The sequence below is a fragment of the Vipera berus genome, assembly GCF_964194415.1.
Source record: "Vipera berus genome assembly, chromosome: 12".
In the NCBI taxonomy this organism is placed as follows: Eukaryota; Metazoa; Chordata; class Lepidosauria; order Squamata; family Viperidae; genus Vipera; species Vipera berus.
In genome coordinates this window covers 19,988,868-20,132,258 of record NC_138215.1, presented here as the reverse complement: position 1 = coordinate 20,132,258, position 143,391 = coordinate 19,988,868, and the positions used below count along the sequence as shown (strand labels likewise).

Below are 143,391 nucleotides of genomic sequence, written 5' to 3'. Positions count from 1 at the left end.
TCCTTGTCTCATATTTTCCATCACTGGGACTGCGTAGGAAGCCGCACTTCCCTGAACAAAACACCAAAGTGTCTATTTGAAAATAAATAAATAAACCCTGCATTCCAGCCATCTGCCACACACTCAGAGTAGATTAGCACCAATTCATTACCAAACAATAACAACACTAATCATTTATTTATGATGAGGTCAGGGGTCAATTGCATTGAGAGAAAAGAACAAGATTTTTCTTACAAAATTCCCAGAAAGATTTGGCTGGCCAAGATTGGAAAGAAGATGGTGGACAAAAGGTAAACAAGAAAAAAATCAAAGAAAAAAGAACAAAGAGAGAAAAAAAGAAAAAGGGAAATATAAAGTGATTTTGATCTTTTTTAAAGCAGTTGTCCATGCATTTATATTTTATCTCCTCTCTCTAAGGTTACATAGATAAATTCTGTCCACATTTTACCTGTACTCTTTCCATATTCTCTCTTTTCTAATCATCCAGCCCATAAATCACAAGTAAATGTTTTCCATTTTCAGCAAAAACTAGATAAAGTCACTAACAAATGTAGTTACGGTTCTTTCCTTAATCAAACAAGTCAATTTTGCCCTCTCTTCAACTTCTTTCATCCTTCACCAACTGTTCCTGCATGGTGGGTATTTCAGTCAGTGCCCCTATTTTAAGGCAGAAAGAGTCTCGGGTTCGGCATCACGAAAAACATTCTGGACCTGTGAGAAGGCCAAAACAAGAGTAACTAAACCCGCAAAGTCATTTGTAGATGAGTTCCTGAGGAACCTCAAGAGAAGCAAAGGTAAGGAGACACCATGAGGCACCATGATGCTCTTTGGATCAGCTCACTGCAAGAAGGCCAGGTTGCAATAGCTTTTGCAATGTGCTGCATGCCTACTCAGGGTTGCCATGGTGACCTGATGCTGTGGTATCATGCTTAGTTGGAAAATCGCTACAACCTGCTTGCTCAGGAAGAGAGTATTCTAACTCTCCAGCAGCCCTTCTTACTTCTGCTTCCTAGGAGAAACTGGGTTGGGGTCCAGCAGACTGCTTGGCAGATGTCTTGGGGCAGAGGCAGAAAGGAGAAAAGAGGACTTCAGCTTTTACTCCCTACAAACCAGGGGGGAGGGGAAAACAATACATTGGGGGGGGAAAGGGATGATGACCCCCATCATCTGGAGAAGGAAAGGATAGTTAAACACAGAATGTAAGAGGAATTTCTGGAGGGGGCCATCCATCCATCCATCCATCCATCCATCCATCCATCCATCATCCATCCAGAAAAACCAAACCACAGACCTATCCAGAAGTAAAACAAAGACCCACAGTTGCCAAACGTTGGCTTTTAGAACATCTGTCATACATTCAAGGGAGGTCTTGTATGTGACTGTTGCCTTAGGACAGGGGTCTTCAAACTTGGCCTTTATGACTTGTGGACTTCAACTCCCAGAATTCCTCAGCCAGGCACGTGTGCCTAGCTGAGGGATTCTGGGAGTTGAAGTCCACAAGTCATAAAAGGACCAAGTTTGAAGACCCCTGCCTTAGGATGTGATTGCTGTTTTAGGATGGCTTAAGATCTCCCCTACTGCAGGCTAGAAGGGGGAAAATGGAAACTAAGCCTCTCTTGTCATCTCCCTGGTGAACTTCTGCTTAAGGACAGGGAGAGCCACATAACCTGATCAACATTTAATGGAACATGTGCCAATAAATGGAATTTTACACATACAGATGATGTGCTATAACCAGCCCATCCCTAAGCAGCTCAGAGAGTCGGTTCTTCTTTTAATTCAGCTGGGTCCATTTCAGCAAACCACGATTAGAGGCATCCGCTTTTATAGGACCCCTTTTTCTACCACAGCCACCTGTATTATTTCAGCTGTGTTGTTCCAAGGTGTGCCTTGAGGAATTCCTGTTCTTTGAGACAACCTGGAAACACTGCAGACTGATAAATACATCCCTGTCCTGACACACTGGGATAAGCCAGCCCTAAGCATCAGGGGTCCCTCTGGAATAATAGCAAGAAGAAAAGAACTAAATCCAGACACACCAGTAAAAATGCAGAATAACACACACATTCACACACAGAGAGAGATTACAATTACCCTTCCCAGGTTTCTCTGGAGTTAAGCCATGAATACTGCTGCAATTGTGGGGTCCTTAGTGCTCTCTGAGCTTCGTTGTTTTCTTGCAGACATTTCATTATTCAACTAGGTAACATCTAATAACTGATGCAGTTACCTAAATTGGTCATGAAACATCTGCGAGACAACCATCAAGAACAGGGGTGGGGAATCTTGGCTCTTTTATGACTTGTGGACTTCAACTCCCAGAATTCCTGAGCCAGCTGGCTCAGGAATTATGGGAGCTGAAGTCCACAAGTCATAAAAGAGCCCAGGTTCCCCACCCCTGATCAAGAACACCACGATCAAGAACAGGAGATCTATTTTAAGGTCTGCCGAGATAACAGTATCCTTCCGCCTCTAGACAAAGAGAAAGGTAAGAAAAGAGGGCGACATTCTCCCTTTCCTTCCTTGTCGGTCCCAAAGGTGCTTTTCCCCCAAAGGGCAGCTGGGCTTTCCTGTTCTTCGCTCCTTGAGAACATTTCCCTTCTCATCCAGGAAGCTTCTTCCGTTCTAACTGAATGGTGGGGAATGGAATCCTTTGCAGTCATCTGGTCATTATCACTCTGAGGATCAGTCTAATAACCAGATGGCTGCCAAGAACATAAAGCCTTCCAGTCCCCACCACTCAGTCCGAACGGAGGAGATAGAAACTAGGGTAAACAGAAAGTAACCCCACTCCTTTCTAGCACGGATGGATTTGTCACCTAGTTGGGCCATGAAATCTCTTGCAAGAAAACAGCCAAAGATCAGAGAGCACCAAGGACCCCCCCCCCATCCTCCTCCTCCTCTCCTTCCTACTAGTACTGATGATGTTACCCAGTTGGGTCGTGAAATGTAAGAAAACAGCCAAGCTCAGAGAGCACCAAGGACCCCCCCCCAATCCTCCTCCTCCTCCTCCTCCTCCTCCTCTCCTTCCTACTAGTACTGATGATGTTACCCAGTTGGGTCGTGAAATGTAAGAAAACAGCCAAGCTCAGAGAGCACCAAGGACCCACAGTTGGGTCATGAAACGTCTGCCAGAAACCATGGAACTCAGAGAGCACCGAAGACCTCACAGTTCAACCTTGAGCTACAACTGTTCTTTTCTGTAATGCTAATTATTGTACTTCAGAACGGGTCCTTCAACATTGTACGACCTTTGGGGGGGGGGGAATGTCATTTTACAGTGATCCAAGATCTTGGTGGATGACTAGATTCTTTCCACAGGTAAGAGCTTTGCGCTGATCCCTTGGCTGTTTGCCCTCTCTCCTTCCTCCAGTTCTCGCCCATCTGAATAACAAACGCAAAACAAGCAAACAAAATGTTGTGCAAATATTCCTGCCAGATTTAAACAAACAAACCTAAGCCGTTCCTGTGAAGTTCTCTCTCTCTCTCTGTTTTTTTAAGCGAGCGCCATACATCATAAATGATAATTGCAAAACCAAATGAAATGCTTATTAACACCACCTAAGCTCAATGGAACAGCTGTACGTGTTCGTAATTCGTTGATGGGAAAAAAAAGTAATTTGCAAGCAGCATTAAGGAGTGGAAAAAAGGTCCTGAGGGGAAAATCTGCTCTCCCAAGGCAGACAGCGTTATATATCGATTAAAATTAGACCTTCAAATGAGGAGGATCTTTGAAGAGACCAAGGTGAGCAGAAATCAGAAGAGCTAACCCAGCCACGTTATTAAGGTTGCATTTAACTATCCAGGACTGTATGACTCCCCTTCAAGCAAGTAATGCCATTTCTCGAGGTTAACACTAGTTTAGAAATCAACAAAGTCAGATATTTATATAGGAAGAGCCTGCTCAGAGTTTCTCAAAAGTCCTCGGGAATTCAAAAATTATCTTTTTCAACTACAGTGATCAAGCCAACTTTGATGACACTGTTGTGGCTGCCATTCTGGCCTTAGTTACCACACCCTGTGGACACCCTGGCTGGGTCTTTGTCGTAGGGAAAACCATTTCCATAGACACCATTCATGCTTTCAACCCAATGCTTATTTATTTGTTACTTTACTAAATGCGATTTAAATCCTTAAAATGGTGTTCAAATTAGATGTTTTTGAAGTGGCTTTGAGGTTTGGCGCCTGTTTGGTGGAGTTGCGCATTTTGTTCTCACGGCTCTGTCCTTGGTCAGCTGGTCTGCTCCAGACTGACACCTCCAGTTCCTGTCACCCTCTCATTCTTCCCTCCTACTTCCCCAACCTCCCCACCCCCCAGGATGCCAGCGAAGCAAAGTATGCTGAAGATGGCAGACCTGACAGAACCCTTATAAAAAGTGTAACAAAATGAAAAGAGACCCTCCAGAAGCTGCAAATCTCGGGTGAGTTTTGACCAGCAATCCAACATGGACTGAAGGAGGCACAAGACGGATGGATTTGTTCTGGTGTACAGTTTGGAGATTTTAGAACACCCTCTTGTTTGGAGTGGCTGTGCTCAGATTGATGCTTGGTTAATGCGACTTTACAGTCCAGTTCACATATCCTGCTAATCCTTCATTTTCTGAATCTCATCCTTAGCGAGGTCAGTGTTTCTCAGTCTTGGCAACTTTAAGCTGGGAGTTGAAGTCCCCCCAGCTTAAAGTCACCAAAGTTGAGAAATGCTGAGTTACACTGAAGTATTCAAGGGTTTGTTTGAACCAGAGTTTGTTTGACAACTCACCCTTTGCCATGTTCCTGCCACACGCTGAGCCAACAAGCCAGGTTATGTCCTAGCCTATTGCGCAAAGCCTGTACATGTAAACCCAGATTTAAGAGTTTGTTGTGAGAAAACAGTCAGACACAAAGGATCAGGGACATACGTTAAACTTCAGTTCAGAAGATTTATTTCTCAAGCTTATACGCAAGAATTTAGTCAACTCAAATTCAGTCCTAAATTGGCACCAGATAAAGGTCAACGGAATTCAAGAGGGGTTGCACAGGGGCCATTTGTGGCGATGTAAGGATTCTAGGCTTATGACTCTCTTAACTCCATCCCTCCCAGCTCTGCCTGCTCTTCTCCTACAAATATTGCTCTTACTGCACTCGGTGTGCACTAAAAGATGAGTGAGCAAAACCTAAACATTGTAACACGCAGCACTGCTACACACTGAGTGTGAAAAATGCTGTCCAGGCTGATTAAAGGGGGGAAAAATGCTCCTTAACGCTCCGCTAATTGCCTGCTGTTCTGTGTCTATTTTCTTCCACCAAGCAAGGATGCCAAAGCTGTTCTTTCACCACCAAAACGGTACTGATGGCTTTGGTATGAATAAAACATGCCGCATGCAAGATTAATACAAAAATGGAGTTGCTGTTGTCATCAGCAGAAAGCATGGTTTCAGAGGCCCCCCCTCCATGCTTTTATTGCTAAGAAGTGCTCCCGTTGCCATGCTTGACATCTCAACAAAGCTCAGTGGGCAGGAGTTAAAGCAGAATTTTGCTTCTTCATCCCATAAAGTGGTCAAGTATTTACTCTGGTTTATTCGTGTCCTGCCTTGATTATTTTTCCGAATAACTCAAGGCGGTGAACATATCCAATGCATCTTCCTCCTCCTATTTCCACCCCCCCCCAACAAGAATTCTGTGAGGTGGGCTGGGCTGAGAGTGAATGACTGGCCCAAAGTCGCCCAGATGGTTTTCACGCCTAAGGAGGGACTAGAACTCTTCATCTCCTGGTGACTGGCACAAAATCATCCAGCCAGCTTTCACGCCTAAGGCAGGACTAGAACTCCCAGTCTCCCAATCTCTAGCCTGGGACCTTAACTGCTAGACCAAACTGGTTCTCTAATCATATTGTCAAGTCATGCTGCTTTTCAAAATCAGGGTTTTTACTTCTGTAACACTGGGGTGGGGTGTGGGAAGCAGCTGAGGAATGGAAGGCATCAGGAACGGGAGCGTGATGATGTCACCCAATAAAGGTGACAACACACATGAAGTCATTGTGGCTTGTGTATGAAATTGCAAGCCGAATCTCCAAGCCAGATGTTTGGAATGCTGCAATGTTGTTTTACACAACTCAATGATGGAAAGCCTCAAGAACGGTGAGCTGAGGTGTTCACATCACACAGGGGTATGATGACATTACTGCATCAAGGGGTGTCCTGAGACACTGGGTGTTGTTGTGGCTCACCCCAGTTTATGTGTACAAAATTGCAAGCCAGAGATGCAAGTCAAATGTTTGGGATGCTGCAATGTGGCTTTGCATGGCCCAAGAAGATGAGGCCAAGGATGCTGAATCTTACCTTGGTTCTTGAAAACAGTGACCTATAAAAGTTAAGTCAACTTCTGCTAAACCAGGATTTCAATCCCTCCCACTCCTTGTGGGATATACCAGCAAATTATTGCTCTCAGCTGCACTTAAGCTCACTGGGTGATTATTATCGGGATGAAATTAGAGCACCTATACTATCTTGAGAATTAGTAGGATCTAAATCTAGTTCATAAATAGGATGAGCAAATATCTGTGGGTGTTTTCAAGCCATGCCTTTGGAAAGAAAAATAATCACCAAGTCAAAAATAATCTACTGGCTCCTCTTTGCTTTTTTCTGATCCTACAAGTAGCTCATTCCCAGCGAAATGTCGGCTCCTCTCCTTTGAGTAAATATTTACCCAGACAACAAGCAGAACTGGGATTAATTATTCAACACAGGTTCCCATCCGCTCTGGATTAAGTCAAGACTACTAAATGGTTTCTGAACTCTTCAGCCAACGGGTGTGAATGTCACTAAGGACAACCTGGACCGTAGCCCTTTGCAGGGGGCATAAGAGGGCTCAGCAGAGGTGAGAAATTAGCCAGAAGGAACCTGGGGAATGCAGCAGAATCAAGACTTTATCCTGAAGGAAGCCCCTCTTTCAAAACCTGCTTCTTCCTATTAAGCTCGTCAGCAAATAGCCTTCACGTCAATCCACGTCATGCAATCTCCATCCACCAAGCATTACCTTGGCAGATATGCCCCTGTCTTGAACTTCAGTGAGTCTGTATCAAATTAATTTGGGGAAAGATATGAGCTGTTCCCCTCCCGTCAGGATCGTTGGCATCTTAACAAAACACTTTTTAAACAAAAGGGACTAGCACTACGCAAGATGCAGTAGTCTAAGTGTCCCATCACCTCATTTCCTCAAAGGGGCTTCAAGATTATGTCCCTCTCTTCTTGCAGATTTCCCCAGCCTTCGTTTCCCCCCCCAAGCTCCCATTGCAGCATGAAATAGATCAGCCCTACTCAGGCCAAGGTTTTGGGATCCACTCCCATAATCCTGAACTGGCGTGGCCTCTTGCTGTCTGAGGATTATGGGAGGGGGTGCGGTTATAGCTGCTCCTCTGATTCAAGCTCCCATCATGGGAATCCCGCAGGTGGGTGAGGTAAGATGATGGAATTCCTTTCTTTTGAATGCCCTGAAGGCAACGCCTGTTGCCCCCACCAGTGCCGCAGGGTCTACAGAGGAGTAAGATCTTACTCACCACAAGGGATAGGGGCCTTTTCCAAGAGACCACACCGATCAGTCCAGACAGCAGCACCTGAAATTAAATCAGAAAGACAAAACAGAACAGTTCAGAAATAGAGGTTTCTCAAAGCCAAGAGAAGAAAAAGAAAAACTTGGGTCTAAGCGTGTCAAAATCTGCCTGGCAATTTTTTGTACACTTTCTTCTCCCCCCCCCCCAAAAGAAGCTTCTGGGTTTTGGGGGTTGTTGTTTTTTTTGAGTCTTTCTGAGTCTATTTTCAAATTTCTCTAGGTTGTGCTTTTGAGTTTCCTTTCCCATTAGACCTGATGGAAAGCTGTTGTTTTCAGAGATCAGTCTTACCATCGTTCTTCCCCGGCTGCTTCCCAATCTGAAAAAGCACCCCACCCCTTCCCAATCTCTTGCCTTGGAGATGAATGACAGGCTGGGAAGCCACAGACCTCTGGAGAAAGAATTATATCATGAAAGAAAGGACTTCCCTAGCCATCCCTGACTGCCCTGTCAAAAATACATTCAAGAACATTGCACTCCACCCTGGAGAATTGCACCAAATTTTTGTCTCCTCTGAGACTCGTAAGAACATAAAAAACAAGTTGATGTCCTGCTGGGTTGGATCTACCTCATCTTATCCATCCTTTCGACTGCCCAAGGAAGCCCACCAGTCAACCAGCAGATGGCCTTCAGTGGCTGAGGTTTCTGGAGGTTGCACCCATAAAGCAGACACAGGATTTGGGAGAGACTTTTTTGTCTTCAAAAAATCCCGCAAATTGTTCCTGACATTATAAATGCCTCTCCTTCAGCGTATTCACTTTCAAAAGAGGAAGGATCATTTACAGGCCACATGAGATGGCAGAGTGTTTTGTCCCCACTGCAAAATTCATGGCCACCTCAACAAATTCATCATCGACATGAACACCAGGCTGCCTTCTCTTTCTTCTCTGAGTTATTTTTCCCGGCTAGCTCAAAACATTTCTCTCCACCAAGTATTTGTTTTTACGGAACATTAATTCTATTATGCACCCATCAAGTTTAATGAAAAAGTTATCCGGGTGTAATTATGCAAATTTATTTCCAAAAGTAAATGAATTCAAAGTGTAGAGAGTCACCATGTAAATTAGCAAAAAAGCAAATGTGTCTCTGTGTTTGTGTGTCTGTTCTTGATCCCCACGCAGATGTCAAACATTAATAGGCAGAGCTTGAGGAATCACAATCACACTGCAGCTTGGGTTAATCAAGATCACCGAATTGTGCAACTTAGGGCCATCCCATGTTGCTGAACTGTAATTGCCAGCGGTGTTTCTAAAAACGTTGGGAGATCTGGAAGGGGAAAGGTCCCTGCTTAACTCTGCTTTATAAGACGACAGCAGCTGAAGGATTAGATTTGAGTCATTCTTAAGGTCTTGCAATCCAAATAAAGAAGAATTAGAGTAAAACACTCTGTTCTTTCCCAGGGCAAAAGCTTTTCCTTCAAAATTGCCTTTTTCCTGCCTGATGGAAATTGCCAAAATTAGCTTTGAAGCAGAGCTGTGAACAGTGATCAAACAGGAGCATATTTCCTTTGAAAAATATTTTTTTATTAAAAGTTTTTACACATATAAGTAGTGGGCTCAAAGTAAAAGGTTTAGTAAATGGCAAGAACATAGAATAACAGCGTTGGAAGTGACCTTGGAGGTCTTCTAGTCTAACCCTCTGCTTAAGCAGGAGACCCTAAACTAATATTAATCATCATTATGAATCCATCATGGCTAAGAAGACTCTTGGGGTTGAGATAGCTGCAGGGGAAGCCCAAAAGTTCTGGCTCCAGAACTTTGTGGAGAAATTGACAAGAAGTTAATAATCCTGCTTGATGTCTATGGAGATTCTTCGTCATCCATGATTGTCCCAAAGGTGCTTTTTCAGGAGGCAATTAGACTTTGTTTTTCCTTGAATATGTTTCGCTTCTCATTCAAAAAGCTTCTTCAGTTCTGACTGAATGGTGGAGGACACAGGTAAACCTTCAAGTGGCCTCAGCGACTTTTGGAAAGAGCGCTAATGCCCAGATGACTGCAAGGAATATAAATCCTTCCATCCTCCACCATTCAGTCAGAACTGAAGAAGCCTCTTAGATGAGAAGCAAAACATCTTCAAGGAAAAACAAAGGAAGTTCAGTTGCCTTTTGAAAAAGCACCTTTGGAATAATAAACCTGCTTGTTCTTTTGGCCACGGGTCAAATGAGAAGATATTACTACTAAGATACTTTCCGCTATGCTATTCTTTCTGTGAGACAGAGGAAGCTGAACCTTGGATGTAAAACAGACCTTACCATCTTCGGATGTGATTCCTTATGTCACTTAGCGAAGTGTTACATTTATTCTGTCTTCTCTCCAATTCAGAAAGAGAACTGTATCTGCTACATTGCTAACTTGCAGTTTGGATCAGCCCCATTAGTACATATATTAAAATCACAACTCCAGAGAGATATTCCAGATCCATGCAACACATTACATTCCCTGCCTATGATTACTCATGCCATTTTGTGTCCCTGCAATAAACTTAACACCGCTTCAATCTGCTTGTTAATAATCCCTAGGTGGAACCTGAAAATAGTAATCAAGCTTCAGCAGCCAGTACAGGAACCCACACAAACGTCAGGTTTTCTTCGGCATTTTTTAAATTAAACTCAGAAGCGCCAAGAAATGTTTCCCCCTTAACCCAAGCGGATAAATACGGACCGTTCTTCCTCCGTGCCAAGGAACTGGGCTTCCTCCTTAAATCTCCTCCTCCAAAATGGTTTTGTCAAGATGCTCTTGACAAGCCCATCTGTGTGATTTGTGAGAGAATTTGTGGGCTGTGGGCTTTCTTTCCTCGCTAGGGAGGTGTCACACACTAACGGTGTCAGGATAAAAGGTAGACCCTGAAGAAAACAAAGCCATCGGTGGTCAATGCCTCATTAAGTTATACAGGCTGGGGTTGAATTCCTGGAAGAGGGGTAGGCTGAAAGATTTATACGTAAAATCATAGATTCCATGTTTGCATAACAAACCTAGCTTATTAAAGACATGGTACCTATATCTGAACATAGGATCACAGCGCTTGGAGGGACCTCAGAGGTCTTCTAGTCCAATTCCGTGCTCAAGGCAGGAGACCCTATACCAGGGGTCTTCAAACGTGACCCTTTTATGACTTGTGGACTTCAACTCCCAGAATTCCTCATCCAGGCACGTGTGGCTGTCCACAAGTCATAAAAGGGCCACGTTTGAAGACCCCTGCCCATACCATTCTGAACAAATGGCTGTCCAATCTCTTTTCAAAAACCTCCAGTGATGGAGCACCCATAGCTGTGGGAGACAAGTTATTCCACGGATTAATTGCTCTCACTGTCAGAAAATCCCCCCTTACTTCTAAGTTGGATCTCTAACAAGCTTCCACCCATTACTTCTTGTCCTGTCCACTGGCACTTTGGAGAATAAGTAAACCTGCACCACACCCCAAGCTTGGTTTGTGTGAATCTTCATGATTTTGCTTCAAACTGTCCTCTTCTTGAAGAAAAGGAAAGTGCAGGGGTGGGTTGGTGTTTCTGTGATTTGGTCCTTTCCACAGATTTTGAGTCTCGCATCACCAGCTTCGCCCAGAGGCAGTCAGTGTTGTGACTTCATCGTAACACATTCCCCAAAGCTGCTGCTGTGCTTGGTAGCAACCTCAGCTGCCTGGCAGGTTGTTAGGCATGAGGTCATGTTATGCTGGCTAACCTCTTGCTTATCCGCTCTCCTAAAGCAACTCTCTTGTTTGGCACAAGACCTTGAGTGATCAGCTAATCCAGAGGTCTCCAAACCTGGCAACTTTAGGATTTGTGGACTTCAACTCCCAGAATTTCCCAGCCAGCACAAGACCTTGAGTGATCAGCTAACCCAGAAGTCTCCAACTTTGGTAACTTTAAAACTTGTGGACCACCTCCTACAATTCCCCAGTCCACAAGCCTCAATATTGCCAAGTTTGGAGAGCCATGAGCTAACCAAATCAACCACCATTTGCTAAGCCACCAAAACAAATAAAATTCATGATTAACCCTGAACAATGAGGAATGAAATAATAAAGATCAAAACTAGCCCACTGGGACTTCCTGAAGAAGCCTTCCATTCACCCATGAATTTCCTAAAAGTTAGGGGAACTCCATCTCCACTTACATATCCTGAGTGCCACTCCGGATTATTTCACATCCACAGAGAGGAGGACATTTCAAAAGCAAATTCTAGTTCACCAAGCTGAAACTAGGATAGAAAAAAAAGGCATGCTAACTTTCTTTTTCTTTATTCTTTTGCAAAACGTGCATCACATACTCCGATTCCTTCCTTCTCCCTGCTAGGGTAACTACGTCCCTCAAAATCGGGGCTTCCTGACTGCTATATGAGCTTGGGGACTTCCAGCTTTAGCCCAGAAATACCCATTCACCTAATGTTTGCTACGCCATTAAACCAGGAGAATCCACAGGGGGAGGGAAGGGAAGAGAAAGCAGATGTCCAAAAAACAGCCAGGCTGAAACAGGACAGGATTTAGGGAGATTTGCCTGTCAGACACTCTTAATTGTTCTAAAAATATGCACACAGAATGTAGTTAACCACAAACCCAGTTTTCTTTCCAGTCTATTGTCTAATACACTTCCTCCTGCCTGACCTCACAAATTCGCATCTCAGAGCAGAGACATCAGACCGGCTTCCAATTTGATCTGAAGTGATTCCAGCCATTTCAACCTGGAGATGCTCCAAGCTGTCTTTAAAGAATGCACAGCTCCAAAAGGACCGCCACAAATGTATTCCACTAGAAGTCCTTCCAACACACAGGTTGTCCTTCTGGCTGGCCACCTGAGATGCTTCTTGAAAGGGGCTTTAAAAGGAAAGTCAGCCAGCTGTGGTGATGGGATATGCCAAGCCAGCAGGTTCAGTTGCTTGAGCTGGGAAGAAGTCATCTAGTGATGTGGAAGCAGAGACCAAACCTCAATTTATCACCATAGCTTGCAGTTTGCTCTGTTATCCCTACCCAGCTCCAACAAGGATGGTTTAGTCTGCAGAAGATGTTGGTGATGAACTGGCCACTGCAAAAGAACGGATGAGCAAAACTAAAGGCTCACTTGGATATCCTGAAGCCCAAAGGAACCCCCCCCCACACACATATCTTAATTATTGGAAAAACAAATGGTTTTCCATGCGGCTTAAGTAATGACAACGATGCCAAAGGAGGCTTTACAAGGCTGTGCTTTTTAAAAAAAACAAAAACAAAACCTCCTATTGTTTAGAATAGGGGTGTCCAACCTTGGCAGCATTAAGACTTGTACACTTCACCTCTCAGAGTTCCCCAGCCGGCACATCCACACCTCGTGTTAAGTCAAACTGCGAACCCAGATTCTTTATTTAAGACCTTTTGGGGGGCAGGGGGAAGGGATTTCTGCCAACTCTAGACCTGAAAAGGCCCTCCGTGGTTTCAATTTTAGGACAGACTTCCGACTTGAAGAAATGCGGAGAGACAAAATGCATTTCGCAATCGGAGCCCAGCGGGTCGCAATTGCTCTGCAAAAATTGGATTGATGTTGGCATGTGCGGTTTTGGTCTCCATTCATCCTAGCAAAGAAACAGCTCGCTTTTCCTTCCATCTTCTCTCATTTACCCACTGCCGATGGGGAGACTAATCTCATCCTAATTGCCATGGAAACAGATGCAGAGGCTGGAAGTGCTTGGACACTCACTGCATGCAGGACAGTGGGAATTGCCCAAGCCCTTCTTACACCCCCCAGTGCCCATTAGCTGTCTGCAGCATGGATCATGCCTTAACACCCTCATCACTTCTCTGCTTCCCCTCCGGGTGGTTGTAAACCCAAAGCAGCTGAATCTGTGCAGAGACAGGAAACCATTTTGCCATGCCAAGGAAAGTCCAAAGAGCTACAAAGATTGTCCCAAAGGTGTTTTTTCAAGAGGTGGCTGGACTTTCTTGGTTTCTCCTTGAAGACGTTTCGCTTCTCATCCAAGAAGCTCCTTCAGTTCTGAGTCAACCAAGACCTGGGATGACTGAGAATCTCCACAGACATATAGCTAGAAAAATTGGAGAGCTCTGAGGACCATCTCTTTCCCAACACAGTGGGGTCTTTCCTGGTTGGAAGTTCAAAGATGCTTTTTAAGGTCTATCCAAGGTGCTTCCATTTCCTTTTGCCTGAGATCAAGGCTGGCTGAGACCTCTTATCCACATCTGGAGGACAGAAACAGGATAGGATCCTAGATGGACTTTCAGCTCAGCCTAAAGGGCTGAAAAGGTGAGGTTTTCGATTATTATTGTTGGTTCTAAGGATCTAGTTTACAATTTGTCTCCTTCGTGTGTTTGTTGCTTTCTTATACTGTTCTATTCTCTGTGGCTGTTCTCAAAAAGGGATATCTGGGAGATGTTGAAAGGTCCTCAACCCAGATATGTAATGTTTTCCTTCCTACTTTCCTCTTTCTCAGAACTGTGTGCAATCTCTTCTCCAAGTCTTCCTTTGGCAGATTCATCCTTCCTTCCTTCTCTCTAGAGTCCGCTCTAAACTCTTCTTCGTAAGTTGATTTCTTTTACCAAACACACTCTGCACAAGTGGACGGCATAAACATTTGGCACGTAAATCCATTTTAAAAAAAACAAAGAACAAAAAAACCCAGAAAGCTTCGTTATTTCCATACAAACAAAAAGAAGAAGAGGCAAACGAAACCGTCCTTCAAAAAGCAAGAGTGGGATTTGCTTGCAGATTATTCCAGGCGGTCTCTTCTATTCTCCTGCCCTGTTCAGTAACTTCAGACTTTGACGTTCGTTTTTGTCTGAAGTTCAGTTTCTGAAAAATCCAGGCTGCACTGAAACCCCCCAGAGGCCCCACTTAACCAGAGCCCCACATAAAACCTCCTTTTCACTCGGCATAAGCAGTTCAACAAAGCCACCCCTGGTGATTCTCTCCCATCTTTTCAGGGCCTGCAGCCATTTCTCTACCATCTTCTAAATAAAGAAAGAAAGAAAGGAAAGGAAAAGGGGGAAGGATTGAAAGTTAAATGCCAGTTCTGCTGGGGGTCGAAGTCAATGCACCACAAAGGCGCTTTCTACCGAAGGCAGAACGGCCCAGTGGTTAATCTCAAATGGTGGGGGTGGGGGGGGCTCCCAGTGAAGCCACAAGTTGTCACAAATCTCCTTAATCTGTGGTTAATCAGTCAAGTGAACCAGGAAAAATTAAGCAGGTTCTTTGGGCAATAAATTGGGGTGGGGTGGGGGAACAGCAAATGTTCTAGTAGTCCCCTCCACAAGCTTAGAGTTCGAGAGAAGCCCCCCACAGTGAAAAATGCAACTGGATCTTTCTGCATCTGTCATGGCCACAAAATAGGGGGCAGGTCTTCGAATGCAAAGTCACACCCATTGCTTTGATTCTTGGGACCACCCCCAACAATGCCTTTGCTGCAGACCCCACCTCATCTCCTCCAAACGGGTTTCTGTGCAACCAGGGCTGGGCCTTTGAACCAGGAAGAGGCCAGGCTGTGGCCAGCATCTGAAACGGGGACAACTCTGAAATGGGGGACGGTGTCAGGCTTTGCCGGGACATCCCAACCACCTCCAGTTATCAGCAAGATACAGGTAAGTCCTTGACTTACAGCCATTCGTTTAGCGACTGTTCAAAGCTACAGCACTGAAAAAAGTGAATTACAACCGGACCTTGTATTTATACACCATTGCAGCATCCCTTCTGTCATGAGGTCGGAATCTGGGTGCTCGGCAATTGACTCGTATTTATGATGGTTGTTGCAACCTCATGGTGGTGGGCACGTGATCCCCATCTGCAACCTTCCCAGCCAGCTTCCAACAAGCAAAGGCAGATTCCTTTAACCACCGTGGCGTAAAAGGTTGTAAAATCAGGAGCAGCTGCCTTAACAGCCACCTTGCTTAGCAACGGAAGCTCTGGTCCTGATTGCGGTCGTAAGCCGAGGATTTCCTGTGCTGTGATAAAACATTTCATCGATCCAAAAGCTGATTTTTCAGCACAATGCCATATGCGCACACACATGCACACACACTCCCACATACTCTACCACCCACTGGAGTGGCATTAACTCCACTTCTCAGCCTGTTTTTAATATCCGTCTAAAGCGGGAAGAAGCTCATTCAGGAAACATTGAACAGCCAAGAGGCGCATTAAGCCCTTCCTGTTTCGCACTGAAAGAAACAGGGACACACAAACTCCCTCAAAGTGCCCACAGGAGCAGAACCTGTAAGACAGACCCCACTGGTGACCTATTTACACCTTTACCTCCAATTTCCACGGTGCAGCAATTTTATTCTGTATTTTGTTTTATCGGCTAAATTCTCCATTTCTGGCAGCAGAGTTGTCCAGAGCTGTTCTGCACCATTACCTGATCTGCTCTTGGAGCAAAATCACTTGGGAGGAGGAGGAGGAGGAGGAGGTGATCGGCATTTGCAAATTGTGAAATTCAGCACTTCTCAGAATTTAGACTGAGGGATGAGAGAAGCCTTCTAACCCAGAGCAGATGGCCTAATCAGGCTGATGAACCTCAGAAGGGGGTGGCCGTGGATGGAGGCCCCGAGGCCCTTTCTTGCGTCTGTGCACAGACTGAGATGCCGAGGTTGGGCTTCGCTGAGCAAAGGACAGTCTATCCTTCACGATGGAAGAAGGATAGACTACTTTCTTGGGCAGATTGCGTAACAGGAGGGAGACAAAAATGAATGCCAAGCTTGCTTGGGAGGGTCTCTGTAGAGTGGGGAGGGCAGTCATGACATGCAATTGAGACTTTGTGGCCTGTTTTTATGTTTGTGACATGTGCTTGCAGCCTTTGCATTGTATCAGCTTTTGGGGGATATGTGCGTCTATCTGTTTTTCTCCCTCTTTCCCTCCCTCCCTCCTCCCCTGGATTTCTTTCTTTCTCCCTCTCCCTCTCCCTCTCTCATCTGTCTGCCTGCCTGCCTACCTGCCTATCCTTCTGTATCTTATCTTGTCTGTCTCTCTTGCAATCCTCAAATTTTCCATCTCTCTCTCTCTGTCCCATCTATTCTCAAAATATACATTTCTCTCTCTACACACACACTGTATGCATCTTATAAAGTGCATCTCCATCTTGCAGATATGACCAAGGCTTGGTCGCAAAGGCTCCAACCATGCTCCCCAATAAAGGAAGCCACACCCATCATTCTCAGCAGAGTGAAGGTTTGTAAAGGTAAAGCAAGAGAAGAGTTGGTTTGGTTTTTTTGATTTTTCCAAACCATCCGTCTCTAAGAAGGCGTGGTGGTGTGACTCAGCAGAATCTTTTTTTTGGAAGGAATTGGGGGGGGGGAGAAAGACCCCTGAAAATTGGCTCCCGTGTTCTGAATCAATGGATGTACTTTGAGAGAGAGAGAGGCAAAGGTCTGCCGAAATCAATAAGGAGCAAAACAGCCAATACTTTCGTGCTGCGGATCCTATTTCATAACCAAGGTAATCCCGTCCTTAAGTCCAAGACACGGATGTCTCCAACCCCAGACATAATACAGATTTTTTTATTATTATCGACATTTGGGCTGCATCTAATCCCTTTGGATTATTTTATTGATCCAAGCACAAGCCACATTGCAAAATGTAATGTCGTTCAAGAGAGCTTTGCAGCTTACTTAAAAAATGTCATTTGCCACAAATGGCTCACCAAGCTGGTCCATTCCCTGCATTGATATGGATTCCAGATCCTGATTCTTCCTGGCTGAAACTGTGTCCTTTTTGCAGTAATTCTAAATTACATCAAGGTTAGCAAAAAAGGGGAAAAAACCATTTTTCTGGGGAACCATTTTTGGTTGGTTACAATGGTTTCTCAAGAGCAGAAGCATTTTGGCTAGCTCATTGTTAAGACACAGAACCACCTTGCTTTCTCTCGGGAGAAAAAGATGTGCATTCTGAATTTTACAGGGCTCTATCATGCACACAGAGAGTTTGGAGCCTTTATGTCACGGCAATTGCAGGAAAGGGATCTTTTTTTCAGCCTAGCAGCATCTATCTTCTCCCTTCCAATAAGGTTGGATTGGATCTCCCGTCACTTAGATCAGGGATCTCCAAACTTGGCAGCTTCAGGGCTTGTGGACTTCAACTCCCAGATTTCCCCAGCTGCCATGTTTGGAGAAAAGGGGTCGACAACATTGGAAACACTCAGCTGCAGATTTACTGGCCACATGTTTAGTGTATGTGAGAGCCATTAGGAGAGGAACTCAAGTGAAAAATACACTGGATGTGGTTTCATCTTTGCAGTCGTGTCTCCTGTTTGTGCTAAAATCTCTTGTGCTTTGGATGTGAGGCCCAACCATAAGCAACACGGGTTCGTGCCAGTAACTTTGAAGCATCCAGTCATTGTTATAGAATAACAGAGTAGGAAGGGACCTTGGAGGTCTTCTAGTCCAATCCCCTGCTCAAGCAGGAGACTTTATGCCATTTCAGATAAAAGTTGTCCAACTGCTTCTAAAAAACCTCAGTTGTGGGATGGAGCACCCACAACTTCTGGAGGCAAGCAGTTCCACTGGTTAATTGCTCTGTCAGGAAATTTCTCCTTAAGTTCTAGGTTGCTTCTCTCCTTGATTAGTTTCTATCCTTCTTCGGGTCCTTTGGAGAATAGGTGGACCCCCTCTTCTGTGTGGCAGCCCCTCAAATACTGGAAGACTGCTATCACGTCCACCCAAGTCTAGTCCAGTCCTCCTTTCCTCTAGACTAGCCATACCCAATTCCTGCAACCGTTCTTCAGATGTTTTTGCCTCCGGCTCCCTGATCATCTTTGCTGCTCTTCTCTGCTCTCTTTCTAGAGTCTCAACATCTTTTTTATATTGTGGTGACCAAAACTGGATGCAGCCATGCAAAATTGCCTTCCCTGTCCTCTCTGCTGTCTTTACCAAAGCCTTCTCTTCATCACCAAGACTGGTAGTAGATCAGCCCCAAGATTCGCAGGAGTTTAGCTAATAACCCATGAAAGCCCTTCTCACTGTGTACTTTGTAGCTTGAACAATCAAACAAAATCCCTTTATTTTTCCTAGATGCCTTGTCAAAATGTCAAGCGGGTCTAAGTGGTGGGGGAACACTTGAAAAACTGACAAGAACACTTATTAACCATGATAATTCCAAATAGGCTGTATTCAAAACATAGCAAATATTTGTCAAAAAAGTTAGCTCAGGAAAAGAAATGCAGACTGTGGTGCTTAAGATTTGAATATTTGACATTATCCCTGCCTTCTCATTTGTTTGCCATTTCAAAGACCGTCAGCTAAGAAGTGCAATCAAATCAAGAAGTGGATTCATTTGCTCAAAGCAGGTTCCCCAACCAGGCGTCCTCCGTGTGCACCGAGGCTGCAGCCAAGGGATCTTCAGAATTTCGGCTCCAGAATTTCTGGTGGAAAATCGTACACACACACACACACACACACACACACACACACACACACACCCCCTTCTGTAGAACTTGGGAGACAAAGCTTGTTTGCAAAGAATCGTTCACCGCCTCTGGCTGACTTTGAACCTGGAAATTAAGCATCTCAAATCTACTTAATACTAGAGTGGGAAACCAATCAGAAATCCTTGGGTGCTACTTTGGGTTGGAAAGTTGGGAGGAGGAGGAGGAGGAGGAGGAAGAGGAATAGTCACCGTTGCCCTCCTCCTTTCCCTTCCTTCTCCTGCTCCTTTTCCTTCTCCTCCTTCCTTTCCTTCCTTCTTTCTCTCTTTCTTCCTCTCCTCCTCTTTCCTTCATCCCTCGCTCCCTCCTTTCTTCCTTCTCTTCCCTCTTTCCTTCCTTTCCCTTTCCTTCTCCTTCCTTCCTTCCATCCATCCATCTCTCCTCCTCCTCCTCCTCCTCCTAGCTAACCACTCCTCTTTCAGCCTTACATGGAAGACTGAAGTCCATCCTCTCCAAAAAGCTCCACTTTATTTTGAAGCAGCTTTAAAGAGAAGCCCGAAGAGGCCCCATCGCTTTGCGACAGGCCCAGAGAAGCTCGACGCCTGGAACGCAACCAAAAACCACCACGCTGCTGGAGAAGAAAGGAAGAAGGCAGATGGGTAGCAGTTTGAACATATACCCAGCAAGGGAGGAAATAAAAAGACCTGTTTATTATTAATATGCTTTTTTTAAAGACCTGCATGCAGGGCAGGAACAGAAGAGAACAGAGAGGATTTTTTTTAAAAAAAACCTCATTTTTCTTTGTAATCACGAGTCACTTCAGAGAAGACGCACAACTGGCATTTTTCAAGAGGGCCTCCTTCACCCAAAGTGCCACAATCACAGCTCCATCTGTCTTGTCCCATCTCATCTGATTCTTTATCCCCGATGACTGCTATTTAAGACACGGCTTTGTCATGCATAATGATTAGGCAGCCTACGATAAAAAAAAAAGGGTTGGTGGGCTAAGAAATAAGCAGGAAGCCCCTGGGCCTCTTACCTAGCTAGAATTTGATTTGATTAACTGGTTTACGGTGGTAGTTTTGCAACAGGTGAGAGCATCCAGCTCACCTTAAAAAGCTAAGCAGGGTGGGCCTAGGTCAGCGGGCGGATGGGAGAGAACCAGTCGCCCAAGGACTAACAGACTACTCTGAAAAGCCATCCCAGCAAGGGCAGGGGAAGGTGCCAGGAGCTGAGCTCTCTCCGAGGATAACTGCACTCTTAATCTGCAGTCAAAGGAATCGATTCATCCATCTCTGTGCTGTCCGTTATCATTTGCAGGCGGGTCTTTTCAGCGGAAGAGGTTGGGGGTCAAGCTTTGGGTTGCCTGCCACTGGACCGTCACTGCACATTAAAACAGACAACCAAATCAACAGAGGCTCTCAAGATGCTGGAGGCCATTACAAACACCCTCCTCAGACACCGGGGAAGGAGAAGGGAGACCTCACCTGGCAACCAGAGCCCCCCCCCCTGCAGAGTGGAAGGCAGAAGAAAAGGGTGAGGCGGGAAGGGGGTGTGGGCATGGGGGTGTGCCCTTTAACAGGATGTGGAGTCCTGTTGTTAATCCCAGTGGATTCAGAAGAAGGAAAAGCCCCATTGCTGGATCATGAAAGCAACTGATGTATCAGTTGAAGGCACCCTCTTCCATAGAGTTATGCAAAATGACACATCAACTGTAGCATTTCCAAGAAAGCGTGGACAGTGGAGGAGAGGGGAGGGGCAGGTATCATGAGGCCACCCTGCTAATTCCATAAGCTGTGTTATTGATGCAATGAGATCAGGATGGATGCGATGTCATCGTGGCTTGTTCCGGATGCCCACAGAAAGACCGCTGAAACAAATCAGAAAGGGGATGGGAATTAGCAGATGCTCAGATCACATCCTGACCAGCTTTTTGGCTGCAATGAGAGGCCTAACCTGATGTAGGTTTGCATGTCCACCCAGAAAGACGTCATCTTCAGGTAGCAAACACCTGAAGCAAAGGAAGATGGCCAAGAGACTTGACAATTCACGGAGCTCTTTATCTTATTCCTTAAGAAGGTAACATCTCCTTTGAGTTGGCAGGACCTTGGTGGCTCCTGATGTATGTCATGTAGTTTTCTCGTCACAGATAATACAGGAAAACTGGCCAACTTCATGGAGCTTACAGTGAAAATAGAAGAATACATCAAAGTCATACAGCAAGAAGAGGAACAAGGTGGTATTTGAGCAGGTTGCACTTCAGAAGAAGGACTAAGGGATCAAGCCCAAGACTTCCTTAGGAGGACACCTGTAGAGCAGGTGGTTGAAGAAGAACGGTGGGGTGTAGCTGAAACACAGCCACTGCCGCCCAAATATTCAGCATCTTGTGTCATGCACTGTTTCATCAGGGCCAATATGACTGACACCCTGCAGTCCTCCTGACAAGGCAGCGAGAAGCAGAAAGCTATAATCAAAGAAAATTGATGTTTGGCATTTCCAGAGCACCTGGGACAAATTCTTCTTTGTTCTAGTTTTTTTCTCTCCCTCTCTCTCTAAGTACTTCAGAAAAAAGACTGTATGTTTCTATCAGGCCTTTAAAGTGACCTCTAGCAGACAGCTTTTTAAATTCAGGCCGGGGCTCCAGGCAATCTTCCAGCCAAGGCTGACCACCCATGTTTCAGAATCAAAAGATGGAAGACCTCAAAAGATTTGGAGGCCTTTGCAAATCAGTGAGGGACAGCGGCATCCATGGAAGCAGAGTCAAAAGAAGTCAACTGACAGCTGCAACTGTGGAACCAAACCCCCACTGCTTTTCACCAGGCGTTGCCTCTGCGACCCACATTTAAACAGGAGCAGGGTGTTGGTGCTAGAGATGAAGCCCCTATCTTGACTATGTCCCTGCAGGCATCTCCCCAAAATAACAATATATAACAACATCGACTCCCATTCTAGGAGTCTGTGTTGTTATATATTGTCCAATATGTTCCACATGTTAGCCTAGGACAGGGGTGTCAAACTCAATTTCATGGAGGGCTGCATCAGCACTGCGGTTGCCCTCAAGGGGCCGGGTGGGTGTGGCCTGGGTGGGCGTGGCCTACTGGGTGGGCGTGGCTAGAGTGCGTATGGCCTACTGGGTGGGCGTGGCCAGCTCTACATGGTTGGCATCGAGGGTGCCTATGGGGGCCCGGGCAGGAGTGGGACAGATCTGAGGGTCTCTGGCAGGAGGAGGGTCTCTGGGCCAGGGCCAAGGCAGTGGGGGCCGTTCCCTCACTGTTTGCAGGATGGCTTCGCGGGCCGCATGAAACCACTTTGCGGGCCAGATCCGGCCCCCGGGCCTTGTGTTTGACATGTCTGGCCTAGGAGAAGGGCTGGGGGCGACATGATAGCAGTGTCCCAATATCTCAGGGGCTGCCCCAAAGAAGAGGGAGTCAAGCTATTCTCCAGAGCGCCTGAAGGCAGGACAAGAATCAATGGGTGGAAACTGATCAAGCAGAGAAGCAACCTAGAACTAAGGAGAAACTTCTTGACAGTGAGAACAAACAACCAGTGGAACAGCTTTGCCTTCAGAAGTTGTGGGTGCTCCAACACTGGAGGCTATCAAGAAGAGATTCGACAACCATTTGCCTGACATGTTATAGGATCTCCTGCCTGACCGGGGTGGTGGTGGACTAGAAGTTATTCGGGTTTTCTTCTTTTAATTTCTGTCTTGAGACATATTGGCCTCCACAAAATATGTTCAGCGGCAAAGTAAGGAAGCAGTCAATCAATGCACAAATTGATTATCCTTCCATCTTGGCACCATATCTGCCAGTTGGATGTGCCTCCATAGCAGACTCTTCAATCACATCTTCCCAGGTAAATGCTTTTGGACCATGTTTGGACGTCGTGAGAATTTTCATTCCAAATTTGAATTGAACCAAAAGAACTCAACAGTGTCAGAACTAACTTTGGAGTTAAAAGTCTTGGTCCTTCCCAATCCTGATGGGGGATGGGTGGGGTTTCTTATTGTTATTTTAATATTTGTATTTACTGTTTTTAGTGGGCATATATTTAATTCCTTTTTAACTTTTGTATTTTTGTATTTTTTATATATTTGCCCTGTTCACCGCCCTGAGTCCTTCGGGAGAAGGGCGGTATATAAATAAAAAAAAAAAAAGAATCCCACCAGAATAAGTGATGATGGCACAAGCTTCGGATTGGGAGGAAAACCGTTTTTTTCACTGCTTTTCCCAGGAGGCCCATCCATTTTCTTCTTCTTTTTACGTTCAACACCTTTCTTTTTGCAGCTCATCTGAACAATGGACCCATCGCCTCCTTCCAAAGAGCGGGCTTCTGTTTACAGGATAACAATAGACCTGATTTCTTTTCTTTTTTTTCTTTTTTCAAGTCTTTAAGGAGGCATCAAGGGACCTTCTGTTAAACATTCCAAATTAGGCCGAACCTCCCTCTCCGCCCGCTACTTGATTAGTCAAGCGCAGTCAGATTGTACCAAAATGCCTTTGCTAATTATAAATCTCTAACAATAGAAAGAGAACCCTTTTCTTCTCAGGAAGATTAGAAAAAAAAATTTTTTTCCTTGAGAAGACAAAAGGGAAAAAAGGGGGGGCTCTTGAGGAAGAAAAACGAGCTGCATTTACAACCAGCATCTATTTAAATAGAAAAAGGCACCCTAAACATATGCAGGAACGCAGTGGCATTTGCAGAGAAGATGCACATTCAGCCTCTTGAAACGGCTGCGTGATTTCAATTTCAGAGGAATTCGGAATTCTGACCGTTCAACGTTACAACCTGACAAAAATGACTCGCACTTATGACTGTCGGAGCATCCCCGTAGCCACTTGATCAAAAGCTGGGCGCTTGGCAACTAGGCTGGATTTGCAATCAGGGTTGCACTTCCTGGGATCATGTGATTCCTTTCCCAGCCAGATCCAATTATGGTTGTAAGTCGGGGACTACTCACAGCTGGGTCTGAACTGTTCATTCGAATGAAATTGTTTGTTCCTTTCCAGCCCCTGATCTGTCTATCCACCCACTGAGGATGTTGGGAGGAAGCCTGTGACTTCCTTCAAGTTACACCGAAGCCCTGGTACTGATTAGGCAGGTGGAGGATAAAATATATGAAGAACGGTTGCAGGAATTGGGTATGTCTAGCTTAATGAAGAGAAGGACTACGGATGACATTATAGCAGACTTCCAATATTTGAGGGGCTGCCCCGAAGACAAGGGAGTCAAGCTATTCTCCAAAGTGCCTGAAGGCAGGACAAGAAGCAACAGATGGAAACGAACCAAGGAGAGAAGCAACCTGGAATTAAGGAGAAATTTCCTGACAGTGACAATAATTAATCAGTGGAACCTCTTGCCTCTAGAAGTTGCGGGTGATCCAACATTGGATGTTTTTAAGAAGGGATTGGACGACCATTTGTCTGAAATGGTCTCCTGCTTGAACAGAGGGTTGGACTAGAAGACCTCCAAGGCCCCTTCCAACTCTGATCTGCCAATGCTTGCCTTTTTAATTTCTAGTTTAGACTTTCATGCTGCCCTTCCCTATTTTCAATCTGCAGGACTTGTCTGCTGCCGGCAGTGTGTTTATAAGTCAGTGTCGGTCACACCATATGTCACAGGTGTAATTTTCCTTCACGGTTTCCACCTCCCTCTCCGGAATCCTCATTTTTTTCTCAGCCTGATCTTTCTACACAAAAGCTCCCTGCAACAATGCAGCTGAAGGAGAGGGGGGGGAGAAAAAAGAAAAATTGGCATGCAGCTCACGTTGCAGAAGTACTGTTAAATCGTTGGCAGACACCCCAGTCAGGAAAACAATAGGATGGTCTTAATTTTAAAACTTTTAAAGGGAAACACAAAGAGGAGACATCCTGGAGCAGGCGCTTCTGTGAAAATGTTGACCTCTCTAGACAGATGTTTCTCCATGCCAGCAACTTAAAGATGGGTGGACTTCAACTCCCAGAATTCCCTAGCCAGCATGCTTTAAGGTGTATGGACTTCAACTCCCAGAATTCTCAGTCAGCGTGCTTTAAAATAGCGGATTTCAACTCCCAGAGTTCCCTAGCCAGCATGTTCCGAGAATTGTAGCTCAGTTGCACTTGCTAATTTGCGAGGTCCTTGCTCTCAGCTTAGCCAGTAGATTGGCCTAACTTTCACAAGCAAAAATACGATTTCCAGTGACTAGAACAGGGGTAGGCAACCTTGGCTCTTTTATGACTTGTGGACTTCAAGCTGGCTCAGGAATTCTGGGAGTTGAAGTCCACGAGTCATAAAAGAGCCAAGCTTGCCTACCCCTGGGCTGGAGATTGATCTCAAAGGCTTCCATGCGTGCTTTATTTTATTGGCTCTTTTGGAGTGGTTTGAATCATCAGCCTTTTTGGAGAAGGGAGGGGGTGTACCGACCCTGACCTAAATCTGCAAACAAACAGACCTCAGTGTTGTTTTGATTGATTGATTGTGTGCTATCAAGTCATTGTCAACTTGCAATTTAGCCCCTGAAAAAGAAAAGTGACTCTGGTCATTTCCCCCTTTGTGATTTATAATGCCTTTTGGAGTCATCCCACCATGGTCCTGCCAAAATAGCAGGATGCAGACGGAGGGTTTTTTTTAATCCCTCCAATGATGGCCGAGCGATGCGATGAAGGCTCCCTTAAGTCCCTTGTACTCAAAGGACTCCAGACTGCCATCTGATTTGTATAAAGGCGACCCCGTCAGCCTGACCTGGGTTGGTCTTCGGCCAGATGGGTAGAATGTTTTAGGATGAATTCAGCACCTGAGCGGCAAGAAGCAGCTCTGAAGAGGTCAAGAGGGTGAGGTCAGTTTTGGAGACGCTGATGCTGCTTTTTTAGGGCTTGGTATTCTTGGAGACTCTGCAAAGAACTGGACCTAAATCTCCGGTGCTCTTTCCTTAGAGGGCAATTAGCCCGATCAGAAGTTGCCTGTGAGAATCCGTCTAGAAAATAGGGCAGACAGAATAGCCCCCACCCCACCCCGTTTCGCAGGTGAGCAGATCTGCAGCTCTGCACTCCCAATTTATACCAGCCCATTTGTGAGAAGGGGAAAAAGAAGCAATTACTTCTTGCTCTTCACTTTTGCCAAAAGGCTGAGAAAGGGGAGAAACGTGGAACAGAAGTGAGTGAGTGAAGGGCTATCAGGAACTCGCCCTGCAGATCTACAGATTGCGTCCTTTTAACATTCTGCAGCCGGTGCGTGCAAACTGAGGTTAAACTGGATTAAATGGAGCAAAAGAATCCAAAACTGGATTCTATAATCCAAAAGTGGAGCTCCCAGACCTGTTTAAATCATGACAATTCCCATTGGCGTAGTGGGGTTTTTTTTAAATGCATGGTTCTATTTAAGTTGCATGGGCCAAAATTCCAGTAACGATCTTGCACCAATTGCCTTAATCTTGCAAGCAAATCCACCTCCCTAAAGCCATTCCCCCCCTGCACAAAAAATGAAGGCCGAGATGCTTAAGTGGCCCCAGTTTTCCTCCCCCCTCCCCCCATCCCAGCCTACACACAGTCCTCTCATTACTATGCCAAGACATAAATAACTGAGCCAGCTCCAAAGCAATTGCTTGTCTCTTCGCTTAAGCTGGTTTTATATTCTTGCATCCCATGGGTTTGGGCCAAGAGAGAAAATATGGTCTGGGGGAGGATGGGAGAACTGTCAAAGAAAGTGGGAAAAATGAAGGCGACAAAAAAAAATAGGAAGCTTGGAATCAAGCAGCTTATTCTCTTTGTCGTGGATCCTACTGGGCAAACTTCTGCCGCAAATAAAAATCTCAGCTAAACAGCCATCCTACATACAAGAGAGATGAAGCTGTGGGGCTGGCCTAAAAATTAAATAAAGTTAAGGTGTTGCATAACTTGCTCCTCTCTTGGATTTTAGACCAACACACCCATTAACTGGCCTTTAAGTGGTGCACCATCCACAGAGTCCACATGCATCTTTTCAATTCTTCTTTGTGACTCTTCTACTCCTCCAAGCCAAGCCTGGGGAGACATCTGGAAGAGAAGGAACGCTTCATCATCTCCAAGTCACAAAGTCTTCTTGACTTCCATGAGCTCCCCAACCATCACAAATGTCCAGGATGGGACAGCAAATTCCCAAACTTCCATTTGATTTGCATTCTAGGGAAAGCCCTGCCCATCTCAATGAGAAGCTTGGGACAATGTTAAATTGTAGGTGGCTTTCTTTATTTTAAGGAAAAGAGCTTCCGTTGTATTTTTTTTTTTTTAAAAAGAAAATCAGCAAAAATCTGCAGAGTTTCATCAAGGTCTCTGTGTGTGAATTTATGATTTAGTTTGCTTCAGAGGGTGCAGATATGGTGGCCATCCAGATATTCTTTGCTAGAGCTCCCAGATGCCCCGACCCGCTCTGTCAGTGATGAGGGATGCTGAGAATTGCAGTGCAGGAACATCTGGAAGGCCAGAGGATGCCTATTCCTAACTTAGGGTCTCCATGTATCTTTAGCAAATCTTGCTAAATATGATCATCAGTCAAGCTCTGCAGAACCTAAATTACTAGACAAAGTCTGAGCCCAACTGAAATATTGAATAGCTTCTGAACAAAGGAGTTGACACCAAGCTCATGAAGACAAAGGCAGCTGGATTTTGATCCAAAGTTAAAAAAAAACAGAGGGACTTCTATCTGTTGCATGTCGTTTTATTCCTCCTTAGACATTCCATCTGTTGAATTCAAATTCCGCCTTTTGATCTCAGCAGCCTACAGGCCAATTACTGTCCCTCCACTACAAGCACCTTTCTGTGGACCTTGATGAAATGGAAATCCCTTTACAGAAGTCTTGAAGACATCAGTTCAAAAGCACTATAGCGCCATCCCTCCTAGAGGTATTTTTTAGGAGCCGCATGGAAAACACAGACTGCTTTGATAACTCACTCACCCAATTACGATTCAATAAGAAGAGACCTGAAGCCCTCTGAGATACCCAAAGGGCCAGGCAAGGCTTCTAGACTTCATGCCAGGTACTGAAGATCTCCACTGTCAAAGAAGATGGCGAGGAAAGGTATCTCTACAAGACTCATCCAAGGAGGAGAAAAATACTTACATCCATCATGAACCCTAAAAGAAGAGCTACCGACTTGTTTCGACCCTTCCTGCTTTGAGGACTCCATCCAGAGAGGCAGGAAGGGACCTTCAACCAAGCCACGTCCCAGATCACCTCTGCAGGACAAGGCTATCAAGACCCTGTCCTTCAAGACTTGCCCCTTCCACGAAACTGCCAGGACCCCTCCAGTTGTGCCCACCTTGCCAGAACCTCTGTGTGACTCCACAATACCTTCAGTTTTTAAGAAGAGATTGGACAACCGTTAGTCTGAAATGGTATAGGGTTTCCTGCCTGAGCAGGGGGTTGGACTAGAAGACCTCCAAGGTCCCAACTCTGTTATTCTGTTATTCACTTCCCTCCCCTTCTCTTGTTCTCATACCCGTGTCCAGCATCACACTCCACGCTGGGGACCCTGCATTGACCCCCAATAAGCTCATTTTTAGATGGACACAAGTGCAGAAATGTGTCAGAGCAAGAGGAAATGCCACTGACCCAAGATTCACTGCTAAGGAAGTCCTCTCACAGTCTTAATACTTTCATACTAACACAAGGAATTCAACAGATGTTAAAATAAGGTGCAATTTTGGAAAAAGGACAATGGATCAACTGCAGCTGCAGTGCTTGGTTAGGTTTATCTACTTTTATGACACCATTAGCTAAACCATGGTTTATCCCACCAACAATTGCCTTTGCACCACAGGCAAACCCTTAAAAGGGTTTACAACCCCACAGCTGAGACTCATCACACACTCAACACAACCAACCAGGCAAGTCCCACAACGAGCGGAAGGGAAAAATCCAGAAAACCCACCACGATCCCAACAAAAACACAGAAAAAAAACCCACCACCCCTTGAAACTGCTTACAAACCACCATCTAAACCACGACGCTGAACGATTTCAGGGGCTTGTAACCGATTCAACAGATCTGTACATTTTGTCTTGGGGGGGTAGAAGGGGAGGGGGCAGGAGGGCTGCAAAGGGCAACATTAAAATCAGAGCTGCCAGAAAACCAGAAAACGGCGTGAAGAGAGCAGAAGCAACTTCTCTGAAGGCGTCGGGTCGCCTCTTTTAGGACTAGCGGCTTGTTTTAAAAGGCTTGTTTTAAAAGAGCTTCCAAGGCACAAAGCGGCCAGGCTATCGCGGGACGTTGGGTGCGTAAAAACACACACACAGAGAGACACAGACACTCGGGGGTCCCTGGAAGGAGGCTGGCGGGAGTCGCTCCGGGCCGCCGATCGATCACCTCCGATAGACTGCGCCTATCCCTGGGGTCTCCGGCTGCCCTCCGCTCGGCCAGGCGCAGCCCCTCTCCTCCCGCAGAGCGACAGCCCCGCCGGCAGCCGGCGTCCCGGGGGCGGCTCACCCCCCCCGCCCAGCCCTCCCTCCCCCCCCCGCGGCTCACCGAGAAGCCGGCCCAGAAGGGGCAGGAGTGGCGGACGCGGGCCGAGGTGGTGAGCGCCAGGGCGGCGAAGCTGACGGCCACGATCAGGCAGCCCAGCGCCATCTGCGAGGCGCCCAGCGCCAGCAGGACCCGCGAGCGGGCGCGGAGCTGGCGCAGGCGGGCCAGGCGGCGGGACAGGGCGGCCGGGCTGAGCGGGAGCGCGCCGCCGCCTCCTCCGCCGCCCGCCGGCAGCCCCCGCGGAGCCGCCGCCGCCCCCGCCTCGCGGCGCCCGGCCGGCGGCATCTTCCCCGGCTAGCAGCGCCGCCGCCGCCTCCTCCTCCCCGGGCTGAGCCAGCCGGGCGGCCGCGGCTCCCGCGCCGCAGCCCCGCCGCCGCCGCCGCTTCGCCTCCCCGCCTCCATCGCGGCTGCCCGGCCGCAGCTGGCACCTCCGCGGGCAGCTGGGCTCGGCGGCTGGCTCCGCCCCCCGCCCCGCCCCCTCGAGAGCTCCAGGCGGCGCCCCGCCGGCGCCCGCGGGCGCCCGCTTGCAACCGCCGCCGGCCGAGCGCGCCTCTTGCCTCGGGGAGCCCCTGCAGCCGCCGCCCTGCCCCCGCCGCGGAGGCCCCCCGGGACCCCCCCTTCCCCGAGAGTCCCCCCCCCAGCTGCAACGGCTGGAGTTTGGCGGAGGCTTTTCTTTTGGGGAGGGGGAACTCGGGGGTGCCCCGGCTGGGACTGACCCTGACTGGAGCGAGCGCTTTCAGCTGTTAGCAAATCCGGCTTGTTGGGCCATGTGCAGACTGCCATTGTTGGTTTGTTTGCCCCCCCCCCACCGGATGGAAGGAGTTGACCGGCAAGCGGGAGAGGGAGGAGGGAGGTTTTTAATTTAATGAGGGTTTCCTTTGGCTTGGGGTTCTTTTGGGGACCCCCTGGGTGGGGCAAAAGCATTCTGGACCCCTCACCCGCTGTGTCTTCTTGCTCCATTCGGGCAGCTCCCCTTCAGCTAAAGCAACTGGAGTGGAAAAAATAGTCACTTTAATTGGTCATTTTTAGAGGGGGGGGTCTGTTAGTCAATCAATCAGAATAGAGCTGGAAGGGACCTTGGAGATCCTCTAGCAGTGCAACCCCCTCCTCAGGCAGGAGACCTTATTATACCATTCCAGACAAGTGGCTGTCCAGTCTCTTCTTGAAAACCTCCAGTGATGGAGCACCCGTGATTTCTGGTGGCAAGCTGTTCCTTTGGTTAATTGTTCTCACTGTTAGGAAGTTTCTCCTTAATTCCAGGTTGCTTCTCTCCTTGGTCAGTTCCCATCAGTTGTTTCTTATCTTGCCTTCTGGTGCTTTGGAGAATAGGTTGCCCCCTCTTCTTTGTGGCAGCCCCTCAAAACTGGAACACGCCTATCAAGTCCCCCCTAGTTCTTCTCGTCATTAGACTAGCCATACTCAATTTCTGCAATGGTTCTTCATATGTTTTAGTCTCCAGGCCTTTAATCATCCTAGTTCTCTGCACATTTTCCAAAGTCCCAACATCTTTTTTTGTAATGTGGTGACCAAAACTGGATGCAAGATTCCAGTTGTGGTTTTGCTAAAGATTTATAAACCGGTACTAATCCTTCACGTGATTTTATTAGTCTAGGGCAGGGGTCTTCCAATGTGGCCCTTTTAGGACTTGTGGACTTCAACTCCCAGAATTCCTCAGCCCTGGCTGAGGAATTCTGGAAGTTGAAGTCCACAAGTCCTAAAAGGGCCACATTGGAAGACCCCTGCTCTAGAGTAGCCTCAAATTGGGAGTCTAGGAGCAGCACTTTTTCCCACAGAGTTTTTATTAAAGGAACCAGAGACAAAATGTGTCGGGAAAACAGCGCTACAAGTTCCTGATCATCCCTTCAAGAGTCGTCAGTATCCCTCAAAAATCATCCAACTTGCTTCCTTCATTAGAGCTTCTTCTGTGAATGTTTTCAAACGTTGGTGTTCTTCTGTTGAAGAAGGTTTTAGGTGGATGCTCTTCCCTTTGATCCAGGTCACCGAACTCTGCCTTTCCCGATTCAGGCTCCCAAAATTGTTCTTAATGTTTTTGTGCCATGTTGTATATGAGCAGCTTTGCTGAACTGTTCTGTTTTTATTCTCCAAAAGTTAAAGCTCTAGTCCTTATAGAGGGATGAAAAGATAAGTAAAGACAATTTTGCAACCAAAATTGGGACCAGAATTTTTTGCCTTAAATTTATTTATTTATTTATTGCAATTGTAATTTTAGTTGTCCCCAATTTTATAATTTTTTACAGTGGTCGTTAAGCAAATCACAATCATTAAGTAAATCCAACGTTTCTTGCCACAAATCAGCAACATAATCAAGATCAAGTGATAGCAGAACCCACAACATGTTGTAAAAGCAAACCAGTTGCCAAGCACCCAAATTTTTGGCCACCTGATCGTGGGGAATGCTGTGAAGGATGGTTTGTGTCTGAGGACCTGTCAAATGAAAGATTATAAGGTGAGGCCTACCAATACATTAATTACATATTTGCGAGGAAGTCGCCTTTTCCCTTCATCGGCGGAGCACAACACTTTATCACAAAAGCATTTTCCACTTTGAGCCTGCAAATTAAAAGCGAGGACAGGATGCAACGGGAGAAATTATCTTACTCAAATAAGATCAATACCTTCATCGCCTTCCTTCCTTCCTTCGGTAACTTAATCAACAGGAGAGCCGGGGGTCCAGCCGAAAGTCTCTGTCAACACAAAAAGGGTCTGAAATAATTTACAGTCCCGAGGATGCCCGAGTTTTCCCTTTTACATCCTGAGGATAAATGGCCTCTTTGAGTTACTACTGATATTGAAATGAGATATTTTGCACTCCTGGTCTAGCCAGCATCTCCGTGGAGGCCATTAGCCGGAACCAGCCCTGCACGATTTGCTCTTTAACCGTAATGGAGTTCCGGAAACCTCCAGGTAGCGGGTGAGTGACAAGCATTCAAGAGCACGTAGATTAATCACCAAATGCAGACACTCCTCGACTTATGACAGTTGAGACCAGAATTTATGTCACTAAATGAGACATTTGTTAAGTGTGAGTTTTGTCCCATTTTATGACTTTCCTTGCCACCTTTGTGGCATAATTTCGCACAGGCGTGGTTAAAGGCTTCATTTCTTATTGATTTGATGGACTTGATTTTTTTTAGCCTGCTTCGATTATCGTTTAGCTCAAGGAGGCAGGCCTACCTAAGGCGCCTTCCTGCTTTCTGTTTTCCCTGCAACAACGATCCTGTGAGGTAGGCTGGGCTGAGAGAGAGGGACTGGCCCAAAGTCACCCAGCCGGTTTTCATGCCTAAGGCGGGACTTGAACTCACTGTCTCCTGGTGATTGGCCCAAAGAGAAGGGGGGGAGGATTGTGGGGTCCTTGGTGCTCTCTGAGCTGGGTGGTTTTCATTACCCAATTAGGTAACATCACCAGTTCTAGAAGGAAGAGGGGTTTGCTCTCGGCTTGCCTTGTCAGTGTTGATGGGAGTGTGACTTTCTTCTTGGTCCTTCGTAATTAGGCTGTTGTTGACCAATTATGTGTCTGAGCGGACAATTCCTTAGCTGTGTCCCACAATGCAGCATTTGACTAGTGCCTGCTTGCCGTGTCCTGAACGATTCCCGAACTGCTTCCAAAAAACATTGGGATGGGGCTGGCCTTTGAAAAGCAAATGCCATGGAACTGACGTCATTTCATCACCGCACAGAAAAGCCACACTTCAAGGTTGTACGTTCCTCTCCCAACAGTTGGCAGCAGAGTCAAAAACCTGACAGCCGTTGTCTATCAATAATAAGTCGTTGAAAGTCATCTCCTCTGAGGAGAACTTGAATTAAATCTCTCAATGACGTTGAAACAAGGGCTCTTGTCTTGGATTCAGGAGAAGTGGGGGGTGGGAAAGGAAATCTAAAAATGCCCTTTTTTACCCTTAACTTCTCCTTTCAAGCCACAGAAGCCAAGGGTGAATCTACATACTGAGGCTAAAACATACGAAGGTTACAGGAGTTGGGTATGTCCACAATCTAGAGAAAAGAAGGATTAAGGGTGACAGGAGAGTAGTGTTCCAGTATTTGAGGGGCTGCCACAAAGAGGAGGGGGTCAACCAGTGGAAGGACTTGCCTCCGGAAGTTGTAGGTGCTCCAGCACTGGAGGTTTTTAAGAAGAGATCGGACAGCCACATGTCTCAAATTGCATAGGGCCTCCTACTCAAGCAGGGGGTTGGACTAGAAGACCTCCAAAGTCCCTTCCAACTCTTGTTATTCCACATTCTATGTTCTAGGTCTTGGTTCCCCAAAGCATTACATCTCTTGGATTGCTTAAAATGCAGCTTGCACATTTTCACACACCCCACTTCCGAGGAATTCAAGGGAGTGTGAGCGATCATGCCCCCATCCTGATTTTCACAGCACCCTTGCAATACGTCTTAAAAGTCAAGCCTCCATGTGGAGTGAAAGACATATCCTCCCTTTTAGCGAAAATTGTACCAAAGGAACATACAAGATCAGATGTCCTGATGCAGAACAGGACAAGCGTTTCTACGCCTTACGCACATCGCTTGCTTAATTGGAAGAATTGGCTCAAAACAAAATAAAAGGAATGTCTAAACACTCACAGCTTGGAAAGATGATAGATTGGATTTATTTCCACCCCCCCCCCCCCCCCACACACACACACTTCCAGGAATGAATCAGGTCAATTTTGTTCATCCTGCTTTTGGGACACTAAAAGATTTTATGTTCTGTAAATGCTGAGGTAGCAAAGTTAGGGAGGAGAAGACAGGCAGAGGGACCACACTAATGACAAAGCTTATATCTTATTAAGCTTTGGAATTCCGAGGCAGACAGAAGGATGTCTGTAAATCAGCCAGCCGTTACTTAATTAAGAGTCTTTTTTAATGGACTGTTTGGAGACAGAGAAAATAATGGCACTGGGAAAGGGTGGGTGGGGGTGGGTGGGAGAGAACCAAGGCTTCTATTTTGTCCCATGAAGTTAATGTCTCCTCCCCACCACCCCTCTCTCTTAGATTGCACTTTGAAGCTTACTGAAGAAATCTATCTGAGCATTTATCCTGTTCCTGCAGTTAATGGGGTCCCTAGAGCATCTTTTCCCCAAAAGGTGCCTTCCAGGTGTGTTGGTCTGGGCACACAGGTAGGAAATGCTGGATGGTGGAGCCTAGGCAGCAGGAAGGCCAGCACAGGCCACCGGTCAGACAGATTGGCATCCCTTAAGCCAGAGCTGGGGAACGATGACCGCTTTATGACTTGTGGACTTCAACTCCCAGAATTCCTGAGCCAGCATGGCCAGTTCAGGAATTCTGGGAGTTGAAGTCCACAAGTCATAAAAGGGCCGTGGTTCCCCACCCCTGCCTTAAGAAGGCTTCTCAATCTTGGCAACTTTATTCCTCAGCCATCTTACACTTTTAATAAATGTACCTGATGAAGTGAGCTGTGCTTTCCAAAAGGTTACACCTTTTAATAAAAGTTGCATCCGACGAAGTGAGTTATGGTTCCCCAAAGGTTACACCTTTCAATAAAAATTGCATCCGATCACACGAATTACAATTCATACATATTTACGCCTTTTTAATAAAATTTGCATCTGATGAAGAGAGCTGTGCTTCCCAAAAGCTTGCCCCTTTCAGTAAAATTTGCATCTGATGAAGTTTGTGAAACTTTGGCCCTGGTTAGTCTGAAAAAAGGCTCCCAAACCCTTCCTGCTTTTTTGCCAACTGCAGACTAACACAGCTCCACTTCTCCAATCCAGCATCCCTGCCCAGCCTGGACTGTCAGATTTAGAAACACCCCCCCTGCCCCCCCCAGGCTAGGAGAAACGGCAGGCAAGCAGGGGGAAAATGACACAAAACAGCAGCTACCTCTTTTAACCTTGAGTTGACCTTGCGGGAAATTACAGCATCTTCCCCATTTCAACACCTCCTGGGTTTGGCTTAAGCAGGGAAGCATCAGCTCAGATTTTCTGCAGGCAGGAATACTAATAAAAAAAGGGGGGGGGGGAGGCTATATAGCAGACACTGCAGAATTGCAGCCTTGTATGAATGAAAATGAAAGAGGAGGGTGGGAGGGTAAGTTTCCAGAGCGGAAAGATGCTGAGAGAGCACTCCGTTACACATCTCCGCTTCTGTGCCAGATGTGGAAATGTTCCCAAAAGGTAGCCTTGGTTTTGTGTTTTTTTCCTCTCTATAAAAATCAGCCTTGCAGAATTCTCGTGGGAGCTTTCCCTATTCTGAGTGTGTGTGTGTGTGTGTGTGATTTTTTTTTAAAAAAATTGTTTTACTGTATTATAAGATGCAAGTAATGTATGATTTGGGGACAGTGTTATTTATACAATATCAGCTAGGGATGGTTAATACTATGATGACTGAGATCGTTTACAGCCTTTAAAGATAATGGGGGGGGGGAGTTTGTAAATATTAACGATGTTTTCTGACATGTTACTGTTGATGACCCATCGGGTTGCTTCAGTTGTACATTTGGAGCTGAATATATTTTTTCTCTAGAGGAAAAGAAGGTTGCCATGCAGAAATCTCTTGAGGTTTCTTTTTTAGAAAAAACATTTTATTCTATTTATCACGCAAGCAATAGATTATGTTAATGGGGTAAAGGTATTTATACAATATTCATGGATGGGGATTTCAAATTGTTATAAAAGCTTTCAAGATAGTTCTATGAACTATGGTTTCTGATGTGTTCGTGTTGGTGAAAGTCAGTGTGGTTCAACTGTGTATTTAGAGCCGAATATATTATTTTTCTCTAGGGAAAAAAAGGAGGCAGCCATGCAGGATTCTCTTGGGGCTGTCTCCATTTTGGGGAGAGGGGTGGTGGTTGATGGCCTGAAGTCTTTTGCAGGAGGCAAGGTGGGATCTTGGAACTGAAGCTCCTGGCTGAGAATTTTGGAAGCTCTTGAAGGACATCTACAGTTGGTCAACCAACCTGGTTCAGCTCACACTTGCCTTGATCAGCAGCCACAGCACCACCAGCTGCTCTCAAGACCAAGGTCTTCTCCTCCGTGGTCTCTGGAGACCCAGGACTGGAGTCAGGCACTTTGTTCCTGAGCAAGCCTACCCCAACAGACTCTATGGGCCTCTCAGAGCAGATCCTCAGAATGGCTAAGAACATCCCCCCCCGAAACCCCCCCCATCTCTAGCTTTCTGAACTCAGCCATCCCTTGCAAGGAAGATGCTTTAGAGAAACTCAAGTGAATCAAAACGGTTGGTGGGAGGAAGCGGACAGATGGGAAGCAGGCAGGGTCATTAATCAATTCTGAAAAAAGGAGGATGGAGGGATGGGAAAAAATGCTGTTTTCTCCAACTAGAACTGCATTTGGTACTTCTCATATAAAATTAATCACCGATAATGCGCCTGGAAGCCTTTAGGGCAGTGGGAGAATCTCTCATTGGGAGAAATAAGTGGTGTGGACGCAAGTGATGGTTGCCTACCACCCCCTGGTGGTTCTTGGCAGCAATGAGTGTTCCAGGAAATTTTTGTGTGTGTTTGTGTGTGTGTGTGGCAGGCTGGGACAACATCTCAAGGGGAAGAAGGAACTGTTTCTGCTTAGCTCAGATGGATGAGGACGGTCTTCTTCCTTGTCCAGGTTCAGGGGAGGAGAACAAGGCGCACCAGAAGATGGCGGTGACATATGGAAGCGAAGGAGAAAACCTTGGTGGGCTCCAACAGCAATGAAGTGCAGGACACCAATGAAACTCGGCCCCAGGTTGAAGTTTTGGTCCAACAGCCCGGGGAATGATGATGGTGGTCAGGGTCTTTCCTTAAAAGGTTCAGAATCTGGAGCCTTTGGGACCTAGAGGTTCTCCTGCCTGAACTACGGGCCTTCCTCTTCCTCCCCAACCTTGGGTAAGGCTCAAGCAGAGTGTCTTCTTTTCTTTATCCAGGAGAAGAATCATCAACCGTTCTCAATGGGTTTAGGTAGATCCCAAATGCATCTTTCCTCCATCCGAAGGCTGGTCAAGGCTTCAGTTTTACCCCTGCTCATTCAAGGAGGCTACATTAGTTCCTGATGGAGGGCAAGCTTGTTGTTGACCAAGGAACAAAGTCCATGTCGCCACTCATCTTCTCCTGCAGTGCAAATAATTACAAATCTACTTGATTCCTGTAGTTAGCTTGGCATGAAAAGGCAGGTCGCTGCTGGGTTCTTCCAAGTTGCTTTCTTCTCAGGCTAGTCTACGATCCTGGGATTTTCTCTCATCCAAACACTGACCTTGCTTCGCTTGAGAACCAAGTTTCAGTCCCTGTGGACAGTCCACACTCTTAGTTCTACACCAGTCCATCTTTGGGCCAAAATTCCCAGATGGGATCACGATGCGTATTAAGGCCGGAAAAACCACGGAAGCTTCCACGGCACCTGGGAAGCAGAAATCCACCTCCATCTCCTGTAGAATGGAGCGGCCTTCTCCCCCCACCACAGATGCTTGGGGAGGGGGGGGAAACCTCTGCTGTGAGGTTGCCTAGAGACCACAACAGCAAGATGGGTTGGGAAAGGTCAGGCACCCCGATATTGCAGGGATGGGACAGAGACAAGCGAAGCAAAGCACAAAAGCCACAACGAAAAGCTACTACAGACCCCAACTTGTCTAAAGCAGAAGGCCGCAGGGGGTCTGGCCCACAGGCAACGACAGGGTAGAGAGAGCGAGGCAATTAGCCATTAGAAGGAAACTGACCTCCTTATTCCACAGAAGTTGACCTTATGCAAGTAAACCCAGATGTTGCCATCTCACCCCAGTTCATCTCAGCCCTTCCTGAGATGCCAGCAGAACAGACCCTCCTCACCCCGAAGTCTCCTTAAGAACTTTAACCTCAAATTCGGAACCACAACCTCTAGCACAGAGGCCCCCAACCTTTTGGGCACCAGGGACCAGTTCCGTGGAGAGGTTTTTCCGTGGACTGGAGGGGACGTGGTTTCATGTACTGCCTGCATCCCACGGTCAGGGCTTTGCTTGTTTCTGGCATGCCGCGGCCCAGTACTGGTCCACGGACCGGAGGTTGGGGACCCCTGCTCTAGAAAGTTGAAGACAGCAAAGGCTGTTGGGGCACAGTACTTAAAACCGATGGAGCCGCAATCTGTATTTTTTTTTCCACTTACCTAATAATGCTCTTTCAGGAGGGAGCTGAAAAAACACAACACACACCTTTCCACCACCCCAAAGTAGAAACTGGAAGAATTAGACATAAGATGGCTCACAAATTTGGTTACATCCAGGTTCTTTCAATGGGATCATGCTAAGGAAAACTTTTTTAGAACAAAAAACAAAAAAACCCGGTTTTTTTTCCTGGCGGCTGGGTGGGGAAGCATCTCTGCAGCCCAAGGAACATCGTGGGACTTTCAGCAGCTCTGCCTGGAGGCAAAACGCAGTGGGATTTTGAAGTAAAGAGAAAGGTTATGGAATCAGGGCATCAGCTACATGCATTTCGGACAGAAACAAGGAGATGCGGGATTCTTCTATTTTAAAAACAGTTTTTATTCTGCATATTTAGAAATGTGTAATTTTTAATAACGGCAAAGAAAAAAAAATCAGCCACACCTGAATAGCTAAAGAACCGATTAACAGAATGCAGTGGTATATTATCTAAACAGAAAGTGTGTGGATGTGCCATAATAAATTGTCTATTAGTAAAAAAATACATTTCAGGGCACATGGTGCAGTATCCGTATCACAAAATTACAGTAGGGATACTTTTCTTTTTTTTCTTTTCCCCAAGAAGATAATCAAACTAGAGAATTCCAAGTTAGTCTTTAAATGCAGCACTTTAAAGTCCTTGTTCTCATGTACGGTAGAAATGCTGCGTTATTGCTGCCAGATCTTAAAGTTCAAGGCTCAAAAGGTTTGAGAATACAAAGATATTAAGAAACTTCCATTTTGTATTTATATATATATATATATATATATATATATATATATATATATATATATATATATATATATATATATATATATGTAAAATACATATCCTCGTATATATTATATATATAAAAAAGGTAAAGCTTATAAAAGTTAATTTACAAACCAAGAACAAAAGTGGTACGCACAACTTTTTATATACAAGCAATCTAGAATATCTATAAATTTTTCCAAAATGCATAGCAGAAAACAAAATTAAAAATTAAAAAAAGAGAGAGAGAGAGAGAGAGAGGAAAAAAAATACCGTTATGTTCTTCAGAATTCCCCTGTTTGGACAATGCAAAACCCAGGATGTCACTAACTCTCTTTTGGTCTCCCAGTGAACAAATTCACACAACCTCAAACAACCCACCTTCCCCCCTCCCCGAGTCGTAATTTCTCTAGGTCAGTAGTAGCACGGTGAGCTACGATGACAATGAAAACTATGTTAAAAGCAGGAGGATAAGGCAACGCTGCTAAATAACGTGGTCTGTCACAGATGTGGTGAATTTCGAGAGGCACATGAACCCCATGCGTTTTTCTCTTTTCCCAGTAACAAAAAGGGCGTGGGAAAGAGAGGGTCTTCATACAAACAGGTGAACTAGCAGGTAAGCTAATCCTGGGCAAGAGAAGGACAAATTTCCCACTTATTGTGCTAGCAAAATCTTTTTTTGCCTCCAGGGAATGGGCAAAAACACAGGAAGGGGGAAAAAAACCCCTCAGGTTGCCAGTTATTTTTTTCCCCCACCCCCAAAAAAACAAAAATGAAGGAATGATGTTATCTTTGCATATTCTAAGGATGGTTCAACATGTTCGGTGTTTGTTTTTTAAATTAAAAAGGGAAAAAGATGAAGAAAACTTTTAACAAGACCAAATAAACGAAAGAAAGAAACGACGACGACAACAAAAGATTCACCCCGAATTCAACAGTGAATTATGAACCTCTGGAGGGGGTGGGGAGAGACACTAAATTGCATTGCTTTAGTGGTAGTTTAAGGTTTAACGCTACGATGCGTTAAAAGTGTCCCGTTAAGGGAGGTGAGAGCTTGCCCGCCAGGACTTTGCGTGGCCCCTGTAGACCGGTTTAGCTGCTGCAAACGCGTGTACCCTGATCATGGTTCAAGAACGTTCTGACTAGCTGTTGTTAGTCAAACCACAGATTGCTTAATACTAGGAGAAGGGTTAATACTTGAAAAGAGTGGTGCAGTTTCTATGCAGGTGGTGGTTTGTTGATTTTTTTTTTGTGTGTTTTTGTTTTTTGGTCTGATTTTCTTTTTTAAAATCTTGGTTTCGCACTCAGATCCACTCACTAAGGTAAGGGTTAGAAGTGATCTATTAGAACTGACACACAATTGGCTCCAACAAGATAATTTGGATCTCCGGGAAGAGACTTGTTCTGCCAAGTTTTGGGGTCACCTGTGGGAGGAAAACAACGTAGTAGTTTAGTATCCATCATCAACAGGGGAACAATCTTGGATAACAGCATCTAAAGATAACAAGAATGTAAAAAATAATAATAATAATCACCTCCTGGTTTAGGGAGGAACAGGCAAACACGTAACAGGGGCAGGTTTTCTGATCTCAAACACCCTGGGAATACTTCCAGGATCAATAGGATTGGTAGCTCAGGTTGAAGTCCTTGGTGCTCTCCGAGTGTGGGTGCTTTCTTGCAGATATCACCCACAGCACTGATGATGTTACCTAGTTGGGTAATGACATGTCTGCAAGAAAACAGCCAAGCTCAAGGAGCAACTAAGGACCCCCAGGCCACAAGGGATTTTGGCTATGGGAAACTCCTCCAACGTGAGTTATCTCCTTGATCTTCAACTTTCTAGAGTTGAAGAGTTGAACCTTGGCCGTTAGTAGATAGGTGGACTTCAACTCCCAGAATTCCCCAGTCAGAGTTTAAGTCTTCAGGTTGCCAAGGTTGAGAAGGGCACTCCTAAATCATCAAACCTAGCCATGGGATCAAGCAGCCTGATATGCAGAAGTTCAAACAGGCTGGGATGCTCTCCAAGGAATCTAACTTCACCTTAGCTTGAAACTATTAAGACAGTCACCGTGAGTATTCCTCCCCTGTGTATTAATGATGGCCAATTTTTGGAGAGCCCCTAAGGCTTCAGGTGGCCCCCTGTGGCCCTGGGGGGACCAAGCCTGAGGCCAGCTGAAGATCAGGTCAATCTAATGCAACAATTCTCAACAGGCAGACGGGGAAGCTTTCAAAGAAAGAGTTGACCCTAAGGGTCCATACCTGCATTGTAGGAGAAGACTTTTTCTCCTAGAAGCGGCTGGGGTGTCAGCCAAGATGACCCCCCCCCCCTTTATACAACTCTCTTTAGGATTGACAGTCCAACTCTGTACCAGTTTTTCACAGCCTGTGCTAATTTCTGCCTTCTCACTTTGCTCAAAAAAAATATCCACAAGGACAATGGATGGAGACCCAACCTTAAAGCAGCAACCCCCAACCTTTGGGCACCTGGGACCGGTTCCGTGGAGAGAGGGGCCCTGGTTTTGTGTGCTGCCTGCATCCCCCTGATGGAGCTTCGCTTGTTTGCACGGACCGGCTTCTGGCATGCCATGGACTGGCCACGGGTCATAAAAGAGCCAAGGTTGCCTACCCCTGGACTAGGGGTTTTAAGAATGGGGCCACTAAAATCAACTTTCAGACACAGGTGGGAAAACCACCCGCCAGCTTTTAGCATCCGTCTCTATTAACCATATTAGCTGTGGCTGTTAAGAATTGTGGAGGATCACAATTTTGTCACCTCTTTTCCATAGCCCTATTTCTTCTAGCTATAATATCGTCCCATCACAGCGCTACGCTCTTAATGATGCAATGTTGATTTTAGGTCTAATGTAGCTATTGAAATACAGCCAAGTGATGATGGCCCCTTGGTTTCTAAGCCATGTGGACCCTCACTTTCTAGGCCAGCTTGCAATCTTTCTGCACACGTATGGAAATCAGATTGTGCAGAACAAAGCTAAGATTTACTTCTAGGGTGTGATACCCAGGGCAACCTAAGAGGTTAAGTTACTATCTCCTTATGTCGGATTAAGATGCAACCAAAGTTAGCCTGATTTCTTTCTAACTGTTTCTTCCAGTTACTCTGTTTTGGAGAAATGCCAATTATCTACTGTTTAATCATTACTCTGTAATGATTTCCACTACTTGCACCCTTATCTTTTACAAACGAACAATCCCTGAAACTCTTGGGAACTTCACAATCAGACACTTAGAATAACACAACGGGATTATGTAGGCAAACAAGAACCTTCTTCCAAGACCACACAGTTCTTGTGAGAACTGCACGGAAACAACAGGATCAACACTACGACCAAGAGGCAGGAGTTAGTAGTGACACATACAAAGGGAGCCCCTTGGATTATGCCCTCCTTGGAATTGCAAAAGCCAGCCCATGTTTAGCAGAGTCAGGGAAAAAAATCCTCCCAATTCATAAAAAGGGCAAATGGTTGGTTAATTCTGAGCTCCCCAAATATTTTGTTTTTTTCAGTTGTTTTAAACAGAATATTCTTTCCACACTGAGTAGACATTCAGCCCCTTAGCTAGATCACTCAACTGTTGGTTAAGAAACCAACGTGGAAGGTCATCTTTGGAAGCAGAGGTCCACCAGTGTTAGTACTACAAGGCTCCGACTTCCAGGTGCAGTGGAGGAGAGAAAGCTGGTGGGAACTTGGCAGGCAAGGACCTATATCCAGAGGCCCTTTTTTAATGTGGAAGGAAATGACAGTGTGAACACAGGAGGTTCATGGTTAGTTCAGAAAGAGGCCTCTGGGAAGAGCTTTGACCTTGGCGTTCCAAGGATTCAGGGTGCGATGGGTCATTTAAAGTGAGGTGTGACGTGCCCCAGCCTGCACTTCATGAGATGAGATGAGAACCAAAAGAAGGACAATAGAATTTGGAGGATAATGTGGCCAGCACATTTGAACATTTTTTGTTTTGGAAACAAGATGTGTTTGCGAGAGGTTAGTATGCGTCATAAAATGTTCATTTCGAGACAGACAGAGCATGGAGAACATGTTAGGAGAAGCTCGAGAGGAAGAGACAGCGAGGAAGAGAACCCCAGAATCAAGCAGAGGAAGTTTCTTTTTTGTTTGTTCGTTTTGTTTAGGAAAAAAAAGAAAAGAAAACGTGTTTATTTAAGACATTGTATGGCTTTACACATCAGAAGACAGAGTTGGCCAGTTGTGAAAATTGTCCCGTGGAGCAAAGATAACCAACGTAACAGCACACTGAATGAAGGTTAGGCTGCAGAGATGCTCGAGTACAAACAGGAAAAGGCAAAATGAGTTTAACGCCACACACCCGCACACCACAGCAGCACCCAACGAAGACCCCAAACGCAGAAGCACAGGAGGGAGAGAGAACGAACGTGGCAGGACCACCATCAACCCCCCCCCACCCCTCTTTTCGCTCATTTCAAGTTAATTCGTTACAAAATAGGGATCGAAAAGCAGGCTCTGGAGGCGAAAGGGAGAATTGTGGATCCTCGTGAACGCAAGAGGTCCATTTTCTAAGATTTCCCAATCTTGTTTTTTTTAGGGGGGTGGGTGGGGGGATTTCACACACAGCAGCATGCAAACTCATGCACTGAATTCCAGTAAGACTCAACCAGTTACGGCTTCTCTACATAACTGGTTCTCCTAATATTTTAGAAATACTCATTGCTGCTATTGGTTCCCCCCTTCATCAACACACCGGCATTGAAAATGATCAGATACATCAGTGAACAAATAGGAATACATTTCTTAAATGCTGCACACATAAATACATTGCTTCTATATACCATATGCAGATATGTATACATTGAAGGATGCCAAACGTTTTTTACGCTTATGTGGCTGGAAACACCCCTTTTAAAAACTTTTTTAAAATTATTGTTTCGTCCATTACCAGCCCCCATCATAAAATTGCTTAAACTTTACACCAGGACCTCTGTGCTCCAGGAAAGCGTTGGACCTCAGGTTTTAAGCCAATGAGACCTCCCCTCTTTAGGGAGAGTGAGTGGGGGGCTTTCGTACTTGCTACTTTAGGGGGAGCACAAGCCAGTCCCACCTGTCCTCAGATCTCTCCTATCTTGGAAGGCCTTGCAAAGCCTTCGTCTCTCTGTAACATCTCCCCGTTTAGGAGGAAGCATAAGTACAGGTAGTCCTCGACTTAAAACAATTCCTTTACTGGCCGTCTGAACTTTACAGCGGCACTGGGAAAAGTGACTTATGACCAGCTCTCACACTTACGACCGTTGCAGCATCCCCATGGTCATATGATCAAAATTCAAACGCTTGGCAACTGACTCCCATTTATGACGGCTGCAGTGTCCCAGGCTCACGGGATCCCCTTCTGCCATCTTCTGACAAGCAAAATCAATGGGGGAAGCCGGGTTCGTTTAACAACCGTGCGACCCACTTAATAACTGCAGTGATTCACTTAAAGAATTGTGGCAAAACTCACTTAATAACCATCTCAGCAAGAGAAATTTTGGCCTTGCGGTCGTAGGTTGAGGAGTATCTTTTTATATTGAGGGAGGGGGGGTTGAAGGCAAGGATTTTATTTTATTTTTTTGCAAAAGGGCCCTTTTTTATAACTGCCAAATTCATCTGTTCCTTAGAAACCAAGCGTTCGCTGCCTCGAGGTTCAGCGGACGGGGAGTGAGGTGTTACTGGAGGAGCAAGGAAGAATTCGACTCGGACAGACCCCTGTTAGGACACAACTGACCAAAGGAAGGAAGGGAAGGGATTTCTGGTCTATTATCATCTGTCACTCATCCAAAAGGGCTTGGCAGTGTGCCAGACTGGCCAGAAAGGGAGAGGGAGAGGGAGGGAGAGGGAGGGAGGGAGGGAGGGAGGGAGGGGGAGAGAGAGAGAGAGAGAGAGAGAGAGAGAGAGAAGAGAGAGAGAGAGAGAAAATGGCGCAAGGCAAGACAGCGGGTAGATAATGGCGTCGTTAAACGGGACCGTGATAACGTCCTGGATTATCTACCATGTCACTGTTGATTGACTCATCATGATTTGGTGCAATGGTGGCGTTTTGTTTTTTGTTTTGTTTTTTGCATCGCGATGCAGACACTGGCAATGAAACATGAAATGGAGAGCGGAGACGAAAAAGAGGAGAGATATAGTCCCATCTCAAGATTCCACAGTGGGGCCCGCCTGGGACAGGCGAGCTTAAATGATTCGGTAGCACCCATAAGCCCCCAAAGGACAGAGGGAGGACAGCATACCCGACGAGGAGTCGGAGGATTTTAGAGCAAAAGACCAACCATCAGGGGTCATGGACGCACAGTGTGGCAAGCGCAGCTCGACGGGCTTCAGGAATTTCAGTCCGTGCGGCCCACACATCACCAGCGGGCTCAGCAGCGTCTCGCCTGCAGGGGAGGACGGAAAGGAGAGGCGTTAGCAGCACCCCGCACACCCTCGGACAGCCCCCCCACCCGCAAGCCACAGACCGGGTGGGCGTCCCAAAGGAGGAATATATTCCTGGCTTAAAGAGACAGCCGGGGGAAAACGGTGCTCTACATCAGCGTTTCCCAAACGTTCCCGGCTGGCGGTATGGCGCGGAGGGGGACATTTTTGTGCGAGGGGCAGTGGGGATGCATGAATGCACAGCCTGGTTCGGGGGCCCCTGTGTTAAGGTGTCGTATAAACCAGTTCCCTGGGGGGTGGGAGGAAAGGGGATGGTTTTGTGTGAGAGGCAGGCGTGAGCAGCTTCATTTGTGCGGTGTGCACAGCTTGTGCGAGTGGGGTCACAAAGGCATGCGTGTTTGTCCACTGCTGGCATGGCATGGATCTGAATGGGCTGTGGCCCGAGGGCTTGGGGACCCCTGCTCTACAGGGAGCTGCCCTGGAAGAACATCTGGAAGCTTCAATGGGGTCCTGGTTGCTCCCAGACTGTTTTCTTGCAGACGTTTCATGGCTCAACTAGGTAACAAAACCAGTATACTGGTAGTAGGGAGGAGAGGAGGAGGATTGGGGGGGGGGTCCTTGGTGCTCTCTGATCTTTGGCTGTTTTCTTACATTTCACGACCCAACTGGGTAACATCATCAGTACTAGTAGGAGGGAGAGGAGGAGGAGGAGGAGGAGGAGGAGGATTGGGGGGGGTCCTTGGTGCTCTCTGAGCTTGGCTGTTTTCTTACATTTCACGACCCAACTGGGTAACATCATCAGTACTAGTAGGAAGGAGAGGAGGAGGAGGAGGAGGATGGGGGGGGTCCTTGGTGCTCTCTGAGCTTTGGCTGTTTTCTTGCAAGAGATTTCATGGCCCAACTAGGTGACAAATCCATCCGTGCTAGAAAGGAGTGGGGTTACTTTCTGTTTACCCTAGTTTCTATCTCCTCCGTTCGGACTGAGTGGTGGGGACTGGAAGGCTTCATGTTCTTTGCAGCCATCTGGTTATTAGACTGATCCTCAGAGTGATAATGACCAGATGACTGCAAAGGATTCCATTCCCCACCATTCAGTTAGAACGGAAGAAGCTTCCTGGACGAGAAGGGAAATGTTCTCAAGGAGCAAAGAACAGGAAAGCCCAGCTGCCCTTTGGGGGAAAAGCACCTTTGGGACCGACAAGGAAGGAAAGGGAGAATGTTGCCCTCTTTTCTTACCTTTCTCTTTGTCTAGAGGCGGAAGGATACTGTTATCTCGGCAGACCTTAAAATAGATCTCCTGTTCTATTCCCTCCGGAATGGCTCCTTGCGGGATAATTATGCTAACGCCAGTCTCTATGGAGCTGAGGACGCCCCCGTTGCTGTTGAAAACGCCCCTCGCGGTGGCTATGACGGTGTGGCCTTCCTCTTCGTCATCATCCTCCAAAGCAGAAGGGCTGAAGACAGAGAGGTGCAATCAGATCAGGGGCTTTGCTTGCCGGTGTTTTATGACCCAACTCAGTGACTTCATCGGTGCAAGGGAGTGTGGGGCTTGCGTGTGTGCATGCGCACCCCCTATTCGCCGCTAGTGTTGCGGCAGCACACAGGTGCTAGCGATACCGTGTCATACAGGCGCTAGCTAACGTCACTACGGGCGAACCCCCACTTGCACTAGCATCGCGGTGGCGCAGGGGTGTTAGTGTCGCTCAAGAGCTCGTGGCCCCGTGTGCATTGTGCACGCAATTGTGGCCCCGTTTGTGCGTGCGCTTGCAGCTCCGTTCGTGCACGCATGCGCCGCGCGTAGAGGCATCTCCACACACACCCCTGCACCGGGCGGCCAACCAAGAACGGGTCGGGGAGCCCTGCGTCAGACGGTGACCGCCCGCCTTACCTGACAGGGATGGCCTTCGGCACGGCGCTGATGTTATTTGGTTGGTACTTGAGTTTGTCCACTTGGCTGGAGAAGCTCTCCGCGTTGCCCTCGAACTCGGGCTGAGCGGAGCCGTGTGCTTTCAGGAGGGGCTGGGGAGAAGGTTGGGGCTTGGCTGAAGGCATCTCTGCGGGCTTCGGGAGGGTCTCCTCCGGCAAGAGGTTGTGGTTGAACTTGGGGCTTTCGAACTTGCGCTCGAAGGGCCGGGCCGCGCTGGTGTAGGGCTTGGAAGAGGTGGTGAAGCGGTTGTAGGCTGGGGTGGCTTTGGGCAGAGGCTCAATCCCGTTGATGGGGTTTTTATCCGGGAAGCTCTTCTGCGGGTAATAAGTAGCCTGGACCGTCTCTTCTCGGCTGGAAGATCTGAAAGCAGCTGGTTTGTTCTGGGGCCCGGCTGGCAGCTCCGCTTTGGACAGGGGGGGATTCTGGAAGTCTGGCAGAGAGTGGATTGCAATAAAAAATGTTTTGGGGGGGAAAAAAAAGCAGAGGTGGGCACGTGTTAAAGCAAAGAAATATTGGACAAAAGTACACACTTGGCTAGAAAAGATGCTGGGAAACGGGTAGGCTTTAAACCTGAATTTTTTTTTAATTAGGCATAATACCAGAAGAGCTTGATAAACAAAGTCTATATTTGATTTTGCCTGCGATAACAGCAGCAAGACTTGTATTTGCACAATATTGGAAAATTGAAGAAATACCATCGGAGGAAGAGATAAGTAAAAAAATGCTAGATTGTGCAGAAATGGAGACTTACTTTGAGATTGAAAGAAACAAGAAGAATATTTTCACACTTGGGACTTATTTTACCAACGGTTGGAGAAGCGAATTAGGGATTAGGAATTTAATTTGTATTAGTGAACGATGAACTCAGACAACACGTTTGTTGAATAAGCGCTGTTGAATTGTATTAAAAAATTAATAAAAAATAATTATTATAATAAAAAAAGCAGAGGAGATGGCAATATTTCAAAACCTGCAGCTACAAGTTGCACTTATTCAGCTGAGCCCCATTTCCTCCTGAAAAAAGGATCAGGTCACGGAGGCGCTTTTTGCTAAAATCAGAACTGCAGGTAGTTTAGTGGCCATTTGAAGTTACAACAGCACTGGAAAAAGTGACTTACGACCGTTTTTCACACTTACAACCGTTGCAGCATCCCCTCGTGATCACGTGTTCAGAATTCAGAGGCTTTGGCAACTGGCGTGTACTTATGACGGTTGTAGTGTCCATGTGTGTGTGTTCGTGAGTGTGTGTGTCCGGTGATCCCCTTTTGCGACCTTCTGACAAGCGAAGTCAATGGGGAAGCCAGATTCACTTTAGAACCGCGGCGATTCATTTAAGCACGGTGGCAAGGAAGGTCGTAAAATGGGGCAAACTCATGAACTCTCTTCCTTAGCAACGGAAATTTTGGGCTCCGTTGTGGTCGTAAGTCAAGGCTACCTGCACCTGTTACCTTCTTTTTTTTTTTTTTTTGCAAACTGTCATCTCACGATGGGTCCCCACACCAGATTTGCTACCCACAATCCCCGAATGGGAGACAGGAGCGTTTCAGTAGATGCAGGACGAATTTGAGGCTCACCTTCAGCCAGGACAGACTTGGGTTGGAGAGACACGATGGGGTTATTGATGGACTGAGGTTGGGTATACTGGACTGAGGGCCCCGGGGGAGTTACTTGAGGAGGGGGCTCGTAGCGCTTGTCTCCGAGACCCCTCTCCAGAGGCTCCAGGTCTGCTGACTTCCCCCTGTTAGGGCACAAGAAGAGGACATCAACCCTACAACTTCTTGCCGTTCGATTTCTCTGAAAACACTCTATCACTTCCACCCACAAAGAATATTTCATTTCTGGGATAATTCCCGTCGATCCTTTAAAGAAACGTTTCTCAACCTCGGCAATTTTATGGACTTCAGCTCCCAGAATTCTCCACGGATGGCTGGGGCATTCTGGGAGTTGAAGTCCGTACGTCTTAAACTTGCCGAGTTTGGAGAGCCCCGTTTTAGACTCACACTGGCCTTAAAGGCTCCGAATTCAACTCCCCCCCCCCCCGATCTGAGGAACAATGGAGGAAGACAAGGAAAGGGGGCCGGCTACAGAAACCCACAGGATGAGGAAGCTTTGTTACAGGGACAGCTTTGCCAACGAGAGGCACTGGACCGTAAGGGGGCCTGGGGGTCTTCTAGTCTGACCCCCTGCTTAGGAAGGAAGAGGAACAAAGCTTTACTTGGAGGAGTAATTGGTGTAGTTCAGCTGGTTGTGAACGGCTTTCCCTTGCTCCGCGTGGTGGCTGCTGGGGACTTGCACGGCGGGCTTGCTATCGTAATTGCGGCGGTCAAAGTAGGAGAGCTGCTTGCGGTAATATTCCTCGTCTTCTTCCGGGTCGTAGTGGTTGGCTCGGACGATGTCCTCGGGGGGCTTGGCTTGAGGTCTCTGCGGTTCAGGGGCTCTAGCGGCACCGGAGAAATTCAAAGGAATTTTACTTATTTCCTACCTTTACTATTTTTATAAAAGAGTGGGTGAGAGAGCGAGCCGTGGTGCTTTACACACGAGGGAACAAACTCCGAATTGCGCTACAGAAGCTCAAGATTTATATAAAAACTAGGACTATGGTATGATCACAGCTAGTCCTCGTTTAATGACCGTTCACAGCTACGACAGTGATAAAAAAATAACTTTATGGCCAATCTGTGAAGACTGAGGATCTTCACAGATTGGCCATAAAGTTATTTTTTTTATCACTGTCGTAGTTGTGAACGGTCATTAAACGAGGATTACCTGTCATCACACCATACCATTGATACCATTGAGGACCTTCACCGGTCCGCCAAGAGAAGGAAAGCTGAAGCCAGATCATAAGCACAGTCACAGTTTCATTTAAGGACTGCTTCACTCAGTGACCAAAAGGCCAGTTCCAAATGTGGTCACTAAATGAGGACTACAGCTAATAGACTGGTTACATCTTAGGGATCATTTCAAAAGAACAAGCAATGGAGCCATCTGCTTGCGAGAGCAGATGCCAGAGTTGCCTCCAGCTTCATGCAGGCAACTTGTGCGTTGCTGCTGGGTCATTGGCACGCGCGTGCACACACACGGACACACACACACCCCTTCTGCACTTACCTGTAAGCTGATTTGTCGCGCTCGCTTGGATTCTGAGAGGCTGCTTTAGGGCTGGTGAGGGGTGCCACGTTTGGCTTAGGCGCAAGTTCTGGAGGATGCTAAAAGGCAGATAGATCAAGTCAGAAAAGAATGGCAAGGATCCCACCGGGATGCTTCTTTCACCACTGCTGGGGCCAAAAACAGCATCCTTTCAGTTAGGATGGAGGAGCAGATATTGCCAACGCTTTAAAAAGGGGACCCATTTTCGTAATGTTCACTTTTTCTGTTTAATTTACCCGCCCTTGAAAATCAGCGTTACCTAAATTATTACAGTGTGAACAATTTTAAGTTGATATTGCATAAAATGGCTGTCCTCGGGAAGGAAGGGAGGGAGGGAGGAGATGGGAATGAGAAGGAGGGAGAGAGCCTGGAGCTTTAACTGCCTCCCACGTCTTACTTCTCAAATCCTCCAACACCCTTCTAACTCCCACCAGACATCTGGAGAAGCAGCAGCTGCCCGTAGCCCTTCCGAGGTCCCACCTTCACCGCGGAGAGGTCGTTCGAGTCCTTGATCTTCTCCAACGACGAGGACCGCTTGTTCTCAAACATCTTCACCCGGGTGAGCACCGACTGGGGTTTCATGGCCGGGTCGTCCTCCTCCTCCTCGGCGGGCGGTGTGGGCAGTGCTTTACTGTTGCAAGGCAAGGCTTCGGGCTTGCTCTGGGAAGGGAGGGGAGGATGCGGAGCCCCGCTGCTGAGGGATGGTTCGTAGGGAGCCGCTTTCACGCTGAAGCCCGGCGGCGGAGGCGCTTGCTCGTAGCCTCGGGGTTGCGACTCGAAGTAATGCTTTGGCTCGGGCGAGCGTGGCACCGTGGCGGAGTATGTCTGGGGCTCAGACTTGTACCTCCCATGGACTTCATAGCCGGGGGGAGGCGGCTCCTCGTATCTCAGCTGGGAGAGGTTGAAGGCTTTGGGGCCTGGCTCGTAGCGGGCCCGGCTGTCGTAGGCCACGGGGGGAGATTCTTCGAAGCGCGGCGGTTGTGCCGTGAAGTAGCCGCTGCGCCCTGTGCTCTCCTCGGCGTTTTGCCGAGGGTCGAAATCCCGGGGTGGCTGGCTTTCGTAGGGGGGCCGAGGCTGGTAGGGCTGCTTTTCCTCATAATACATCCAGTGGTCTTCGTAGGGGGGTACGCGCTCCTCGTAAGGTAGACGAGGGTCATAGCCGTGGGGAAATGGGTCCACGTAGCTGGAGTCGTAGCGGTATGCCAGAGGCTCGTAATCCCGGTTGGCCGGCTTCTCCGGATACTGACCCTGAAGTTCGTACGTCAGATTCGGCTCCTTCTCCTGTCTCTGTACTGGCTGCTTCAAGGCAAAGTTTTGACGGGCAAGGTCCTCGTTTACGAAGGGATGGTCCTTCCTGTACATCTGTGCAAAGAGAGTGTTTTGCTTCCGTCAGATATTGCAGGACATCTGAAATCAATCTATCTCGGTCAAATTAGGGCTTTACCACACCCAGAGCATCAAAATTTTAGCTGTTTTCAAAAGCTGACAAATAGTTCTCACTTAGCAACTGCCTCGTTCAGCAACTGAACGACCAACCTTTGCATTTACGACCCTCCCGGGTCTATAAAGCAAAGGAAAGCAGACATCCAATGGTTAAGCACACTTGTGGTTTTACATAGCAACTGCTTCGCTGAACGACAGAGTTGCCAGACTTAACTGTGGTTGCTAATCGAGGACTGCTCATACTCTGGGGATCCGCTGGCCATCAAAATCAACCTAACAAACACTCCAGCTAAAAATTTAGCCCTGCCCAAGGGGGAAGATCAGAATCAAACAGTCCTGAGAATCAGTGCTGCCACCCGTCCCCCACAGCTGGTAAAAATACAGGGTGACTCGAAGCCATTTCTATTCCATGCCAAAAAAATCCCGTTATTATCACTCTGGAAACACGGCTGCGATTTCCTGAAAAGTGCAGTAACAAAAGTAAGAGAAAGCTTTCAGCCACGCCTCACTTAGTAAAACAACACAACACAAAACAATACAAAGAAACAAGAATCAAGCTGTAAAGCTTTGAAATGCAAGACGCCGGTGGTACCTTTCAACTGATCTCTAATTGCAGCAGAAATGAGGATTGGTCCTTGAATGCATGCAAATCAATGAACGCCCCGGCCCCAAGTTAGCTATTTTTTTTTCTCAAAGCACAGAAATTCTTTTGGACTGCAGGAAGAGAGGGTAGCTGAGCAGCAACGAGACCCCTTAGTAGGCAAGCAAAGCAGGTACGATCAGGCAATCGTTTCGACGGGCAGCCCCCGGACCCGTGCGAGGTTTCCGCGTGGCCACGGGTACCTTGGTCGCATCTATGTGCGGTGGTAAAGAAGCCAGCTCCGGGTCTCTGAGCACCAGGTGGGGCGCCGCCTCGGGGCCAGCCATCCTTAGGGGCCCCGCTGGTGGCTGGTACGAGTTGTAGGGGGCCGCCCCAGGGTCCTCCAGCCTGACACTGGAGAGGCTTACACAGGGGTTAGCGGCAGAAGTCAAGGAGGCCGGGCCCCCCATTTCTGGCGACGGGGGAAGGTAGGGGGCCAAAGCGTCTGCTTTCTGCGAAGTGTTTAAAACAACAGGTTTCGGTCAAGCCGGGACTCTCCCGGTGCATGAAAAAACATTATTAGTATTATTTATTAAACTGACAGCCTTGCCCCGTCTCATCGATAAGGCGATTCTGGGCAGCTTATGGATATTAGTTATAATCACCCCACAATTCCCCTACAGAGACGTCTTCTACATGCATTTTAAGTCAGCTGGTCCTTTCGTGTAGGAAACCATAGTTGACCAACAGGAATAAAAATGGGGCAATTTGAAGAAAAAAGGGGGCAGACCCTAGGATAACCCAGCAGATTCTCTTACTTCGCTAAGCTTGTGGAGCGAATTTGTTTCATTTCCCAGCTAATTTCACCATTTCCTACCAGTATTCCTTGAGGTTTGACTCTAATGGAGCCTGTCCATTACAGGCATACCATGGGTCCCTCACCTAATCGATCTGATTTTACTATCTTTTTTCTGATGGTCGCTATGCGCCAACAGTTTGCTAGGGGTGAGGTTCTGCAAAAAGCCGTCATAAAGTAGGATCATGTCACTGTGGGACGCTGCAAATGGCCCTAGTTGTGTTGTGGAGGGGAGGGGGGGAAAGAGAAAATGTAGTCATGTTACTGTGGGGGGGGCAGGGAGGAGATCATCGAAACTTTAGATCCGGGTTGATCGTAACGACGAAAACACCACAAAGGTCAGGATAAGAACACGGAGGTGACTTGGTAAGGCTAACACTGAAAAACTGACCAAAAAAAATATGATTTGTTGGCCCACCATGGATGCTTTTGAGAGCCTAAAGCGGGATTAACTTATTTGAAATCAGAGGGGACCGGTTACGTGGAGAGAGGTTCTTCCACAGACCAGAGAGTGTGTGGTTTGGTGTGCTGCCTGCATCCCACGGATGGGGCTTTGCTTGTTTGTGTGGGCCGGTGGCTGGCATGCCGCGGCCCGGTACCGGTCCACAGACTGGAGGTTGGGGACCCCTGTTTTAAATAACCAGAGGGAATCCATTCGGGGTCCTGGGCTGGTGGGAACCGAAGAGGTTTGCTTGTCTCGGGTTCTGCTAACATCCTTACCGGTTGAGCAGTATTGTTTTTAAAAGCAGGAGATTCTATCCTGTGATTCGGCTGTGGCTGGCCTTGGGACCCAAAGGGAGGGTAGGTCTGGTTCTCTGGATGGACCCCGGAGGCGTCTTCTCTTACAGGTTCAGAGGAGCGCGTAATGGCAGATTCTGGGGGGGTCCCAACCTCGTCGTTGAGCGTCTCGTCCAGCTCTTGGTCGGTGTAGGCTCCGCCTTCGGTATCCGTGTCCTCGTAGTCGGAGGTGTGCCGGCTGTCGGTGCTGTACATGGAGTACTCGCTACCTGGAGCCGACAGGTAGGACAGCCGGTCATCATGTAGATCAAGGTCGTCACTTGTAGTACCATCTGCCTGTTTTTAGACACATCAGAGTTGGACAGTTGAATGGGGAGGTGGTGACATCGCCTCGGTCTCAAGTGCAAAGGTTGGACTCTACACCTCCTTGGGAATTTGCTGAAGGATCTCGAATCTCCTCCGAGACCTTCTCTACAAGTGAGGTAGAGGAAGCTCAGAGAACACCAAGGACCCCACAGCTCAACCCTGAGTTACAAATATTCTCTTCTAAGGTAGAGGAATCTCTTTATCTAAACCCGGAGAACAACGGCCCTCATCAACACGGTTGAGTTTGTTGGGCTTATGCTTCCTACACCTTTTCCTAACAGCAGCTAACAGGCTCCTATTGACAGGTCCGGCAGCAGAAGTCAGAAGCATTGTAAGCTGCTGCTGCTGCTTCCGTCCAACTTGGTCACAAGGGACAGGAGGTCTAAGCGGCCCACCTAAGCAGATGTTCACATTCCCCCAAACCATTCAGTTGCCTATCAAGTAGGCAGGTCTTAAGAGGTATCAACTAAAGGCCAATTGATCCTTTTATGTCCCTCATCTCCAATCTCTACTTCTTTGTTAATTCTTCTTCAGCTGGCCTGCACTGATTTCAAAAGAACAGCTGCTTCAGTTGCAGCTGCCCTTCAAATCTCTTTCAGCCACGTGAAGAAGCTGATTGTCACCTAAAATCCATCGAGATTCTGAACACGTTGAACAAGGCTATCAAAGACTTCTGCTAACGAACCGGAAGAATGCCGTACCTTTCCTTCTGACACCCAAACTAGCTGGTTTTGTTGTTGCTGAATTGCTTCCTTGAGAGCTCCATACCATCCGTCGTTCATGGAATTCAAGTTAATGGTAGCTAAAGACAGGCAGAAAAGGGAAGGAAATGCCTAGGGTGAAATTAAGTCACGGCTACAACTTGCACAACCGTCTTCAGCGATTCTAGAAGCCTTGCGAGAGGCAGAAAGAGACTGCTTTGAGGATTTTGAGAGGTTAGACCTTGGATTTAGAAAGAACTCCCTTCCAAAAAAAATTCTGGTTTTTGTCATCTACCTTGCAAGTGTTAGCAGAATTCCGGGGCCATTTCACTTAAGAGGAGACGGGGTTTGTGAGACTTTGCAGAATAGGGCTGATTTCATTAAGAGCCTTGAGTGATGTTTTCCAGATAGTGTTGCTCCATGTCAGAGGTCCCCAACCTTTTGGGCACCAGGGACCAACGGTTCCGTGGAGAAAGGTTTTTCCGTGGACCAGAGGGGGCCTGGTTTTGTGTGCTGCCTGCATCCTGTGGATGAGGTTTTCCTTGTTTGTGCAGACTGGTTGCTGGCATGCCTCGGCCTGGTACTGGTCCACGGACCGGGGATTGGGGACCCCTGCTCCACATTAATTATTTCAAGGACACCTTTTCTTTTTAAAAAAAAAAAATAGGCCCACAGGCATCAAGACAAAGAATTGGAAGATAGGAATGAAGGAATGAAGGAAGGAAGGAAGGAAGGAAGGAAGGAAGGAAGGAAGGAAGGAAGGAAGGAAGGAAGGAAGGAAGGAAGGAAGGAAGGAAGGAAGGAAGGAAAACAGAGGGAGGGAGGAGGGAGGGACCAAGTCAGGGAAAAATACCTTATTTATTCAACCCAACCCTTCTTCCTGGCATGCTCACCTGTAAAGAGGTGATGGTTGTTTTTGCGTAACTTGTGAGCCCTCTCGTACAATTTCCTGGCACTTTTCCGGGATTCTGGACAGAGTCTCGTCCTCATGGTCTTTACCCCCTGCTTGGAGTCTGGGTTCAAGAACACCACAATGGGATACCACTGGGCATAGTTTAGGCGGTCCACAGCATTTGGAGTGACGTCTAAGAGGGCATGCTTGTCCTGAGAAATGAGAACATGGATAAGAAAGGTGAGCGGAACGTCTGTCCGTCAGTTGACGAAAAGCAAGCACCTGGATGAGCCTTGTGCAAGGCATAGATATTTGGCCACTGTAAGACCTGTGGACTACAACTCCCAGAATTCACAACCAGTTTGGTTTTTGCTGAGGATTCTGGGAGTTGAAGCACAGTGGTACCTTGGTACTCAACAGCTTTGAAATATTCATCGAATTTGGCAGTCAACGCATTTGGATGCAAAAATATTGTCCCCCGTACTTATTGTTCAGCACTCAACGCACCAAGCTAGAACTTGATAGTGCCAGCTGCCTTGTGACTCACTACATTGTTTTTGGTACTTGTGGCACCTCCTGGAACCAATGAACCACGAGCACCAATATACCACCGTGCACAGAACTAGAAGGCACCAAGATTGTGAAAAGCCTACTATTAAGAAAAAAAAAAGAAATAAATTCAGGCAGATGAAAGCTGTAATTTTGCACTTTGGGGAGTTTCCAGAATGGGGAAGGATAGTTGGAAGTACAATTATTCTCACGAATAGGATAAAGTTTGTCTGGGGAAACAGGAGCATCCAATTACTTACCCTGTCAATGATCTGTTTTATTGTGTGAAGACGAATGATGCCTGAGCTACGTTGATCGGTCCCAGCATCCCTGGGCTCACTTTCTGTTGGGGGGAAAAGGGGGGGGGGAGCACACATTATCCATTATTCATGAAACATTCGAACAGGTACCTGGTTCTCCTTTTCAGTGCCTCCCTTGCTCTGGAGACAGCAGCGAGCCCTGGGTGCCAAAAAAAAGCCTCTTCTAGATGTCAGTGCTTTTCGTTAAAGGTTGTGTTTGCCGGCAGTCCCAGTTGGCCCGGCTATTTCCACTGCCCTCCCTCTTCCGCTAGCTGGTCGAGCCTTTTGCTCAGCCGAGAAAGCGACAACTGACTCAAGAGGGCGGTGAGGTGCTTACTGGCGATCTGATAAATGTCGGGCTCCTCGCGAGCCAGCTTCTCCCGGGCAACATCTGCAATTGGTCCAAAGATGGTCACCGGCCGGAGAAATCCAGCTAGAACGAAAAAGCAACGTCCGAGTAAGTTTTCTCCTGAAAAACACTGAGCGATGTGTTGATTGGCAAGAAAAAGGTGGGGTCTGGACCGTGTCCTAGTTGAGAATGGAAGGAGCTGGAATCCCAAACCCCTTTGGGAGAACGTCAGGTCGAGGAGCAGACGTGGCTCAGAGGCAAAAAAAAAGCCACAATCTCGGTGACCCATCAAGGTTGGAGATCAGACCTCTGGCTTTCAGGATGAAAAAGAAGCCCTCTCCTCTTCAGCTCCGTCTAAACACAAGCTCCTCCTCACCACTCTTCCTAGAGGGTCACCCTTCCTGCTTCAGCAGGGGGTGGGACTAGAGGACCTCCAAGGTCCCTTCCGACTCTGTTACGCTGTGATTCTGTTAGGGCCTCTTGCCTGAACAGGGGGTGGACTAGAGGACCTCCAAGGTCCCTTCCAACGCTGTTGTCTTCTTCAAACCCACCTTCTCGGAGGACCACCCTCTCATAGGCAGGAAACTTGGTCTGAACTGGTTGGGCAGACAGATCTTCTCTGCTTTTCCTCAGGTTTCGCTTGGAGCTGCGCAGACCTCGGAATCTCCAGAAATCCGCCCGGTCCCCCCCTGCGGTCTTTGGCAGGGTGTACTGGACACTGGCCAGCTGCTCAGCTCTGGGTGGAACAGACAATAACACAAAACAATGGAGACCCGCAAAGCGAGGGGCCAGCGATGTCCAGGGGGACGGATGCCCAACTGCAAAGTAGGCGAAAGGAAAGGACAGGCAGAGTCCTTGGCTTACGATCACAACCGGGACTATGATTTCTGCTGCTAAGAAAGCCAGTGACTGTGGGTTGCGTCTGATTTTATGACCTTTTGTTGTTGAGCGATTTTATGACCTCCGGTTGTTAAGAGGCAACTGGACTTCCTCGTTTTTTCTTTGAAGACAGTTTTGCTTCTCATCCAAGAAGCTTCTTTCGCTCAGAGTTGAAGAAGATGAGAAGCAAAATGTCTTCAGAGGAAAACAAGGAAGTCCAGTTGCCTCTTGAAAAAGCACGTTTGAGATAACCAGGACCTGGAGGACTGAGGATCTCCGTAGACCTTCTAAGCACCGCTTCAGCTCTCTAGGCAGATGTTGGCTTGAGGGGAACAACTCTGAAATATACCTGTTTTTGTTGGGTATGATGCCTCTTTCCACTTCCTTGTGATTCTTGCCAATCCGAATCGCCAGCCAGGAGCCAAGCTTGCCGTTGTACAGGGTGTCCACCACGCGGAAGACCTCCCCTTTGTTGAAGCTGAGCCCGTATGGAGACTCCTTCTCGTACTCAAAGTGGGTTCGGATGTAGAAAGAATCTCCCACGTCAGATTCCACGATGCGCCGATAGACTGTAACGACAGAAAGGCAGAAAAAGCAGCTGAAGGCTTTTGTCGCCGGTCAAGCTGATCTAGCAAGGCCAGCGAAGAGCGCGGACTCACCGTCTTTCTTCTTCTGTGCCAGAATGGTGACCTCTTCTCCTTTGGGGAGGTCAAGCAAGAAGAGAACGGCTTCCTCTCGGATGATGTTGGTGAAGTCAACGTTGTTTACCTGGCGCCCAAAAGGAACATCAACTTTACAAAAATAAACGTACAATGCAGTGAATCCAAGCAGACAGCAATCTGTTTTTTCATAAACAGCTGTACTGAGTTTCTGTTATGTTTCTTAGGTTCCAGATGTTGTGTCATTTGACTGGGACTTAGTGCCCTTCACAGACACCAGCAGATGTCTCCCCAGAACACCTTCTTGGCCTTCTGCTATAACTTCTTTGCTAATCGCCAACATTTAACTTAGGCGTGGTGCTCTCTGAACCCCCTTGTTTTCTTGCAGACGTTTCATGGCCCAACTAGGTAATGTCATCAGCGCTTGAAGAGTGGGGTTTGCGGAGTAGAGGCCGAAGAGGACTTTGAGGTCTTTGGTGCTCTCTGAACTTCTTTTCTTGCAGATGTCTTGCACTTCATCAGTGCAAGAAAACAACTCTAAGCTCCGAGAGCACCAAGACCGCCTCCTCCTCCACTCTGCAAACCCCCCTCCCTCCTAGCACTGATGATGCTACCTAGTTGGGTCATGAAACATCTGCAAGAAAGAAAAAAACAAGCTCAGAGAGCACTGAAGACCTCACAGTCCTCTTCCTCCTCTGTACAAACCCCTCTAGCACTGATGTTGTTACCTAGTTGGTTCATGAAACATCTGCAAGAAAGCCACCCAGCTCAGAGAGCACCAAGGACCCCACAGTTTAACCCCGAGTTACAAAGACTCTCCTCTATCGGCCTTTCCTTCTCTCTGAGTCTACAGATACAACCAGGTTACGTCTTTGAGGGCCTTTTACACAACGGCTGAAGACGTTGCAGCTGGATTGGAATGAAACCAGGGCTGCCCACCTACCCTGAGGATCTGATCGCCTTCTTCCAGGCCTTCCCTGGCAGCAGGGCTGTCCTCCAAGACGCCAGCCACAAATATGCCAACGTCGTTGCCACCAGCCAACCTCAAGCCAACGCTGTCTCCCTTCTTGAATTTCACAAGCTTCATGCTCGGCCTGCGAGAATTAGAAGAACAGATTTTTAATCCGGGGGTCTTGCCAGCTACTGTTTTTTGCGTATTGTGATGATTTAGATGACTGTGAAGTGCTGTCAGGACACAGAGTCAGTCAAAAGCCCCTCTTCATTTATTTTTGTCCCCAAGTCATTAAAAGAGAGAATATTTAAATTAGCACACTGGTCTAAATAAAAAAAACTTTTAATAACTATATAGCAAATATAAAAATTAAATTTAAAACACCTAAGTGACATTATATAGCATTTGAGGCCCAGAAAGTGGCGATCCGAATAGCTTTATCCGTTGGCCAGGAACCAACCGTCCATTGTACATGGTCCATGAAGATGACGGCGTATCAGAAAACGTTCAGGACACAGGCTGGTGTGAGACACGGGACGAAAGGCGAAAATCCCCTTACCGAAGCATCCCGTCTTCATGCGTTGAGTTTGGTAAAGGGCCGTCGGTGGGACTAACGGGTAAATCCACGTCGGGCTGTCCGGCCTGCGCATAGACGGGTTTCGGTTCTATTCAGACAAGACAAAACGTTGCATGGAACGAAGGATGCCTTTTAATGAAAACGAAGCCGGGACACGGCTGTGACTTAAGTTCACTCTTGTATGCCTTTGGGACTCAACAAGAATTCTAGAACTATTTCTCCTTGGGCTCTGGCGTGTAAGGAAAGTGTGCCGTGTGGGGTAGGGTTTAAGGGGTTAGGCGAAGGGTTCTAGTCCCCCACGAGGGTTGACTTTGGGCCAGGCCCTTTCTCCTTCCAGCCTAGCCTACCCACTAGGGAGGAAAACAGGAGGCATCAGTGGGAGAGGGTTGAACTGTGGGGTCTTTGGTCCTCTCTGAGCTTGGTGGTTTCCTTGCAGATGTTTCAGGACCCAAGTAGGTAACATCTTGGGAGGGAGGGGGGTTTGCGGGGAGGAGGAGGAGGAGGCGGCGACTGTGGGGCCCTTTCTGTTTTCTGAGCTTGGCAGATTTCTTACAGACGTTTTCATGACTCAGCTAGGTAACCTCATCTGTGCTGGAAGGAAGTGTGGTTTGTTCTCTGTGAATATACAAGTGGCTTGAGGATGGTCATCAGCACTAATGATGTTTCCTAGTTGGGTAAGAGAAGCCCTGAAAGAAAACCACCAAGCTCAGAGAGTGCCAAGGACCCCATAAAACGGGGTGGCGCTGCCTATTCTGTCCCTTGAGCCGCTGAACCAAAGGCAAGACAGAGATCGCCTAAACAATAAATAGTCTTGCATCCGCAGCGCAATAATTACTGGAAGGCAGAGAGCAGGAAGAAAGACATTTGGCCTGTCTCAAGTTCATTTCCTTACACAATTCAGAGATATTAACAACGAGATTAGGAGTGAGTTAAAGCAGCTGTTTATAAAGCTCCTCCATCACCATCTGGCTGTTAATTTGGAGTGTGGGAGACCATGTAAATATAGTAGGAGTGCCGATAACAGGAAAGCATTTGGGAAGGTAAATAAGGAGGGATTGATTATATGCTGGAATGTTTGGCCTGGTGCCAGGAGATAATCTTAGGCTTAATTAAGAACAGGCTGATCGGAGTCTAGAAATTAGCCTGTCCCAATAAAGATCGAGTTTCCTTGGGTGTATCTTCCTTCATGCATGCGTCCATCTAGGTGTGCCTGTGTACAGATAGTCCTCGATTTACGACAGTTCATTTAGTGACCATTTGAAGTTACAGCGGCATTGAAAAAAAGGGACTTGTGACTATTTTTCATACTTACGACCGTTGAGGTGCCCCCACGGTCACATGATCAAAATTTCTAGGAACTGACTCATATTTATGAGGGTTGCCGTGTCCCAGGGATACGTGGATCCCCCTTGTCGATCTTCTGGCAAACAAAGTCAATGGGGAAGCCAGATTCACTTAACAACTGTGTGGCTCACTTAACGACTGTGATGAGAAAGGTCATAAAATGGGGCAAAACTCCCTGAAGCAATGTCTCGCTTAGCCACAGAAATCTTGGGGTCGTCCACTGTGGTCGTAAGCAGAGGACTGCCTGTATAAGAATTAAAAAAAATTAAGTGCTAGCTTAATCCTTACCTGGAAGTGGCGGCGTCTGTTTGTCGTTCTTTTCGGCTACAGATTCTTCTACGGCTTTGGCTAGAGAAGCTTCCTCCGCATTCTTCACCGGTGTGGAAACCGTTCCTGGCTTGGTTATTCTGTCATCATCTCTATTCCGGTGACTGCATCAAGAGAAACAAAAAACTCCCTTTCAAATGGGCAGCCGTAATGATAGGCTCTAGCGAGGAAATCCAGACATTTCATAACAAAGATCTGCTATGGGAGGTGGCACAAAGCGGGGAATAAACAACCTGTTTGGGCTCTATGGCTGCAAAACAATCCACTGAAGGCCTCCTAGAACCGGCCCTTCCGGATATGCAAGAGAGTGGACAATTATCTGTCTGAAATGCGATAGGGTGTCTTGCTTCAGCAAGGGGTTGGACTAGAAGACCTCCACGGTCCCTCCCGACTCGGTTATTCCATCCATTTGGTCACAGAATGGCCTACAGGGGTATCCAACCTTGGCAAATTTAAGATCTGTGGATTTCAACTCCCAGAATTCCCCAGCCAGCCACAGACCATGCCACCCCAAAAATATGAAACCATGTCAGATATCTCAGTGTCTATAATGCTGAAAGATGGAGAGAGACAAAGAACTAGTAAAAGAGCCAATGGCACCTTCACAAAACCAGCAATTAATTGTCCTTACAGACCCATCAAGCTAATGTAACAGAACAACAGTTGGAAGGGACCTTAGAGGTCTTCTAGTCCAGCCCCCTGCTCAGGCAGGAAACCTTATATCATTTCAGACAAATGGCTATCCAGTCTCTTCTTAAAAGCTCTCACCGATGGCGCATCCACAACTTCCAGAGGCAAATTGTTCCACTGGTTAATTGTTCTCACTGTCAGGCAATTTCTCCTTAAATCCTGGTTGCTTCTCTCCTTAATAAGTTTCCATCCGTTGCTTCTTGACTTGCCTTCTGATGCTTTGGAGAATAGGTTGACCCCCTCTTCTTTGTGGCAGCCCCTCAAATACTGGAAGACTGCTATCATGTCACCCCTCATCCTTCTCGTCATTAAACTAGACATACCCAATTCCAGCAACTGTTCTTTTATTCTTTTAGCCTCCAGCCCCTTAATGTGAATCAGTGATGGACATCTCCCCACTCTGGACCAGCCCTAGCAGAAGAGAGGCAACCACGGATACAGTTTTGAGGATGTACAACATTAAAAAAACAAATCTATATTTATTCTAACTCTCCTTCCCAGGCACATGCTCATGCATTCTAATATCAGAGAATAGCCTTGAAGTTGAACAGGAATGTTCTTGTTACTCTCCGAATTTGGCTGTTTTCCTGCACCCACCACCCAATACTAATTTATCCTTGGTGAAATAATTAATACACAAAGCAAGATTGATGTTAACAGCTGCTTTTCTCCGTAAACGAACAAGAAGGCTACAGTACCCAACCCAGAACTTGGCTTAGCTCTGATGGATCCACTTTCTGCAAGTAGATGGCACCACCACCTCTACAAATTCATGATCTTAGAAGAGACCACTGTATACAACACACTTCCTTGAACCAGGACTTCAACTGTTGCCTAGTAAACACAACAGTTTCTTGAAAGGTCAAGAGCTCTCTACGGAAAGCCCTCCCTACTTAAGAAATGAGAAGGTCCAAGAATGAGTGTGACTGCGATTACCACGGGATTATCATTGCAATGACAATTACTGTCTGTGCCATCATGTACTTGGCTTACTGTGGACTAAATAGGGAAAAGTCCTAATGCTTTTATGGAAAAACCCAAAGCAAATACGAATACTAAATTTCTGGCAGAAAAAAAAAATTCACATAGGTTCACGCAGCAAGGAAAATCTAGGGTAGCTTAAGATAAATATATGGAAAAACCCAGATCGATAGGATATTTTCTAATCACTCTGGAATCTAGTAGCATCATTAAAATAAATATTTTTGTTTAATTAAAGCGTTTGTTTCTCCTGTTGACATATCACAGTGCATGTATGTTGCAATTTTAAAAAGTTATCACCAAATATGGTATTTCTGATCAACTGAGAGCCAGTTTGGTCTAGTGGCTGAGCACCAGGCTAGACAGTAGGAGACAAGCCGGCTCGGTGACTTTGGGCCAATCAGCAGGAGACAAGGAGTTCTAGTCCCGCCTTAGCCATGAAATCCAATTGGGTGACTTTGGGCCAGCCTCTCTCTCTCACTCCAACCCACCTCACAGGGTTATTGTTGTGGGCCAAAGAGGAAGAGGAAGATACGCTGGATATGTTCTCTGCCTAGAATTATTTATAAAAATAATCAAGGCAGGATACAAATAAATAAATGAAAAACAAGCAAACATTCATCAAAAAAAAATTCTCCAAAGACGAAACAAACATGGGAAGAAGGATAGCAATTTCTGGGCTCTCAGGAATCATTTGCAAGATATCCTCCCCAAAACTTTTGAATTTTGCAGGAAAGGTAACTCTCTATCGACCGACCCATGGATGCAGTTCTCCTCAACCCTTTCGACAGACAGCAAAGATCGTCCAAACATCCCTCTAGCAACCGTTCCATTCTGGGGAGACTCAACCTGCCTGTTGCAGCCTTCCAGATGTGCTCCCGGCTCCGGGTGTTCCTGGAACGCTGCAAACTCCCAGAGGGAAAAAACCAAACCATCCAGAATGGCTGGTTTGTTGTGTTCCAGAACTGCCACGAGGCTTCTGACTTATCCTTCAAGAGTAACATTGCAGCCCTAGGATGGCTTGCACCAAGCCATTCCTTAACTGAGAACAATTTTGAGGAACGCCACCTCAGGGGGGAAAGCTCCTTCAGCCTTAGAAGCAGGGTGGGAAGATCAACAAGTGAGGAGGTTCTGTCTTCGGCATGTTGCGATTACTGTTTGCTTCTCCGAACGCGGTGAACTGCCTGTTAGCCTCAAGCTCTTCAGCTCTGAAGTGTGTTCTTGAAAAGCCAACACTCAAACGCTGCATCCTCAAGTGCCCTTCCTGAGTTTCTCTTGCTCTCCACTGCACCCGCCCTCTGCTTAAAGAGGTAAATTGTTCTCCCGTGATATTTACGTGGACTGTGACAACGCCATGGCCTATGCAAAAGCTGATCTGTCGATGTTCCAAAACTCTCTCCAATAGCAAACTTGGCTTTTCTTGGTCCTTAACCTCTCACAGAATCTCATAAAGTTCACGTGGAACCCTGAAGTTCTACGGAAGCCAGTTTGAAAAACTCTGGGTTGCCTCGTCTCTCCAGCTGGAGGAAGCCTTCCTGGGTAGGATGAAGCAGGGAGATGCCCTTCATCCCTACTGGAGCAGGTCAAGTAGAGCGTTTGTCTCCTTGTTGGAGAAGACATGTCCTGGGTCAGCTGGCCAGATCCATCCTAGGTCTTCTCTACTCAAGGGATCAAACAGCTGACCTGGGACAACTCTTCTATCTCACAAACCAGCCCAACAGCCCAGCAGGAGATCAAGGTTGCCACCAACGGTAAATGTTGTGTCCACACATTAATCCTGCACACGCTTTGATCGTGCTTGTCTTTTTATATCCAATTTATTGCAACCACTGGCTAAGAACAATAACAAGAGCTGAACTAAATATGATTCCAGATGCTTATCCCCCTGGGATTATCTCTACCACAGATGATAAAACAGGTTCTGAATGAGGGGAACCCAAATTTTGAACTTTCTAGTAAATATTCAATTTTGTTGATACACACACACACACACACACACACACACACACACACACACACACGTTTCTGGATGACAGAATGTTGTTAAAAATTACAGCCACATTTCCCATGACTCATCTAAGGTGTGATTTCACTCTGCAGGTGTTTTTGGCAATCGAGCTTTGACTTCTAACATCTGTGCTGTGTCAGGAAGGATCTTGGTCTTTATTAAAGGATGCTCAACATGGCAACATTCTAAAATAGCCTTCAGTCACAAAACAAGGGAAGTCAGCTCCAGGGTGATTTCATTAAGGGCCGCCTATTTCTAATCCAATGCCCTCCGCCCTCCCCATCAAACCATGCAGGCTTCCATCAGACAGGCCTCCCGTTTAGTAGGGCTAATTCCATCAACCCAAAGTGTAGCTAATATTTGAACCTATTTCATTAGAGTCATTTCTGCTTCCTTTCCACAGTGGTTTTTCTCAACCTTGAAGATGGGTGGACTTAGACTCCCAGAATTCCCCAGCCAGCATCTGTTCTGGGAGTCCAAGTCCACCCATCCTCAAGCCGCCAAGGTTGAAAAACATTGCCATAGTGACCGCAAGCCTTCCAAGTAGCATTTCTGCATCATGGATAGTATCCAATTCTTTCTCTGGGTCTTTCTCAAAATGTTTTTAATTGCAGAGGGGGGAAAAAATCAAAGTTGCCAGATGCTAATTCTCCGAGAACCTCTTTGTTGAGTCTAGTCAAAACTCTTGCTTAGAGAAATCAGGACGGCCTGCAGGATCCAATCAGGACCAGAGATTTGGGCTTCCAAGCTTTCAGAACTCGTGCTGAAGCCCAATCCTCAGGAAACTACCAGAATATCTGATTATCTCCAGAATATAGTCTGGAGAAAGAGAGAGAGAGTAGAAACTCTTTCAGGATGGGCTCCAGAAGTAGTCCAAAAGCTGAGAAGACCAAACTGCTCATCTCAGTGACCGACCCAGATTGGATCTTGCAACATTATCCTGGACATATCTATTTCTTGGGAGAGTCTCACCGCTAAGCATCTAATTCCCCAAATCCATACTTTCCCTTAGGTGCCATCTCAAGAGGAAACCCTCCAGAAGACCACATCCCAAGATAAGATCTAGCGCTTTGGAAGAGATGGAGCCATTGGTCCATCGCATCACTGATGCCCAGTGGTGCCACACACACCCCTGGCTCCTGTGTTCACCACCACCCCCGAGCAGCCATCCTCCCGTCCGTCTTTCATCAAAAAGTCTATTTGAAAAGAGCACAAGGCGACCATCACCTGCCATTGTTGGGCTGCTGTGGAGAATGTTCTGACCTCTGGTCAGGAGATCGTGAACGACTGCGACGGGGCCTGTCATGGGATCGGTTGGAATGATCAGATGCCAGCGACTGAATTTCTGAAATGTCTGTTAAATAAAAGTGGGGGGGGGGGTTTCATGAGATGATTTAGAAGTAAAAAGATGGCATGAGCTTCCCTAAAAATGAACACAAGCTTGGGGCAGGACGTGGGTGGGCCATCGGCTTTCCAAACAGGATCTTCGCGGTTTGCCCAATTTGGTCAGTGGAGGGTGGGCACTTTAGGCATTTCTTCAGCCCTTCCCCTGCGGAAGACTCCAGAAGGCTTGTCGTTCCGCTTGGCACATCACAACTTTTGGTCAACGGGGAGCGACCGACAGCGTGGCGAGAGAAAGGCACCCATACTCACCGTCTCTTTCTGAAGCGTTGGCTGAGTGGATGCTATCGGAAAGATCTGGGACGTTCAACAGAGTTGCTCTCTCATCCCTCTGAACCACCATCTTCAACTTGCCCTTTGACCTTTCTATCAGGGTTTTGGCATCTGTCAAGGACATATTTTCCGTGACAGTTCCGTTGATCTGCAAGAGAACAGAGGGATGACTGACAGGAGTAACCAATGAGAAGTTAGCGTCTACACCAGAGGGATGTCCAACCTTGGCAGTTTTTTTAAAGACTTCTGGACTTCAACTCCCAGAATTCTCCCACCTTTTGGGAAACGGCTGGTTGGGGAACTCTGGGAGGTGAAGTCCACAAGTCTTAAAATTGCCAAGATTGGACATCCCTGATCTATACTTTCATGGCATGTTTGAAGAATTAAAAGGGTAGAGTAGGGTGCAAAATGCCACCGGTTTTGTCCAGAACAGCTTGTCCCATCTGCAGCCTTCTGGATCTGGTGCTACCTCCAGCAAACAATGACAGATAAAAGACGGGAAAAAGCGGGTTTAATGTATCCGCAAACCTGGTTAATAATATTCCACCTCTTCTCTCCTTTAAACCATTGAATTGCTTTATTTAATACTCCAAATGTATTTTTTTTAAAAAATGAAACAAACCCAGATGTTTCAAAATAAAGAAAAGCAACTTCAAAGAACGGCCGAGTGAATGAATGGTGGTTCACTGGAGGAGGGCCTGTACTCTGCGCAAAAGAGATGCTCGAACGCGAGCATAAAAACAAAGAGGGAGAAAGAGACGTACCTTCAGGACAACGTCGCCTTCCTGAATGTTGCCGTCTTTGGCTGCCAAACTGTCTTGAGAAATTTCTTTCACAAATATGTGGCTGGCCAGGCGCAACCCGTATTCTGTGCCCAAACAAAAACAGGGCGAGGTCTGGTCAGCTTGCAACAACTTCTGCAAAACCCGCTTTCTCTGCCAACTGCACTTTCCTCGGCCCGACCAATTCCCACACACAGCAGGGCAGGGCACATTTCGGGGGACAGAAGTTGACCCTTGTTTGGTTCTTTTTTCCCCCTTCGGCAGACGGAGAAGAGCTGCTGTCTCTTCCTTGGGAAGGAGCAGGAGGAGACCTTCTCAGTGATGGTTCCCCCCACCAAAAGTTGGAATGTTCTGCCAACAATATCTAAAGCCCTCTTTATTGTCCTGTCCCACCTAGCTCAGTCTACTTCAACATCGGCCATTCAGATATGTGGACTTCCCAAGACCACCTGTTTTAAGATGTGTGGACTTTCGACTCCTAGGATTGACTGAGGATTTCTTGGAAGTTCCAAGTCCAGACCTGTTAAAATGGCCTAGGCCAGGGGTCGGCAACCTTGACTCTTTTGTGACTCGTGGACTTCAACTCCCAGAATTCCTGAGCCAGTTATGCTGGCTCAGGAATTCTGGGAGTTGAAGTCCACGAGTCATAAAAGAGCCAAGGTTGCCTACCTCTGGCCTAGGCTGAAAAACACTGTTCTAGGTGAACCACATGAAAGGATAATCCATAATCTTCCAACAGCTGGGATCAACCCTGATCTAGCCTAGTAAGACCTACTCTACACCTGTCAGCCAGGGATGGACCGGCAATCCCTCATTTCTTTTTCTTCTTTCCTTGACCCAGTGGTTTTCAAATGATGTGAAGATGTGATGCTCTAAAAAGATAAAAGGACTTGTGCAACTTCCTTCCCCCGCCCATGAATGAAGCTAATGATTTCACTGGGATTACGGTTTGACCAGAAACAAATATACCACTCCCTTTTTTAATCGTAGGGATTTTCAGAGTTGCAGCTCTGCAAGGTTGGGTGAAGAACAAAGCATGCAACAAGGAGGAGCAGGAGGAGCAGGAGGAATAATGGTGGAGGAGTCAAGGAAGAGGAGGAAGTTGATTTCCACGCCATCCTTTATACATTTTTGGCCAACTCAAAGTGGTGAACATGACTAATACTTCAGCCTCCAATTTTCTCCACAACAACTACACAGAGAAGGTCCTACTCTTAAAAAAAGTACTTAGAGAAAATACTTTTGGGCAACGTGGGAGTTACGTTGGGTGAACTCGCTAAGATTAATCCCCTCTATGGATTCCAATTCTTTTATGCTCTTGATCCATTTTCAAATAATTCAGCTAGAACATAAAGGGAACCAGCTCCCGACGACCCTAGACTTCCCTCCCGTCTCTAATTTGATCCAAATGGCGAAGTGGGGTCCAAACCGAGGGGGGGGGAGATTTAATTCTTTAATGAAGCCCACCCACTCAACCGAGGTGCCTAAGAAGTCATGGTACCTTCATTCTTCCTCGATTTCACCAACGTGACCTTGGTGGGCTTTGCGGGTTGGCTGGAAGCCAGGGACCTCCGATCTGATCTTGGCGACATGCTCCTTTCTCGACTTGCGCTCCGATCCCTCGTCCAACTTTTCTCGGGCCTTCTGCCTGTAGCACCGTGGGAACCCCTGGGGTCATGCAGTTCCTCTTCGTAGCTGTCCTCATCGTTTTCAGAGACTGGGTCAGGATCCGTCCGAGTCACTGGGATCTGGACTTTTTTCATTCTTCGGATGGTCTGGAAGACACCCAAGGGCATCGATCATTCCTGGTGGAGACGTTAAGCTGTCCACATGCCAAACACGGAATGCACAACAATTTGGATAGAACGATGGCTTTTAAACATTATTTACTATGTTGAGGTCAGCAGCCACTGTCTTGTATACATATTAGTGTAATATCCAGGAGAAAAGGCAGAGTTAAATTACAGGTAGTCCTCAATTTACAACGGTTCATTTAGTGACCATTCAAAGTTACAACATCACAGGAAAAAGGGACATGACCGTTTTTCACACTTACAACCACTGCAGCATCCCTACGGTCATGTGGTCAAAATTCAGACACTTGGCAACTGGTTCATGCTTACAACGCTCGCAGTGTCCTGGGTGTGTGTGTCACATGATCCCCTTTTGTGACCTTCTGACAAGGCAAGACACATTCACTTAACAACCGTGTTCCTAACACAACAACTGCAATGATTTGCTTAACAATTGTGGCAAGGAAAGTCGTAAAATGGGGCGAGCCCCCCTTAACCTGTCTCACTTAACAACAGAAATACCTGTATTCCCCTTTTTTAAACAATATTTAGTCCTCTCCGGCTGCACCAAGCTACTCTACAGGTGGAAAGGTATGGAATTCCCAATCCTGCCCCACCAGATTGCTGCCTTGTTTACACGGCAAACACAACGTGCTGGGCAGAAAACCCAGGGCACCGCCCGAGGCTTCCCTACTTCTGTACAGTCGCAACACCCTACTGATTGTCTCAAAGGGGGTCTTGTGTGTACACATCTGAGAGCAGGCTGCCCTTGGGCCTTTTCTTCTGCCCTGCCGTTTGGGTAAAGCTCTAGTCTGCAGCTCCATGGCCTTAATGTTCAACACATCTGACGCCCGCTTTGGCTTTGAACCTACAAGGTTTGATAAGCAGATTAAATATACACACCTCCCAAGCCCAGAGAGAGAGGGGCCTTTGTACCAGCCAACGTTCTTGGCCAAAGGACCCCGTTCTCCTGCAGAGAGAATATTTATGCCGTTTCATAGTCAAGAGAACTTTTAATATATCCATGAACAAATCATGGATCATATACAGCTGGAAACATAAGGAGTCCTCATCTCTCTCTCTTTCTCTCACACACAGACACACACACAAACAAAACTGGGGTTGCCAAGTTGAAGAGAGGGCCATCCTCCATACACTTGGCTATGCTCTCCATATCCATCCATCTATCCCTTTGTATGGCTGCTCACTCAACCCACAACAGGCTAACCAACAACAGAAAAACCAAGAGAACAACTTAAGATTTTGTGCAAAATTAAAAGCAACTCAACCTACTTATAATCAAAGCAGCTCTGGGGGGTTTCCTTCACTGCCTGTTCCAACGCCTGGGAGAAGAACCAGATCTTTGAGGCCACAGGCTGAAGGTTGGACCTACTGAATCTTGGTAAGGAGTGGGTGAGGGGTGTCCCTTAGGGCAGGGGCCACACAAAATAGGCCTGCTGCCTGGGTCCCATTAGATGGCACGGTTTAATGGATGAAACCAGAACCTTGATTTCCAAATTTTCTTCTCCAACCATTTCAGAAGGTGTCCAGCACTGGAGCTACCAACGATCAGCAAAAGAACACTCAAAGGGATTGAACCAGCATATGACACATGCATCCCACCAAGTGACAAACAAACACAATATGGCAACTGCTTTCCTGAAAGACAGGAAAGGTGGAGGGAAAAAAACAAAGACCCCACTTACAATTTTGGCGTTTTTCCCACTTTTTCTCAGCTGCTGGACGGCGAAAGCGTGCTCCACGTTATCCATGGAAACGCCGTTAACCATTGCGACACGGTCATTCTCCCTGAAAAGGCAGGTGGTGAAAACAGAAAGTCAGAGAACCGCAAGTCAAGAAGACCCCTCCCTCTACACACAAAGGAAGGAGAACAATTTGGTCAAATCCATAGGATGATGAGAACCAACGTTCTTATGTTCTTCTGTCCACTTTGATTTTTGCATCGTTCTTTTTTTTTTTTTTTAGCATGCGGGTTCTCCCAGGCCCAAGGTGAAGAGATGGTGAAGTTCTTTCCGTTTCCCTTTCCCATAATTATGGTCTCAACTGTGGTTGTTGAGGGCCACCTGTGAACCCATTACCCCAACGGTGGTTAAGACAGAAGGGATGTGATTCTTGTAACAGCTTCGTGGGAATATTGGATCAGAAGCAAGTGGAATGAGCAGAGACACCTTCTAGAGAGGCCCTAAGCCCACTCCTCAAAGCCAAGGTTGAGGCAACACTTACTGTAACAGCCCTTCCGCTGGGCCTCCTTTGAGCACATCTGATATGACAATTGAGGTTTCGCCGCTCTGGAAGTGGGGGTTATCTCTCCCACCGGATATTGCGATACCGAAGCCGAAGCCAGGCGCCTGAGAAGATCAGAAAGAAGGTTGAAAGTCCAGCTGGATGGAATTCAAGGAGCGGGGAATGTTGGTGCCATGTCAGGTGACCTTTTCCACAATCTCAGATGTTCTCCAACATCTCCTCTCCGTGAGACTCCAACCCATCTTAGACCTCGTGGAAAATCGTACAGCGATTTCCACGATGAGACCACACATGACAAGAGCTCTGAATTTAGACCTGCACTAGTGGTATGTTGAATGTTTTTGGACCACCCAACTCACAAACGTCGTAGAAGACCAGAAGCTGTCCCAGATTTACCGCTGTTCCAACCCAGTGGTGACCCACCTGGATCTCTCTGTTAAAGTTGGGATGTTTCAATCTCACCAGGACCTGCCTTTCATTTCCCCACACAACTGTACACTATCTCAAAACAAGTGAAGGTGTGCTATAAAGTGCCTTCCCATATCTCCACCTGGTTGATGCTGGAGATACAGTATTTGCTCCATGCGATGAAAATACTGTACATTTGTTTTTCATAGTGTCCAAAAGGAAGTGCAAAAGGTTCTAAATAACCAGTCAAGCAAAGCAGCAGCAAATCCTTTGATCAATCTTCTTCCTGCGGGCTCAAAAAAGCAAATTTCTCTGATCTTTTGATTTACTGTTTAAAAACTCTCCGGTCAAGAACAAAATCCAAACAATCCTATCCTGGTTGGGACGTTAGCCAGTAAATTCCGAAATAAATTGCCAAAAGGAGGGAGAGGAGCCGAAGTGGTGAGAACAATAAACACTTTGGTTATAGTTTTACTAGCCACAGCCAAATATTTTACCCAGAACACCAACATCTGGCCTTTAAGCCAGCCAAGTAGCAATTGTGGAAACGACAACCACAAATGTAGACATCACCAAGGGTTCCTAAACTTTACAGAGTTTTTTAAAGGCGAGCAGCGGAGCAGCTAGAAGCAAAAATGGAATACGGAAAACCCAACCTATTAAGGCTGATATGATTACTGCGGTCCCGCTAGCCTTGCTCAAAGTGTGATGTGAGAATTGGAAGACTTCCACCATTGCACAGCCAAACCATCAGCAGGGGCCAGGGGAACAGCCTACTCGATGCAAATAAAATAACGGAGGAATAAAAATAAGAAGCCCCTCCTAATTTGGACAAAAGAGAAATGGTTGGCTGCGGTTGGGTTAGCGCCAGGCATAAGCGGGGAGGCATAAGATGAAAACCACACAGACAGTTTTTCTTCCTCAATGGGATTCTGCTCATTATGTGCAGAAAACATCACAATGGGGATAAAACTTCCAAGATATTTCCCACACAGTTGGGAAGACATTCTATTATTTTATTTTATTTCCAATAACGAAAAGCAGGACTTGCCAGAATCCACCCCCAAGCTGAAGTTCTACCCTGATGAAAGAACAATGCAAGTCCCCTTCAGACTCCATTCACTTCCTCTGCCTGTATGAGGATCGCTTTTGGAGCGAGTTGCAAGAGCTGAGTCCTCTGGCTTCAAAGCTGTTGCATTTTATGCAACAGAGTTGATGGCTCTTATGAAAGAGCAGCTGGTCCTCAGAAGCTGAGATGATCTGCCCTTAAAATTTTCATACACGGCGTGTAGGCGAAGGATTGGCAGAACCAGAGGGTGGAATCAAGAGAGGAACCACCCTAGAATCCCTACATAGTCACAAATGAACTAAGTCAACCCTCCCTGACTGCCACTGACTTTATGTAACTCCAAGCGGGTGCTCACTATTAGCTGAGAAAATTCCTGCATATGGGCTTTTAGCAATAAATCAATTTGGACCTTCATTTGTGGACCTGGTCTTTCGCACCTGGACAGTGCGGAAATATTATGAAGTGTCTTTTTAGCCCTTCCCCCTCAAATGGCTACTCAAGAAAGAACAGTAGCTTTCTCGGAATTGGGGTGACAATTAGAAGAACAAGGGCTGTTTTATTCTGCTGTAAGGAGGAATTCAGAAGAGCTAAAGATATCAACATTCTCCTTTCTTCTGTGAACTTTCTCTACAGGCTACGCAGCGCCAGGGTTGAGGTCTCCCAAATGTAGACCAACATCCAGATGGCATTTTTGCTTTTTAACACAAACCCATCCTAAGAACAACAGGCGGCAAATTCAGCCTTAATGAAATATTAAGAGGAGGCAGTTGCATCAACATTTGAGTTTACTTCTCATTTATGAAGTCGGTCAGTGTTTCTCAACCTTGGTGACTTGAGGATCTGTGAACTTCCAACTCCCAGAATTCCCTGGCTGGGGAATTCTGGGAGTTGAAGTCCCGCCTCTCATCTTAAAGTAAACACTCAAGTTATGTCCATCTCAGGTTGTTGGTTTGAAGGCCAAATCCTGGGAATGTGTGTGGTTAGAAGTTCTGTGTGAAAGTTGTTGGAATGTTCCACAGGGCCTTGTCGCGTTCAGAACCCCTTGTCAAATCTTCCCACTATTTCTAGCTGGTAGGAAGTTTCAATCAACCACCATCTCATTCTCCGTCGTCCTCACAAAGGAGGAGAAAGAGCAAAACTCCACCGAGGCCATCTCCTTTCCCGCACCTTTCATCTCCAGCTCTTAATTTGGAAAGCAGATGCCTTTCCTTAACAAGCCGAGGAGGTAATCTCGCTTTGGCCAAATCCAAGTTTTAATCAAGAATCAGAGGAAGCCGAAAATCTCCTCCAGGACTTCTGTTTCCGTTGAGAAAACACGTCTCACGTCCAAGGCTCAGAAAAGCTGTTTTTCCAAGCGGGAATTAAAGAGCATCTGGTGCCCTTTTTTTTGTCCCCTGCACAAGTCCGAAACCCTCCCGGCTGGGCTGGGTGCTGCAGGCTGCCATCCGAGCAGTGCAGCTCTGATTCATGCAACAGTGACAGACTGAAGCAGTGAACTGGTTTTTGCCACCTCCGTTCATCTCTGAATATTAGTACAGGGGTCCTCAACTTACAACAGTTCACTGAGTGACAGTTCAAAGTTACGACGGCACTGAAAAAAGTGAGTTGTGACTGCCTTTCACACTTACAACTGTTGCAACATCGCCCATGGTCACGTGATCCAAATTCGGACGCTTGGCACCTGATTCATATTTATTGTGGTGTCCTGGTGTGTGTGTGTGTATGTGTGTGTGTGTGTGTGAAAGAGAGAGAGAGAGAGAGAGAGAGAGAGAGAGAGAGAGAGATCCCCTTTTGTGACCTTCTGACAAGCAGAGCCAATGGGGGAGCCAGATTCACTTAGCAACCATGTTTTACTAACACAACTGCAGACATTCACTTAACAACCGTGTTACTAAGTTGACCCCTGCAGCGTGGTTCACTCATCAACTGCGGCAAGGAAGGCTGTAAAACGGGGCTAAACTCGCTTAAATATCTCACTCAGCAACAGAAAAATTGGGGCTGAATTGCGGTCGTAAGCCGAGGACTATCTGTATTTACAAAATCACTTTATTCCATCTTTTTAGCTTTCCATATTTAAAAAAGAGGGGAGGGGAGCAGAAGAGCAAGAATAAATCGAGCATTTAATTCTTTCAGCTGCACGGAAATCTACGGAGAAGGGAGATGAATGAACTCGGCTACCAGGGAAAGACACCACTTGAGTCAACAATCTAGATTTCTAAAGTTACAACGGTTTTATGGAGTCGCTCACAACAGTGTAATCTGACTAGGGTGGTGTTTAACCACACTTAAGTGCATGTTGTGTACACCTCACTGGATAATGTCTAGTCATGTACAAACTGGTTCAGCTGCTGTTTAATTCTTGAGCAACTGAGCAATTTGTCCACTAGCTGCCTGGTCGATCCTTTCAGATTTTCATATATATCTCTCTATCTCTATCTCTATATGATTCTGTTTTGGATTTTGGGGGATCTTATTACAGGTTGTAAGTCCTTGACTTACCACTGTTTGTTTAGTGACGGTTGGAAGTTACGATGACATTGAAAAAAGTGACTTAGGACCGTTTTTCAGACTTACGACCATTGCAGCAGTCCCCCAGGGTCACGTGATCAAAATTTGGATGCTCGGCATCTGGTTCACATTTATGACGGTGGCAGTCCCGGGGGGGGGGTGCCACGTGATCCCCTTTTGCGAGCAAAGTCAGTGGGGAAGCCGGACTCGTTTAACAACTGTTTTACCAGCTTATCAACTGGAGTGATTCACTTAACAACTGTGGTGAGAAAGGTCGTGAAAAGGGGCAAAACTCAGTTAACAACTGTCTCACTTAGCAACATAAACATTGGGCTCAAAATTGTGGTCGTACGTTGAGGACTGCCTATATAAGACCATCCGGGGATTTCTTCTGGAGCACCACAAAATCTCTTTGGGAAAAAGGCAAATGAAAAATTAAAATACAATGAAGGTGCCATGTTCCAAGTCCACTGGGCTGTACTAGAAAGCCCCAATGACTGTACAGCATCATGAAGCACAATAAAATGCTAAGGTCTGTAGAAGACAATCCTTGGGAATGGGGGAATCCCATCTAATTCCAAATTGTGGAAAGAAATTTGGTCAAAGGATATAATAAATTATCCTAGGCTGCTTTCCATGATACCAATTTCAAACAAGGGAGCAAGAAATTTTGCTCTATTTTACCTTCTTAAAAAGATCCTTATTTTTCTTGCTGCTTTCAAGAATATTCTGGATTTTTATCACAGAAATCTCATTTTAGAAACTCACCCTGTGAAGCGTCACTGTGTGCTGTTCCCATATGGCGGTTTCTTCCATTGTTGTGCTCTGATTAAAGAGGAAAAAAATCAGAATTAATTTCACTAATTAACTTTTGTAAAACTGTAATCCAAAGCATGCAAGAGCCACTTTCAAAATGACTTTGGTCGCTGCTTAAAAGTCCAAGTCAAACCAACTGTGCGTTTTATGGCTTTTAAATTATGATCATAGTGCTATTCAGTTCCTTTTTTTAGCTTAAAAAAGCTATTATGAGCATTTATGGACTGGACGATAGTTTTCATCTTTGTAAAACCAAAAATTATAATGAACTAGCACAGCAAACTCATACATTACATGCTCATAAAAGGCATGTACTCCAAAGGTTAACCAAACATACCCAGAAATCAAAAATCTCTTCCCATGAAAAAAAATATTTCCTGTACATAAAATCATTGAACGCATAAAGATGGAAGGATAATGAAATACCCACAGTAGAAGACTTGAGTTATAAAACCGACTGAGCTTGCAGAAATGGTGAAGCTGATCAGTTTGGTCAGGGAACAAGAAAGCAATGAAATATTTTTTTAAGAAGCTAGAATCCTTATATGGATTTTGTTGTTGTTGTTGTTGAAAGAAGAAACAACTGAATTTACACTTTACGGATTTGAGGATTAAAAAGGGTTGAAGAGAGAGAGAGGGAAAAAATAGTATGTCAAGTTACTTGATAGAAAGAAGAGCAGACCTTTAATTCTATGCTCTTTTTATTTTTTTTCTTTCCTTTATTCTTTTAGTCTGTTATACTTTTATTGCATTAAAAAATTCTAATACAAATAGCCCGTGTGTATGTGTGTGTGTTCAACTTTGCTCACGTTCTTTATTTAGGAATGTAATGCAGACAGGATTGGCTCCATACCCAAAGTTTGGGGGGGAAAGAGTTTTGGAGCAGGTACATCTATTCGGAGATCCCTTTCTGACACCGGATGCAAAAAATAGCAAACCCCTAATTATGGCAAACGTCTGTGGATGATCAGCCTTGTTGACAAAAGTAGTAACAACCTCAAGAGTCACTTTCAGAGTGTTATGGGGCCAAAGGCCGACCCAGGGGAAAAAAGGGGAAACAGATCGAGGCAAGGATTGGAGAGACCACGGCAACCTTTGTAAAAAAAAAAGGATTATTTTTGCATTAGGTCTGGAAGCATTCCAGGGCCAATCCTACTGAGAAAACCCCTTTCCTCCATCCTCATCCCCCCACCCACAACTAAATGATCTGCTTGCAAACGGGGTTTCCACCCTCCACCCCCCAAATCCCCGAAAAATCAAAAAGCGCCACCCTGCACAAAATTGCACCGCCTTCGCCCCAGAGTCGCTCGTGTCATCTCAATGACCTAAAAGGAGCAGCCAGATCCAGTTACCGTCAATTATAATGTCTGGTGGTTTTTTTGGCCTGCTGTGCTTTTCCACTCATTGTTTTAGAAAAAGTCCCACCCCTGGTTGCTTTGCAGAAGGGAGGGGATACTATACCTGGCACACATTTTATTCTCCGCCAGGAGGATTAAGGCAGGTGAGCAGGAAAGTCACATTTAACCGACGCTGCAGTTGCACAGGCGCTAATCTGCTCTCTGGTGAACGCACGGGCTTCTCCGTCAAGCCAACGGATTAAAAGGGGGGGGGGAAAGGTTCCCATCCAGTTTTAATTTATCGTTATTTATTTTTTCCTTAAGTTGAGATGGCAGCCGGATCAGAGGAACCCTTGTAATTTAGGGCTGCGAAAGTAGCTCTGTGTTCAGAAGGGATAAAAACCAAAGCCCAGGAGAGAAAATGAAAGAGTTTTACAACCTCTAAATCTTCCCTTTGTGAGAAGCGCTCCAGTCTTTAAGCCTGGCATCCTTCAGAGGTGACCTTGCCAAAGCTAGTTTACAAGGAAGAGCAAACAGGAAGGGATGGAAAGAATATCCCGGAAGCTTCAGGCAGGGAGAAGAACAATTCCTGAATTGTTGAAAACTAAACCGTGGGGCGGGAGAATTTTGTAATATTGATTTTTGTTCTTTCCTGCCAATCAGATGTGTGCCAGTGTGAGGATTCACGTAGAAAGCATTGCTGCATTGTACTTCTTTCTTCAGCCCAGAACTTGGCTCTCCCACGGGACTAAAACACCACACTGGGTGTTTTGTTTTGCGTTTTGTAGGGACCCAGATTAGGATTGCGTGACTTCAGGCTTCGCTGAAGGGGGTCAAAAAAGCAAGGGTGACTTTAAAAGAAGAGACAAGAAGCAAATCTTTCCCCCAAACTGATTTTTGAAACAAAGATGCACCCAGTGAATTTTGTGCATCTGAATATTCAGAAGATGCAAAAGTCAAGATGTTTCTTTGGAAAATCAAATACATTATCAGATTTCTTTCAAGGAAAGTCCTTCCCATTCCTTTTGCCTATTTCTAATATTTAGCAAATGCCAGCATCCAGTTCAAGATGTGTGAGGCATTCCTATAAAAAAGTCTTTTAATTAGGAAATAAAAACATTGATGAGTTACCAGAGTTTGCTGTAAAACAACTATTCTACTGCCATGTTGGGTGCCCTCATTCTGCCAGCTTAAAAATGCTAGCCTTGGAACAAGGGACGCCCCATTTAAATACTAATTCATTGCAAAAAAATAATAATAATACTTTTTAAAAAACACCCAATGATTTATCTCAATCCTGTCAGGACGCTGCAGAAATTTATTTGTGTTTCATATTACTTATCTGCCCATCTCCTTTGAAGAGGGGTGCTTGACGGTGTCCAGTTTAACCAATAAAATTAAGTATCTAAATCAGAATAATTTAAGATTAAAAGCTTTAAAGGTATAAAACATGTTACGAAATCCATTTGTCTTGGATTCCAAAAAAAAAAAAGAAATAAAATAAAAATTGCATTTCTGTTTCATTGGAACGGTCTGGACAATCTCTTTTTTTTTTTTTATTGAAAAGTTTTAAAATACAGTTTTCCCTTAAGAAACCCCCCTTCCCCCTCCCTGCTCCCCCCCTACCTCCCCCCAACCTCCCTCCCTCCCCCCCTCCCTCCACCCCCCCCTCCCCCCCCCCCCGACTTCCCAGAGCTAAATACAAGGTATATATATATAAAAAGGCAACCATAAACAACCACATACTAACAACTATAAATTCTAAAATCCATCACTCTCTAGCTTATATAGGATAAGACACACCTTAACAATATTAAATATATATAAAAAACTAGAATAAAAAAAAGAAAAAAAAAACGAAAGAAGACTTATTCTTTCGGTCTGGACAATCTCAAGGCAGCCAGAAGAAAACAGTGCTTACAAAACTTGGGAAAGAGTTCAAATATTCTGAAAAGAAAGCCCACAGTGTTTGAAAGATCCTTGGGAAAACACCTCCCAATTAAGGATTAAACTGAAAAGGCAAGGCTGCGTTTTGGGGAAGCGCTGATAAAATATCGACATGAAGCAGCACCCCAGGAAAACCAAAATAAAACTTAAGTTGCTTCTTGAAGACAGAGGATCCCTATTTTTGCTGTAAATTTTCAACAATGCTTCTGGACTTCCGGACCACGACACACAAAGGGGGGGCCGGTTTTCAAAAAGGACAGGATGTTACTGTTGTATTGTGTATTTTGAAAAGAGTGCAGGCCGTTTTGTATCAACAAAGGCTTATCTCCCAGTTCAATGCAAGAGGGGATTTCATATTCTCAATCTTTACTGACCATCAGGGAAAGAAATCTACAGAGACACAGAAATTAACTCTTTGCTGAGATTTTATGGAGCCTCAATTTGCTTTCTTTTGGTTTGCGTGAAAAGTTTTATTTTGACTTGATTTGCCTCTCTCCGGATAGATGGAGAGGAAACTATAAATTGCACGGGTAAAATAAAAACAAGCTGTTGGCAATCCAGCCACAAAGACAGTGATCTGATTCCGGCAAAAAATGCAATTTTTCTAAAAAGAAGAAGAAGAAGAAGAAAAGAAAAGCCTTTGAAATGATGAAGCTTCCATGCCATGGAAGGATCAACACAGAAAGAGAAGGGAAATGCCAGCGAGGCTAAATATTGGCCTTAGAATGTAACTGCAGATGTTCAACAGAAGTCTAGATTATTTCAACCAGATCACCAAAATCTGAGCCTTCTAGATCAGTGGGGTCTTTCTTGTCTTTGCCTGTCCCCTCTTCTGAAGCTGCCCTTTCCCTGAAGTTCTTGCTTCCTTTGCAAGGGAGGTCAAGTCTTCCCCTCCATGGGACCCCAATTCATCTCTGCTTCTCACGGTGGGGCTGGGCCGTCTGGATTGGCCTGGCCATCTTGCTCCTTCTGGGGGGCGAAGGCAACCCAAAGCCAGCAGTTGCTCCTTCTGGATTCCTCAGATAGCTCCTGAGGCGTCTCTGCAGTTGGGATCCCATTACGGAATCCCACCACCTGTCTGCAGCTCAGCTTGGTCTTCTTCTTGCGTCACGCAGCTGTTGTCTGCAGCTGTTGGGCCTTCCTTTTGCCTCTTCCATGCACACCCCTGCACCCTCCCAAGCCGTTTTGGAATTCTCAGCCTGAAGCACGACCCAACCCATTTCTTTCTATTCGTGTACGTTGTGGGGCTTTTTCACAAATCAGAGAACTGATGCAGAGGAGCTTTCCAAACCAACATAAAAGTCCACATTTCTCGGAAGGAGAAAAACCCGAAGGAAAAGAACTGCTGGCAGGAGGGGAGTTAAATGACCTCAGGTTGCTTTATCTAACAACAGGAAGAGGTGTGACACGTATGAGCATTGACTGTGCAACTATTCAGGGCGGGGCCATCTGGGTGTGCATCAGGCTAGGAACATGATGCCAAAGGGGGCAGCCAATATATCCTCCAAATAAATATCAGAAGAGCTCCCTTTATCTTCCCCCCAAGAGCTGCACCTGTATTTTGCAAGGCAGCAGGGAAGGGTTAGACCTCCCCGGTGTATTCAGATCAAGGTCTATCAAAACGTAGCCAAGTTAAAAACGAAGTCCACACACCAAGACACCCTTGGATTGCGATTCCAGCAAATCCGGAAGGATGAAGTTCTTATTTTTGTTTACTTGCATTGCGCCAGAGTTTCTGCTTACACTAGAGGAATCCAGCAGGCCAAACCCCACTCCAGGAGACACTTTGACACCTCTTCCTTTTTATTCGCACACACCCCAAAGAGTTATGCCGAAACACACACCCACAAGCAATCTTTGGCCATGTGTAATGCACCAAGCCTTCCACAAGGACCTGGCTTATGTTTTTCAAATCCAGAAGACAATTCCAGATGTGGAGCGCCTTAGCATCAGGAAAATGTAGACACCCCCCAAATGCTAATCTCATAATTCTCTGACGCGCAACTTATTGGTAAGAATAGGACCAATGGATTCTTTAAGGTAAGAGTGGAGGCAACCTGGACATGGTCTAGCTCAAAGGAACAAGTTCCAGAGCCAAATCTCAGTGCTTCAGAGGAGAAATAAGCCTCTGTTCCAAGTCAAGGGTGGGACATAAAATCCCACCATGGTTACACTTGGCCATATGCGGCTGAGAGAAGCAGAAGCCACATGCTTTGGTAAGGCACATCTTTCTTTCTTTCTTTCTTTCTTTCTTTCTTTCTTTCTTTCTTTCTTTCTTTCTTTCTTTCTTTCTTTCTTTCTTTTTCTTTCTTTCTTTCTCTTTCTTTCTTTCTTCTCTTTCTTTCTTTCTTCTCTTTCTTTTTCTTTCTTTCTTTCTTTTCCCAACTCAGAGATAAAGAACTGATTTCTATTTATGTTAGACGACCATAAATTCCAGTCTGTCGAGGACAAAGTAAAGGAGAATGTGTATTTAGCAATAGCTATCTTTAAACTTCAGTTTACCACATAATAGCAAAGAAAGCCATCTTTCTCTGTATACACTGGGCCAAACCATTCATTTGCTTGGAATGCACAAAGTAGTTTGCCTTAACCTTTAACCCAGGTTGAGAGGACGGTTCTTATCAGCGACTTGCCTTCAGAAATCGTGGGCGTTCCATCACTGGAGATTTTAAAGAGGAGATTGGACATCTATTTGTCTGAAATGATACACGGTTTCCTGCTTGAGCAGGGGGTTGGACTAGAAGACCTCCAAGGTCCCTCCCGACTCTTCTGTTATTAGGCTATAGGCCATGTGGGCTGAGCATTATGGCAGATGAAAGCCAACACATACTGCCATTTCTCAAAACTCAGGAAGACTGGAAAATTGCAAAAAGGGGGTTATGACTAAAGGCATCCTTACATTATCACTGTACAGGTTGCAATGAACAACTGATACAGTACAGTCTCTTTAAATTGTGCTTTATTTAAGGAATGTACGAATTTATACCAGAACTAAACAAACACGAATCATTTTCCGGTGCTGAGTGGTGAGCCTGCTCCAAAATCTAAAGATGTCTCCTCCTCCTCCTCCACTACATAAGATATAATAAATATTATACTCTTACAAACTGTCTTGCATGTCATCAACCAGTCCTCAGGCAGATGAGCAGAAAACAGACAGTGCCCCCCCCCTTGCCAAAGGATGGTGAAACTCAGCCAATGAAATGGGGGGGGCACCCTTAGAAACTTGACATTTGAAAACCAAGCAAAAAAGAGGTTTTGGAGCAGGCAAGTCGTACTCCATGCCCAAGTGAAGAAAAAAAACATACTGGCAATCTGGAACTGTTCTTTTTATAGCTATGTTGCCCTTCTATCAATCCCCAGTCATGGGAGTTTGAACCCAGACCAGTATTGGGAGTGGGGGGGGAGGAGCAGGAGGAAGGAAGGAAGGAAGGAAGGAAGGAAGGAAGGAAGGAAGGAAGGAAGGAAGGACAAAGAGAAGGAAATGGCCTTGTCTGATTAATAAGGGACCAATATTTCTTTAGTGATCCAAGGGGGGCATTCTGGACCAAGTCTGTGGCATTTCAGCCTTCACACAAACTTTGGGCCGGATATCCCACCAACCCAAAAAGGAATCGGCCCAAAAGACAAGCTGGAAACCTTCCTCTGGTCTAAAAAAACATGTGTCACATTTTGACAACATGCACATTTTCAGAAGCTTGGCAGCACCGACCCTTAATAAAGGGTTTGAACCTCCACAAACACTGAGTAGGCAGGAATTTGGCAACACATATTTTCAGGACTAAGGAAGAAATGTACACCAACAGCCCCGTCTTGCAGCTTAATGATAGCCTGAATGTTCGAACTCAAACCACTATAGACTAAATTACAGCCTCTGGTATTTCGTTTGCAAACAAAGGGGGGGGAGCTTATATTTAGAAGATGGAGGCCTCATTCTTTATTGCTATCGCTGCTTGGATCTTTTCTTGGAAATGGTCTCCGTTTAAACCAGTGGCCACTTTAAGACTTGTGGACTTCAACTCCCAGAATTCCCCAGCCAGCCACAATTCTGGGAGTTGAAGTCCACAAGTCTTAAAGTGGCCATGGTTGGACAACCTTGGTTTAAACAGTCTTGGTGTTTTATTAGAACTTGGATCGTAATATAATTCAATCTTTTCAATGCAGCCTCCCTCCATTTCACAAATAAATTGTGTGCAAGTCTTAGGACAAGACGGTGTAGCGGTCAAGGTGTTGGATAAGGACTAGGAGAACCCAGGTCCAAGTCTCTCGTTGGCTACGGATCCTAAATGGGCAACTCTAAGCCAGTTACTCTCTCTTAGTCCAACCCGGTCCTTCTTCACAATGTCAACTAAGGACCACATGTTTTGGAGTTCCACCACCACCCTCATGCAAGGTCAAAACAGCAACAGGTTGAATCCCAAACTCTGCTCACTCAACCATTAAGTCAACATCTTCTTCTGCTTTGTCATGTAAGCAAACTCCCTAACGTCCACACAAAGCCCAGTCGCTTTTGGTGAAATGGGCAGCTTCATAAATTTGATCAATCAATAAATGTTCAAATCCTGTCCAGTTAGTCCTCCATGAACATAAGAGAGGTCCACAACAACTGAAAGCACACGACACTACCACAAAATTGTCCTGAAATCTAGAAATCCTTTCTTGATTTGTCTTCAGGAGCCATCCTCTGCCTACTGGCCCTTACTTAATGAAGAAACGTCATTAATGAAGAAAAAGTCTAAGGAAGAAATAGTCAAAATGCCTCATCCTTGCCAAGCTTCTCCAGCTGCAAGACGTGATAAAGTGAGCAGGGTGTCTGCATTTTCCAAATTGAAGCTCTCAATTCTCAGAGTTGTGATAACATACAGCTGTAAAACGAAAAGCAGACATGCCAGAGTTCATGGCTGACTAAGTTAAGCCTGAACGTTGACTTGATGTGTTGTACCAGGCGCACACAACTGCTTTGGACAGCCAGCGGTTGAGCTTGGATTTCACGCATTCCAGTTTAAGCAAAATTATTGGCCTAATGAGCAGGCACTTAAGTTAGGCAACGGAGCTGAACAGATTAATCCTGCAAAGAGGTCCGTAATGGCAGCTTAGACCAGGGATCTACAACATAGACAACTTTAAGACGTGGACTTCAGCTCCCAGAATTCCTCAGCCAGCAGAGCTGAAGTCCACAAGTCTTAAAGTTGTCAAGGTTGCAGACCCCTGGTTTAGATGCAACCAGCGAAGTCTGAACATTGCAAGCCATACCCTTTTAGCAGCCTCCAAAAAGTGCCCCCTGCAACAAGATTTGTCTGCATTTGCAGGGCCAATAAATACCCAACTGGGCCTTTTTTTTTGTTGCTAAACGAAAAAGATGTTCTTGACCAGGAAACCAGCTAATTGCCAGTTTCAACATCCCGAAAGAAGCTTCCTTTCCATTTCCAAATAAGCTCAGGCAATGCTTTCAGCTTTGAGGGTTGGCTGCACGCAGATAATCCTTGACTTACAGTCCTAAAGTGGGCCTGATTTTTATAGCCTTTTTCTCTGGGAAGAGGTTACAAGGCAAACACGGCTACGAGGCAAAGCCATTGTGGGTTTGGTTTTGTTTTTTTGCCAAAAGACACTGGTTTTCAACAAAATATCTCATAAATCACAGATACACGACTGTGCACGCTTGCAAATGGTGGTGACCAAAATGCAGTCCTGTGGCTGGGGGGAGGAGGGCAGATATTGGAACTTCATAAGTACCTTTTGCGTGGTCCACTGCTAAGCGACTAGTTGCAGGTTGAAGCTCTCAACTTATGACCAGTCATAAATCAAGGACTTTAGAAGTCTAGGCAAGCACAATTCGTGATGTCCCAAAGGGAGAGATTTCACAAGTAAGATAACAGAAATTCGGAGAGGCTGCTTATTTCAAACTGGTCTAGAAAATATGAGAATCATGGCGGAAAGGAACAGCGTCTTCGGTTAGATGCCTGCAGGAAACTTTGATGATGATGATGATGATGATGCTATTAAACAGGTTTTCCTTTTCGTTTTTTTCGACTGACTTAAATGGGACTGGCAAGTCAGTTTGCGGGGGGGGCTTTTTTGATACCCGACATTCTCCCAAAAAGGCGTTCGACACCCTGAAGTTTGGATGACGGGGCACAATGCAGATGGACCCACAAATGTACCCAGGACCAGCTGCAAGATGGCCGCTCAGGCACGGGATCCAGGCATTTAAAGCTGGGCCCCAAAGCTGCAGGGAAACCCCACCCCCTCCCAGCAAGAAATTCAGAGAAATCAAATTCTCCTTTTTTGCACTAAATGTTTCATTCTTGGTGATGTGTCTTTGTGGCTTTTTTTTTTTTGGCAGCAACGCCAAAGTGATTCGCCACCGTTTTCTTCTGCAACCTTTTGAAAGGTTTTTAAATGTAGCCTGCTGCCTTTCTAAGTAAAGCCAGCTACCAACCTTCAAAGCGCCTAGAGACATCCAGGGTGGTGTGTCCCCGAACATGGCAACAACCAAACCACAACGGGGGTTTCAAATGCAGCATTTCAAGATGAACCCACCAACAGGAAAGCAGCTGCATTTTGGGAGAAGGTGGCAGCGGGGGTGTGTGTGGGGGGACATAAAATTGCTCCAGTGAGAGCATTTGTCTCACTGGAGGCTTCTGGTTTTGTGAACGATTGAGTCACTCGCTCCTGGGGTCCTAGCAACTTATAACCATTCATTTAGTGACTGTTCAAAGTTACAAAAAAACTGAAAAAAAAGCGGCTTAGGACTGTTTTTCACACTTACGTCCGCTACAGCCTCTCCTTGGTGTTCACGTGATCAAAATTCAGACGCTTGGCAAACTAGCTCATACTTATGACCGTGGCAGCATCCCAGGGGGTCGAGTCATCCCCTTTTGCGACCTTCTGACAAAGCAAAGTCAATGGGGAAGTCGGATTCACTTTAACAAGCGTGTTACTGATTTAACAACTGCAGTGATTCACTTAACAACTGTGGCCAGAAAACGGGGCAAAACTCATTTAACAACTGTCTTGCTTAGCAGAAACAAAAAATTTGGGTTGAGTTGTGGTTGTTAACTCGGGGACTATGTGTATATTGTGGGTTATGCTGGTCAGGGAAAACTTTGGACTTACCGCCGATGACCTTGGTTCCCACAGGACGAAAGATTATTTTGACTAGCAAAGCACCTGGCAACCCCCCTCCCGCCATGCTATGTGGCAGCCGAAAATGAACAGGGAAAATGGCTGCAGTCATGCTCATTTGTAGAGTGGACATTTAACTGATATCCTCATTTTTTTGGGGGGAAGGAACTTTTTGCTTATTTGCTCCTCAAACAAACAGGCTCCAAAGCTGGGTTCCTTGTTCCAAGGTTACTGTGCAATCAGGTTATAAATGAGAGCAAAGAATTAGAAACATTTCTCATTCCAGCAAGCTGAATTTTTTTTTGCGGTGCGTGTGTGTGTGTGTTGCATTTCCCTTTCATCTCTGCCCCTTTGCCCCTATGTTGTTTCCCCCTCTTCTGCTCCCAGGCAGTTTTGGGGGCACCAATGTGGAAATCCAGGCCGAGTAACGGACCCTCCGAAATTATGCAGAGTTCAAGCAAAAATTCTGCTGAGCTCAGAGTCCTTCCGACAAGGACAAAAAAAGCGACTGAATTCACAGCTCTGAAAACAAACAAAAAAACCTGCCAGTAATCCAGAGGTTGCACAAATTTAATCTCTCAGTTGTCCACTGATCACACGGTAGGATATAAACCCCTCAGAAATCTCTCTTGTCAGCTGTTTTATGGCGAATGGCAAAGCAGGCCTCTGAAAGGGTTTCCTTTGGCTGGTGCTAAACACACACACGCACACACACACACACACACACACGCACACACACATATCCATTTCAATCCAAATAGAGCTGGACCTTGGAGGTCTTCTAGTCCAACCCTCTTGCTCAAGCAGGAAACCCATTTCAGACAAGTCACTGCTTAAAAACCTTCAGCGATGAAGCACCCACAACTTCTGGAGGCAGGCAGTTCCACTGGTTAATTGTTCTCGCTGTGAGGAAGTTTCTCCTTAGTTCCAGGTTGCTTCTCTCCTTGATCAGTTTCCATCCGTTGCTTCTTCTCCTGCCTTCGGGCGCTTTGGAGAAGAGCTTGACTCTCCTCTTCTTTGGGGCAACTCTGTTATTCTGTATTTTGGTGCCCTATCAGTCTTTTTTTTTGTCCTGGGGGGGTGGAGGGAAACACAAAACCCGGTCCCCTCTAAAGCTGCAGCAAGCCTTTGCAAAATAAATAAATAGCCCTCCACAGATGCTCCTGCGTGCTGCCTCCACATACGTCAGAGCTGTGCAATTGCACTGAAAGGCTGGCTTCTTCTGGAGCTAACTAGGCAGAGAGACAGTTATGGCTTCTCTCTCTCTCTCTCTCTCTCTCTCTCTCTCTCTCTCTCTCTCTCTCTCTCTCTCTCTCTCTCGGGAGTAATCGGGAAACCTCGTATATTATGCCTCTTTGACATGCCGTGGAGGAAAGAAAAAAAGAAAGGAAAAATCCACCGCCGGCCGGCATAAATAGCAGCTTTTTCTCCCATAAGTGAATGATATGGGGGGGGTGCAGGGGAGGGAGAAGAGAATGTGATCCGGATTAGGGATGCTTATATTTTCGGAGGGAGTGAATTAATAAGGGTATTTATTTCAGAGAAGAGAAAAATCAAACTTTGCGGCACGCTTGGCCAGAGGGAGGGAGGCAGGCGGCTTTCCATCCTGGATAGAAGAATCTTGCGGAGGTATTTTTAACAGCACATCTCAGCCGAAATTATCAAGACCACCCCCACCCACCCCCGTCCAAAAGTATCAGTGAAAGCACTGCAGACAGGAGAGTTTGGGGCTCTCTTGAGTCTTCTCAATTGAGGGGACTAGCAATGCTGTGTTTAAATTTATTTTGCCATTTATTTTTTGCATTTTAATTCTGCCACTCAGTGCTGTATCATCTGCAATTCTGATCAAATATTTTGAGCCATAAAAATATCTCCTTCCTTCCTTCCATCCTTCCTTCCTTCAAGTCCCTTCTTAAACCATTTCTTCTCCAGATGGCTTACGAAAGAAAAGCACAATTATCCACATCTGAACCAACCTAATATGAAGCTCAGGCAGCAAACAGCTCAACTTTTTTGACTCGAGAAAATGCTTTTCAAAACTTCTTGATTCCCTTGCAAGTGTAGCATTTTAATCAAAAGCCTGCTGGTTTATTTCACACTTCATCCGAGTCAGAATTTCCCCAAAAATTGGACAAATCTGACTAGATAATTAGGACATAATACAGCAAGTGTTACTTACAAAATTATCTGCAAGAAGAAATCTATCTGCTTCACGTTTAAACAAAGCCCCTTTTGATGACTACAAGAAACGCTCCTCAGAAAGTTTATTTCACAAAGCTTCTGTGAACTCATTTGAAACAAGCGTGGTGTGCACAGACTGGTCTAACTGTATAACTGAAGGTTGGCACTTGGCTTCTGAGTGCCCCAGGCTGGTCCTGGGCATCTTGTCTCCATGCTTTTCAGAACATTAAAATCTTATTCTGCTTGGTGTTAAATGTGAGACAGACTACCAGTTCCTTATCAGTTGACAACTGCAGAGTGCCAGAAACCTATTGTGTGTGTTGAGACCTACTGAAACCTTTTTGATGTTTGCAACCTCCCTCTCTGTTGTGTTGTTGAAGTCTCGTTTCTCCAAAATGGTCATTTCTGAGATCTTCTAAAGAGCTTCAAATCTACTTTGTGCTTGCCTGGAGATCCAATGTCAAACTGGGGTCCATAAATTCTATGGTTTCAAAGTTTGTTCCATTCGTTTCCAGGTGGAATCCAAAGGGACAACTCTTGGCAGGTGATGGTCATCATGCAGAGGTCTCCAAACTTGGCCAACTTTAAGACTTGTGGACTTCAACTGCCAGGCTGGTGGGGAATTCTGGGAGCTGAAGCCCACAAGTCTTAAAGTTGGCCAACACTAACTTAAAGCAACGTTCCTCAACCTTAGCAACCGAAGAGGATGTGGAGGCATCTCTTGCTTCTGCCCTTCCTGGGGCCTGTGATGGTGATGCTGCTGCTGTAGATATGGAGCCACAACAGACCCATATGAGTTTGTGGCCGGGTCTGCTTCCCACGCTGACCTCCTGCAGTTTCTTCTGGCTTGTGAGAACCTGCCCGACATCTCAAATTCTGGGGCACCAAAGTGTCCCATCCTATTCTGCCCACATATCCTTGCTCTCTCCATTTTAAGCCTCCCAAGTGAGCAAATTTGTTTTACGATGCTGCAATGCAGGCAGTCCTTGACTTACGACCACAATTGGGCCCACAAGTTCTGTTGCTAAGTGAGACATTTGTTGAGTGAGTTTTGCTCCATTTCATGACCTTTTCTGCCACAGTTATTAAGTGAATCACTGCAAGTTAATAAGTTAGTCTCCCGGTTGTTAAGTGAATCTGCCTTTCCCACTGACTTTGCTTGTCAGAAGGTCGCAAAAGGGGATCACGTGACACACACACACACCCTCGTCATAAATGTGAGTCAGTTGCCAAGCGTCTGAATTTTGATCATGCGATCATGGGGAAGCTGCAAAGGTTGCTGTAACTGTGAAAAAACGTTCATAAGTCACTTCTTTTTCAGCACCGTTTTGACTCTGAACAGTCACGAAATGAACGGATATTAATCAAGGGGTACTTGAACTTTATTTCTCCCTCTCCTGGGGGGAAAGAACAGCAAGAATTTTAAAGCCAGCCCTCAAGGAGTATAGCTAGAGCAGGGGTCCCCAACCCCTGCTCTGTGGATCGGTACCGGGCCGCAGCAAGCCAGCAACCGGTCCACACAAACAAGCAAAGTCCCATCCTACGGTAATGCCAGCTTGCTGATGCCCAGAAGGGACACCCCCGCCCCGCTTCTTTGCTATGGCAGCGAGGATGACGGCCAAGGGGTCCCCCCCTGCCAAAATTAACTCGGGAATTTCCCCCTCCCCCTCCCTTCCCCGCTTCCTGGAGTTAAGCGGCGAATTCCAGGCTGGTCTGTGGGGACACCTGCTCGGATGGCGTTGCTCTGCAGCTTCGGCACCTGCTGCTGCTCACATTCCTGCCTTGGCGAGAGGACAACAGCAGGCCGGCATGTTCTCACGCCAGCAGCAGCAGCAGCAAAGCACATTTCAAATCAATGCTTTGGCCTCTTGGCTCAGATGTCGGCCGTTCCTAGATGCAGAGGGAGAACCGGCCAATATCTGGGGGTAGACGAGGAAAGGGGGCTTTTCCCCCTCCCCTTTTCCTGGGGGTGCCCCTGTTTATTCCACCGAAGGTGGCCAAGAAAACCAAATCCATGCAAAAGTAGGAAGAATAAATTAAGGGCACAAAGCACTTCTGTTCGTCGGTGTTTCTCAACCTTGGGCGCTTGAAGATGGGTGGACTTCAACTCCCAGAATTCCCCAGGCAGCATAGCTGGCTGGGGAATTCTGGGAGTTGACGTCCACCCATCCTCAAGCGCCCAAGGTTGAGAAACAGTGCACGAGACTGTTTTCAAGAACATGTAAACATGTAATGTATCGTGGTTCCTTCAAGAGAAGCAACAACGAACCAAGATTCCTAGACTACAAAACACCGAACCGCCCTGACACACAGCGAAGAAATAAACCTGGTTCTAGCAACACTAGGGTCCACTTAAGCCCTACACAATGGCACACCAACTACAAGGATGGAGTTTACCAATTCCAGCCAGCCCCATTAGATCTTTGTCGGCTTGGCAAATGAACTCACTTTCTCTCAATTCATCCACAACACCCACCCACCCACGTTTTTAGTGCAAGCTTCTTCGCTTAATAATATTTATAATAATAAAGTTGGAAGGGACCTTGCAGGTCTTCTAGTCCAACCCCTTGCTCAGGCAGGAAACCCTATACCATTCCAGACAAATGGCTGCCCAGTCTCTTCTAAAAAACTTCCAGCGTTGGAGCATTCACAGCTTCTGGAGGCAGGTTGTTCCACTGGTTAATTGTTTTCAATGTCAGGAAATTTCTCCTTAGTTCTAGGTTGCTTCTCTCCTTGGTTAGTTTCCATCCGTGGCTTCTTGTCCGGCCTTCAGGTGCTTTGGAGAACAGCTTGACTCCCTCTTCTTTGGGGCAGCCCCTCAGATACTGGAAGACTGCTATCATGTTCCAGCCCCCGCCCCCCATCCTTCTCTTCATTAAACCAGACCTATCCAATTCCAGCAACCGTTCCTTGTATGTTTTAGCCTCCAGTCCCCTGAATCCTCTTTGTTGCTTTTCTCTGCACTCCTTCTAGAGTCTCAACATCTTTTTTCCATCGTGGTGACCCAAACTGGATGCCGTGTTCCAACTGTGGCTTCCTCTCCCCGGCAAATCTCCGAGAGATCCAACGGGCCTGTTGTCTAGCAGGTGCTCAGCCAGCGGCCGTCTTGTGCCACAGATTACACACATGCTCTGCTGTGCACACTGAAACTCTTCTGGGAGAATCAACAAAGCACCTTGGAAACTGACTCCCGTTTGCTCAAGCGGCGGCAGGGAACATCTCTGCCTGAAAGCCAGATCGGCTCCCACCTCCAGCAATTAAAAAAAAAAAACTTTGGCATCTTTTCAGCTTTTGAGTTTATTCCCTCTCCCTAGCCTTGCGGACGGAGGGAAGGAACGGTCTTGCACAGTGGAGCCCAAAGAAACGAACAGTCACAGACTCGTTCTGAAGATTCTCCTGCAGGCGCAGGACTGGGCAAGGACCGCAGGGTGTAAACAACGGGGAAGGAGGGCGGCCAGACGGGCAATCGGAAGAGTCCAGCCCAAAAGGAATGAAAGTCAGCCACTTGAAGCCAGCCACAACTCAGCCAGAGCCGCCCCTTCCTCAAGACAGCTGCAGAGAAGCCCCAGCTGAAATCAGTAAGCCGTGATGGGCCAAGAATTCCCTCTTTTCTCTCCAGGGCAGGGACTCCAAGAACATGCTGGTTTGGGAATTCTGGGAGTCAAAGTCCAGATTTCTTAAAGCAGCTAAAGTTTTGAAGGACACCGGAAGGTGTGTTTGTGCGATAAAGTCAGGCAAATAAACCAACATTCCTTGGTTCGGTGGACAGCGCAAGCCTTTAGACAGCCGCCCTTCCTAACCTGGAAGGTTAGGAAATTAGGGTGGTAGAAAACAAAAGCACCCCAGAAGTCGTTTGCCTTGTTCAGCTAGTCCTCGACTTTCAACGATTCATTTACTGACCATTCAAAGTCACAACGGCACTGACAAAAAGTGACTTACGGCCATCTTTCACACTTGTGACCACTGCAGCCTCCCACGGTCACGCGATCAAAATGCGGACGCTCGTATTTATGGCGGTCGCAGTGTTGGGGGAATCATGTGATCCCTTCTGCGACCTTCTGACAAGCAAAGTCAATGGAGGAACCCAAGTTCATTTAACCACCATGACACCAACCTAACAACCGCACTGAGTCCCTTAGCCGCTATAGCAAGGAAGGGTTGTAAAACGGGGCATTTAACCAACGTTTCGCTTAGCAACAGAAATGACGGGCTGAACTGTGGCCATAATTTGAGGACTCCCTGTAGAGAAGTTCTGCTCAGGGTCATTTCCTTGGCTTCCTGTGGGAAGCGTTCTCTTCCTGCAAAATCAAAGGAAAGAGAGACAGGAAAACGCCTCTTTTCAAGGCATGCTTTTGCGGGCAGGAGAGACGGGGACTCCACAGCTAAGCAACCAGCCGTGGTCCTTCGTGAGACGAACGTCATAGGATGCAAGCTTCAAACCTACAAACCTGGAAGTTGACTAATCAGAAACCGTCCGGCTGGTATATCCGTTTAATTCTGCTCCGAAAGAGAATTTCCCTTCAAGCACAAGCAACCCCTGAAGTTGTGTGTAATCAGGAATCGTTTGCAAACTTTCCCCACCGGCAAATTTTGCCAGGATCAGCAGATCCCGAGATAAATAATCTCTGTTACCGGCAGACCTAAGTCTGCAGCCTGACTAGAAAAATAAAATCTGTCTCTGTTTGGTAAATATCAACAGATGGGAGTTGGGATTAGGTTTTAAAAGATCATCACAAATACAGGGGAAAGGACCTCTTAAAAACACAGTTGAGAAAATTTGATTAGAATAATTTACGCTTCCACTGTTCAATCTCAGCCCAACACGTCAAAGAGTACACCTAGACAACTTCTTTCATATTGCTGGGGCCCGAAGGAGCCAATTTTTTCCAAAAAAGCAACAACCACCCTCCCACAACCCAAGCCAAAGTAGGCAACATCATCCTACGTTTCACGACTCAGGTAGGTAAGTTCAGTGCTAGAAGGGAGGGGGATTCATAAACAGAGTGCAAACCCCACCTCCCTCCTAGCACTGATGACGTTACCCAGGTGGGTCGTGAAATGTCTGCAAGGAAACAACCCAGCTCAGAAAGCGCCAAGGACCTCACAGTCATTGTTCTCCTTCTCTTTCTCCTTCTCTGCAAACCCCTTTCCCTTCTAGCACTGATATTACCCGGAGGGGTAATGAAACATCTGCAAAAAATCTACCAGGCTCAGACAGCATCAAAGACCCCATGGTCGTCCTCCTCCTCCTCCCTGCAAAACCCCCGTCCTTTCTAGCACTGTTGTTGTTGTCTACTTGGGTCATGAAACATCCACCAGAAAACCACCACGCTCAGAGAGCACCGAGGAGCCCACAGTTCGACTCTTGAGCTACAAAGATTCTTTTCTATCGGGCCCAAGTGTTTTGGGGGTGGCTGGCTATGCAACCGCCCACCGTGGGGGTGGCCTTTTCCTCCTCTCCTTACTCCAGATCCAACCTCGGGAGCCCTTCCTGTCCTCGTCACCCAACATGGGCTCAGAGACCCCAAATCCTACGCTTTGGGAGGGTTAGGGCCTCTGGTGAGAAAAAGGTTTTGGCTGACCAATGGTCCAAAGCCAACGTTTCTCAACTCCAAGAATTCTCCACTCGTCTTAAACTTCCCAAGCTTGAGAAACAGCGGTCCAAGCTGATCAACTCCACGTTTTCCATCTTCCAAGCTTCAAGAGACCAGCTGGTCTAGGTCTGCTCCTAACCAAGGCGAGACCTCTGAAGGCTTTCACCTGGCCCAGGCCGCCTGTGCCCCCCCCCGTTCCCGAGGCAGAAAAGGAGTGCCAGTCAAAATACTTGCACTAGAGGGGGGGAAAATGCCCTCTTTTGTGCAACCAAGACGTGCAACGTCGGGGGGGGGGGAGAGTGGAGACATAAGCAGCCATTGTTTCCTCGTTAAAATGGGCTAATTATGAAGCAGAACTGAGATGGACGGAGGAGGAGGAGGAGGCGAGCGTCGCTTCTGCCAACAGGAAGAGGGTGAAAAAGAAAAAGAGTTTAGATTAACCTGCTGTTCACCTGGCCTACCCATCCCATGTCTTTCCAATCAAAATGTCAGCCATCTCCTGCTACTGGCAGTCCTTGACTTACGACCACCATTGAGCCCAAAATAACAGCTCATTTTCCTATTTCTTTCCCGGTCAAAGTTGGGCTGCATTTAAAGATTAATAAATAATAATAATAATAATAATAATAATAATAATAATAATAATAATAATAATAATAATAATAATAATAATAATAATAAACCTTGCAGTTTCAGAATCCAGTATTTGCTTAATGCTGGGACTCTCTCTCTCAAATCCTGCCACCTCAATCAGCCTTTTGGGCGCAATTACATCAGATTTTTGCCTAACAAAGAGACTCGCCACAAAGCAACACGCGGGCTTGCTGGAATCAACTTGATCCACAACTCCCAGACCGGGTCTTCAAGTCTGGCAAAATAAGCCAGATTAAGCCTTAATCCCAAACCCCCAACTCCTTACCACGCAGGGAGACACCCTGCTGCATTCTGGGTGCTGGGACTACAATGCCCATCTTTTGAAGCCAATTAAAACAGCAGGAAGGGAGTTGTGGACCCAACACTTAAAGCAGGGCTCTCCTAACAAAGCCACTTTGAGACTTGTGGACTTCTACTCCCAGAATTCCCCAGCCAGCGCATGCTGGGAGTTGAAGTCCACAAGTCTTAAAGTGGCCCAGTTTGGAGAGCCCTGTGCTAAGCAAAGTAACTCTTTATTTGTTGAAATAAAGAAACTGTTCTTTGGGCTCTGTTCTCCACAGGGCTACTCTTCTCCATTTTGAATTTAAACCATTTTCCTTTGTTTTGCCTGCTTAGGAACAAAAGGCAGTTGCATTCTTTGCAGGAAGCCAGGTTTCCTGTTAAGAGGGGTTTGTGTGAGTGTGTGTGTGTGTGTGTGTGCGCGCGCGCCCAGTTAACCCCAATTTCGAAACAATAGAGCACAGTCAGCCTCCTCTGCAAACAGTCCCCTTGCCCACTGGTCCTTCCAACCTTGAGGAAAAAAAGAAGAATTTGAGACAATAGAATCAAGCCGTCCAAGGTTTTTTGCTCAGGCACAGACTGACATTGTTGCAGCTGCCCGATAAGCCAAACCAGGGTTGTTGGGGGTGGGTGGGGTTAGAGGGTCTTTCCGGTGGGAAAGGAGGCAAGGGAAAGAGAGATCTATGGCAAGCTCAGCCTCTGCAGCTTGTGACCAGCAAATACACAACTAGTTGTGTGATGCTCTGGGATGACATGTGGAGATATGATCTCGTGCCAGGGAGAAATGCCATTTTTGCAGCTCTGCCCAGCTGGACGCCATATGATTTCCAGATCTGTAATTACAGCACTGCAAGCTTGGAAGAAATATAAATTTTTACAAAAAGTTTGCAAGAGGTTGAAAGTGAAGCAAATGCAATGAATTGGGGGGGGGAGGAGGAGGAGGAGGAAGAAGAGGAGGAGGAGATGACTATGACTAAGGCAGGGGTAGGCAACCTTGGCTCTTTTATGACCTGTGGACTTCAACTCCCTGGCTCAGGAATTCTGGGAGTTGAAGTCCACGGGTCACAAAAGAGCCAAGGTTGCCTACCCCTGGACTAAGGGGTTTATGGTCTCTGAACTTGGTTTTCTTGCAGACATTTCATGCCCAACTAAATAACATCATCAGGGCTAGAAGGGACTGGGGTTTGCAGGGAGGAGGAGGAGGAGGAGAAGACTGTGGGGTTCTTGGTGCTCACTTAACTTTGTTTTCTTGTAGACCTTTCATGACCCAACTAGGTAACATCATCAGTGTTAGAAGAGGAAGACTGAGGAGCAAGAGGAGGAATCCAGGAAGATGGGCTCCAGAGAGAAGACAAGGAGATCAGGGCTCCTCAACCCTTTCAAGGAGTTTCTGATTGTTCCTCGGCTTCTCCCCAAACACTGACTAGAGGAAAATAATGTAATAAATATGACTCTTGACTAATAGTACTACGAATAATAGTATTCAACAACCTCGACCCTTGGATAGTCCCACCACCTTGAAGGACAACGTTGACCCAACCCAACTTTAAAGACCAATTGCCGAAAGAAATCTCTAAGGCAGAACAATCCTTGAACAAATGTGGTTTTTTTCCTTTTCTTTAAATGGATGGGAACCATATGTCTGGATCTCCCATCCTTATAGCGAGACTGAAAAGTTTTTTCTTTGGTTTCAATAATCACAGTATAAACATTTGGACGTTGCTTTCAAGGGTCTGAAGCACTTCGCATACATTATCCAGAGGGAATCTTGGCTTCTGTTAACCGCCTCTTAGGTGGCCCAGATGAGGCTCCATCTTTGCTCCTGCTTCTGGAAGCTTCCAGATGCCTGCAGTTGCTTGGAAGGGTGCACCATCCCGCTGAACGACCGCTAGTTTTTCCTGAGCTGGGGAGGGGGGATGTTCTCCTGCAGACCACCGAGGCCTTCCTCAGCTGCCACCTTAGAAGCTCAAAGGCCTTGCAAATGGGTAAAAGCATCCTTGACTTACGCCCACAACTGCAACATGAATTTTTGTCACTAAGTGACTGCAGTCACAAGTCAAGTACGCTACACAGGTATTTGAGGAATTTGTCATGCTAACAATTATATGACCATTTTTTATGATGGTCGTTTAGCACATCTCTGCGCTTGTTATGCAGATTGCACGGACATTATGTGAATCCAGCTTCCCCAAGGGGTGTTTTTTTGATGTAAATCAACAACAACAAAAAGGCAGCAAATCACAATGGACAGTAGGACCCCACAACCAATTGTAAATGTGAGCCGGTTGCCAAGTGTCCAAGTTGCAGTCCTACTGGCAGTGGCGTGATGGTCACAGGTCGTAAGTCATTTTTCTCAAATGGTCATTAAACAAGCAGTTGTAAGTAGAGGGCTACCTGTAGATACACATGACTACCTACGACCATAACTCCCCCGAGTTACACTTGTCCCATTTCACAAATGACACACACCCCGGCACTTACAGAGGCAAAACCCCCGTTTGCTCAGACACATGTTCTCCCAAGATATTAAAAATGCAGCCCTTTAACTGGAATTTTATAACTGTCATCGTTCGTTTCCTTTTAACTTGCGCAACGTAAAATCTTCTCCAGATGAAACAACTTTTTTTTTAAAGACCACAGATTTCTGGCTAAAGTTCTGGTTCCAAGTTATAGGAAATTCTTTTCTCCACTTTGCAACCGTTTTACTAAGTTTGTGCGTCGTAGCTTTTTTGTGGCTGTTGTTAACTCAATTTGCCTGTTTTGTGATGAAACAAGCTGCCATTGACCAAAACCAGTGAAAATAAGGAAGGAAACAATGACCTGGACAGAACCTTTTTAAAAGCGCTCTGATTCCACAGAGCTGAATACACTAGACAAGTATTTGAGGAATTTCTTATACTAACAAGGACTTTGTCTTGTTTCACAGTATTTGAGGAGCAGAACAACTCTTAAGCATCTTCCTTTCACTACCCTACCAGTGGCAATGAGTCACTTATTGCTACTTTAGCAAGACCCGACAAAATAAATAAATACGGTTCAGCAAGGGACAACAAAATAAATATTTGGAGTAGGCTGCAACTTGTATTTCTTCTGCATTCCTATTTTACTTCCTACTCACGAATTCAGCACACTCCATTTTCTCTGATACTTAGGAGGGAAAAATCAGGATTCCTTGATAGGTCCAATGCTAATAAAGCAAAACCTGAATAAAACTGAATTTATGCTTAAGCTGCATCTCGCAAGGACTTGGGACCACCTGATCCAAATCCAAAACAATGACCATCTTGGTCTGATCTACAAGATTTGCACTATCTGGTTGCCCCAGACATGACTTTTCATTCATTTGTGACTCAGAAGAGGCTCTTCAAGGAACAACTGATCTCTCATCCAACTGTCTGCAGCTACAGAAAAGCCCATCTTACACAATCACAATTACAAACATAAAAATATAAGCGCTATACCCCCCCACACACACACCATCAATACTACAAGAGACCTGAATTTACAACCAATAGTTTTGGAGGGTTGTTTCCCCCCCACACTTTGATGGACTTTCTGCCCGCCTGCTTTTTGATGGTATCTTCCCTCCTTATAGCTATTGTAGACTTTCCACCCTGCTTTTTTTTTCCAACACACCCTAGAGAGAGAATACATCTGTTCATAGTGTGGATGGAAAACATTCTATTAAAATTCTCCAACACTCCCCCCTCCCCAGAGAAACAGGTTATTGGAATATTTTTAACACCTATCTGATAACACTCTGTGGAAATCAGGAGTAGCATTTAGTTGGTGGAATTTGAACAAAGCTGCCTTGAAATCCAACCTCAGACCTCTTCCAAAGTTTCCTGGCTGATGAATTTACCGTATATACTTGAGTATAAGCCGACTCGAGTATAAGCCGAGACCCCCAATTTCACCCCCAAAAACTGGAAAAAGTTATTGACTCGAGTATAAGCCGATCCGCCGTTCTGCAAGCCTCTGCCGCCAGCAGAGGCTCGATCCGCCATTTTGCAAGCCTGAATACACAGGAATACCCTGTGTGGCCGCGGCTCGTCGGCAGGTCTCCGTTCCTCCTGCCGACCTTTGGGGAGGTTTGGGCGCCTCCCCAAACCTCCCCAAACGTCGGCAGGTCTCCGTTCCTCCTGCCGACCTTTGGGGAGGTTTGGGCGCCTCCCCAAACCTCGGCAGGTCTCCGTTCCTCCTGCCGACCTTTGGGGAGGTTTGGGCGCCTCCCCAAACCTCCCCAAACCTCGGCAGGTCTCCGTTCCTCCTGCCGACCTTTGGGGAGGTTTGGGCGCCTCCCCAAACCTCGGCAGGTCTCCGTTCCTCCTGCCGACCTTTGGGGAGGTTTGGGCGCCTCCCCAAACCTCTGCAGGTCTCCGTTCCTCCGCGCAGACCTGCCGACCTTTGGGGAGGTTTGGGCGCCTCCCCAAACCTCGGCAGGTCTCCGTTCCTCCTGCCGACCTTTGGGGAGGTTTGGGCGCCTCCCCAAACCTCCCCAAACCTCGGCAGGTCTCCGTTCCTCCTGCCGACCTTTGGGGAGGTTTGGGCGCCTCCCCAAACCTCGGCAGGTCTCCGTTCCTCCTGCCGACCTTTGGGGAGGTTTGGGCGCCTCCCCAAACCTCGGCAGGTCTCCGTTCCTCCTGCCGACCTTTGGGGAGGTTTGGGCGCCTCCCCAAACCTCCCCAAACCTCGGCAGGTCTCCGTTCCTCCTGCCGACCTTTGGGGAGGTTTGGGCGCCTCCCCAAACCTCCCCAAACCTCGGCAGGTCTCCGTTCCTCCTGCCGACCTTTGGGGAGGTTTGGGCGCCTCCCCAAACCTCGGCAGGTCTCCGTTCCTCCGCGCAGACCTGCCAACCTTTGGGGAGGTTTGGGCGCCTCCCCAAACGTCCCCAAACCTCGGCAGGTCTCCGTTCCTGTTTGGGGAGGTTTGGGCGCCTCCCCAAACCTCCCCAAACCTCGGCAGGTCTCCGTTCCTCCGCGCAGACCTGCCGACGTTTGGGGAGGTTTGGGCGCCTCCCCAAACCTCCCCAAACCTCGGCAGGTCTCCGTTCCTGTTTGGGGAGGTTTGGGCGCCTCCCCAAACCTCCCCAAACCTCGGCAGGTCTCCGTTCCTCCGCGCAGACCTGCCGACCTTTGGGGAGGTTTGGGCGCCTCCCCAAACGTCCCCAAACCTCGGCAGGTCTCCGTTCCTGTTTGGGGAGGTTTGGGCGCCTCCCCAAACCTCCCCAAACCTCGGCAGGTCTCCGTTCCTCCGCGCAGACCTGCCGACCTTTGGGGAGGTTTGGGCGCCTCCCCAAACGTCCCCAAACCTCGGCAGGTCTCCGTTCCTGTTTGGGGAGGTTTGGGCGCCTCCCCAAACCTCCCCAAACCTCGGCAGGTCTCCGTTCCTCCGCGCAGACCTGCCGACCTTTGGGGAGGTTTGGGCGCCTCCCCAAACCTCCCCAAACCTCGGCAGGTCTCCGTTCCTGTTTGGGGAGGTTTGGGCGCCTCCCCAAACCTCGGCAGGTCTCCGTTCCTCCGCGCAGACCTGCCGACCTTTGGGGAGGTTTGGGCGCCTCCCCAAACGTCCCCAAACCTCGGCAGGTCTCCGTTCCTGTTTGGGGAGGTTTGGGCGCCTCCCCAAACCTCCCCAAACCTCGGCAGGTCTCCGTTCCTCCGCGCAGACCTGCCGACCTTTGGGGAGGTTTGGGCGCCTCCCCAAACGTCCCCAAACCTCGGCAGGTCTCCGTTCCTGTTTGGGGAGGTTTGGGCGCCTCCCCAAACCTCCCCAAACCTCGGCAGGTCTCCGTTCCTCCGCGCAGACCTGCCGACCTTTGGGGAGGTTTGGGCGCCTCCCCAAACCTCCCCAAACCTCGGCAGGTCTCCGTTCCTGTTTGGGGAGGTTTGGGCGCCTCCCCAAACCTCCCCAAAGGTCGGCAGGAAGAACGGAGACCTGCCGAGGTTTGGGGAGGTTTGGGGAGGCGCCCAAACCTCCCCAAAGGTCGGCAGGTCTGCGCGGAGGAACGGAGACCTGCCGAGGTTTGGGGAGGTTTGGGGAGGCGCCCAAACCTCCCCAAACAGGAACGGAGACCTGCCGAGGTTTGGGGACGTTTGGGGAGGCGCCCAAACCTCCCCAAAGGTCGGCAGGTCTGCGCGGAGGAACGGAGACCTGCCGAGGTTTGGGGAGGTTTGGGGAGGCGCCCAAACCTCCCCAAACAGGAACGGAGACCTGCCGAGGTTTGGGGACGTTTGGGGAGGCGCCCAAACCTCCCCAAACAGGAACGGAGACCTGCCGAGGTTTGGGGAGGTTTGGGGAGGCGCCCAAACCTCCCCAAACAGGAACGGAGACCTGCCGAGGTTTGGGGACGTTTGGGGAGGCGCCCAAACCTCCCCAAACAGGAACGGAGACCTGCCGAGGTTTGGGGAGGTTTGGGGAGGCGCCCAAACCTCCCCAAACGTCGGCAGGTCTGCGCGGAGGAACGGAGACCTGCCGAGGTTTGGGGAGGTTTGGGGAGGCGCCCAAACCTCCCCAAACAGGAACGGAGACCTGCCGAGGTTTGGGGACGTTTGGGGAGGCGCCCAAACCTCCCCAAAGGTCGGCAGGTCTGCGCGGAGGAACGGAGACCTGCCGAGGTTTGGGGAGGCGCCCAAACCTCCCCAAAGGTCGGCAGGAGGAACGGAGACCTGCCGAGGTTTGGGGAGGTTTGGGGAGGCGCCCAAACCTCCCCAAAGGTCGGCAGGAGGAACGGAGACCTGCCGAGGTTTGGGGAGGCGCCCAAACCTCCCCAAAGGTCGGCAGGAGGAACGGAGACCTGGGGAGGTTTGGGGAGGCGCCCAAACCTCCCCAAAGGTCGGCAGGAGGAACGGAGACCTGCCGAGGTTTGGGGAGGCGCCCAAACCTCCCCAAAGGTCGGCAGGAGGAACGGAGACCTGCCGAGGTTTGGGGAGGTTTGGGGAGGCGCCCAAACCTCCCCAAAGGTCGGCAGGAGGAACGGAGACCTGCCGAGGTTTGGGGAGGTTTGGGGAGGCGCCCAAACCTCCCCAAACGTCGGCAGGTCTGCGCGGAGGAACGGAGACCTGCCGAGGTTTGGGGAGGCGCCCAAACCTCCCCAAACGTCGGCAAGTCTCCGTTCCTCCGCGCCCTGCCTGCCTGCTTCTTTCCGCTGCGGAAAGAAGCAGGCAGGCAAGGCGCGGAGTTTGGGGAGGTGCGCGCGCACCTCCCCAAACCTCCCCAAACTTCGGCAGGTCTCGGACGGCGGTGGCTTGGGAGAGGTGCGGGCGATCCCGGAAGCACCAAAGCCTCGGCCGCGCACAAGTCCTTGGTAAGTTTTTTTGTTGACTGGAGTATAAGCCGAAGTGGAATTTTTCAGCCCAAAAAGTGGGCTGAAAAATTCGGCTTATACTCAAGTATATACGGTAATCTTGCCGTATGATTGACTTTCCTGACCCCCAACTCCATCCCCCCCAGCGCAAGGGGTCAGCTTCATGGGCAGCTCAAGCCTGAAGCCCTAAGAAGAATAGCTGGCTAAATCTTTTTCCTGCTATTAGTTGCAGAACATTAAAATAGCTGCTGTATTCTCCAAGGCCGCTGTTCTACATACACTTACCTGTATGTAAGTCCCACTGGGTTTTGTGGGTTTACTTCTGGGCAAACAGTTGTAGAAGTGTTCCATAAATTGCCATGGTGATGGCAGATCACTGGAACATCTACCCAGGAATCCAACAAAACCATCTTTATTTTAGGACTGGGTAAGCGTTCAAGATAATTCTGCTCTGGATGAACCTTAAGTCCCAAGGACCACGCCACATCTTTTCTGCAACCACAATACAGATGTGGTTTGTTCCTTATTTATTTCAGGTTTCTTGGTTTGTTTTGTCAATGTACAACTTTGGGGCTGCCAGGAGGTATGCAGGAAGTTCAACCCTGCTTAGTTTTCCAAGTTCTACCATCGCTTATCTACCATCACCAGCAATTAAATGACATTCCATTGCCTTAAAATGTAGTTCAGTTCTACCGAACTCCGACCTTTGTGATACTGAAACTGGCAAGCAGAACTCGTAACACAGACAACAAAAATGTGAAACAAAGCAATATACCACACCATGAACTTCAATTAACACAAGGCACTGGAAATCTCAAAATTCCACCTGCCTTAAATTCTCAACACAGCCAGATAATGCGTTCCTTCCTAATTTTATTCAGAACTGAAGCCAACCTAGGATCAAAACTTTGACACAGCACGGGGAAAAAATCAGTTTCCCCCCATTATTCTATCATTCTCAACATGGGTGTAAAACATGGGAAGGTATAGCCTTTAATCCTCCCCCCTCCCCACCCCCCAGTTGGGATCTGAGTGAATATTTCACACTGATTAAATCAACTTGCTCATAAAAATGCCAAGTTAACCCTATACCCTACTTGGTAAAACCTGCAATGGGCCAGGCCTTTTTATTTACAACTGGAGCTGATTTTATGACCATATCTCAGGGAGGTTTGTTTTTTTCAAATCCAAGTTTTTATTCCCACGGGCAACGGGAAAGGATTTGGAGAATGTTAAGTGAGTAAGGCTGCTATGTGCTTGAGAACCAGGCATTAATGGTGACTAAGATGAAATGTATTCTAATCTTTCCAGTGTAAGGGATAAAGGTCGTATTTTAACTCGCGGAGGTTTCTTGTAAATATGACGAAACATTTGATTAAAACAGACCAAAAAAAAATTCTTGAGAAAAGACTTTCCCACAGTTTGAAAAGTGCCCAGGAGAAACGCTGGATCCAGTTACATTGAGAAGTTAATCTGAAGTGCTCTTAAACACCCACCCACACATAAACACACACACATACACACACACACACACACACGTAGCTTTGGCTAGATCCTCACAAGATGGTGAGCCATTGTTTGGAAACCACAATAGCTGGGTTTATTCTCTGCATTCCACTCAAATTAAAATATCCATTGTGGCTTTGGGTGATGTGACATTGAACATCAGGAGAAAATGACTATGTCTTTGTTGCACCTGATCAGGAGACCTTTTCCAGATCTCCTTGTTCCTACTGACGGGGCTGTTTTCATTCTACCCATACCGGAATCTCCAGATATCAAAGTCCCACAGTTGTTACCTACTCAAAATTTCAAGTCACTTTCCAATGCAACTCTTCTCAAGCAGCAGAACTTCTCACGGATCCTGCTATTTTTCTGGTGGTATCTCATGCATCATCAGCCTCGCTAACTTCCATCATGTCCAATACAGGCTGGTGTGAAGGGAAGAACAAAGAACTGTGGACCACGCTGGTCCATGAAGATGACCATGCACAAAGGCCAGCTGGATTCTCCTTCCTGACCATCCTTTGGTCCACAAAAACGTAAGGGCAGAAGAACAGTTGTTAAGACTTGTACTTGGCTTTGCTCTTTCTACAGCCTGAATCTGAAGAAGCTTCTGTTCTGCATTATGCCTTTTTTAGTATCTATAATAAAACTAACTTAGTGAGGGTTGTGTCTTGAATCTCTGCCTGCCATTCTCTAAGAATCAATGGGGATGGAAGGAGACAGCATGGATACAAGTTATGACCTGGGACATTTGAGGCCAGGTATAAAAGCAAGTTGTACTCAACACTCTTAATTCCCAAAATGTAAACCGTAGGAAAAATGAAATCAATCAGATTTGGAGAAGAAGAAGAAGAAGAAGAAGAAGAAGAAGAAGAAGAAGAAGAAGAAGAAGAAGAAGAAGAAGAAGAAGAAGAAGAAGAAGAAGAAGAAGAAGAAGAAGAAGAAGAAGAAGAAGGTTGTTGTCATTTGTGCAGACTCAGCATTATTGTCAGTAAACTGTAAGGATGGTAAGCAAAATCTGTTTGAAAAGCTGAGCATGTGATTTACTGCAATTACTCAATAATTCAAACAAAATTTGCTTTACACAAATTAGCTAATGTTTAAAAACAAACATCACACTCTCCTTAAATTCTCTGCTTTCATCCACACCGCATTTATTTCTCAGAAATTGCACACCCTGCTAATTAAAATCCTTTCTTTCTTTTGGTAGTTTTAAGAAATAAAGCCCAATTGCAACAGCAGTAGGATCTTGGCCCACATCTCTTAAATTTATTAAATGTCCCCTAAAACAGCAATAATCTATTAGCCTAATCCACTCTAAGCACAAGAATTATTATGGCCATTAATCACGCCAGCAAAAAAGACACATCACCACCCCAAGTCTCACGAAAACCGTTGGAAAACTGTATTTAAAAAATTAAAGGCTGTCACAAGCTACCGATTCTCATCAACTACATTAGTTAAGTAGAAATATTCCAACAATTCTGGCGTCTCATAAAATTGACATTTTGAGCTTTCCCCCCCCTGGTACAAGTAGGCCAACTGCCAAACTACCAAGGTGGGAGTCGGTTGCCTCTCCCGAGCCAACTCTTGCGTTTCTCAGGAGGTTCAATGCTACTAAGGCTTGTTAGCTGCCAAGAGATTTACTTCAGAGGAGGTAAACACAGGAAGAATTGCGGTCAACAGCTTAAAAGCTATCGGTTGATTGGATCCTCTACTCCCTGTATTTTCTTGAGCCACAACTGAGCCCAAAATTTATGTTGCTAAACAAGACAGTCGTTACGGGAGTTTTACCCCATTTTATGACCTTTCTGGGGCCCGTTGTTAAGCGAATCACTGCAGTTGTTAAATGAGTAACATGGTTGTTAAGCGAATCTGGCTTTCCTGTTGACCTTTGCTTGTCAGAAGGTCGCAAAAGAGGATCGGCTGACTCTGGGATGCTACAAGCGTCGTAAATACGAGCCAGTTGCTGAACGTCTGGATTTCGATCACGTGACCCTGGGGTTGTAAGTGTGAAAAATGATCCTAACCCACTTTTTCCCAGCACTGTTGTAACTGTGAGCGGTCACTAAATGAACCGTTGTAAGTCAAGGACTACCTGTACCTCGAGGGTCACTCCCCGTACAAAAGAGACACACAACCTAACCCAGGGGTAGGCAACCTTGGCTCTTTCATGACTCGTGGACTTCAACTCCCAGAATTCCTGTGTCCACGAGTCACAAAAGAGCCAAGGTTGCCTACCCCTGACTGACCTTTCAGCACTAGGGCTTCCTTGTGTTCTCCTCTACAAGATTCATTTCCGAAGCTGGGGGAGGAAACAAGGGCGGTGGACTTTCCAGGCCACTGGCAAAGACCTTGGCCGACTCACAGGAGGAAGTGTGTGGTTCCTCACACAGAGGACGTTTTGGGTGACGCAACCACTCATCCGGCTTCTCAAGCCATCCGACAGAAACCTGAAGCACAGGTGTATCAGGCCAGAGAGGACAACACCTAGTGCAATGTTGTCATTCTTTCTCAACTGGTCCCGCAAATCCAATCCCTCCTCCTTCTGTTTACTTGCCTTCCTCGCCCAGCTCAATCCACCCGGAAATGTCAGAGTTGCAAGTTTGCAAACCAGAAACGGTTGAGTAGGTTTTCTGGGCAGGGTCTCAAATCAGCCTGAGTCATTTCTACAGTCGTCACAGATGCTCCTACCCAGATTCTTCCTGCCCTGGCAAGACTGGCGCTCCGTTGACCAAAAGAAGCTGGGAGGACGGAACGTGACACGAGGGTCAGCCTGGAGGGGCAATAGAGTAAGGCCCGATCGATGCTCTGCATCTAGCCGTGGGTTATTACACCCAGTTGTAGGACTAGGGCCAACTGAACATTCCCTCCCAACTCAAAGTGCCGTACTGACAAGACCAAACCAAGGAACCTGTTTAGAGCAGCGCAAACTATATAGTACCCCTTGATTTCAGAATTAAAAAAAATCTACAGAATAAAAAAACTGAAGACAGTCCCAATCCAACAGGTTACTAAAACCCTACTGGATTAACCTATATCTCATGATAAATAATTGAATTGTGTTTCCACAATAGACAAACAACAAAACTACTATATTAAGCCTCGCATGACAGATTGATTCCACGGTTGCTCCCAAATAAAGACTGCTTACGCCTCAAGTCTGCAGAAAAAAAGAGATAATTAGATGAACTTCCGACTTGTCCCTCGTAAGCAAAATGAAGCATTAATTAGTGGCTTTCACTCCTACTGAGGCTGGTCCTGTTGCTCCAAAATACAGCAGCAAAAGACATGAAAGATTTTTTCCTTATCTCAGGAACATCAGCACAACTCTGGTTAATATTTCTCCAAAGCAAGTGGAAATTAAGAAAGAAAGCAAAGTGGCCATCAACAAAGCAGACAATGGCAAAAATAGAAAAAAACAAAATATAGTAGAGAAGCTAAAGAACTCAGCTCCTAAGACTTAATGACTCCTTGCTTATACTGTGTAAACCCCCAGCCCAAATTCAAGATTTAATGCATAAATTTACTCAGCCACTGTAACCAAGAAGACAGCAATAGAAAATAGTAATTCCACTCCATTATTAATTAAGTTTTATATGCCTCCCGTCTCAATGACAAGCGACTTGCAAGCATCATCAAAACAGAGGTTTAAAAAAATTAAATGATAAAGCAAAATTAAATAAGTTAAAAGCCAGAACCAGAATACTACAGGGTTGGATGTGGGGTTTTAATCCTGGTCCATTAACCACCTCCAATATGGAACACATTATACAGACATGTGCATGTCCACTTGTGTTTCTCACCTATTTTTCAGTGAACCAAATGCTCAAGGTTTTCAAATTGCTCATGATGTGTCCTTAAAAGCCCCCCCCCCGGGGGGCTGTCCCTTTGCACCATGTCTTGAACCCATATAAACTCTTGCAAAGGTTGGCTTCATCCGTGGACATCAAAAATTTTGCAGTCAGCTACGCTGAATAATTGAAGCCTGCTTTTCCCATCTCTGGTCCAAAGCACTGGTCAACATGCAGTGTTTAAGCAAACAAACCACACCGGGGTGTGCCACAAAGTAAAGGAGGATAAAACGTAGTAAAAATGTTTTAAAGAGAGTTACCGTAGCTTAAATTGCTTTCCTTCATGGGCCCATTGCGTGCAGGTTTAATAAGCTCTGTTCCCTCACTGTACAATGGAAAAGGAGGCCTAAGAACATTGTTTTGCCAAAAATAATAAGCTACAAAGCAAGGCCTAGGAGGTCCTATCTCACACACACAAACACAAACACACACAGAAACATATTTCCGGAGCAAGCCATTACCTACCAACTCTGCATTCTTGCAGGCCAAACAATGGAGGGTCATTAAAATATCAGCTTTTACTATCCAAGGCAATGGCAACTTTAAAGACTTGTGGACTTTCAGCTCCCAGAATTCCCTAGCCAGCCATGCTGGGTGAGGAATTTTGGGGATTGCAAATCCTCAAGTCTTAAAGTTGCCACGCTTGGACACCCCTGATCTAAAGGGGAGAGTTTGCAGTGTTTTGGACTTACAAAACATTCCTCCTTTTAAAGTATCTGGGATTCTGTTTCTGATCCACCACCTGCTCAACGAAAGGAATAAATGCATGGATTTCCGTAGGGGGAAAAAAGTCAGGAAAATGGATGCTTAGGTTCTGGACCCCTCCCCCCCCCCAAAGAGTTGGCAAACAAGTTGGCAAAGGGATTGTTTTAGTAATTGAAAAGAAAGGGGAGGAAGGCAAGAGCGGGCCAGCCTGCAGCCCCACGGAGGCCTAAATCTGACTTTTCTGCAAAGGGGGGGGAGTGTCCATCACAGGACCTTCGCAGGCACCACCCCAATGGAGTGGAGGTTAAAAATAAGCTCCCAAAAGCTGGTCCAATATTTATTTGGCGAAGGAGTCTCGGCGACTGCCACCAGATACCCCCGCGAGGTGCCAAGAGTGACTGCCAAGTTGCAAACACCGAAGGAGCTGCGTGGAGAACGGAGGCACAGCAATGAGATCACACCGAAACTGCAGAGTTTCGCCCGGAAGCTGCCACTCTCCAGGGAGATGGATTCATGCTTCCCGCCGACGGAGAGTCCCAAAATTAAGGCTGTCATTCCACAGGTCTATAAAGGGGCAACCCCCCCTTCCCACCCTCTGCCAAGCCGGAAGAGCCGGGCTGCACATGCAACAGGTGGGATCCCTTTTGGAATCGTCCTCTTCCCTGGCATGCAAACCTCTCTCTGGAGCCAGGCATGCACGCACGCATGCACTCGGCGCATTGCAGGCACCTGTTCCGGAGCCCCAGCAGGTGTTTCCCCATGCAGCTCAGCGCACCACCCCAAACAGGCCTGCGAAGCAAGCGGCTGATTCAGAGCCCCGGGCGAGGCTGGCGGATCCCGTCTGTCAAGACCTTTGCAAACCTGTTGGTTGGGTTTCAGGAGGAATCGCCAAGCTGTGGAATTGCAGAGACAGGACACCTCCCGTGGGGCCACAACAACACAACCACCACCACCCCTTCCCCGGCCATGTGCTTGCACACGATTTTTCATCCACAACTGCTGGACAGAGCAAGGGGGCTAGACTAGAAGACCTCCAGGGTCCCTTCTTATTCTGTATTTGCTTCAGTGGGGGGAGGGGGAGTCCAAGTTCCCCAACAGCTTTTTCCAGGGGCATCTCTCTCTCTCTCTCTCTCTCTCACACACACACACACACACAGAAGCCCCCAGACCCGCTTGGGGGGAGGGAGCCAGGATGGGCCCTGCCTGGATAACCCCCCCTGCCAAGAGGCGTGCTGGGAAGAGGCGCGGATTCAACAGGAAGGCAGGAAAGGAGGAGGGGGAGGGGGGAGGATGAAGGCCAGGACCGTCCCGGGGATCCTGAATCTCCCCCCCCCAGGGCAGATTCGCCCACCGGGCGCCCAGCCCGCCTCGACTCCCCCCTCCAGGCAGGGAAACGGAGCGCCCGGGACTTCCTTCCGCCCCCGCCGCAAAGGAGCCCCCTCCCCGCCTTGCAAAGTCCTCTCCCCCCCCCCGCCCGCCCCGCCCGCCACGACGCCGCTTCTGGCCAAACTTTCCCCGCGGAGCCCCGGAGGGTGGGGGGATGGGAAGGCCGGGAGGGGGAGACCCGCGGAGACCCTCCTCCGCCCCCCCCGGAGCCCAAGCGGGGGGGCGCCTCTCCCGCCCCGTCCCCGAAGGCGGCCGCGCCAACCGAGCCCTGCGGGGGTCCCGGGCGCGCGCAGGGGGGGGGTCTCCCGCAAGGCGGCCCGGAGCGGGGAGCGGCGCGGCTCACCTTGGCGGCGGCGGCGACTCGGCCCGACATCTGGCCCTTCCCGCGCCGGGGCGCCGCTCCTGCCGCTGCTGCTGCCCGCCCGCCGGCCGGCCGGCCCCGATCTCAGGCGGCGGCGCCCCGAGCCATCCCGGCGGGCGCGGAGGAGAGGAGCGCGGAGGCGGCGGAGGCGGAGGCGGAGGCGGAGGCGAGCGGCGCGGCCAGCAACTTTGCGCCCAGTCCGGCGGGCGGGCGAGGGGGCGGGGCGGGCGGGCGGCTGGCTCCTCCCCCTCCTCCTCGGGCGCCGCCTCCCGCCCTGCGCGCGCAGCCGCCCGGCCCGGCCCGCCCGATGGGAGCGCGGGGCGGGCGAGGCTGGCCGGGCGGTTCTGCGCGCGGAGGAGCCTCTTTGCAGCCGCCGCTGCTGCCGTTGCGCCCCCCCCCGCCCACCTGGCACGGTCCTCCCCCCCCCGGGAAGGAGCGGAAGGGGGCGGCCTCGCCCGGCCCTCCGCCCCCCCTTGCGCCGCTGCCCAGACCCACCTGGCTCTGCCCCCCCCTCCGCCCGGGCGCTTTGGTTCCGCCCGCGGAGCTGGCACGGACTGGGGCAGCCAGTTTCCTGGAACGGGCGAGCCTATCAGCGGCCGCGGGGGGGGGAGGAGTCGAGGCTGGGCTGGCTGGCTGGCGCGGGGAGGACCGGAGCCCGAGCGGCTGGATCGCCCGTCCGCCCTCCCGCCCCCTCTGCCGGCCAGCCTCGCCCAAACCTCGCCGGCTCCGAAGCTGCCGCTTCCAAAGCACTTTAGCTGCCGCTTCCCTAGCCAGGAGAAGAAGCCACAGTTGGCCGGCTAGAGTAACGCAACCCAAACCTCCCCGATGATCCAGGTGGTCCTCGACTTACCCCCACAAGTGACCCCGAAATTCCTGTTGTTAAGCGAGACGTTCCGTTACGTGAATGTTCTTGCCTCGGTTGTTAAGTGAATCGCTGCAGCTGTTAAATTAGGAACCCGGCGGTTAAGTGAACCCGGCTCCCCCATTGACCTTACCGGTCAGAAGGTCGCAGAAGGGGATCACGGACCCCCCTGCCGAGACGCTGCCACAGTCGTAAGTATGAACCGTTTGCCAAGTGCCTGGAGTTTGACCGGTGGCCCCCGGGAGGCTGCAACCGCCGTGTAAAAAATGGATGTTGGTCACTTTTTTTTAGTGCCGTCCTAACTTTGGTCGCTAAATGGACTGTTGTTAAGTCGAGGACTACCTGAACTTTCCAGGGTTTCCAAATCTCAGCAACCTTCAGAAACGTGGACTTCGGCTCTCAGAATTCCCCATTCGCTAACCTTTAAAAAGAGTGGACTTCGAGAGTTTTGCTGGCTGGAGGATTCTGGGAGCGGCAGTCCACCCAGCCTCAAGTTGCCAAGGTGGAGAAGCCCTGGTTTTGGATACCAGAGGCTTCCCAAAGCAGAAGGTGGAGTTGCACAATTTGCAGAGAGGACTTTGGCCCTGCTACCTCCTCAATCCCCCCCCCCACCTTAACAACAAGAGGCTGTTTTGCAGTCGCAAACTGCAACTTCCTTTCCAAGGAAGTCTGAATAATGGTTTTTCTCCCAGCCTTCCTATCCCAACTTCCCACAAACTCTCCAGGGTGGCTTTCAAGACCCCAAAGTCTTCCCTACCCTGAAGCATCAAACTCCAAATACAGCAACTGAACCACCGTCTTACGCTACGCCAAATAACAAATTAAGATACGGACTGTACTCTTTTGCGAAACCTGGCAGCCCAAAGCAAAAATAAAGGAAGGAAACTCTGTCCACTATGCACAGATGCCTGGCCTGGCCCGGCCCAGCTCCGAAGGGCTTCTGGACAAACACATGGGGGAAAAGCCCACTTGTGATTAATGTGTAGTTGCCAGGCTGTGCATCACACCGAACTCAATAGACCTAACTTTCAAATGATCCTGCAGAGATCGTCTTGCAGCTAAATTACACATTCCGGGAGCAAATTTAGGTCATGCTAAATTAAAGCAGACCCAGCGGCTTTTCTTCTGTTATTACAATTGCTGTAGTTTTAGTCACATACCGTGGTTTTTTTTCTCCTGTGAGCCCAGAGAAGAAAGACTTGGATGGAAAGGAAATAAAAAGAGTAAAGCTTGAAAGCACAAAAAATGCAAAACACCACCTTTTCCCGTAAGATACAGAGTAATGCTGTATCATTATTTCATACAGACCGTTTGAAGTTACAACAGCACTGAAAAATGTGACTTATGACCAGTTCTCACACTTAGCGACCGTTGCAGCATTCCCCCACGGTCACATGATCAAAATTCGGACACTTGGCAACTGACGGTTGCAGTGTCCCAGGATCACGTGATCCCCTTTTGTGATCTTCTCGCAAGGAAAGTCAACGGCGGAAGCCAGATCCACTTAACAACCAGGTTCCCAACATAACAACTGCAGTGATTTGTTCAACAACTGTGGCAAGAAAGATTGCAAAATGGGGCAAAACTCACTTAACTCTCTTGCTTAGCCACATAAATCCCAGGCTCGATTGTGGACTATATAGCGTGTAGCTTTTATATGTAAAATACTAGATGCTATCATCTTCATCCAAAATGTGATCCAAAGCCTCTGAATTTCCTGCCTCTGTTGTCGGCCGGCTCTGTGTGAATTGCTGGGAAGGAAAGGGCTGGGGCCACAACAGGAAACCTGCTTCTGTGCTCAGGAAGTACACGAGGCCCCCCGGTTCAAAGCGTTTCCAGAATTCACTTTATTTTCCAGGAGTGTTCTGATCTGAAATGAACATTCCTGATTTAAAAACACAAACCAGCCCAGCTGGAGGGGTATATATTTCATACTACCTTGTTTATTTGCCCAGGGCTGTTTCTGTTTCCAAAATGGTCAATTTGGGGGGAAACAAAACGTTTCCATTCTGTTCTTATTTTTAGTCCTTGGAGGAGACAGTTGGATATGCCTAAAAGCAGTGTTTTTCAACTGTGCTAGCTAGGGAATTCTGGAAATCAAAGTCCACCCATCTTAGTTTGTTGACTAGGGAATTCTGGGAGCTAAGTCCATCCATCTTAAATCATGCTAACTGGGGAATTCTGGGAGTTGACGTCCACCCATTTTAAAGTTGTTGATTGGGGAATTCTAGGAGTTGAAGTCCACCCATCTTAAAGCACGCTGACTGGGGAATTCTGGGAACTGAAGTTCATCTCTGGGTAGGGAATTCTGGGAATTGAAGTCCATGCCTCTTCAAGCATGCTGACTGGGGAATTCTGGGAGCTGAAATCCACCATCAAAACTGAATGTTTGTTTTGAATGCAGGCCAATTGCTGCGTCACACCACACGCTCATCTGTGGTGCGTTTAATCATGGTTTGCTGTGCGGAACCAACTTGGATAAATTCATCAAATGCTCTGAAGCTAGGCTCTTTTTTTGCACCATATCCTGAGCCAGAAATGAGTCAGCTCTTTCTATCCGAGCGGGATATTTAAACTCAGTCCCACCTGCTCAGACCTGAACGCAGGGGGATGTCTGTTCAAATACCATTAAGGCGATTTCCAAAGCTCAGATATAAAGGCCCAATGTTGCGTCCTGTTCCTTCGTTATTTCTGACTGACCTTTCCTCCTCCAGCGTGACCTCGGGATGAAGTTGCTGAGCTGGCTTGCAGTAAGTCCATCTCCCCCACCGGCTTTGGACCCCGTCCCGTTAGGCCTGGTCTTAGCGTTTGGCTCTTCTTCTGTGTAAAGGCCTCCCCCGGCTCAGAGTAACGTAACCGGATCGCCTTCTGTTCCCGAGAGTCATGTTCCCGGGTTTAATATTTGATGCGGCATCCTTAGCAAGAGAAGCCCCTGGCGTGCCTTGAAACACAAAACATCCAAGGAACAGCAGCAGCTCCAACTTGTGAAACTTTCTCCCCAGGAAACCGACCTTGCAACCCGTTCCAGAATCGGCATCCATAAATGACGTTCTCTTTCATTCTTCAATGGCGTTTATCGGGTTTTTTAAAAGACAGGTCACCCCTAGCGGCTCTAGATGCTGGCACCTATTGGAATGTGTTGAGAAATTCTTAGAATTCAGCTAAAAAAAATTTTTTTTCCCCCAGACAGTTAAATGGAGCTGTTTGGGGCCACTCCTAAACCGTGCCAAGGAGGAATCAGCTTCAGGGCCAGCATGAGTGGTTTCGCTATCAAGGCTGTGCCATCAAAATTAAAATAAGTAGCTAATGTTAGTGAGAGGCCTGCAAAAGATGTCTCCCCCCCCCCAGGATTGTGGCGCAGACCCGCCAAATCATCCAGCAAGAAGTTTTCTCCTTGGATATAAGGCTAAGCCACGCTAGACTATAATGCAATGCTTCCCAACATTGGCAGCTTGAAAATGGGTGGACTTCAACTCCCAGAATTCCAGTAACCAATGAGAAGTTAGCAACTACACCAGGGATGTCCAACCTTGGCAATTTTTTAAGACTTGTGGACTTCAGCTCCCAGAATTCTCCCATCTTTTGGGAGATGGCTGGCTGAGGAATCCTGGGAGTTGAAGTCCAGCCATCTTCAAGGTGCCAACGTTGAGAAACACTGCTCTAATGTCTTGTGTTTACTCTTGGTGTGGTGTATTTGTCCACCACGGTGGTTCGTACTTTCTCAATCATGGTTCATCTGCTGTACAAACTCAGCCCAATGCTGGTTTCCTGAGTCAATCATGGTGAAACCAACCAATGGCTTAGCATGATGCATTCATTCAGCCCTTGACACTTATCAGTAGCCAAGCTCATCCTGTATGGTTTTGGCCCGAACAAGAGATTTCCTGGGAATAGCAAATATCTTAATTCCACAGTACAAACCCTGTGTGTTTCCTCCATAATACTAAGGAAGGACGGGATCACTGGAGGAAAGAATTTTTTTAAAAAAAATTGCAGAGCCACCAGGATCTCAGCGGATCATTTGAGCTTTCTCTGGCAGGAAAGAAATTCTCGCTGAAGCTGCAGCGTGCTGTGCTAGTTTTAGTTTTCCCCTTGCAGACGCAGCACAAATGTAATTTCACGTTTAAAGCTCTGCTCCTATTAAGGGTGGCTATAATCGTCTGAGCAACTGATAAGATGGAAGCAATTTCCTGGATCCTGAACCAGGTTTTGCAGGAAAAACAGCTGAGGTTCGATGCTCAGAATCTCCAGCTGGAAGGACTTCACCAGGCAACATCCACGCAAAAGGGACATCCCATTTTCCTCCCTCCAGGAAAATTACAGGTAGTCCTATCTAACAAAATGAAATTCAGTGAAGAAAAAAAAAGTAAGGTTTTACACTTAGGGAAGAAAAACCAAATCTACAGGTACAGACTAGGTGAAGTTTGGCTCAACAGCAGTAACTGCAAGAGGGAGTCGGAGTCACTTAAAGATAAGCCAGCCGTGTGCTGCAGCTGTCCAAAAAGCCAATACAATCCTAGGCTGTATCAACAGAGGGATAGAATCAAGATCAATACTGCATCCAGTTTTGGTCATGACAATATAAAAAAGACGTTGAAACTCTGGAAAGAGTGCAGAGAAGAGCAACAAAGATGATTAGAGGGCTGGGAGCTTAAACATATGAAGGACGGTTTCAGGCCAATCTAGAGAAAAGAAGGACTAGGGCTGACATGATAGCTGTCTTCCAGTATTTGAGGGGCTGCCATAAAGAAGAGGCGCTCAACAGATTTTCCAAAGCACCTGAAGGCAGAACGAGAAACAATGGATGGAAGCTCAGGAGTCCGAAAGCTCCTAAGACAAAATCTCCAGTTCCAGTGACCGACTCAGATGGGACCAAGTGGATGGAGTTTTGCATGGCCAGTTACAGCTTCTACCTTATTGCTCCCAAACAGTTCAGGAATCACAGCTCAAGGGCTAACAACCCTGGGGTGGAAATCTAGCTGCTAAGGGGGAAAGAAAAAGGAGAGGAGACCCCATTAAGCTTCCCTGTGCTGAATAAATGATTCTCCCCCTCCTTGGTGGGGAAGGGCTGTGCCCAAGCAAAAGACTTTTGCACACAATTGTTCAGTTTTAGAATGGTAAATGGGCTGCTTCCTCTGGAATTTGGTCTCCTCCCTGCCTGCAAAACCACCTCTACCTTGGTGACAATTTGGTTCCAGAAAGCCAGCCGCGTACAGGCCAGAGCTGCCTCTCGGCCTGAAAGACCCGGAGGTTTTGGTCAGTGGGCTCTTTGAGTTCTTTCTGAGCACTAACTAAAGGCAAAAGGGAAAACCACAGAACCGCAATGACCAAGGAAATAATTTCCGGTGGTTTTTCAAGCCGTTTAACCTCAAATGCCAACCACTTTTCAAGGGGCCCGAAAGGCTCTTTGTGCATCCTTCGGATAATTTCACCCTGATAACAGCCTTGGGGTGGAAAATGGGAAAATTGGGTTCTTTAAGTGGACAATAATAAGATAGTCTTCCATTATTTATTTATTTTTCATTATTATTTTTTTTAAAAAATTGCCTGTTTCTCCATCCTGTCCAACTCACTCTGGTCCCTGCTTCTAAAGTGACTCTCCTTACCGATCTCAAATCTAAACGGTGGTGGAATTGGATTTCAGAGCAGATAAAATTCATTTATAGCTGATAATTTTGGACAAGGTGTGTTTAAGAGATCAGAAACGTCTAGGAAAAAAATGTTGAAAAAAGTGAGGATGATCAGTAAAGCTCAGGTGTAAAACCCAGTGTCTGTACCACTCTTTTCTTTCTTTCTTTCCTTTGGAAAAGAAGTAAGATTTCACCTTACAAAACAAGAGAGTAGTGTAAAAATGGAATAAATGCAATTAATAGTGAGTCCAAGAAAAAACAAGTAATATTATCTCAGGGTGTTGTAAATCTAATGTAGCAGAGAAATCTAAAGCTACTTTTAATCTAAGGAGAAATTTCCTAACAGTTAGAACAATTAATCAGTGGAATGACTTGGCTCCAGAAGTTGTGGATGCTCCATCACTGGAGGCCTTTAAGAAGAGACTGGACAGTGACTTATCTGAAATGATATAGGTCTCCTGCTTGAGCAGGGGGTTGGACTAGAAGACCTCCAGGGTCCCTTCCAACTCTATTTCTTTTAATTCCCAGAATACAGTATTTGTGCTGGCCTTAACTATGGATTAGGTTTGGAGTTTTACAGAAAAGTTCTTCACACGGCGGATTCTAATCATGATAAGAACATCAAATCCATTTCCACATGCTAATTTTAGCTTCACTGAGTTCAACATTTTCTAACTGTGTTTGAGACGTTTTGTTATACTGCTGCTTTCATCAGAAGCCATGAAAGTGGGACTCTTTCCAAACAGGTCTTCTCCAGAGATGTTCAATTCTGGACAAACGGTTGTCCAGTTTCTTCTTGATAACCTCCAGCGCTGGAGCACCCACAACTTATGGAGGGAAGAGATTCCAGTGGTTAGTTGCTCTCACTGTCAGGAAATTCCTCCTTGGTTCTAACTTGGATCTCTCCTCGATCAGCTTCCATGCATTCCCAGGTTTGCTGGCCTTGGCCGCTACCCCAACCCAACGGTTGAAGCCACCGAGGTTTGCTCTGCGGAGCACCAGGCTTTCCCCCTCTTTACAGATCTTGGGCTTTGGAAACTCCTCTCTTTCCCCCTCTTCCTTCTCCGTAGGCACTGCAGATGGGGGCAATCTGCTGAGTGGGCACAACGTGTGTTCTCTCCTAAGAACCTCTCTCTCCTTCTTGGCCCGGTGCCATCAGCACAAACGCCAGCCTCCCTCCGTCTCGGAGCCAATCTATATTTGCGACTTCAACCTCTCACCAGGGATGGAGAAAGGCCACGTTCCTGCCCGCCTGCTGCAGGCCACCTTGGCTCTTATGGAAGGCTTCTTCTCTTTACTTACTTGCTGATGCCGCCATTGACAAAGTTGCTGGCAGGCGGCATGTAAATTTAAAGGAGGACGCCAGTGGTGCCCTCTTCCTGGGCATCTCCCAAAGCTGAATGAGATGCCCCATGCCTGAGTTGCCTTCAAGAGCTGGTGCAAAGCCAGAAAGAGCCCGGATGCCCTACCGTTTTATTTATTTAATTTATTTGCAGCTGGTCCTCAACTGATAGCAGCAGTTTATTTAATGACTGTTCAAAGTTGCAACGGAACTGGGGGGAAAGTGACTTGACGACCGTTTTTCACCCTTACGATGGGATCAAAATTCAGTCGCTCGGCAACTGACTCGTATTTATGAAGGTTGCAGTGTCCTGGGGTCATGCAGTCCCTTTTTAAGTGACCTTCTGACCAGCAAAATCAATGGGGAGGCCAGATTCACTTAACAACCCTGTTACTCACTTAACAAGTGCAGTGATTCACTTAACAACGATGGCAAGAAAGGTTGTAACGCAGGGCGAAGCTTTAGTGACAGAAATGGTGGGCTCAGTTGCGGTCGTAGAGGACTATTAAATTTGTTGGCTGCCCATCTTGCTGCAAGGGTGACTCAGGGCGACTCACAACCGTCATTTTGATCTCACCCAACCCACTAACACAGACAGGTCAGCCCATCCTAGTTTGGGGAGTGTCCGTTCACACATGACCCAAAGCCCCAGCACCTAACCGTGATCCCCCTTCACTTGCTGTGGAGTTGACACACACACACACACACACACACACACACACACACACACACAGAGTGCTTGAGAAGAACTTAGGAAGTGCCATCTTTGGGCTCTTGAAGAAGACAGAAGGAAAACAGCCTCACCTTCCTCTAGAAATTTTGGAGGGTGACCCTGTGTGGTCCTACCACACTCGAGGGCCAAACTTCCTGGAAGGAGGAAGGGATGGGTGTTGCCAAAACCTGGGCAAACTGCTCGCTTGAAGGGGCCTGGTGCAATCTGGAAACACTCTGGAGTCAAATGGTTCTTTTTCCAGCCAAAAGTATGCCAAGAATGCCTCCTTGTTAAGTCAGAAGCTTAAATGGCTTTGCACTGGGGGGGCACACGTGGTTGACACAAGCCTCCTTCCGTCTCTGTTTGGTTTTCATTTGCACACATGACTAATTCTTATCTCTAGCCAGAGCCACTGTGTTTCCTCCTCGGACAGACTGCTAAAGGAAAGGATCAGAAAAAAAGAGAAAAAAAGAAGGTGGAGGAGGAGTACAGACTGAAAACTGCTCTTGTTCCTCTCTGGCTTCTAAGAGTTTGCAAGGCAGCCAAATGTCGAATCCTGCTGCATCGTTTGTTTCTTAACTTGTGCAAAATATACAGGCTGGTTAAGAGCTGGTCTGGTTCTGTTTCGTAAATCAAGCTCTGGGAAATTGCTGTAGGAGATCTATCTGCTTGAGAAAGCAGCAAACACAACTGCAATGCACGTTATACAAATAAACCCACTTTTGGACTCTTTTGTTTCATCTGCTTTGGCATCCCTCCATCTAAGGCATGCTGGTTTAAGCAAAGAAAACAACTTGGCAAGCTCCCCTCCCCCGTCCCCCCCCCATCACTTTTGTGCATGTGACTTTTCTGTTTGAAGTCTTTTCCCCCAAACTGCACGCCAGTGCTTAAGCCCCCGTGGAGTTTAAAATAACTTTGGAAGATCAAGGATATGGAGGAGGGGAGCTACAGGAAGAGAAATTAATGACTCTGGATTGCTACCAATGGATTTCAAACTGCAGGGAAAGTTCTGTGAGTTTCACATCTATCAGCTTAGAGTTGGGGGGAACTTCATAGAAAATAGAAATGGCTTTTGAAAGAGAAAGCAAAACATGGAGACACCGGCTAAATAAATCTAGGATGCATTTCCCCACCCCCACCCCCACCCCCACCAACCAGATCAAAAGCAGTGACGATCAGGAATCGCTGTGTTTCATGTGGCCGGATAAACTTCTGCCTCTCTGTCTGACAAGGTGCCATTTTTCAATTGCCAGACTAGTTTTGAATTTTCTGATTCTTCCGTTTCATGGGGGCACAAAATCAGAGATCCAAGACAAGACCAAGAGTGAGAATCTAAAGGAAGATTTTCCTGGCAAACTCCACCTGGAGTAGCGGATGATAGCAAATAGACAGAAAAACACTTGCTGGGTTCACTCACAGGAGATGCTAAACCCAGCTTAAGAAAACCCAGCTGGAGGTTTCGTGCTTCAGCTACACCGATCGAGATCAGATCAGTCACATTATGAAGAACAACTCTGAAGTTTTCTGAGAACTTGTTGTCAATCACACACAACGATCACCATGAAGCCGTGAATGTTAGTTTTGGGGCGATGAACTCTTCTCAACTGCATTAGGCCAGATATGGGGGGGCAGCACAATTTTTGTCCAGCAGGGTTGTCCAACCTGGATGGATTTAAGAGCCGTGGACCATCTCCTCAGATGCCTAGGGAGATTCTGAGTCATCCAGGTCAAGAGTTCCCCAGCCGGCCATGCTCCATGGACCTCAGTGATGGTTGCACGTGTGGACAACTTGCAAGGAATCTTCGGTGTCTGCAGGGTGATCTGCTTTGATCCGCCAGCTCCTATTATGCATGGCTTCCCTTTTTATTTGAACCAGACACAATACATTCGCCTTTCATCAAGCAGGGAAGCCCAACAGGGTCCTTATCAAAGCATCTCTTATCCTGTTTTCGTCGCCCTCCCCTCCCCAAATCCCCCTTTCCTCCCAGGAAACTTCAAAGGAGAAGCAAACATGGAGACCAACCCCAGCCAAGCCAACCGGTCAGATAAAGTCACCCAGGCAAAGCCGAGCAAGCAGCCCCACAGCTGCCTCTTTGCTTGATCTGGCCGGCCCAATCGGTGCTATAAATCTGCATCAGTGGAGGGAAGCTGTTGCTTTGCATTTTGTGATGGCTATTTATAGGTCCGAGGAAGGGGAGGAGAATTGTAAAACCCAACAGGAAAGTGCAGCACAGACAGAGCACGGAGGCACCGTGCATAATTGATTTCCCAACAGGACGAGGAAGCTTTCTCTCTTGGGCGCTGAAAACGGAAAATCCTTCGTCCATAACATCATCCAGGTGACACCAATGATGGGCATCCCCAATAGGGTGGGAGGTGGGCTTCTGGCTCATGTAGCTCCTTGGAAGGTCCTCTTTCTTAAGCCCGCTCCCAATGAGGTTTCTGCGGACAGAGGTGTCTGGGCCCACCACATCTCTTCCTCCAGGAAATTCAGAAATCTCAATCAATCAATCAATCAATCAGTCAATCAATCAATCAGAATCAACCAGAACAGAGATGGAAGGCACCTTGGAGGTCTTCTAGTCCAACCTCCTGCTCAAGCAGAAGACCCCACACCATTTCAGGCAAGTGGCTGTCCAATCTCTTCTTGAAAGCCTCCAGTGATGATAGAGCATCCACAACTTCTGGAAGGAAGCCGTTCCACTGGTTAATTGTCCTCACCGTCAGGAAGTCTCTCCTTAGTTCCAGGTTGCTTCTCTCCTGGAGAAGGAGACCTGCTGGCCCTAGATCTGCAACATCTCTCCTGGCTGCAGATGGAAACGTGAGGTTAGGCTTAGCAGGCCAAAGACCTCCCTTCTCTCAGCCATCTGACTATCTTCCTAAGCTACCTCCCTCTTTTCATGACACCTCCCGGGAGCTTTGCACGCTGTCACTGCATGCATATTTTTTTTCTTGCAAGGCATCAACATAAAACTGACTTTTTTTCCCCTGACAGTCCATATTCCTGAAGGTTAGTTACAGCTCTGAGCCAAAAAGAGAAAAGAAGAAGAAGAAGAAGAAGAAGAAGAAGAAGAAGAAGAAGAAGAAGAAGAAGAAGAAGAAGAAGAAGAAGAAGAAGAAGAAGAAGAAGAGGAGGAGGAGGAGGAGGAGGAGGAGGAGGAGGAGGAGGAGGAGGAGGAGGAGGAGGAGGACCTAGAAGAACAGCAGTCTGAGGAACAATTAATTTGATGGCTGGGGGGGAAGGACCATGTTCCTCATGCATGAATGGGATTAGAACTGCAGGCATGTGTTCGCTGTGTTGTCTATTTGTGGAATCCTCCCTCTCAGCCCACTGCAGTGGCTGACAACAAGCCACTGAAGTCTGTCATAAAAATTCCCCACTTAGAAGGAATCCTGGATTTATCAGCTCCGATCAACATCGCCCCCAGTGCCCTAATTGCCCCCCACAACCCTGAGCTCGGAAAACCCTTCCTCCCATCACACTGGCTGCTTGCAATAAGTCAACTCAGGCAACAACCTGAGACTTCTTTGGAACATCTTTGGGTTCTCCTCCAACTCTGTTCTGATGGAGGTTCTTGTTAGGATGGTGGCCAACTGCTCAGAGCTCTCGACAGAAGAGAATATCTGTAACTCAGGTTTGAACAGTGGGGTCTTTGGTGCTCTCTGGTCTTAATCAAGGAACCACCAAGACCACCCCCACCAACAGTGGCAGAGGAAGCCACCTGTATATAAACAGAGAGCTAATCTCTCTTCCTTGAAGCACGGAAGATGTTTCCTAGTTGGGTCATGACATGACTGCAAGAAAAGAGCCAAGCTCAGAGAGCACCAAGGATCCCACGGTGCTACCCCCTCCTCCTCCTCTTCCTTCTCCCTCTTCCTCCACCCCCACCCCATCTCCTTCTCCTCCATTCCACAAACCCATTCCTTTCTAGTACTGATGATGTACCCTAGTTGGGTCATGGAATGTCTACAAGAAAACGGCCAAGCTCAGAGGGTGCCAAGCACCCCACAGTCCTCCTTTTCTTCCTCCTCCCCTCCACAAATCCCACTCCCCAAATTTCAGTGTCTTTTCATGTGTCAGTGGAGACAGGAAAGAGGCTGGCTAGGTGAAATATTTCAACTAACTTTTCTACCTGCATTTTCTAATGCGATGCCAAGATAATTTAACATTTTCCTGCTTTCCAGCTGTCCTCTTCGTTCTTTGCTTAGTGGCACATACTTTATTAAGCAGATGCAGCAGGCCAAGCCAGGCACGAAGCTTTATGACCACAATGTCTGGTGAGAACCTTTAGCCTGAGTGCAGAGGTTTTTTTGCAACAGCCATGAATGAGGCTTTCAGCTCTCCCAAGACAAAGAAGTCACAATGAGCTTGCTATTGTGTAGGGAGACTGCTTTTTTATATTTAAATGCAGGGCCTGCTATTTATATTTCTGGCTTCAGCGCTGAGCCCTAATTCAAGGCCCCTGCTTTTAGGCAGCGGCTAATGTTTCTGGCAGACAGGACAGGCCCACCTGCAGATTCCCCCCCCCCCAAATGCATACTGGATGGTTGATCAATTTCTCTGAAAAACCCTATTATTGTATGCCAGGCTTGGAGAAAAACATGCTTAATAGAGTGTGAGGGGAGGGAGGGAGGGAGAGAGAGAGGGAAGGAGGGAGAGGGAGAGGGAGAGGGAGAGGGAGAGAGGAAGGAAGGGGAGGGGAGGGGAGGGGAGGAGAAGAGAAGAGAAGAGAAGAGAAGAGAAGAGAAGAGAAGAGAAGAGAAGAGAAGAGAAGGGCACATGGGGGGGGGGGGTTTGTTTGTAAGTTAGAAAGATGCCTGTTGCCAATTCTTGGTTAAAATCCTGCTTGGTGTGACAGTTTCTGCCTTTGTTCTAAAAAGACAATACAGAAGGAAAAAACATGATGATTCGGGATGTTGGGAAAGCCATCTTCCCAATGTAGAAGGAGAACATTTTTCACATGTCCATCCTATCCCTGTACTCAAATACAAAGGGTTCAAGAAAGTAAACAACCTATGGTCCAGCCTTTAAAAAAGGGTCCCCTTTGTGTCCAGCTTGACTTTGAGTGATTTATGGACACATCCATGTTCATGCAAAATCTGTTCACCTCTGCCTTTCACTACCTTCCTTCAAATTAGAACACAGCACTCAATTCAAGCAAACTTTGGCCAACTTCAGGCCAACTTTTAGTCAACTGCGATGCTAGGGCAAAGACACTTGGATCTTTGCAGACACTTGGAAGATGGACTTCACACTCCATCCAGGCAAGGTTTTTCAATCAGGAGACCTTACTCAGCCCTGGTTTACACCTGACTGCTCGGGCAACTGGATTAGAGACATCCTCCGCCACCCTTGGCCACCCATTGGAGGATGACCTCTTAAGACCAAGCTTGGGCAGTGGGTGAATGACAGCATCAACAAAAGTGTTCTGAAAATAGAGGCTGCTATATAGTACAACCAGGAAGAAAATTGGCTGGCTTCTTACTCCAGTGTTTTATTGAAGCAATTCACTCTACGTTCCATTTCAGCTTGGGCGAATTATACCCATTGCAATAAGTAATTATTTTTCCACATCAGATGTCCAACCTCATCTTTGCCCACTCCTTCTCTTCCTCTGCCCTTTTTAGATGCTCCTTTTTTCCACCTTCCGGTAGAGAAAGAACCAGGAACTCCAGCTTCCAAATGCCAACACAGAAGAGGTGGATTTGAAGAAGATGTCAAAACGTGGCAAAAGGCAGCTGGTGGGCTTGGGCTTGGGGGTTGTTTTTGGTCCAGGCAAACTTTGGGGATGGGCCAGGGACCCACATTCTTCTATGATTAGGCCTCCCACCCACACACCCAGGATAAGGAATGTGTGTGGGAAGCCTATTGACTTAAGCTGCCGCTAGAACCCTCCGGTGAAGCAAAGGTCAGGAGAAGAGAAAGAAGGAAAGCTGACTAACCAACAGAAGACTGGAAAGGAGATATGCAAGCAACATGCAAGGCTTCCCAGGAAGGGTTCAAGTCCTCCTTTCCTTCAGCAGGAGGAGATGGTTTGCTGCTGCGGGCAATTGCTCCCAGCTGTGCTGCTCCACAACCACCAGCAAAACCAGATTCACATTCTACCTTCGCCCCCTCCCCAAAGTGGACCATAGGTTGTGCACCGATGAACTGAATAAACACAACCCTGGTCTTTGTGGGCTGAAGCGGGTCTTTTTCTAAAAGAGGCAATGGGGCAGATGTGGAAAAAGCCACAGCTGTTGTCCTGCTCAAGCAACACGCATCTAAGCCAAGAGGACTAATCAAAAAGAGGGAAATTAGCTCCCCTTTCACCCTGCCGCCCTCTGAGCTGCGACTATCTAGATCACGGCGAGGCAACCATGGCTCTTTTGTGACTGGTGGACTTCAACTCCCAGAATTCCTGAGCCAGCCATGCTGAGGGGAAAGGGAGAGGTTTCCAAGCTGAGCCATGCTGGCTGAGGAATTCTGGGAGTTGAAGTCCACCAGTCAAAACAACCAAGGTTGCCTACCCCTGGTCTAGAAAGAGGCTTTTGGGATTGAACCGGATCTGGGTGTCCTGCAGTGGCCGATTCCATGCATCTGAGAAGCTTCCAAGCTGAGAAAGAGAACCGTTACTGGTTTCAGGTCCTGGTCTATTCGCAGGTACGGAGATTTGGTATAAATAGTAACTCCCTGGTTTAGCCCCTTTTGTGCATTTGTCTAGTTCTCTATTGAAGCAACGGAATGCAGAAACCAATACACCCTCTGGGCAAGCAGCAATCCTGAGCTCTTAGCTTTTATTCAAGACAAAGGCAACTTGGCATGTATCTTCTCAGATTAAGTCCTCGGACAGAAGCCCCTGCAGCCATTCCTGCCCTGATCTTTCAGAGCTAAGATCCTTTTCTCCACTTCTGAGTTTCTCTTTTCCATAGGAAGAGCAGGAGATTCAGGGCTGCTTGTCCAGTCCTGGTGCATCCAAAAATCCAGTGACTTCACTGTCCAGGCTGCTTTCTTAACCTGAACCCAATGGAAATATATTGATAATTTGCCTAACCCTTGTTCTATGTTACGTTCTTTAAAAAAAACCAAAAATCATGATTGATGCTCCCAATTCATAAGATGACCGGAGAAATCGACAAACAAGATACTTTGCAGATACTTTGGGCAAATTCTCTGACAAAATAGACATCCTAGATAGGGGAACAGAAATGCACATTCCTCATAAACAGACTCAGTTACAAAATCGGAGGCCATGCGAATGTTTTGAATAAAGTAAATAAAAATAAATACCAAGCACCAGTTGCCACATCGGGAACTTGATCAGAGCTGATTTAGAGTTGGGGTGGATAGCAAAAAAACGGCCAAACTTGTATTTCTTTTGTATTCACGAGCTAGGAACATCAGACTTAGGTCTGCACTCCCAACAAAAAATTATATATATTTACAGCAATACTAATTTTAAAGCCTGATCACTGAAGGTAACCAGTTTCTCAACCCATAGGCAAGCGAAGCAGAAAAACCAAAAGCCTGCACTCAATTCTAGACAGGAAAAGACAGTCCATGGCTGTAAAATTGTACTGGGATGGTGGACAATGGAAGTGAAAAGCCACAGGTATGGAAGCCTTCAGGCAAGGTGATGAGACAGCAGAGCTAACCAGGTGGCAGGGAACCACGTGAGCAGCAAGGCTTCAGGACCCTGGAGAGCTCCAGAGGTGCAACAGAGTTGCTCTAACCCAGGGGTAGGGAACCTTGGCTCTTTTATGACGTGTGGACTTCAATGCCCAGAATTCCTGAACCAGACCCAGAGTTGAAGTCCACATGTCATAAAAGAGCCAAGGTTCCCTACCCCTGCTCTAACCCCTCCTTTTTATAGCAGCATCTTTCCAGATGTTTTGGACCACAATTCTCAATATGTTTGTAAATACTAGCCAGTCTGGCAGTGGATTGATTGACTGATGTCATTTATACATCTGTCCAATTCACAAGATTAAGAACAAGCTTAACTCCCTGTAATGGTAGGTGGGAATGACCTTGTGAGATGGGGGGGGGGGGAATGCCACAAAAGCGAAACGCTGGGATAAGAGGCAGCTGAGCCCACAGAAGGAATGTGGGCATGGCAACAAGGGACCCTGTCTAGTTTCCTTGACTGTATAGGCGAGGGGGGGGGGACAGATTCTTTCAAGCTTGCAAGATTCGGTTAATGTAAGCTTACACTAAACTAGAATTAGTTCATCTCAACCTGCTTATTATCTGGATTACCTTGAGGCTGACACCCCCTACGTCTAGCCCTCCCCAATGAAAGACAGAGCATCAAATCTGTCTGTTCCATCCATCTTGGGAGAACAATGGCCATTTGTCCGCCTGGCTCCCCTGACAGATGGGTGGTGTGTGTCATCCCAGCCTTCTATTGTTTTAAGAATGACTCATTTTCTAAGAGAGATTTTATTCCGGCCATCCTCCCCTCCCCTCGCTCATCTCTCTTTTTCCTGACGACTCATCAGATTCCCTGATACAGTGCTTAAGGCTAACCTTTTCAGGATGTTTTACATTGTTCTTTGTTGTGCAACACACACACACACACACACACACACACACGCACACAGACAAGTGCCTCATTTATTTCTGCATCTTTTTAAGCCTGCCTGTTTTTGTCAAAACCAAAACAGCTATTTTCAGACCACCCCACTTAGCTGCTAGCAAAGCCGTGGGCCGGTCCTAGTGGGCCTTGCGGGTGAGGGGGGACGTGTCTGGGCTACTATGGCAGGTCCTTTTGAGTCCCTTCAGAGCTGGAGGAGGGCAGGGGGGAGAATGCAAACAAACCCAGAAAGGGCCCCCAAGGGATCGTGCATGATTTACCCCCTCTGGCCTCTGGGTAAAAGAGCTTGAACATTGCTCATTGTGTCCCACCCTAATTTGCTGGGCAGCGTGTTTTAGATCTCTGCAGGAGCTTTGCGGAAGTCAGAACTTGCTTCCCCTCTTCCTGGCCTGGATCTCAACCTGACATACATCTTCCTGCAACAGCGCCCGAAGCAGGAACAGCCCTGGGCTCTGGATTGAAGGACTGACTCTCGGGTGCCAACAGCCCCAGCCTACAATTCCTATCCCCCACCCCAATTCCATACGACTAGCGAAGGGTGACACTCTCCCTTGCAGCGGCCAAAGAGCCAGCTTTTCCCCCACCCCCAAGAAAGCAGATCAAGATTAATGGGGTGTCAACCTCAAGGAAGATGCTATATGTTAGCAAACACACTGCGGTGTCAGCATAATCCGTGATTTATTACACCTTGCATCTCTAGGAGTTTGGGGTTTTGCAAAATATCAGCTAGGATATGGTGGTGTGTGTTTGTGTGTGAGTGAGTGAGTGTAGGGGAAAATGTTGCACCACACAATAAAAGTATTGGTCAACTTATGACCACGGCTGAGCCCAGAATTGTCATCGTTAAGTCATGCCAGTTGCTAAGATGGGTCACCACGGGATCCTGCCTGATTGTACGCCCTTTTTTCTGGCAGACGTTAAGTGAAAGTTGCAGTCGTTAAGTGAACCTACTGAAGCAAGCAAGAGGACTAAATCCTAGGAGGGTTGGCGGGGGGGGGGGGAGGACAGTTTCTCCAGAAGGATCTTTGCTTCCTCTTCTAATTACCCAAAGCACTGCCAATCTAATTATTTCCTTCTTGCAACGACGCCTCCCTTCCCAGCAAGAGACAGGATGCCGATACATCTTCATCCAAGGCAGCATTTTAAGAAGCGATTTAAAAACGGGCTTTGCTCATCAAGCTCCAGGCCACCCCGAGTCAGCGGGCAGGGCAGGACTGAGCAGGACCACTTGGGAGAAGAAGCCCACCAGAGGAGCGAGGGCAAAGCCTGTGGCACCCACCGCCCTGCAGACAGGATGTGTTGGAGTCCTTCCTCTCTGCCCTCCTGCCCCGGGTTCGAATCTTGACTCCCACCCGAGGCATTCCGGAGAGGCAGCTCTTGTGGAGCGGCTTTGCAAAGGAACAATATTCAGGAAGCTGTTTTGGGCTACTATTGTTTGGCTGCAGTTGACCAAAGGCAAGAGGAAGGAAGTCCCTGCTTTTTGAAAAAAATGAGACCCAGGCAAATGTCCAGCTACAGACAGCTGCATGGCTTGGCTTTGTGGGGGAGCCTACATTGGCCTCCTAAATCCCTCCCTTCCTTGGCCCTCCAACTTCTCTTTACAAACTACACAACTAAAGTATTATTATTATTATTATTATTATTATTATTATTATTATTATTATTATTATTATTATTATTATTATTATTATTATTATTGCAAAGAATTGCAAAGAGAGCCATTTTGGTCTAGCGGTTAAGACATCAGACTAGAAAGAAGAAGGCTGTGAGTTCTAGTCCCATGGAAGCCAGCTGAGTGACTTTGGGCCAATCACCAGGAGAATGTGAGTTCTAGTCCCACCTTGGGCATGAAAGCCATTTGGGTATTTTGGGCCAGTCCCTCTCTCTCAATCCAACCCACCTCACAGGGTTGTTGTTGTGGGGAAAAGAAGGTGAGGAAGGAGTCTTGTGTGTATTCACTGCCTCGAGTTATTTGTAAAAATAATTTAAGGCGGGATACTAAATAATAAATACATAATACAAATTATCACTTGCTCTCTCTTCTTCCTCTTTGCTCCCTAACCCACCGTCTCTGTTGGGAAGCTCCCTCCTGGCCAAACGGCGCCGGAGCTGTTCTTTCTTTATTTTCACCTCTTTCTCTTTTTTTTATAAGAGTTTTTATTAAATTTTATAGGGTTAGGAAGAGGATATAACCAGGGTAAGGATCAGGATTTGGGATTTTCTCTTAATGCCTCTGGGGAACCCGAGAACAGGAGCCAGCAATGTCCCATCACTCTCCTGATCGGAGGAGGAAACTTCACACCTGGGGTAACTTTCAGCCACGTTTCCTCCTCGCTTGGGAGGAACGGATGCTCTGCTTTGCAACCCCCTCCCCATAAAACGCCAGGCCGTTTCTTTTCTTTGCGTTGCCTGATGCTTCCTTGAAGCCAATGGACTACCACTAGTTTACGCATTGCAAAACAACAACAGCAACAACAACAACCACCCCTTATTCTATTGAGCAGCTACCACACTGAGCAAACAGAATTTGCTTTCTCTTGGGGTTTGCATCGCTCGCTTGTTTCCTATCCGGAGCAGACCAAGCCAGAGTCCGAAGCGTCTTGCTGCCCCCAGGCGTACCGAGATGGCAACTCTACAACTCCTGCGCCAGGTCCTGCAGCAGTGTGCCAGTGTGTGTGTGTATGTGTGTGTGTGTGTGTGCAGGCACAGCAAGCATCCACTCTGCAATGGGGGTTTCCCTGATGGGGGAGGATGCCAATCACCCCACATTCACCCCAAATTTAACAATTTGGAGGGGCAACGGAAGGAGAGGAATCCCTATCACCTTTGTGGTTCAGCTCACCGCAAGCAAAATGAATAATCAGATGGGGGGGAGGGGGAAGGATCTTGGGAAATTAAGAAACGGCTACAACTCCTAGTGAATGCAAAGATTCTCCTGAGTTTTCCCTTTGTTGGAGAGTTCCTGTTTTCTGTGGGGCAGGGCAGGGGGTAACCTGACTTTCCCAGGGCTGTGACTACTAACACACACACTCATCCCACAGTAGATAATTTGGCTGAAAACAGACAGGATCTCTTGTCAGCTGCTAAAAGTACAAAGAATGCTTAAGCACATGAGCTTAAGGGGGGGGGGAAACAACACAAAAACCGTATGACTTAATCAAAACCTGTGCCCTGGAATGAGAGAGAGAGAGAGAGAGAGAGAGAGAGAGAGAGAGAGAGAGAGAGAGAGAGAGAGAGAGAGAGGGAGGGAGGGAGGGAGGGAGGGAGGGAGGGAGGGAGGGAGGGAGGGAGAGAGAGAGAGGAGAAGAGAGAAGAAGAAGGAGGAGGGAGGGGATCTTTCTGGATATCCACATATTTCACCCAAAAGCAAACAATAAGCAGCATTCATATTTACTATAACCTAATGTTTGCTGCAGTGTTAAGAGTCAGTTTTCTAGTGTGCTTGACTTCAGGGAGGAGATGACACCTGGCAGCTATTGAAATCAAGCACGGGCCTATTTTATTTTCTTGCAAGCTGATTTTCCTTTAATATCGGAAGCACTACGGGTTATGCTCTTGAATTCAGAGGAAGAGAGAGCTATGACAGAAACCTTGTTGCTCCAGAAAGAGAGCCAGGTGCAAGAGCTGTTGGGTTGCTGAACTTGAGGGAAGTTGAAGCCCTTCTCAACCGCAACATCTCCCTCGGTTGAGCTTGGACCGGTCACCCAATTTCAGCCCAGCTGTTTCTGGCTGGGATAACCTGAAGGAGGAACCTCCCTCTTCAGGAAAAGACAGTCAACGAATTTTAAAAATACCAAAACCCAGAGCTTCTAAGAAGGAAGTGCACCCAGATGGATATAAGGTGGGCGAAGATTTATATACTTCTCACGAGGTGTTGATTTTAAATCGAAAATTCTGCGAGCTTTATGGGTGCTGCTTCCTTGCAACCCTGTGTCTTTGTAGACCCAATTGACTGCAGTGCACATCTTGTACAATTCCAGCCCATTGTGGCTTATTCAATAAGCCAGAGTTAAGCAGATTGTGGCTTAACTCCAGAGGGGAAGCCAGCGATTAGGGACGAATGGATAACTATTACCTAATGCTTATCCTGCAGGTTTTCCTTAAGACTCCTGTGGATTAAGTCACCGGTTGGCTCTTGGTGGCCAAGATCTTGGTTAGAATTTAAATGCAATAAACACAAACAATGTTGGCATCCTAGGCTGCTAGCGAAAGAGGCCCATTTCAGTGCTGGTGAAAGGAAGCATAAGAGATTTGGAGAAAAAGCCTGCAAGCCCTGGCTTCCTCGCCCTGTGGCTCCCCTGTGCAAACAGTCTTGTGCTGGAAGTATCTCAAAGTTACCTTCACGAGGCTGTCCCACCCAGAACTTAGCAGCAGGTCTGGAATGTTTTCCTGGCCAACTGGCAGGGTGCTAAAACACACACGGCTGTATTTCCCAGCACTGATCTGGCCCGCCTCCCGTTCTCCAACTTTCTAAATATTTGTCCAATGCTTGCATGTGCATATATGTGTGTATGCATGTTGTATGTGTGTGTTTCAAAAACACAAACTTTCTCTCTCTCTTTTTTTTCCCAGTGGGGAGGACTGTACAAACAAGCCACCCTTATTTTTTCCCCCAGCACAGTTTGGAAATAGAACCAACCAGTATTAAAATCCCTCACAACAGAACTTAGCTACTTACAGAGGTTTTAGACACTCCAGACCAGGCTCTAACCCATGTACAAAGGAAGCCTGAAACCCAACAGTTGTTGAGAAAGACCTTCCATTTAGTCCACCATGATAGGAAGCTATATCTCAATTATATATTTTTTGGTCTGGCAACCTTTTTTCAGTTCACTCCCTTTGCTGTGCAGTTGGTCCGGCCAACATTGCCTACTAACTGGTTGCACAACGTGTGTGTGTGTGTGTGTGTGTGTGTGTGTGTGTGTGTGTGAGAGAGAGAGAGAGAGAGAGAGAGAGAGAGAGAGAGAGAGAGAGAGAGAGAAGATCCATTCCACCCCTCCAAATTCACATATAGACATATAATAGGATGGAGATTTGGGAATGTTCCTAAGAAAACTGTAAGAGCAGAGGAAATCTAAGGCCTGTGCATGTTCATGTCCCCATGAAATGGAAGAAGGATCTCAAAAGGATTGAACAGCCACTGGTAGCAAGACCGTCCTACCAATCGGGAAGGAATCCCAGAGCTCCCTCTGCAGGTGCAACGTTGGAAGACAGATCTGCGCCAGACCTAGGACCTCTCCTTCCAACGTTGAAGAAGCCATAACAAAATATCTTGGAAGAAGACAATGGCCTCTTTGATGTCAGTGCCAGGAACGCTGCACAGATGCGGCACCTGGGAAGTGCATTCATCTCGAGGTCTTTAGCTTTGAGTACCAAATGAGTGCAGAAACAGAAACCAAGGTGAAAGGGAGAGGAGCTTCCATCTCCTTGTTGAGATGTTCACAGTGGGCACAAAACCAAGAGGAAACAATGATGGGAACCATTTTGCACCCCAGCCAAAGAAGTCACGGGTCGAAGCCACAAACCACACCCAGGTCAAGGAACTATCAACTCAGACAACCAAAGAGTAAACAACAGCCTAATCAAGGAACGACTAAAAGCACTTCCACCAACATTGACAGGGCAAGCTACTTGTATATCAACAGAGGGCAAACCCCACTTCCTTCTAGCACTGATGATGTCACCTAGTTGGGTAATGAAACGTCTGCAAAAAAAAAAAAAAAACAAGCAAGCTCAGAGAGCACCAAGGACTCTGAAGTCCAAAATTGCTGGCCTTAGGGGTACATCTGTCAGGCACAAAGAATCAGGACCACATTAAGTTCCAGTTAAGATGGTTCATTGAACATGCCTATTCACAAGAATCTAGTCAACTAATGCTCAGCACTAAATTGGTGCTAGAGAAGAGTCAATGGAATTCAAAAGGGGTTGGACAGACCATGTGTGGGAACGTGATGACTCTAGGCTGATAAGTCTCTTGGCTCCACCCTCAGGCTCTGCCTGCTCTTCTCCTACAACATGTATGTAATATGGGCCCTCCTCAGTTAAAAAGCTGAAAGCTGAAACCATAGGTTCTGGATTCAGATGTCGCTACCCAACCTAGAAGTCCTGATTAGTGCAAAATGCTTCTTTCTTTTCCGTCACAGAATCATTTTTCCTTCGTCTGATCCCTGGACACCCTTTGGCAACCAGGAGCGTTCCTGGCCCAGCCTCTGCCTGGTTGTCATTTTTGATGTAATGCTTTTTAAACCCAGGTGATTATTTCACAGTTAGAAGAAAGGATGTTACAGTTTAGGATTTAACACACACCTTTTAATTAACACACAGGGTGTTCTGAAGATACCCCTGGGATCTTCTCGCAGGGCCAAGATCACGGAAGACCTCCGTACTTAGAGCGAACGTGAACGTGAAAAGCTCCACAGTCCTCTTTTTAAAACGGCCTCAATGGATCGAAGGAGAAGAGGTGGAAAAAAACAGCTCCAGTCCCGCTGAACGAGGCACTCTGTTATTTTTAAACAAGCTCAGCGATTCACAGATGTGATGTCCTCATTAATACCAGGGTTAGCATTTTTAAGCCCTGTTAAAATACAGGGAGGAATTGTCTGGTTCCACACAGCTCACTAAGAGATGTGGCTTAAGTGCAGGTGGTTCTCGATTTACGAACACAATTGAGCCCAAAATTTCTGATGCTAAGCAGGACATTTGTTGGGTGAGTTTTGCCCCATTTTACAACCTTTCTTGCCACAAGTTGTTAAGCGGATCGCTGCATTTGTTGTTACTTCTCCACTGACTCTGCTTATCAGAAGGTCTCAAGTGGCAAATCACTTGACCAGGGGACGCTGCAACCGTCATAAATCAGAGCCGGTTGCCGAGCATCCGAATTTTGAACACGTGACCGTGGGATACCGCAACGGCTGTAAGTGTGAAAAACAGCCTTAAGTCACATTTTCCAGTGCTGTTGTAACCTCAAACAGTCACAAAATGAACTGTTAAGATTCGAGGACTATCTGTACTTTGTGTCCTTTTGAAGCCCACCACAGCTGCTACTGAAGAGACGGTGGCTACAATATTGGGATGGACAACCCTAGCAGTGACAGGAATTTCCCTCCCCCTCTTGACTCGGTCTTCTGAATTCATTTGAAGAAGCAAAGCATCCCCCACACCCACCACCATGGGATGTTCCCTTGTTGAGGTTGTTTCTTCTACAACAAAGATATGCACATTGTACCTTCTGGCTGTTTCAAGACAATGTCTTTTGGGATCCCCATCATTGGTGCAAGTTCTTTCAGTATGTCTGAAAGAACTTCAGGTTCAGGCCAACTGGTGCTCCTTGGTCTATGTCACCTTCACCTATGGAGAGGGTGAGTTGATTTTAGATTTCACACCGGACCTGATTCTCCATTCCAAAAATATGACCAATTAAGGCAGAATCTGTCTTCATGGGTAGATAATTCTATCCAGAGCAGGCTTAAATGTGTTCTTCAAACCTTCCTTGAGCAAAAAAAGTTTCTGGTCAGCTCCATCATAAAATGCATTACTAACTTCTACAACTATTGCAGAAATATCAGTAGGCCCCTTCTCAGCTGGATAGTCTCAAAATCCATTAAGCTTTGGCTGTTAACAGAAAGCTCGGCCAAAGGTTGAAGATGATGGACGTTCAAGCAAGTTTTGGAAGGTCATGCTGCAAAATGACTTTATCAGGGCCAAAAAATAGGACCCCTCCTCCCGAAACCCCCAAACCAGAATTTCATTTCCTCCATTACATTCAGATGGACAACCTAAAAACAACATATTTTCTTTTTTTAAAAAAAATTATCTGCATGATTTCTGGTTAATAATGGACGTTAAATGCTTCTGACATTCCTTAAATTTCTGCCCATCTATATTTCATGTGCCTTCACGTACTCCGTCACCCTTTGAGTCTACTTCCTAGACTTGCATAACAGACCAGCATTGTGCCATCTTTGCCTGACTGAACAATGGAAATGGCAGGTTGGAGAATTGAGCGGTGCAGGATTTTCTGCAAGATGCAGAAAAGGCACCCAAGTTTTAAAACCACTCTTGCAAATTTAAGTAACAACGGCCCGCCACAATCAAGGGCCTTGAATAGGCTCAAGCAGCTTGCCAACAGCCATGTGCTTCCCATTAAGTTACATTTCCAATTTTTAATCAGGTGTTCTTCCTCCTTTGTCAGGAATTTAGGTCCTGCCTGTCTCTGGCTGAGGAAGACATGACTCAACGTATTGCTAGAAGAGGCGAAGAATATAAATATAGATAAAAGCAGAGGTAGAGATGACCAGCGTCTAACATCCTAGGTAGATTTTTCTGCTTGATTGCTTAGAAAGAAGTCTTGTTGGAATAAAAATTAATGCCTGTATGTTTATGTAGGTGCTACAACCAAAGGAAATCTTCCCAAAACTCTATTTTAGAATAAGAATTTCCTCAATTCCTCAGCTAGCTAATGGGACCTGGCACCAAAAATCAAGGGACGCCTGTTTCATTGTCACCATCTTTTCAAGCGCTGAGCATGTCGTTCAGCCTTAGAACCTGGTTGTATTTTCACCAACATACTGATGTTTAAAGGAATCTGATGCAGAGGTTAGACAATGTCTGGTTCTCCTAACTCAGAAACAAATTCCAGAAGCGTTTTTAACCCGAAAAGACAATTGTGGTTTCATGAACCGATAGATTCAGTCATGATGTTTACTGCATGGCAAGAGATTGCCTAACAGTCCAGGAATAGCAAAAGAAGCTTGTCGAGTCCTTCTGCCCCTCCAGGTATCACCGGTGGATATTCCTCTTGGTTTTTCCCCCCAGAATTCATCCAGGCCTTTTATAGAGATGAGAGATCCAGGCTGTTCTCATTGCCTGCCTTGATGACTAATTTCAGATGTTTATGATCGCAGAGCCAAAGTTCAGAAGAGAACATGGCGGCCTTGTAGGCATCACATCAGCTACTGGGCTTCCGGCTACGAGGGCCAGCAGCGAGCCTGAAGAGGGCAAAACACTACAGGAGATGGACTCGAGGGACTGGACTTGCCCAGCAGAAGAGGAGACGGACAGGGTTGCTGTGTTGTTGATTTGTTCAAGTCAGTGAATTTCATCACAGTTGACAGCATGGCAAAGTTTGAGAGGCATCTCTCTTCCGAAGGACAACAATCAGGAAGCATCAACATCAACGTTTTTAGAAAAGAGGACAAGAACTGCGAGCGTCACATGGAGGAGATCCTGGGGTTGGGGAAAGCAGAAGAGGCTGGAAGAGGATGATGGGCTGCTCTTCTCTCTCACCCCGATGCTGAGAAACTGCAAGAGCTGGTGGGATTCCTTGCAACGGTTGATGGATTCAATGATCTCTATAGCTCCTCCCTCCCTCCCTCCTTCTTCTTTCTATTGCTCCTTCCTTCCTTCCTTCCTGCCTGCCTCCCTCCTTCCTTCTTCTTTCTATTGCTCCTTCCTTCCTTCCTTCCTCCCTCCCTCCCTCCTTCCTTCTTCTTTCTATTGCTCCTTCCTTCCTTCCTTCCTTCCTTCCTTCCTTCCTTCCTTCCTTCCTTCCTTCCTTCCTTCCTTCCTTCCTGTTTCTATTGCTTCTTCCTTCCTTAGCCTTAGGAAGAAAGCTATAAAGTTGTCTTTTTAAAGAAGCCCAGAACCAATGATGTAACTACGGGTCCATCTCTGGGTTCAGCTCCTCCTGTTTTTGAAAGCCACGTCAAAAAGCAAGTTTTGTTTATGTTTCCAGTCTTCGTGTGACCAATGCACACACCCATTCACATCCCTACAGAAACCCAGAATTGAGATGGGCTACATCTAAAGATCTTCCCCTAGTTTGAAGCACCTCAACGACCCTGGCTGATCTCCAAAGCAAATTCACCACAGGAAAACCTAGCACCCAGGAAAAACCAGAGTTACAGCATAGACTGGGAGGCTGAGAGAACATATTCTTAAAAAAATGGGGTTGCAAACCCCTTTCGGGTTGATGTCAAGAAAACTACAAGGAGACATCCATGAAATTGCTGGAACTTAGCTCAACAGAAACAATTCCTTTCTCAAGAGGGTAGAAACTAAGCCAACAGGTGCCCCGTTGAACCTGGCTTTTCTGCAACACGCTACCATCTAGCCAAGGTCATTCCAGGACAGACGAACGTATGCATACTTTCTGCATGCGTTTGGTAAAGATATGATCTGTCTCTCTTCTTCACTTGTAATGTTACTTGCACCATCAGCCAGAAGGGACAGAAAAGGGCACAACAAGAAACTCAACCTTGGCTTAGTTGGTGTGTCACAATTTTACACTGGCCTCAGCTCCTGATTTGCAACGCATCGCTTGGAGAAACCTGGAGGAGAGATTTCAATTGGGATGCTGGTGGATTCCTGTTGAAGTGAAGGCAACTGGCCAGGACCACTTCAGGAGGACAGGATGAGATCCTAAATAGGTCTCAAGGTAGGGTGGGGAGACCCAGATGACCAGCTGTTCAAGAAGCCAAGCCTAGCAGGTTTCCCTAGAAATGTTTGGTCATCCAAAATACAGAAATGAAGCCAAAACAACTAAATCCGTGTGCTTTAGCAAACAGATCAGAAGCCAAGCCATTTGAAAAGCCTCAAGACAGTGTTCCTAAAACTCTCCAATCCTGGCACACAAGGTTGCATCCCCATTTTTAGTTCCTACTTTGGGACCGTTTTATTTCCCTAGAAGCCTCACTGAGGTCTGGATGGTTTGCAGGCTCTTTTTTTTTCTGGCAGAGGGAGAGAAATGGTTGGCTTTTTTGCTGGAATACCGAAAACAACGATGCCCAGATTTCAAATTCTGGAACGGGCTTGGTGGAAGATTTCCAAAAAACACAATTTGGCATCCTGCAGCCTAAAAGGAGAGCTTAGCTTTCATTTTCTTCTTCCTAGAATTATTCCAATGCAGATTTTTTTTGTTTTGTTTTAATTTCCTTGGAGCAGGTAGAAAATTCCACTGCTGGAAATTGCACAGGTATCCCATGTTGTATTGCTTCTTTTTTAAAGAGAAAAAAGGATCCTATAGGGGTGCCCAACTATGACCTCTTTATGACCTTTGGACGTCAACTCCCAGAATTCCTGAGCCAGCCATGGCTGACTGGGGAATTCTGGGAGTTGAGGTCCACAAGTTGTAAAGTCGCCGTAGTTGCTCCCCCCTGCAACCAGAGCATTCATTTCTGCACAGTTCAAAGAAATGGTGAAGATATTTATAGCTAAATTTACAGAGGTTGTTCAGTTCACCAGTTTCTCCTTAAGTCTTGACACAAGGATCAGCTTACAGCGTGCAGTTTTTAGATACCCACATTTCCTGGATCTCAAAAATGCTGTAGCTGCTATTTCTTAGTTCAGGAATCACAAGAAAGAAATAGACATTTTAACCAGTGTGATGAATCTCTGGATTTGCACAACTTTGTGTCCATCGCCCAATGGCTTAATATAGATTCTATTAAAGCCTGAATGAGTTTTTATTTCAATAGCTCTTTGATCTCGAGGGACTCTGCTAGGGATACAAGTGACTTTTGAAGAAAAGGTGTTCTTTTGCAAGAAAACCAAAACATAGAAATCTGTAAAGACATAACTCAAAGCAGGAAGGAATTTATTACTGCACACATTTTCTGGCTCTCCTGCTGAATCCAAACATTTTGCCTAGGCAAGGAAGAGATAAAAGAGCATAAACCCCCACCCACCCACCCCCAAGAAAACAAGAAAAGCCATTTATGACGGGCACAACCCAGGACCACACGTAAGCACTTTCTCCGCGGTGCCAGGAAAGTCCCACAACCTTCTCTTCTTTTAAATAACATTTGCTCTCTTAGTCAAGTAATGTCTGAACCAGCATTCCTGATCCACATAAAAGAGATTAAGTTGTATTTTTAGCCACTTGGTCATGAAAACTGAAATTTGATTTATTGATCTTTATACCTAAACTCCAGGGAGTGAGCAGAGAGAGAGAGAGAGAACAGATCCATCACTTAAACAAACAAGTGGGGATATTGCCACTCCATTAGGACAAATAAATACTTCTGCTTTTATAGACCACTTAATTTTAGAGCTCCCAAACAGCTTGCACACATAAAACTCTTCTTTTAAAAGACAACTGTGTCTTTTGATTCTTACTTCTTATTTTGTAGTTCTCTCTTGTTCTCAGACATGCAACTCTAGCCCGTTCTGCACGTTTCCTCTTCCCCAGCCCCACCCCCACCATCAACCTGCCAGGATGCATGAAAATAAATTCTAATTTGCTCTTTCTAATAAAACAGAGAAGCAGTGATTCACTTCCCATCTAGGGAAGGAGGCACGGGAGAAAAGGAGAGGAGAAGTACAAGGAATACGGTGAGATTTCAAGGACTCAGCAGAGCCTCTTTCAGGAAATACTAACACAAGGTGCTGTGAAGTCTGAATGGATTTTCTGCTCCATTTCCTCAGCTAAGACCCTCCTTGCCCTGTCGGTATTTCCTGCTTGGATCCCACATTCATTCAACCTTCTCCATCTGGGATCCTGGCTGTTCCAGCTTTTGGAGGGGAACGGGGGAGCTGTCCAGCAATGTCAGCAGGACTAACATCTGGAAGGTCAACCCTTGGAAATACATCAGCAGTTTCCAAGAAGTAATTGAGGTTGTCAGCCTGTCTCTACCTCCAGCAGTTTAGCCTCGGATCCTTATCAACCTGGATCTTCTCCTGCCTAAGGATGGTGGAAGCTATATGGCTTTGCCTCTGGAGGACATCAAACTGGACCAAACATACGTATGAATCACGGCGTTTTCCTCCAAGATAGAAGCTTTATCTCCTTCCCATTTCTCATCTTAATCTCCCCCCCCCCCGCTCTCTTTAGTTACTAACAGGTGGGACAGCAGGCTCAGAAGTCATGACTCTTGACAACTGGCTGCTTCATCATTCAGAACCAGGACGGAGTCAACAAGATTGAGTTTAATGGAGGAGAAAATGTAAAGAGTGAGCTGCCAGTTTCAAAGGAGCATCTCAGGTCAGAAATTTACGAAGATGAGCATTATATAGTAAGCCACAAAGCTTAGGTGGATGCTGCAATGTTGACAAAGAAAAGCTTGGAGGAGGAGGAGGAGGAGGAGGAGGAGGAGGAGGAGGAGGAGGAGGAACAGGAATGAATGAACGAACAAACGAATGAATGAACGCGAAGATTAAAAATATCAGAGTTTTGTGCTGTTCCAACAAATTTTCCAGACTGGAAATGGCATAAAACTAGGATAGAAAAAGTTCGCCTTTTCCATTCCAGCAGTTGTGTGATTTTGCCCTATAGGACTTGTGACCCACTTTCAGAGCTAGGGGTGGTAAGCACCCCAAGACTTGGTTTGGTTTCCCCCATAATTCAGTCTGCTCTAGGAAGGGTCATTATCTAGGGCCAGGTGAGACCTGATTGGCTGAGCAGCTGGTCCCAACTAGACTAAGGAAAATACCCATGAATTTCTGACACACTGATGTGCCCTTGTGGACTTCAACTCCCAGAATTCCCCAGCCAGCACTGAACACCTCTGATCTAAACCATCGTGTTTGCTTTTATTGTACATGACACAAAGCAATTGGAATCCCCTCTGCATTCATGCTGCAAATTGGGCCTTGCTTATTAATGCAAAGCTCCGACATTTTTTTCTTTGGAAAGGACCCCTGTTTGAAGAATAATCAAGGGATTTAAAACAGCTGCTGTTCTTGGATTTTATTTTATTTTTACAAAAAGGCGCAATCTGGCTAGTAATGTCTAAAGAGAGTCCACCTTCAGGAAATCACTGACCAAGGGGATTTAGAGGTCCTAGTTCCACTTTATGCCTAAGCCTCGCATTAAGACACCTCACTGAATTCTGGGTAGTCCATACTTCCTCACTTGGGCCTGTTTTAATGGCTTGACACCCTGCCCAGGTCTTCCAGGATGGCAGAGAACCATCAAAACAGACTGGCCCAGCCATCAGCTCTTGGCTAAGATAAGATTCATCCAGGACAGACATGTCAAACACAAGGCCCGGGGGCCGGATCCGGCCCGCGAAGTGGTTTCATGTGGCCCGCGAAGCCATCCTGGAAACAGGGAACGGCCCCCGCTGCCTTGGCCCTGGCCCAGAGACCCTCCTCCTGCCAGAGACCCCCAGATCTGTCCCACTCCTGCCCAGGCCCCCACAGGCACCCTTGATGCGAACGATGTAGAGCTGGCCACGCCCACCCAGTAGGCCATATGCACTCTAGCCACGCCCACCCAGCAGGCCACACCCACCCAGGCCATACCCACCCGGCCCCCTGAGGGCAACCGCAATGCTGATGCGGCCCTCAATGAAATTGAGTTTGACACCCCTGATCTAGGACCTGCAACACAGAGAAAGTACCAGCTTTGCAATCCTTAGCCTGGTGCAATCAAACTACATTCTCCGGAACCTGAAATGGACCTATAACTTTAAGCAAAATTATTTGTTCATGGATTTCACCAATAACTAGCCGAATTAACTGTGAAGCCCCGACAGTTTGCAATGGCAGAACCATCCTACAGGAAAAAAACAAAACAAAACTCATTTCTGTCATTCCACGAGCGATAAAACAAACGGGGCCAGCAGGAGGCTATTGCCCTTCATTAAATCAGGTTCGTAAGTTTAATCAGAGGCAGGTGGAGCTGAAAATAAACTATCCAGGTTTATAATTCACAGTAACATATTTGTCCACGCAGTTGTCAAGGGGGGGAAAAAATCTCTCTCCCCCTTTCTAACAGCGAGATTGTATTTTTAGACTTTTAAAATGTGCCACTGAATTCTAATTAACGGCAAAGCACCAAATACCTG

At 47.0% G+C, this 143,391-nt stretch overlaps 1 protein-coding gene across 3 annotated transcripts; it reads right to left on the bottom strand.

The window, feature by feature from the left end:
• Positions 1–38,795: 38,795 nt before the first annotated feature.
• Positions 38,796–111,472, bottom strand: TJP1 (tight junction protein 1). Of its 3 annotated transcripts, none has more exons than XM_081337641.1 (28): positions 111,466–111,472; positions 77,204–77,260; positions 72,430–72,554; positions 71,892–71,994; positions 69,894–70,167; positions 68,375–68,478; positions 67,590–67,758; positions 67,164–67,290; positions 62,219–62,361; positions 60,569–60,674; positions 60,001–60,151; positions 59,058–59,166; positions 58,748–58,967; positions 58,071–58,255; positions 57,508–57,603; positions 57,132–57,214; positions 56,324–56,534; positions 55,431–55,531; positions 54,346–54,699; positions 53,033–53,281; positions 51,227–52,108; positions 50,708–50,805; positions 49,812–50,033; positions 49,171–49,334; positions 47,558–48,026; positions 46,906–47,123; positions 45,528–45,671; positions 38,796–40,704 (listed from the first exon to the last, which is right to left on the bottom strand). In XM_081337641.1, exons 2-28 carry the CDS (start codon positions 77,249–77,251, stop codon positions 40,610–40,612), a joined length of 5,250 nt encoding a protein of 1,749 aa, XP_081193767.1. In that variant the 5' UTR covers positions 77,252–77,260; positions 111,466–111,472; the 3' UTR covers positions 38,796–40,609. The 3 variants fall into 3 exon arrangements, with proteins under 3 accessions (XP_081193767.1, XP_081193768.1, XP_081193769.1); XM_081337642.1 differs by having other exon boundaries at positions 45,567–45,671; XM_081337643.1 differs by having other exon boundaries at positions 45,588–45,671.
• Positions 111,473–143,391: the final 31,919 nt, after the last annotated feature.

What these genes read in the sequence shown, in the direction of transcription:
- TJP1 (XM_081337641.1), bottom strand. Translation starts at nt 77,251, where the DNA reads ATGGAAGAAACCGCCATATGGGAACAGCACACAGTGACGCTTCACAGG. An exon ending in GAAATCGAGGAAGAATGAAG is followed by an intron (nt 68,479 to 69,893) that starts GTACCATGACTT and finishes GTTTGGGCACAG; the next exon opens with AATACGGGTTGCGCCTGGCC. An exon ending in CAACCATCACCTCTTTACAG is followed by an intron (nt 55,532 to 56,323) that starts GTGAGCATGCCA and finishes GCCTGTCTTTAG; the next exon opens with CTACCATTAACTTGAATTCC.